At 43.3% G+C, this 120766-nt stretch overlaps 2 protein-coding genes and 2 pseudogenes across 5 annotated transcripts; 2 read left to right on the forward strand and 2 right to left on the reverse strand.

The window, feature by feature from the left end:
- Nucleotides 1-2699: 2699 nt before the first annotated feature.
- LOC121133589 lies at nucleotides 2700-2795 on the reverse strand (annotated as a pseudogene).
- A 5735-nt stretch (nucleotides 2796-8530) lies between these two features.
- Nucleotides 8531-24025, reverse strand: LOC110343600 (translation initiation factor IF-2-like). The gene is made up of 3 exons (XM_040730237.1): nucleotides 23962-24025; nucleotides 11022-11449; nucleotides 8531-9658 (listed from the first exon to the last, which is right to left on the reverse strand). Exons 1-3 carry the CDS (start codon nucleotides 24023-24025, stop codon nucleotides 9458-9460), a joined length of 693 nt encoding a protein of 230 aa, XP_040586171.1. The 3' UTR covers nucleotides 8531-9457.
- On the forward strand, nucleotides 10453-118721 carry Prdm10 (PR/SET domain 10). 4 transcript variants are annotated; one of them, XM_040729901.1, is made up of 23 exons: nucleotides 10453-10742; nucleotides 45179-45375; nucleotides 47690-47854; nucleotides 50521-50580; nucleotides 59134-59341; nucleotides 60810-61051; nucleotides 62881-63084; nucleotides 68911-68983; nucleotides 70138-70255; nucleotides 73558-73687; nucleotides 74642-74884; nucleotides 76696-76707; nucleotides 80060-80407; nucleotides 82104-82259; nucleotides 92749-92928; nucleotides 93914-94024; nucleotides 100805-101005; nucleotides 101901-102044; nucleotides 102612-102782; nucleotides 103954-104094; nucleotides 105080-105248; nucleotides 114465-114568; nucleotides 115403-118721. In XM_040729901.1, the coding sequence occupies exons 2-23, from the start codon at nucleotides 45307-45309 to the stop codon at nucleotides 115604-115606; spliced, it is 3453 nt and encodes a 1150-aa protein (XP_040585835.1). In that variant the 5' UTR covers nucleotides 10453-10742; nucleotides 45179-45306; the 3' UTR covers nucleotides 115607-118721. The 4 variants fall into 4 exon arrangements, with proteins under 4 accessions (XP_040585835.1, XP_040585837.1, XP_040585836.1 ...); XM_040729903.1 differs by having other exon boundaries at nucleotides 74666-74884; XM_040729902.1 differs by lacking the exon at nucleotides 76696-76707.
- LOC121133592 lies at nucleotides 87802-87910 on the forward strand (annotated as a pseudogene).
- Nucleotides 118722-120766: the final 2045 nt, after the last annotated feature.

Raw genomic sequence — 120766 nt, forward strand, 5'->3', positions numbered from 1 at the left:
AATCATTAACCAACCCTGCTTGCCAGTGACGTTTGCAATCTTCTTTATAATAAACTAGCAAATTTGTTGTTAAGTGTTTGAGATAGGGCCTCTCACTGTAGCTTAGGCTGGCCTGGATCTCACAGTGATCCTCCTGACTTAGCCTCCTACAGGCTAAACATTTGTAACCCTCCTGAGTTCTGTGAACCATTCTTAGCAAATTGAACCTGGTGATGATTTGTGAGAACCCTGATTGGTGTCTGAAGAGTGGGCATCTTAGGAACTGAACCTTCAGTCTATGGCTTCTGACCCCCTCTCCAGGTAGATTATACCAAAACTGAACTGAAGGGTAGCCATCTGGAATCTACTGGAGATGTGCCAGGTATGTGTTGGGGTCACATTTGTGCTGTATTGAGTGTATGGACTCAGGAAAAACAGCTTGGCTATCCCTATCTCTTACCTTAAAAATCTTTGGAAGTCTGGGCCACAAGCAAAGCCAAACATCCCATAAATAGTAATAAGTTGTTTTGTTTTGTTTTGAAGTCTTTTCTATTATTGAGAAATGTTGATTTTAGCGATGGAGAGATAGCTAGCTGGTAACGTGCTTGCTTTGCAATCGTGAGAACTTGAATTCAATCCCAGGATCCACATTAAAAAGGCCAACGGGGCCCTGCAGAGGGAGTACTGGCTGCTTCTTCTAGATGATCTGAGTTCAATTCCCAGCACCCATTTGGTAGCTCAAGGTAACTCCAGTTCCAGAGGATCTGATGTCCTCTCCTGTACTCATGTGGTGCACAGACATACATGTGGGCAAAATGCCCATACACATAAAAAAAAAAAGCCAATGGGCAGTTGAGGTAGTTCAGCAGATGAAGTCTGACAACCTGATTAGTCAGTGTCTGAGCTCAGCTGTAGGCAACTCATTGGCGAGTGAGTCGATGCTGACTCTTGCTTGTGCAGGCTAGTAGGATATGTCGATAGCTGATGTGGTTTTTTGTTTTTTTGTTTTTTGTTTTTTGGTTTTACGAGACCGGGTTTCTCTGTATTGTTTTGGAGGCTGTTGGTCCAGCCCAGCCTCGAACTCAGAGATCCGCCTGCCTCTGCCTCCTGAGTGCTGGGATTAAAGGCGTGCGCCACCACCGCCCGGCCTAGCTGATGTGTTTTTAATCCTGGGTTTGTGCTCATGAGCCCTGGGACACTATTTCTGTCTTTGTGTGAGGGTACAAAACAAGTTTGATCTCTGGGGGCCCCTTTTCAGTGTCCGAGTTTATTCCTCTCATCTGTCCCTCATTTGAGTGGTATTCATCTGTCTCAGCAATACATGGTTTTCCCTTGATTTTTTTAAAAGAAGTTTTTGTTACACTTTGTTTATTCTGTGTGCATGTATGCATATGTGCATATGCTCACGCACCATGATGCATGGATAGAGGTCAGAGAACAATCTGTGGGAGTCATTTTGCACCTTTCACTATGTGGGTCCCAGGGATTCAATTCAGGTCCCCAGCCTCTTCACTTACTTTGCAATGTGGAATTAATTTCTGACAACAGGCAAAAAAAATGTACCATAAGAAGGCCAGACAAGGGTCTGGAGAGATGGCTTAGCAGTTAAGAGCACTGGCTGCTCTTCCAGAGGACCAGAGTTCAATTCCAAGCACCTGCAAGACAGTTCACAACTGTCTGTAACTCCAGTTCCAGGAGATCTGACACCCTCACACAAGCAAATGCACATATAAATATATATGAATATATTCATACATATACATATATATCAGAAAAAGTAGTGCCCACCTTTAATCCCAATACTTAGGAGACAGAAGCAGGAAGATCTCTGAGAGTTCAAGGCCAGTCTGGTGTACAGAGCATGTTCCAGGCTAGGCAGGGTTAAACACTGTGGCCCTGTTTCAAAGAAGCAAAAGTATCATAAATGGTGTGGCTTGAAACAATAATTCATCCTCTGGGTTCCAGAGACAAAATGCTTGAAACAGAGATGTGAATACACAATGTTCTCTATCTTTACCTGTCTTCATAGGTCCTCACCAAGATCCATTGTGGTGGAAGTATTAAACTACACAGAGTAGGGATGCTTTATTGAGGGGGAGGTCTCTTATATGAGAAGTCAAGAAAACCACACAGTTAAAGCCACACAGCCAAAGGTCTGCATGCTGCTCTCTGGGACACAACCGGAATGCAACCGGAGCCCAAAAACAGAGTGAGTCTCCTCCCTCTAGGTCTTTTATCCCCCATATGTTCTACATCCCTGTGACCACACCCATAGTGGTCAGCACTATGGGTATGTAGATCTCTCCCTATGATCCATACCATGCTCTCCATCTTTGTCTTCACAGGGCCTCATCATGATCTGTGTCTTGTGTTCCCACATCCTCTCTCTCCTCTTACATTATAGGCTGGCCTTCAAGTTGTTGTGTAGCCAAGAATGGTTTGGAACTCCTGATCCTCCTGCCTGCTGGGTTACAGGTGTGCCCCACTAGCTCAGGGAACTACGAATGCTAAGCAAGACTCTGCCAACCAAATGACATTTCACCTCCTTTGTTTTTGTTTACATATTTTTACATTTATTTTGTGTGCACATATGTATGTTTACACATGCATGTTCCTGGTCTGGTCCTATTCAGGGAATGTATTAAATTACATCTTTTTAGTCTCTTTAGTCTGGAGTAGTTTCTTGAGCTTTGCCTTGTATTATCTTAATACATTTTCCATGTCAGATGAGTCATGTTCCCACATAATGAGGCTCCAGGGAGATCTCACATGTGGCATAAAAACCCAGTCATTAAGCATACGAACCACAAAAGGATCCATTAATATTTTTAAGGAGCAAGCAGGCCAGTTATTACATAAAAATGTCCCTTAATTCTTGGTTGTCTGTTGTTTCCTTATAATTAGATTCCAGTTGCTAATTTTGGGTAGCTGGATCTCAGAAGTGAAGTTGCACAGCTCTTAGAGGATCATCTGCTGAAGCATACAGAATCTATGTCTAGCCCCAAGCATGTTAAATTAGAGGCCTTGCTATGCTGCCAAGGCTAGTCCTATGCTCAAGCTGTCCTCCCGCCTTAGCCTCTCAAGCAGCCGGAACCATACATCTTCACTTAGCATAGTAACTTTGATCATAGACGAAGACAGTTATTTGTTAAATTTCTCACTGTAAGGTTACTTTTCTCTTTGTAGCTAATACATATTTTTTATGAGGTTGGAGACATAGTTCAATGTTACAGAGCTTGCCTACCATGCTGGAGTTCTTGTTTCTGACACCAGCTTTCCAAAAGAAAAACAAATACCTTTTTGTAGAGGATTTGAGGCTGACTGTATTGATACAGAAGTGTCAATATTTCAGACCACAGTGTTAGCATCCATTGATACTGTTTGGGGAAAAAAATCCTTTGCTTTGTTCTTTTTCTAAGAAAGAGTCTTGGTGTGTAGCCTAGGTGGAATTCAAACACAGGACTATCTGCCTCCTGAGTGTTCCGAGCACACTGTGTGATGTTATGCCCAGCTCAGTTTTTGCTTGTTGAGATAATGTTACACTGGTAGCCTTGGCTTATGCTGTGCTTGCCATCTTCTGCTTCTACCTCCTGAGCAGATTATAGGCATATGCCACCATGACTGGCAGAAACTTTAATCATGATTATGGTCCCTGCACAGTGACATTTCCCTCCAGCCTTCAGCTTGTGTCCCCCTTCCTCCGCCCATCAGAACTTTCCCCTCTTCCAGGTGGCTCTGGTGTTTTGTGTTGGGGATCCTCAGAGCATCGTGCTTAGGCAGCAGACTCTCCTGGGCTAGCTTTGTGAAACATTAAAAAAAGAATCTTTTATAAATAGCATATGTAGTGCCTTCATTCTCTTTTTCCCCCTTCCCTCCCTCCTTCTCTTTCTGCCTCCCTCCCTCCCTCCCGCTCTTGTCTCTCCACAGGGGCTTGCCCTGTAGCTGACCTGGGACTCTTCCTGCCTCATCTTGTACCTAGGTGAGTTGGTTTGACCAGCACACTGGAGGTGGGGGTGGATAGGGAAAAAAGAAGGTTAATTGATTTGTTGGTAGTGTGTCTTATCTGTTATACAACTGGCAACAGATGTCCCTCACCATCCTTATGCTTTTCTCAGACATCTCCTACTGTGTTTCCTAATTCCCCCCTAAGGGTGCTATTATCTAAGGGACTAGTCTGTCTTCTCTTTTATCTCTCAGTAACATTTGCTTCGGCTGACAGCTACTTCTCCTTTGAAACACTATGTCCTTTGGTTTCTCAGACAACATCCCCGTTTGGCTCACTTGTTTTATTGACCTGTTCAGCCATTTTAATTGAACTTAAAGCATTAATTATGAGCCACATATGATGGTGCATGTCTTAAAATCCCAGCAACCCAACAGAGGCAGGCTGATCTCTGTAAATTCAAGGCCTGTTTGGTCTATATAGTGGATTCCAGACCAGCCAAGACTACATAGTGAAGCCCTGTCTCTAAAAAAAACAGTTAATTGTGTATTTATGTGTATCCATGTGTGGGTGTCTGCATGTAGTGTTAGTGGCAAAAGAGGCCAGAAGAGGTGGTTGGATTTCCTGGAACTAAAGTCACAAGCCATTGTGAGCTCTCATTGCGGGTGCTGGGAAGTAAACTCGGGTCCTCTACAAGCTAACCACTGAACCATCTCTCATAGAACCCAGCTGGATTTCTGGATACAGGGATTTTGCTGTTTCTCAGGCTAGTCTTGAATCCCCAAGCTCAAGTGATTCCTTCACCCTGTCCTTCTGAGCCTCAAGGACTACTAGTTACTAAGCCACTTTCCCATTTTGACGTGGGATCTTTCTGGGTAGTCTAAGCTGGCTTTAAAGATCTTGCTTCAAGTTCCCAAGGCTGGGATTACAGGCCTGGACTGGAATGGACCATCGCACCCAGCCCTGCTCAGCTTTCCGCCGCCTACCTCTAAATTCAGCAGTTCCACAGAGATCTGTTCTAGACACTCTTGTCTCCTGCACCACCCCCTCCCCTGCCAGCCTTCTAATCATCAGTAAATGGCTGTATCTAATTAGGTTTCATCTGGTCCTACATACTGAGACAAACACTCCACTACTGAGCTGTGTCTCCAGTCACAATAATATACATTTAAACATAATTTACAATTTGGTGAATAGGACCAGGGATGCAATTCTGTTGAAAGAATGCTTGCCAATCATGCAGGAGACCCTGGATTTGACCCCTAGAGTTGTATAAATGGGATATGTGGGAAGTATGAGCAGGAGGTTTAGAAATTCAGGCTCATCCTTAGCTATACTGGGAATTAGAAAACAGCGTGGGTTAGAGACCACTTCTAAAAAATAAAATCTGGTGAATACTAAAATTGTGTTTCTAAACCCAGTCTTTCCCTTGAATCCCAATAACCACAGTGTTTCCTTAATTTGAAACAATATTCATCATTCACTTACTTTCTCTCTCTCTGTCTTTCTGTCCCTGTCTCTGTCTCTCTGTCTCTGTCTCTGTCTTTCTTTGAGACAGGGACACACTGTGTAGTCCTGGCTGTCCTGGAACTCACAGAGATCTGCCTCCTCTGCCTTCCTTCCTGCTGAGATTAAAGACATGTATTACCACCCCTGACTTTACTTACTTATTTTGGAGTTAGGATCTCATGTAACTCAGGCTACCCTTTAAATCCTAATTCTCCTTGCCTCTACCTCCGGAGTTCTGGTGAGTACCACCAGGCTTCAAGGAATGGACAAAAGCTTTCAAATTTGTCATGGATATAAGAGAACAGTGAATTTTCTAGCCATCTCTTTTCTCATCTCCCTCAGTTAATGTATCACCATTTAGTCATTCAGGTCTAACTTTGTGAGTCACTCTTGGTCACCATCTTGTCACCAACCACCACCCAGTCTCACATCTAGTCCATTTGTAAGTCTAGCTCCCCTTCCTCCCTTCATTCTCCGGTTTTGGTCAAGACCACCAATCATTTCCTGCTTAGCAGGGAGAGACTCCTTGTCCTATTTCTTACTCTGCCCCCTCCCCCAATATATAAGCATCCTGAAGCAGTTGTCTTAAAGAGGGGTGAAAGTTCATTTCCTTGTTTAAAATTCATTCAAAACATCTAACAATAGCATAGCCTCAAAGCCCTGTATGATGTTCCCTGCCTATTTCCCTGGGTTGTTTTTGGTGACTTTGACCTTTGCCCTGTATTCCAGCAATCCCAGCTTTTCTCATTCCTTCTAAGACTGATGGAAAGCTCCAGAAAGCTGTGGGTTTCTATGCTCTATCCTTTTGTGTAGAGGCCAGCTGATGAATTCCAAAGCCTCCGATGCAGTGCCGCCTGGGATTTATAGTAAGCCCTCAATGAATACATAGTCAAATACATGCATGCCATGGTAAAAACTTTTGTGCTTGCATGATGGGGAAGGGGTGATAGACCATACTTCACCTGTAATAGCATTTCCGTGGAAGTCAGCAGTTAGAGACTGTAGAGTTTGATTCTCTCCTTCCACCTGATGAGATGGGATCCAGGGATCAAACTCAGGTCATCAGGCTTGCATGGCAAATATCTTTACTGTTGAGCCATCTCAATGGCCTGGTGATTTTATTTTTTCTCCTTTAACTTTTAGAACATTTTCACAGGCTGGAATGTTTCCCCAAATCTTTTTTTTTTTTTTTTTGGTTTTTCGAGACAGGGTTTCTCTGTATTGTCTTGGAGGCTGTCCTGTCCTGGAACTCGCTTTGTAGACCAGGTTAGTCTCGAACTCACAGAGATCCACCTGCCTCTGCCTCCCGAGTGCTGGGATTAAAGGCATGTGCCACCAATGCCCGGCTGTTTCCCCAAATCTTAACATTGTTGATCTTCTTTTGCCTTAGTCTAGTCCCTACTCTTACTAGTATTTTAGCAGGACTTCTTGTTAAAAGTGTGTGTGTGTGTGTGTGTGTGTGTGTGTGTGTGTGTGTGTGTGTGAAAGTATATGTGTATGCCACTTGTGGAGGCTGGAGGGCAACTTTGGATGTCATCTTCAGGAATGCCAGTTATGTCTTTTGAGACAGGGTCTCTCATAGATTTGGAGCTCAGCAGAGAGTTCAGGATCCAAGATCCCCCTGCATCTTGGTCCCAGAGCTGGGATTATGATCATACACTGTTATGTTTGGCTTTTATGTAGGTGCTAGGGATTTTTTTTTCTGAGACAGGGTTTCTCTGCATTGTTTTGGAGACTGTCCTGGAACTCAATCTGTAGATCAGGCTAGCCTTGAACTCACAGAGATCCGCCTGACTCTGCCTCCCGAATGCTGGGATTAAAGGCATGTGCCACCAACGCCCTGCCTAAATTGGAATCTTAATAAGAGTGCTTTTCTGTTCTCTCCTATCTTCATTGTTTAGAACAGTGAATGGCACTTGGTACACAGACCATGAATACTTCCTGCACAGAGAATTTCATTGATGTGCATTAAAAAAAATCATGTAGAAAGCAGGTTTCTGAGACTTGAGTCAAAATTTTAAAAATTGGTAGGATACCGCTTCATCATAATATTTGTGCCCATCAAAACCTATAGCACAGGCCTATAATCGTAGCTACTCAGGAGGTTACAGAGTGGGTTCAAGACCATCCTGGGCATCTTAATGAGATCCTACCTGAAAATTAAAAACATAAAAGAGGGCTGGAAATATAGGTCAGTGTAAGGAACTTGCCTAGCAGGCAAGAGGCCCCAAATTCAATCTGAAGTGCTTTAAATAAGTGTTTCAGAGCTGGGGCAATGACACAGTCCAGAGTGTGCCACTCAAGCAGGAGGCACACATACATACCCCAGGACTCACATAGAAAAAGCATGGCCTGGCCATCTTCCTGGAGACAGAGACAGGAATGATCCTGGGACTCACTGGCCAGACAGTCCAGCTTAATCTGTAAGTATCAGGTCCCAGAGAGGAAATGGAATTACAAAACAAGATGGGTAGCCATCCTGAGGAATAAGACCTGAACACAGGCACCAACACAGGTACACGAATAAATGAAAAAAAGAAATAGAAAAGGGAAGGACATGGATTCTTTCCCTAGGTACGGTGGAAGAGAAAGTTTATTGTAGATAAAAGGGAGAGCATAGGCAGAGGCAAAGACATCTGGGAGCGTCCAGAGTGAACTTGGCTAGGCTGGGCCATGTGAGGAGGGGGGGGGGTGGAAAGGGAGAAGGTGAGAGTAGCTGCTGACCTAGAGGTTGACCTGGGTCAAGAGAATGGCCGAGAGAGTAAAGGGTAAACCAAAATGTGTAGGTAACCAAAATGGCTGGGTTATATAGGGAAGGGTAGCCCAGGCACTGGGCTGGAGAAAGTTAGGGAAGGCAGTGGGGTATGCAATCATACCCTGCAACAGGTGGGGACTGAAGGATACAGGGAGACCTGGTGGCCACCATCTGCTTTGATATGTTAATGGACACCTCAGGTAGCCATTTGTCTCTGTTTTGAGACCTAAAAGTACCTAACATGTATACACACACACACATACCACACACACACACACACACACACAGAGTAATGAAGACTTCTGCAATTGTGACAATAACTAAGACATTAAGAAAAAGAAATATGCAGAAATAAAAATTGGCCTCTTTATATATCACAGTAATTTCACTCTGGTTATGAAAAAGGTTTTAGAACATATATATTTAAGTCCCAGTTAGACAGATAGTTCCACTTCTCCTGGTAAGTGTCCTTTGTGCCATTTCTGATAACCTGACCTCTGAGACTCTTAATCCATCAGAGAAGATATAATATGGTTAAATCTCAAAAGGATCTCTAGAGGTCATGGATACAGGGCATGGCAGTGATCCAAGGGCCCATCTCCCTCTGGCCATGTCGATTTACAGCACTGAGGCATCATCCCAGAGACTTCTTTAGCCACTATAACCATTCCAAAAGCAAATGACTTCTTGTTAATAGACCCAGAGAGGAGAGAAAATAGTGCTGTATTCTCATCAGCCTTGCTTTCTTGCTTTCTTTTCAATTTAGCCGCAAGGCTTAGCTACTGATAGCCTTTATTCCACATCCAGGGCTGCTCCCAAAGGCGTCTATGGAAGAACAATTCGAGACATCTTCATCAATTCCTGCCTCCCAAGGCTGTGTGTCTTTGAGTTTAAAAAACAGAACACTGGCCTCAGCTTTTCACTGTTTTCAGTCATTTAAACAAAACTGTGAGCAATGTATTTGAGCAGACTTTAGTTTTTCTCCCTGAGGGTGTTTTCTATCCTCAAGTCTTTTGCTTCGGAGTACTACTTTTTTCCAAAGTACTACAAGGCAGTAGTAGCTTTGGAGGGCTTTTTTGTTTGGAGATGGAATCCTGCTGTATACTGCTGGCTGGCCTGGAATTATGTAGGCCAGATTACCCTCAAACAATTCTGCCTTTGCACTCAAGAACTGGGACTACAAGGCACTCGCTCTGCAGGCTATTTATCATCGCTAACCCTTCTGTTTCAGTGTCGGAAGAGAATGTTAAAAGTATGATCTCATTTAATCTTCAAAGCAACACAGCAAAGTACAGGTCACCGACAGTGAAACCATTCCCTGCAGACACAAAGAGCAAAGTCTCTGACATTGGGTTGCTGTCTGTGTTGTCAGAAGAGAGTTTCCAGCTTGTCATTCCAAAGCCCGGGCTTTTTCTATGCTCTTGGCTGTACTCTGAGAAAGCAGTCTTAAAGGACACTAGGATGTGGATGTCCTAAGTTAAGAAAGAAGAGAGAGTTCATTCATTTTTTGGTTGTTCAGTGTTGACCAATGTCCCTGCCCCTAAGTCTCAAGTAGTCCAAGCAGGTCTCGAGCTTCTGCTGCCTCCACCTCCAGGATATGAGGGGTTGGGGGACTGAGCCCAGGGCTTAGTGCATGCCAGGCAATGCACTCTACCAACCGATACAAATCCTCACCCCGACTGCTTCTGAAAAACACTTTTCCAGAATGGTAAAGGGTTAAAAGCAGAGATGTAGTGTAGGCTCTTTAGAGGATTGCAAGGACTGATGACAGTGTCCCCTTGGTCCGGAAGGCTGATAGGCCACTCCTGGGCCCAGGGCACGGGGAGGGTGGGCGCAGTCTGTTTAACCGGTTTCTGTGGTCCCGGAAAGACCAGTCTTAGTGAGCCCCCGGGCGCACGCGGTTCCCTGCAAGTCCGTGCTGGGGCGGGTAGATGCACCGCCCACACCTCCAGAGCTTTCCAGGATCCGAGTGTGTGTGGGGGAGGGCAGGTGGGCTGGGAACCCGGGTGGGCATTGGGTTTTCCACGGTGAACACCCAGGCACGCCGGACAGTGTCCCTCTACTTGCCCACCAGGGTTCTCAGACGGGGCTTGACCCTGAATATAAAGAGTGGAGCTTTCTGATTGGCTTAGAGTACAAACGCAGGCGAGCACCGCCAGAGACCAGCTCTTCTATTGGGTTTTACATGAACAGCAGAGCACGAAATAAAGAGGCCTTCAGTCATTGGGCCATTGTGTGAATCTCCTTTTGCCTTCTCTGCCGACTGAATTAGCGTCCCAGGATTTTCGTCATGACTCTTAAATCTGGGCTTGTCAGTTCGGCCCAGCGTTCCAGGTCTCTAGGCACAGCATGGGACTTTCAGAGTCTAGCCAATCACATAACGTTGAGATCAGGTTGCCAGGCAGATTATGCTAATAAGACCCCGCCTTTTATGCTGCTCCCACTCTGCGGCGGGAAGAACCACCTGGAGGCGGCGGGGGGGTTTGATTTCCATCACCCCTAGGGAGAGAGGATCCGCGACCCGCTGATCTTCCAACGCCCCTCACCCAACGTCGTGTAAGTACCTAAAGGATTAAGGGAACCGGATAAACCGGGGTCCAGAGTATCCCATCGCCTGGGAGAGTGTTTCGTCTTTGCTTAGTCCCACCCAAAATGGCGCCCAGCTCTTTCTGCGTCTCAGCGCCCGGCCGGGGCCAACCGACCGCGGACCCGGGTGGGGGGGGAACTGATGGTAGTGGTGGGGGGAGCAATCCCGGCGGCACCGCCCGATGGTACAGTCCAGCCGGGGCTGGGACGAGGCACCTCGCTCGGGGTGGGGGGTCAAACCATCTGTACCTCCTTCGCGAAAAGGGGCGAGGCCCCTCCGGGAAGCTGCCCGGGTCCCGCTTCCAGCGCGGGCTTCGGCGCCGCCGCCTCGTCTCCCCGGCTCGCAGCCTGCCCCGCGCCCCCCGAGCGGCTCGCATGCCCCGCCGGCCATGCGCTCCTCTCCTCCCCTCCCGCGTTGGTTGGGCCGGGACGGCGGTTGGGCTGCCTGCGCGCCGGGCGGCGGTTGGGCGGGCGGGTGTCCGCCGGCCGGGACCCGCGCGGGGGGTGGCGGCGCGCGTGGTCGCGGGCCCTGGTGCGGGTTTCCCGGCCTGCGTTTCCCAGCCGGGGGCCCCGCCCGCCGAGGTGTGGGGAAGGCCCCTGCGGGTCGGTCTGCAGACGCGGGTGGCGGGCTGGGTAGGGCGGAGGCCGAGGACCTGCAAAGCGGGCGAGGCCAGTCTCTTAGGGAGCAGGGCTCTCCTTTGAGCTCATGCTAAAACAAGGAACGGCTTGTAGCCAGGTTACTTAGGTACTAAGTAACTGGGGATAGTTGCGGTACGCGTTCCCCGGCGCACGAAGATCTGCTGAAATTGGGTGCCTTTTCTTTTAGCCGTGTTACGTGGATTAGTTGGATTTCAACCCGTTTTCAACCAGTATATATGTACACTTAAGTTAGAGGGTTAGGGGTGGCATTGTGGTGTCGTTGATGAGAGTCATCCAACTAAATCCATGCCCGGAATCCTTATACGGGTTAAAAGCTTGCCTGTGTATTTTCCACCAGTCTTTTGCTTGAGCAAGCCAGTTGTATCTACATTTAATTAAAAGCAAAGTCGCTCGTGATAACCTCGATTCCTGTCCTCTTCCCGCCACTGCTGCAGTGAGCTCTTTGTAGGCCAGAGGGTGTGCAGCATTACATTGTATTCTTTTGTACTCCAGCGCTCCGCAGTTGCCACTTCTGCACTCGTGAACTGTACTTCGTTGTTGCTCTAGAATTCGGGGAACATAAAACCTGGATTCGTTGGAGGCAAAGCAACATACAATATTCGCTTAATCTGGTATATTTAGTAACTTTACTAGGTTTACATTTTACAAATTGAGGTAAAACTGACCCAGAATGAACTATTTTCATGCCAACGATTTTGGCATTCACTTTTGAAGTTAACTTTTTCTAAAGGGTCTTTTTGTTTTCTAGGTTAAGTGTTTTTTGTTTGTCTTGTCTTTTGAGACAGGGTTTCTCAATGTAACAGCCCCGGCAGTCTTGGAACTTACTCTGTAGACCAGGGTTGCCTCTGACTCAAAAAGATCCACCTGCCTCTGCCTCTGGAGTGCTGGGATTAAAGGCGTGAGACATCACTGCCCAGCCAGATTAAGTCTTTCTAGTAATGATTTATAACATTGTACATTGTATTGCAGGCCTGAACGTATGTGAGCATGTCAAAAGTAAGGCAAGGCTCTCTTCAAGGCCCCTAAATGATTTAATGATTATGGAGTTGATGCAATATAACCTCAGTTGATCGGCACTGGCCAATTTACTTCTTGTTTTTTTCTTCTAATTTTAACAATTACACATGGTCATCCTAAGAAGTGTAATGACTAGAGAAGATCCTTACTAATATATTGGTGTGTTTTAGTATGAATGTGCACAAACTATTTCTGTAATCACATTGTTTTAAGTGTAGATGGGTGCCTAAATACCTCTTGGTGATTTGCCACATGAAGTCCATTGAAATGAAAGAGTAATTTTCTTACTTATTTTACTTTAAAAAAATTTTTTACTTTGAGACATGAAGTGCTGGCTGGCTTGGAACTTGCTTTGTAGACCAGATTGTCCTGGAACTCTCAGAGAACTTGTCTCTGCTGGGATTAAAGGAGATTAAAATTGAGTACTCCCAGCTTTGTTTGATTCTTTTGAGGCAGGGTTTCAGTGTGCAGTTTTAGCTGGCTTGAACTCTATAGATCAGTGGTTCTCAACCTGGGCATTGAACAGCCCTCTCACAGATCATTAGAAAACATAGATATTTACATTACGATTCATAACTGTAGCAAAATTACAGCTATGAAGTAGCGATGAAAATAATTTTATGGTTGGGGGTCACAACACTAGGAACTGTATTCAAAGTTTGCAATGTTAGGAAAGTTGAGAACCACTGCTAAAGATAGGCCCAGGCTGATCTGGCCTAGAGATCTGCCTGCTTCTACTCCTGGGCTTAGTGTTTATGTAGCACAACTGGCTCAATTTGCTTTTTTTGGTTTTCTGAGACAGGGTTTCTCTGTGTAGCCCTGGCTGTTCTGGAACTCACTCCGCAGACCAGTCTGGTCTCAAACTCAAGAGATCTTCCTGCCTTTGCCTTCCAAGTGCTGGGATAAAAAGAGTACGCCACTGCTACCCAGCTTTTATTTATTTATTTATTTATATTTATTTAGTTTAAGCTATTGGGGATAGGAGTCCAGGTGTACCTTGTGGAGTTGGTTCTCTCCTTCCACCTTTCTGTGGGTTCCTGGTAACAGACTTAGGCCTTCAAGGCAAGGAGCTTTACCTGCTGAGCCATTGAAGAACCTGCTCCGTTTTAGGCTTAAAATCCACCTCATAGTAAAGACAAATTAGATTCATTCCTGTTTATGATTAAACCTCTGTTTCTGAAGGGTTGGTCTATGCCCCACCTGTAACCTTAGCTACAAATGGTTCTGTACTGCCTGTTCAAGTAATGGCAGTCATTTCTTTGTTTCAAAAAGTTGTTTATAACCATCTTAAAACCCTACCTTTTTTTCAAAAGGTTATTATAACCACCTTGTTATGACTACCTGTTGTTATGACTACCTTGTTATGTCTACCCTGCAATCATGTCTTAGTTTTAGGAGGTCGTTAGGACTAACTTGTTATGCTTATGTTCTGCTCCTGTAACCCCACCTATTTTGCCCACCAAATACCCCATTTGGAAACCACATACCCTTGAGCTATAAAAACCTTGTCTTTCTCACATCTAATGCTGTCCTTCTGAACCCCACCTCGGGAAAGCAGCCTAAGTACACAAAAAAGCTTGCTTTAATTAATTTGGCCGTGATTATTTGGGTTGGTGATCTTTCTTCCCCCATCTTTTGAGATTAACATGTCTCACTAACCCAGGATTTGCTTTTAAACAGTAAAATGAGTTGGGTGGTGGTAGCACACACCTTTAATCCCAGCACTGGGAAGGCAGAGGCTGGCAGATCTCAGAGTTCAAGGCCAGTCTGTCTACAGAGTGATTTCCAGGACAGCCAGGGCTGTTAGACGGAGAAACCCTATCTCAAAAAAATCAAAAAATAAAAAAGACAAGCAAAACTTTGGGATCAGGGACTTAGTGGATAAAGGGCTTGCTGTGTAAATATAAGGACTTTAGTTCTAATCCCTAATAGTCACATAAAAGCCATGTATGACACAGCATGGCTATGACCACAGCGACACTTGGGGATGGAGACAGGCTGATCTTGGGGACTTGGAGCTCCACCAGTCAAGCTAAATGGGTGAACTGCAAGCTCATGAGTGTTTCTGTTTTAGAAAATAAGGGTGGCTGGGCAGTGGTGGTGCACACCTTTAATCCCAGCACTCGGGAGGCAGAGGCAAGCGGATCTCTGTGAGTTTGAGACCAGTCTGGTCTACAAGAGCTATTTCCAGGCCAGCCTCCAAAGCCACAGAGAAACCCTGTCTGGAGTCCCCCACCCTCCCCAAAACAAACAACCAAACCAAACAACAACAGCAAAGAAATGAAGTGGAGAGCAATAGAGGAAGACAACTGAGAAGGATAGGTTTCTGCACAAGTAGAACTGACAAAAGGGTGGAGAAGTACTGGGTTGTAGTTTCCGTTCCTCAGTAAATTTACAATTTAAGCAGTAGTAAATGCATGGTGACTATGATTTCATTTGGTAAAAAATATATGTTGAAAACTAGTAAACATCCTGTTGTAGTTTATTTTAAACTTAAATGCCAACATCTTACTGCCACTTGAACACATATTGCAGAAATGTAGACACTCCCGGTCCAGATATCTACTTTCCTACATGCAGAATTTGTTCCTGTTTATTTCTTAATCTCTAACAGGTTAACAAATGGAAATGTAGCATGGTGAGTTAAAAAAAAAAGTTAGGTCTAGGAATATAGTGGTGGTAGAGTATGGCTGGCGAGTATAAGGCCCTGAGTTCAGTCCCCAGGGCCTGGCAGGAGTCCCACTCCTCCTCTCCCCCAGCTTGGGCCAACCAAATCACAGTGTTTCTATTGCCATTCTCCGGGGGAGCAGGTGGGATAGCAGCAGGAAAACAAATAGTGTGCTTTTCTTTGTTAGTTTGGTCTATATTTTTCTTTCTTTTGGGGGAGGATGGTTTCAAAATAGGGTTTTTCTGTGTAGCCCTGGCTGTTCTTGACTTTGAACTCAGAGACTCACCCACCTCTGCCTCCAGAGTGCTGAGATTAAAGGTGTGTACCACCACAGCCCGGCTTCCTTACTCTGTTTATGTAGTTTAGTTGAATCACCTTGTAGGTGGTGGAAGAGTATCTGGTCCCTTTCCTTTTGAAGTACCATTATAACACCAACCTTGGGAACACTCTGAGCTGGTGAGAGTGCAGTTTATTTCCTGTAACTTCTGTGAGTTTACAGTATGTCGTGAGTTCTGAAACATAATGTCCTCTCCCCACTTTCTGAGATTGTTTTCTGTCTAACGGTTGCTCGTTCCTGGATAACTGAAAGTTTGTTGAGGTTGTAGGAGTGACAGCAAGTTGCTTTTTTTTTTCTTCTTCTTCTTTTAAAGATTATTTTTGTGTGTATACGTGTTTGCCTACTTATATGTATGTGTACCACATGTGTAGCTGGTGTCCCTAGAGGCCAGAAGAGGGCATGGCATCCCCTGGAATTGGAGTTCTAGATGGTTGTAAGTCTCTGTGTAGGTGCTGGGAACCTTAACCAGGTCCCCTGCAAGAGCAGCAAGTGCTCCTAATAACCCCGAGCATCTCTCCAGCTCCCAGAAGCAGCTTCTTTTTGGATAACTTTGAAACAGTTTAGTGAATTTAGGGGGATGAGTTTGTGAGGAACTGGTTAGAGAAGGAAGTTATGGGTAATCTCATAATGACAGCAAAAATCAGTTAAAATGTGCTGAAAACACTTGTTACAAGATCAATGCTGCATAGGGCTTTGACTCCAAACAAGGTTTGCCAGGAGGTTCCCGGCAATCTGATGAAATAGCCAGTTACTGTTGGCTGTTTTTAAAGTTTAACTCATTTACTTCAGAGTTAGAGTGGGGTGGTGGTGGACGAGATGGCTCAGCTGGTGAAGGCACCGGGTGCCAAACCTGAGGGCCTGAGCTCAACCCCCAAGCCCCACATGGTGGGAGGAGAGAACTTACTTCCCCAGGTTGGCCTCTAGTCTCCATTGGCAACAAAAAGGTTTAAAAATTAGGCCGGGCGTTGGTGGCGCACACCTTTAATCCCAGCCCTCGGGAGGCAGAGGCAGGCGGATCTCTGTGAGTTCGAGGCCAGCCTGGTCTACAAAGTGAGTTCCAGGACAGCCTCCAAAGCCACAGAGAAACCCTGTCTCGAAAAACCAAAAAAAAAAAAAAAAAAAAAAAAAAAAAGGTTTGAAAATTAGAATACTGGGCTAGTCTGTGGTGGTGCATGCTTTTAATCCTAGCACTTGGGAGGCAAAGGCAGGTGGATCTCTGTGAGTTGGAGACCAGCCTGGTCTACAAGAACTAGTTCCAGGACAGGCTCCAAAGCCACACAGAGAAATCTTGTCTGGAAAAACACAGAACAAAACAAAGAATTAGAATACGGAAGCTAAATGCTGTCTTCTGGCCTCACGACTGATGTTGTGATTGGTGCAGCCTCTGATGTTGTGATTGGCATAGCCTCTCTCCTGCTGTGCTCCCTTAGCTCCGCATTGTATGATATCCTACGTGCAGTATCCATGTAGCCAGTAGCTTTTGTCTGCTAAACTTCTGAAATATGACACGTGCAACATGCTACTGTAAAATGTTCACACCGGGTTTTGAGATTTAGCATGAAAAGAAATACTTTAGACGTTGAGACTATGTGGGCTAGGTTGTTAAATAACAAAGTTAATTTCACCTGTTTCTGCTGCTAAACAGCATGGCTACTGGAAACTTTCAATTATGTGGCTCCCATATTTTTATTGAACAGCTTAGCCTAAGCCTGATGGGGCGAGGTGTTCTGAAGTAGCAATAATACAATGTGCTTATTATCTTTAGGCTCTTTTAGTGCCAACTAATAGACAGTGCTAATTTGTAGGTGTATATTTCTTTTAGTGGTTATGGTAGTTCTCACAAACCCACAAGTATTCCTTTGAAGCCAGTCTTAGTCTCAGAACCACTTCCTAATAGTTGTGTTAAATGTTACTGAACTAATGTATATTCAGTTCATTGTTTGAACTTTTTAAAAAAATATTTTATTTATTTATTGTGTATACAATCTTCTGTCTGCATGCCAGTGAAGGGCACCGGATCTCATTCAAGGTGGTTGTGAGCCACCATGTGGTCGCTGGGAATTGAACTCAGGACCTCTGGAAGAACAGTCAGTACTCTTAACCTCTGAGCCATCTCTCCAGCCCCATTTTTTTTTTTTTTTTTGTGGTTTTTACGAGACAGGGTTTCTGTGTATTGTTTTGGAGGCTATCGGTCCAGCCCGGCCTCGAACTCACAGAGATCCTCCTGCCTCTGCCTCCCGAGTGCTGGGTTTAAAGGCGTGCGCCACCACCGCCTGGCCCAGCCCCATTGTTTGAACTTAATAAAATGAGATGTGTTTTGCCTGTCTTTGCATGTTCCTGAATGTGCACACGTGGAAGCTATCTTCCTCTATTACTCTCCATATGTCCTTTAAATGTGAAAACAGGTGTTTGCTTGCTTGTTTGTTTTTTTAAGCTGGGAGTTGGTGGCGCATGCCATTAATCCCAGCACTCAGGAGGCAGAGGCAGGTGGATCTCTGTGAGTTTGAGGCCAGCCTGTTTTATTTGTTTGTTGTGGTTTTTTTGAGACAGGGTTTCTCTGTATTGTTTTGGAGGCTGTCCTGGAACTCGTTCTGTAGACCTGAGGCCAACCTGGTTTAACTAGTGAGTTCCAGGACAGTCAAGACTATACAAGTGAAACCCTATCTTGAAAAAAAAAGTTTCTCTTTTGGGTTTATGTGTTTTATTTCATGGGTATGAGTGTTTTGCCTGAATATATGTATGCGAACCACATCTATGCCTGCTGCTAGTGGAGGTCAGAAGAGGGTGCAAACCATGTGTAAGATTTTGTAGGAAAAAAAAAAACCTAGAACTTTCTGGAGTGACATTTGAGTGGTAGGGAACCACAGAAGTTCACGGATTGTTCAGTGTTTCAAAGGTATTAATACTGGACACATTTATGTGCTAGTGGAGACCCAGCAGAAACGGGAACTAGACAAGGTGCTCCTAAGAAAGGGCAGATTACTCTTGAAAGAGAATTGGGAAACTTCTCTCCTAAAGACCAGGAACAGATACTTCAAACGATGTAACACTACTTTTGACAAATTAATAATGATATAGCAATTGGGTACCATAAGTAGTCCAGAAACAGGCTCATACATATTCAAACACCCAGGAAGCAGGTGAATAGCAAAATGAGGAAGCTTTTGGGAGTTAATGTAGGAGAGTATATGTGTGGCCTCTGCACAGAGAAGTGGCTCTTAAGCAAGGTGCTGCCTATGTTAGTGGGTCGACAGGCAAAATCCTCAACAGAACTTGGAAAATGAGAAACCCACATGATCTGTATCTATCTGTATCTATATCTATGTTCAACCTTGTGAGCAACCAAGGAAACATAAATTAAATCCACAATGGTGTATTCTCCTACCCTCAAGTTGAAGTAGGAAACTCCAAATTGTAAGGATGCTGAACAGTAGTGATCTTCATACAATACTGGTAGGAGTATGTTTTTTTGGAACAGCTACTTTGGAAAGCAGCATTACTAAGAGTATAAAATAGAGTTAGGCACTAGTGGAGTTTGTAATCCCAGTAATAAGGAGGCCAACACAGGAGGATCTGTGAGACTCACTGCTGGTGAGATCCAGGCCAATGAGAGAACTTGTCTTAGGAAATGACATCTCAGGTTGTCCTCTGATGTCCACTTACAAATGCACACTGGGGTACACACTCTCATGTACACACACACACACACACACACACACACACACACACACACACACACACACACACTATTTCCTTTTTTCCCCAATGGGAACTCTTCACAGTGGCTTTATAGTTACTTAGCTCTCTGGCTTTTGAGCAATTTGCTCAATTAAAGCTCTTTGTGGGCTGAGTAAATTACAGCCTCCTCTGCTTCCCTTGAGATACAGTCTAGCCTTGTGATTTCATCATCTGGTGGAAACCGGGAGACGGCAGCAAATGCACGCCCTGCTGGGTCCTGGCAGCCTTGCCAAGGGGGAAAGCTGCTGCTGAGGGGGGGGAGAGGGCCAGGCTCTGTGGTCACAGGTCTGGAGTGAAGCCCCACAGTGTTTTCACCTTGAATAAGCAGCCATTCTTGGTTGTGGTGAGGACTTCTTTGAAAGCTGGTATTTAAAGGGTATTTCACAGTGCCTGGCACCTGCGAGATGCTCAGTAATGGCGGCCACTCTGTCATTATTGTCCTACTCCTTGTTTACTTAGGTAACCCGAAATTTCCACAGTCTGCAGTTTGAACCAGTGGAATTGTGATTATGCTGATTTCTTAAATGAAGAGCCGCATCTGTCATGGGATCCCAATTTTGTGATCTCATTTAACTCCTTTAGTGCATGTAGAAATGAGTCCAACATGTAGGCTCCACCTGAACAAAAGGCACAGCACACACGCGGAGGTCAGATGACGGAGTTGGTGATCTCCTTCAGCCATGTGGGCCCTGGGAATCAGCCTCGGGTCCTCAGGCTTGGTGGCTCTGCTTTTACCCTAGAAGCATTTCAGTACTTTTACCCTAGAATCATTTCAGTGATCTGAGGGCTGATTTCTAAATGCATCTTAATGCAGAAAAAAAAAAAAAGCTCATCGGCCAGGCAGTGATGGTGCATGCCTTTAATCCCAGCGCTCAGGGATGCAGAGGCAGGTGGATCTCTGTGAGTTCAAGGCAGCCTAGTATACAAAGCAAATGCCAGGCCAAGGCTGCTAGTTAGATCCTATCCAAAAAAAAAAGCTAATTGCATCATTTAAAAAATTCAATCATTTTGAATTATTTTGAAGTTAAACGTTTATTTTCTGGTGAGATGAATCAGGCAAGAAAAGACTCATCTGTATAGTAAAAAGATATTTATTTCCAAGTCAGTTGTTTAATAATGAAGTAGGACTTTCCTAGATGAGTCAATTTCGTGATCTAACAGCCACAGTTTAAATTGAACAGAACTAAGAGTTGCAGTACATGCTATACTATCACTGTATAGAATAATGAATTATCCCACCTTATGTTAACAATGACATTGTGAACTAGGAAAGACAAGATATTATTTCAGTTGTCAAGAGAAGGGAAGCTTGCTTGCTTTCAGGTGTGTTATTTCCCTACCACTGTATGTTGAGAAAGCACTGTAAAAAACTGTCCTGGTAATAGCCAGGGGTTGCAGTGCACTCAGACCTCTGGAGGCTATGGCAGAATGCTCTGGAGTTCCAGGACAGTGAACTGCAAAATGACACTGTTTAGGGGTGTGGGTGGGTCCTGGCTTGCATGTGTGAATACCAGGCCAGAGTGTTGTTAAGGTGGGAGAGGTGGAAGTTTGGAATAGTAGAAACCTTAAGTATGCGCTGATGAGAGAGGTTTTCTATGAGTGCATTGTGTGTGTGTGTGTGTGTGTGTGTGTGTGTGTGTGTGTGTGGGGTCAGAGGTGAACATTAGGTGTTTATCATTGTGCACCTTAGTTTTCGAGTCATGGTCTCTTGTTGATCCTGGAGGTCATCAATTCAACAAGACCAGCCAGCCAACAAGCCTCATTGATCTCATCTGTCTGCCACCCCAGTGCTAGGATTACAGATGTGTATTACCACACCTGGCCTTCTATGCAGATTCTAGGCATCCAAACTCCGATTCTCAGGCTCTTTTTTGTTGTTGTTGTTTGTTTTTTGTTTTTTGTTTTTTTTTTTTTTGAGACAAGGTTTCTCTGTGGCTTTGGAGCCTGTCCTGGAACTAGTTCTTGTAGACCAGGCTGGTCTCGAACTCACAGAAATCTGCCTGCCTCTGCCTCCCAAGTGCTGGGATTACAGGCAAACGCCACCACTGCCCAGCAGTTCTCAGGCTCTTATGATGAGCACTTTACTGACTGAGCCATTTTCCCTAGCCCTCATGATAGAGACTTTTTTGTTTGTTTTTTGGTTTCTCTGTGTAACAGCTTTGGCTGTCCTAGAGCTAGCTCTGTAGACCTCGAGGCTGGCCTCAAACTCACAGAGATTGGCCAGCCTTTGCCTCCCAAGTCTGGGATTAAAGGCATGTGTCACCACCACCTGGCTGTTTTGTTTTTTTAAGATAGGATTTCTCTGTGTAGCTCTGCAGATCAGGCTGGCCTCAAACTGAGAGATCTGCCTGCCTCTGTCTCCTGAGTGGGATTAAAGGAGTTCGACACCATGCCCTGCTGCAGAGTTTTGTTTTCGTTCATCCTCCCTCCCTCCCTCCCTCCCTCCCTCCCTCCCTCCCTCCCTCCCTCCCTCCCTCCCTCCCTCCCTCCCTCCCTCCCTTCCTTCCTTCCTTTCTTTCTTTTTGCTGTGCTGCAGATAGAATCCAGGGCCTTATTCAGTCTAGGCAAGTATTCTACCACTGAGCTATATCCCTAACCTAAAATAGAGTTTTAAAAAAGCAGTAAGTGCCTCAATATGTCACCTATCTGGATTTATCACCTTGTTAATAAAATGCTTATTATACCCATTTCACTTGTAACGTGGGTAAGGAATAAAAATGTGGATGTGAGAAACAGGCGAGATCCTCATTAGCCTGTCTATGTGGGCTGTGAATTAGCTGTAAAGACTTCAAACCAGTATCAATTAGCTTCTTAGTCCTGAGTCAGAATAATGTTCAGTCTCTGAACAAGACTGTCTCCTCCCCAGCCCCCACAGAAGTTAAATTAAAGTGAACTTAGTGAGGAAACAGCTTACTACTTCAACTGTGCCTTTGTCTATACTGTCTAGGATTTTATCTTCCTGGTTGGATTTGTTATATTTGAGGCATAGTTACCTGCAGCTTTTCAGGCTGCAGAAGACCTGCTTGCAAGTTTTGTACTTAACTAGTGTTAACTACTTTAACTAAGGAGTTTGAGACAAGCCCTGCATGTTGCATCCTTGCAGAGGCTTACCCACACCACTGGCAGCATCAGTTTCCCTGCAAGTTGTCTATAAGTGATGCTGCTGTTCAGGACGGAGCATGAGGGAAAGTACTGAGAGCTTTGTAGATGTATCTATAGTGACTAACAGGCTGGCCAGGTCTTGGTCAGCGAGTCATTTGCAGCCACTTTTCAGTCTTCAAATTACTTCAGAGTTCACTTCAGGTATCCTCATAGGTGTCTGGTACTGATTTGCCTGTTCCCATGTAGTCAGGGGAAGCTGGAAAGTAAATCCCCAGAAAGCAACCTGGTTGGTAAAGAGAGTTCACCCCTACCTGCTCCAGGAGTCTAAGACATAAATAAAGACCCACAGTTAGAGTCCGGTGAGTAGCAGACTTTGAAGGAAGATGTAAACATTCTTGTTATTGCTTAGCAACAAAATAGGTTTTATTTTAATTGTGTGTGAGTGTGTGTGTGAGTGTGTGTGAGTGTGAGTGAGTGTGTGTGTGAGTGTGTGTGTGTGTGTGTGTGTGTGTGAGTGTGTCTCCGTGCACATGCTCAGGTCAGAAGACAGCTTGCAAGATCTGGTTCTGCCCTACTGGTGGGGGCTCCGGGGATTGAACTCAGGTAGGTTTGGTGTCAAATGCCTTCACCTGCTGAGCTTTAGCAACAGTTCAAGCTTGCTTCTCTTCTCTCTCTCTCTCTCTCTCTCTCCCTCTCCCTCCCTCCCTCTCTCTCTCTCTCTCTCTCTCTCTCTCTCTCTCTCTCTCTCTCTCTCTCTCTCTCTCTCCCTCTCCCTCCCTCCCTCTCTCCCTCTCCCTCCCTCCCCCTCTCCCTCCCTCCCTCCCTCCCCCTCTCCCTCCCTCCCTCCCCCTCCCTCTCTCTCCCTCTCTCTCCCTCTCTCTCCCTCTCTCTCCCTCTCTCTCCCTCTCTCCCCCCTCTCTCTCTGAGCTTTGGCCTTTGGAAGTGTGTAAAGATATTCATTCACATCATTAAGATGGCTGAGAATTTTGAGCTCTCTTCTTTGTCCCATAGTTATCATCAGAAGCCTCAAATGCAGTCAGCCCTCAAGTTACTTCTAGAATGATTGTGCATTTTCCTTTCCCTGCTGTGCAGGAACTAGTTCTGGCTTACACAAGGATCACCTGGAGTTTTCACAGATTTCTTGACTTTTCTCTCTGTGCAACTGTCAAGGGTCAGCCCTTAGAATTTGCCTTTCACCAGCTCACTGAAACCTGAAAAACTAGTTCATGCGCCTTGAAACTGTAGGTAGGCCAATTGAATGAAGTTTGGGATTTCAGCCTTCATTGTGACCCTTTTAGCTTTACTCACCAATGTTGATGTTTTTTATTTCTCTTTTCCTTTAGACATTTTTTTTTTGTATATGAGTGTTTTACCTGAATGTTTATCTGTATGCCATGTGGTGCCTGGTGCCTGCAGAGGGGAGTTGAGAGAGTAGGATCCCCTGGAACTGGAGTTACAGACAGTTGTGAACTGCCATGTTGGAGCTGGAACAGACCACAGGTTCTCTGGAAGAGATCCCAGTGCTCTTAATCATGGAGCCATCTCCCCAGCCCATTTGATGCTTAAAAAAAAAACAAAAAACCAGAAGACCCTTGGTATGTGAGTGCGACCGTGGCACCATGTGGTGGTCAGAAGGACAGCTTCAGGTCTCAGTCCTTGCTTCTTACCCTGGTGGACAGTGAACACATCAGGCTGGTTGGTTCCTGAGTGCCTGAGTGCATTCTCCTCCATGTTGAAGTTCGAAGGAGCAGGAGATTACAGGCCTGCCCTGGACTTGACATGAATTGTAGGGGTTTCATCTTATCTGGCCTGGCAAGAGCTTTTCCCCATGAGGCAGCTCTGTGTGCTTTGTTTTGCCCCTTCCCTTCATAGGTACTAGTCCTAAGCATTTCCTCAGGGGTTTGTTCTGTTTTGTCCAGGAACCCCATCAGAAATGCCCCCATGTTTACTCTGGTGGCAAAAGTTACCCTTTCTCTCTTTGTAAAACTTCATATTGGTTAAGCTCCCATCTTTTTGATCATAAAAAGACCTTCCTGCTGAACATGGTGGTTGATGCCTGTAATCCCAGTACTCTAGGGGCCAAGGTCTTGCTCAAGTTTTAGACTAGCTTGGGCTATATACAGAGCAAGACCCTGTCTCAGAAAACAAAACAAAAATGGCCTTGGACTGGAGTCTACCTGAGTAGTGTAGCTCTTGCCTACTGTGCACACAGCCTGAAGTTCCATCTACAACACTTAATAGAGCTTTTTTGAGCTGTGATTCATGTACTGTACAATCCACTTATTTAAACTTAATGACTTTCAGATCTTCAGATTGTGCAACTCTCACCACAGCCGGTTTCATAACATTCTCATAACTGCCTCTGCCCCCCAAATCTATAATATCCCTTAGCTGTCACCATTAATTCTCATTGTCTCCCAAGCCATGGGCAACTGGTCTGGTTTTTTGTGTCTACTGATTTCCCTATTCTGCATTAGTATTTTGTATTAGTAGAGTCATTCGCTGTATGTTTCTTTGTTAACTAGCTCTTTCGCTTAGCATAATACATCCAGGGTTCATCCATTAGTCCCTTTACCATTCATGCATCAGCTCTTCATTCCTTTGTTGTTTTTAATTAACATATTAATTATACATAAGGCTTCATTTCATTATGATGTTTGCATACATATTTTGAACATATTTGCCCCCTAATCCTTTCTTGTCCCCCTCCCTCTGATCTCTTTCCCCTTCCCAGTCTTCCTTCTGTTGTCATATCTCCTCTCCCTCCCTCCCTCCTTCCCTGCCTCCCTCCCTCCCTCTCTCTCTCCCCTCCCCTCTCTCTTCCTTCCTTTTTTCAGTTTTTGGCAACCTTCTGAGTTTAATTAGGGTTGTTATATGAGCATGGGTACCTGCTTTTTTGAGATATGGCTTGTCTGTGAAGTCCTGGCTGGCCTCAAACTTGCTGGCCTTCAGCTTTAACTTCCCAATTCTTCATTCCTTTTTATGGGCATATATATAGATATTCCACATTTTATGCATCCTGTTATTAGTTGATGGGTATTTGGATCGTTTCCACTTTTTAGCTCTTATGAATAACACTATGAATATTTATGTACACGTTCTTTGGGGAGATACGTTACTCCTCTAGGGTTTATTACATCTTCATAAGGAACCAGTGTGTCATCTGGTAACTGTTTAGACTCTTGATCAATTGCCAGACTGTTTACCAAAGTGCCTACAGTATTTTACATCCCCAAAACATATGGAGGTCCTGGTTTCTCTGTATTCTTACCATTTGTTCTTACCTTACCATATCAAATTTAGAATAAAATTGAGAAAATGAAGATATCCTTCTAAAGTGAGGATACAGAAACTAGAATGTCATTAACAAGTCCCTTCTATGTAATGCAGCAGCATGGCCTGAGAAATGTAGCCTGGCATTAGATTGGGAGCTCATAGATGATGCAGTGTAGAAATGTAGCCTGGCATTAGATTGGGAGCTCATAGATGATGCAGTGTAGAAATGTAGCCTGGCATTAGATTGGGAGCTCATAGATGATGCAGTGTAGAAATGTAGCCTGGCATTAGATTGGGAGCTCATAGATGATGCAGTGTAGAAATGTAGCCTGGCATTAGATTGGGAGCTCATAGATGATGCAGTGTAGCTTTATTTTGCTGAAACTGAAGTCCCAAACCTATGTTCAACTTTTTTTTTTTAAACGTTTTGGGGATCAAACCCAGGACCTCATACAAGTTGGTCAAATGTTCTACCACTGAACTAAATCCCCAGCCCTCTGTTTTGTTGTTTTTCTGACTGGACAAACCTTTACATTTAGTGGGGAGTTTATAGTTTGTAGCTTGTATACTTTGAATTTTAACTATATCTTGCTTACGCAAGAGCAGAAAGAAACTATGGCTTTTTTTTCTTATGATATGATGGCTATTCTCATTCTCTTTAATCCTAGGATGAACATGAATTATTAGGGTCTATTAGTAGTTTTATTAACAGCCACATTGATAACAAGGGGCATTTTTTTTTTTTTTTGGTTTTTCGAGACAGGGTTTCTCTGTGGCTTTGGAGGCTGTCCTGGAACTAGCTCTTGTAGACAAGGCTGGTCTCGAACTCACAGAGATCCTCCTGCTTCTGCCTCCCGAATGCTGGGATTAAAGGCGTGCGCCACCAACGCCCGGCTAACAAGGGGCATTTTTGATGGTTCCTGTGTGTCAGTTATAGCATCTAGTGTTTTCCATTTACATAATTCCATTTTAATCTACTGTTCTTTCTTTTTTTTTTTTTTTTGGGTGCTAGGGCTTGAACCTTTGTGCACATTAAGTCACACCACCGTGCCATACCATAGCCCTATTTAATTTGCTTCATAGTTTCACTGTTCTACTGTAGGGATAACTGTGCTGTTATCATTTGTACACCAGAGGTTAAGTTGGGGTGACTCAACTCTCCTGGCCACCTGCCTCAAGCTCTGGTGCCCCCTCCAGCAAAGGTGTGTGGCAGTGACAGAGCTGAAGGAAGAACAAGTTTGGCCGGTGCACACTGTTGAGAGGGCTTGTTCAGTTACCGAGGATTACACAGGAATTTACAGCTCCACAAGGACAGACTGCTATTGTGTGATTTCCAATGGCTATCATTACCGGCCTGGGTCTCTGGCCTTTCCTGTTCTGTAAGCAGATGGGAGGCATTGGGTGAAGAGGCAGTCTGCACTGTAGCCCCAGAGGTACCATCCTGGATTTGCCCATGCCAATGCCAATCAACTTTAACCACCGTGGGTGCAGGGCCTCCACTCAGGGCATGGAGATGTTGGAACAGACCTTGTAGTGCTGTTGTGAGAGTGTCACAGGTTGTGGGTGTGGGCACACTCAGAAGCTAATCGTCACCAGTGGCAGGCCTTGGAGTAGAGCAGTCACACTTCTTACTTCCTTTCCCAAGCTTGGCTTCCAGCCTGTTCTTTACATTCACAAGCACTGATGTTGAGCTTAATTTTTCATGACTTAAGAGCAGCCGAACTCTCCGTACCTTCAGTTGTCTAGATGGCAAGAACTCAGATCCTCTCAGAATATTTTCACTTGCAGAAAGAGTCACTTGTACTCTGATTTTTCCCCCTGTTAGTGCCCCTGTTAGTTCCTGGTTCATTCAAGCTCAGAATAAATTTTGATACCATATATACACATAATTTCTTCACTGTGGTAGCAATTGTAGGGTTTTGTTTTATTTTGCTTTTGTTTCTCTGTAGCTTTGGAGACTGCCCTGGTACTTTGTGGACCATGCTGGCCTCAAACTCTTAGAGATCCTTTTGTCTCTGCCTTCCAAGTGTTGGGATTAAAAGCATATGCCACTACGTCCTGCCTGATAGTAGAATTTTAATGGATGAGACTGCATCCTAAGTGGGTTTTTTTGGGTTCTGTTTGTTTTGTTTTAGTTTTATGAGACAGGGTCTTTCTGTGTAGTCCTTGAACTCAACTATGTAGACCATGTTGGCCTTGAACTCACAGAGACCTGCTTGTCTATGCCTCTTGAGTGTTGGGATTAAAGGAGTGCTCCAGCATGCTTGGCTTCCTGCCCCTTTTCTTTCCCTGCAGTGCTAGGGATGGAACCCAGAGCCTCACACAGGGTAGGCGAGAGCTCTGTCACTTGAGCCACACCCCCAGGTCCTCAGCCCTTTTAATTGCTAGGGTGAACCAGAATGTGCAAAATGGCTGCCCAAGGGACTGAGGGTGACTTTGACATCTGGATGATGAAAAATAATTAGATTTTCTATAATATTGACCCAAAGCATCCAGGCAGAGACAACTACTGCCCTTGTCCTAGGGACAGATGAGCTCAGGGAGGGTATAAAGCCACAGGGGAGGAGGGGCCTGGAGAGGACCTGAGCTGCACAGCTGCTGTGGCTCCAGCCAGCAGAGGGGTTATGAAGCAGATGTTCTGGATATAGGAGGAAGGCCAGAGGAATGGAATCAGGACAGAGTTTTAAGGAGGTTGTTATGAATGCCCTGGAATGGCCCAGTGGGATGAGAAGTGTCTAGTAAGTCCTGCCTTTGGCACATACATTTGAAAAAGTGTTTTCTGGCTGGGGATGTATTCTCAGTTGATAAACTGCCTCACATGCACAAGACTCTGGATGCAACTCCTAAGACTACACAAACCACCCGTGGTGGCACATGCCTATGCTCTTCGAACATAGAAACAGAGGCTTGATGATCAGATCAAGGTCATTGTTTGCTACATAATGAGTTCCAAGCCAGCCTGGGATATACTTTTTTTTTTTGGTATATTCTTGGTGCTGGATGGCTCAGCCATTAAGAACACTGACTACTCTTCCAGAGGACCCAGGTTCAATTCCCAGCACACACATGGCAGGTTACAGTTCTCTGTGGCTCCAGTTCCCAGGGGATCTGATGTCCTCACACAGAAATACATTTAGGCAGAGCACCAATGAACATGAAGTAAAAATAAAAAACTATATTGTCAAATGAGGTAATGGAAATGAACTACAGGTAACTCTTCAGTACATGTGAGAAAATGGACAGATATACAGGTAGTTGCATAGGAAACTGGGTCCAAGGGAAACTTTGTTCATTGTAAACATTTTATCAGAGTACAATATATGTTTAGAAATCTTCAAACTTGTTTTTCAAGTACTTAGGATCAGATCAGACCCAGGACTTCATGTGTGCAGGGTAAAGGCTTTATCACCGCCCTAAGACCCAGCCCTCATCTCCAAACCCCCAGTGTGCATGTGTGTGTGTGCCCCGTGTGTGTTTGTGCCTCCAGTATGTATGTGTCCTATTTAATGCTGGGAGTAGAGGCATGCACTACAAGGCCTGCCTTTTACAGTTCAATAAAAATAGGAGATTCTAGTGCATATTTGCTGGTGTGGATGTTCCTGTAGGAACTAATACTGCAGAAGAGACAAAGAATAGATCTTCAGGGACCACGAAGGCCTTGCTGTGGGACCACCTGGGTTCATGGCTTGTCTTTGGTTTGCCTGGGATGTTTCCTGCAATGCCATGGAAGACCCTGAAGGGATCTTATTCCCAGTGACATGCCAGACAAGTTCGTCCTTTGGGAGCTGAGGTGGGAGCAACTTTGAGTAGAAAGAAGGAAAGAAATGGTCCATTTTTGGAAGTGAGAGCTTGGAGGTTGAATGGGTAAGGCATAAAGCTGATGCGAGTGTCCTCTTGAATGGGTAAGGCATGAAACTGATGGGTTTCCAAGAGGGCTCCATAATGTTGGACTTGGAAGTTTAATTCATTAAAAATGTTGAATTGCTGCAGTGTTTCAGCAACCACAGGACTGCTCACAGTGCAGTGCCAGCATCAGTTGTGTAGAAACACATCTGCTCAGTTTCAGCCATTGCTGTGTTTGGTCTTTCCTAAGCTACCTCCATTCCTATGGACACTGTGTAACCCCATGAAAATTAGCTCAATGATGATTAACAACTAAAATTTAACATTTTATGATAATGAAAATAACTTTTGATCATAAAGAATATGGGCCAGGCATGCTGATATATGCCTGTAATTCCAGCACTTAGGGGAGAGAGGTGGGAAGATCGGGAACTCAGGGATATCTTCTGCTACACACTGAGTCTGAGGTCAGCTTCGGCTGTATAGGAACTTGTAAAACAAACAAAAAACCCCCCAAGAAACAAGCAAACAAAACAGACTGAATACTCCTGAAAAGAATTCAAAACTAGGCACGGTATCTCGAACCTATAATCCTAGCACTCAGGAGGTGGAAATAGGAGAATAGCCAGTTCAAGGGCAGAAAAACAGACAAGAAAGGCAAAGGCTCAGAAGGCGCCTGAAGCTGTAAAAAAGTTAAGTGACAGTCATTGTAGAGTGAGGGACACAGCCCACTGGGAACACTGCACCAGCCCCTGGGTCCAAGCCCAACCCTGCTAAAAATAAATAAAAGTAACGTAGGGTTTGGGAGATGGCCTAGTCAGTTACTTGCTATGTAAGCTTGAGAACCACATCAAAACAGGGCGCAGTGCTACTTGCCTGCAATACAAGCACTGTAGTGGTATGGTGGAGGCAGTAGGATCCCAGGGACTCCTGGCCAACTAGTCTAGTTGAATTAATGAGACCCTGTTTGAAAATAAGATGGAGAGCAATGAGGAGAAGTGCCCGGCTTTGACTTGTGGCCTACACACGCGCACATGCACTCACCAACCAACCAACACCTGTACACCCGTGGACAGTGGACATGTATATGGCAGGTCTTTTGCCTACGTTTTTTTTTTCTATTTTAAAATTTTAATTTTAATTTTTAGACCAGACTGTCCTAGATCCGTCTGTCTCTGCTTTCTGAGTGCAGGGGTTAAAGGCAGGGTCTCCCTATACTTTTAAAGGTGGTCACAAACTCCTGGGTTCTAGAAATGTTCCCTTGTCAGTCTCTTGAGAAAGCTGTCCAGTTCCTAAGTGAAGGGACTCTGGCCAGCTGGAGCACAGCAGGCATGCCTCTAGTAGGCCCAGCCCCTTCTTTCCAATTAGCAAACCATTAGATTGCATTCATAAAGCTAGCCACCAAGGTCTATTCCCTTATTTGGCCACTTCCTCCCCATAGGCTGACTATGGTCCAGCTATCCAAGTATTGAAGTTCAGCAATCAAAGCCCCCTTGTCTGACCTAATTAAACATGCCCAATTAAAATTAAACACCTCATCCTTTCGTGGAATTTCACCTGTACCTTTATAAACTGCCATTGGCCTATGTGCCACAGGTGTCTCCTCTATCCAGAGGCAGTCCTTTGTCGTCCTCTGGGACAATTACCACTTCCCCTCTCTCTTGTTCCCTTCCTCTTCTCCCTCGTCCTCTGTCTTTGTCTCTTATTCCTGCCTTCCATCCCTCTGGGGCAAATAAATCTTTGTGCTGAACACTTGGTCTTGAGTGTCTTGTGCCAATGCTTTTCCTTTCACTAAGACATTCCTTATGTTTGAATGTATGGGTGGTCTTTCTGCATCACAACCTATCGATACAGACATATTTTAAATAAGGGTAGAAATGAAACTATTGAGTGAGGATGTTCAGTGGTAGTGTGCTTGCCTAGCATTGGGGTTTATCCCTGGAATCATCACCACCAAAGAAAGTCCTTTAGTAGGTAAATATTTGAGTAGGTTTTTGCCCCATCTACCATGTTAAAAGTGGTATTTACTACAAATACCTCAAGCATCTTAAGAGATGCCACAGCATATTAAAGTGTGACTCATGCTGTATGGCTCTGTTTGAGCTTGTGTGTATAGACATAGCTGGTTTCTGTGTATGGGGTGTGTGTAACAGGAGAAGACTCACAAGAAGATATCAACAGTGGCCACATGTAGAGGGGAAAGGATAACTTTTACTTTTTATTTAAAACAATTTTATCACAACTTTTTCTAATTCAGTATTTTATTTGAAAATATATTCATATATATGTTTGGTTTTAGAACTTTTTCATCACCTCAAAGAAACATGAACCTCTTAGCTCCTCCCCTTCCCAGCCCTGCCTATTGAACCACTAATCTATAGTTTGTCTGTATAGGCTTGCAGTTCTGGACTTTAAAGATATAATAAATGATCTTTTGTGAATGGCTTTGTTCACTTATTGTAGTTTTTCTTTTCTTTTTATTGTTTGTTTTGAGAGACCTTTCTCTCCCTCCCTCCCTCCCTCCCCCATACACACACACACACACACACACACACACACATATACATATACATACATATATGTATATATGTATGTATAGGCTGGCCTTGAACTTGCAAGTTTTTTACCTCACCCTCTTGAGTGTTAGGATTATAGGAATATACCATCCTGTCCTACTTACTGTATTTTCAAAGGTTCAACTGTATAACATCTCATATCACATTATTCCCTTTGGGGATTTGATGTGTTTTATTCTTTGGGATACTGTGTGTATGTGTGTTTGTGTCGAACACTGAATGTAGGGCTTTGCACATTTAGGTTCCTACTGTACTACTGAGCTATGCCCTCAGCTTTTAAACATCTTTTCATATGTTATTGCCATTTGTACATATCTGAGAAAAATGTTTACTCATATCCTTTGTTATCTTGTCTTAATTATTTAATTATTTTTAGTTATGTGTATGTCTGTGAATGTGAGTCACCATCCAGGTTAGATGCTTTGGATAAACCTGGAGTTGAGTTACAGGCAGTTGTGAGCTACTTGATGTAGGTGCTGGGAGCTGAACTCAGGCCTTTATGAAAGCAGTATATGCTTTTAACTGCTGAGCCACATGTCCAGTCCTCTCTTATTATGTACTTCTTCTTTTCTCCAAGACAGGGCTTCTCTAAGTAGCTCTGGCTGTCCTAGAACTTGCTCTGTAAACCAGGCTGGCCTTAAACTCGGAGATCTACTTGCCTCTGCCTCCCAAGTGCTGGAATCAAAGGCATGTACCACCAGCAACCAGCTTTATTATTTACTTCTTTATTCTCTCTATAAATTTCTTACTAGATATATGCTTTTCAAATTCTTTCTCCCTTTGCTATGTGAAAAATTATGCATGTAGAGAACTGTCATTGGATTTCAAAGTTAGGATGCTTAATAGTAGGGCATTTTCAGATACCACTTGTGCAAAAGGTTTTCTTGGTGCCTTTTGCTCTTTTTCTTTATCAAGAGAAGACTATTCCAGGGTCCCAGTTGTATCTTGATTATGAGATCACTTTGTTATGTCAGATAGGCCTTAAAGCAGTGTCACTTGGGACAACCTATACTGCCATTGGTAAGTTCAAAAATTTCTGGTAGGTACAGTTGTAAGGTAACAGGTGTGTTGACCACAGTGCATGCCTTTGAAAGCTGGTTCAGTTTCCTGCAAGAGTAGCACAGTTCTGATCAGAGGGGATACCGAGGAAAACAAGTCCAGCTTCTGGCACCTCTTTCCTCCCTGTGGGGCTGGGGAGTTCGTAGGTAGTTGCTGAGAGGCAGAGAAGCCAGTATAGTTTCCCATAATGTCAACAGGCTTGGGAAGTCAGTAGTTAGAGTGGATGGGCCACTAATGTAGTCAGAGCACAGGGGCCAATACCCCAGAACTAGAGACATAGCAGGAAGTCCAAACGCAGTTTAGTAGTCTCATGTCACTGGACACACGGAAACAGGTCCCAGGTCCCTCAAATACACTTTGAAATTGCCTCTTCTACACTGGAAGGACTGGTCCTCAGGTGGACCCATCCCGACCACTGACCAGCTATAAAAAAGCTCAGGTCTTGAGGTAGCATGCCTGGTAATCTCCCAGAGGACAGTGGGTTCCCCGTGAAAGGTGCCCATCTGTCCCACCAGCTGGACACAGTTACTGTGTGAAATCATCCCAACTCAGACACTATGGTTTGTCTATTGTCCCGCAGCAATACAATACTGCTGCTTTCAGGCTCTTCCTGGTGACTCCTGAGAGCAGAACAGAGGCCGCTGACTGAATTTTCTCTGAAATTGTGTTCACATTTTATCAGCTAAGCAGCTAGTCTTTGTGAAAAGTCAAAGGCAGACATCAAGGTTTGTCATCCCTTAGAACTGAAACGGAGCCCTTCTGAGCTCTCGAGGATTTTCATGTAGGTTTGACAGACACAGCCTGCCAACAAGTCTCGATCACCTGGGTTTTTCTTTTCTTTGAGTGAATGGTAGGGTTTCCTTTGAAGGACTTGATGGAGCCCTACTGCCTTGTGAGCAGACTATCAAATGGGATGGGAGGAGTCATCTTTGTTTTTGGTACATGAAAAGTTCTTATTTGAACTAGAAGGGGCAAATCCACATTCCCTGTGCTAACAGGAAAGATTTGCTGCTTCCTCCTTTGAATCATGAAGAAAGGAATGCCCTAACTCTAACTGGGTAAAAGAACCTTTCTTAGAAGAAAAGCCTTAATTGATAGTCCTAGCTTTTGTGCACCAGAAGCTGTTGCCTGGCAAGAAAGGCTTGACGGACTCATGAGTGGAGAAGGACTTGCCTTTCTGGTCCACTCCTGAACCTTGTCTGGTCCTGCTTCTCTTCTCTGCTTTCCAATCTGTGTTTTTGTTTGTTTATTTTTAAATAGTAGTTCAACTCTTGGGGCTACGTAATATCTTTCTTGATAGTGGTCAGAAAATCAATTAGGAACAACCTTTTCTTTTATTCTAAGATTTACTTTATTTTATGTGTAAACATGTTTTGTCTGCATGTATGTAAACGTACCATGTTTGTGCAGTGCTTGCAGAAACCAAAAGGAGGTGTAAAATCTCCTGGAATTACAATTCCAGATGATTGTGAGCTGCCATGTGGATGCTGAGAGCCAAACCCAGGTCCTCTGCAAGAGCAGCTGGTGCTCTTAACCACTGAGCCGTCTTTCCAGCCTGTGAACCCAGGTCCTCTGCAAGAGCAGCTGGTGCTCTTAACCACTGAGCCGTCTTTCCAGCACTGTGAACCGACAGGGCTTCCTTTCTCCCTTCCTTCCTCGCTCCTCTCTGCTGTTCCCTTCTCCCCCAGCCCCCCCTTCCTTAAAGGTCTTATCTCTTCATTTAGTTTTTATTTTGTATGTGTGTGCCAACTCTCTCTCTCTCTCTCTGTCTCTCTGTCTCTCTCTCTCCCTCTCCCTCCCTCCCTTCCTTTTCTTAATTTGCTTAAATACTTTATGAAAGTCTTCAGCCTCTCAGGCATATATATCCTAGCTAAAATTATCTACATTTTGTTTTCTACTGCAATTGAAAAATATTCTGGCCATATTTCCTCCCACCCTGCTTCCGGGTTCTCAGCAGCTCTTTATGTGCATGGCATACATGTTTGTAGGTTCCCATGGAGGCCAGGGAATAGCTCATCTCCAAAACTGGAGTTATAGGCACAATAGTTTTGGAGTTGAATCCCATCACTCTCATAAAATCAAAAGGCTGTTTACTTCAAAATTGATCGCCTTCACTTACTCATCAGTGCCTGAATGTTTTTCTAAACATTTACCCCACTAAAGGCATAAAACTTTATTTCTGAAGTGGTTTTGTTATTGTTGTTGTTGTTTTACAATTGGAGAATTCACTCTTAGCTTCCTTGTTGACATTTATAGCAGTTGTTAACTGTGCCCTCAGTAGATACGTGTGGCAGCCCTTACTGCTGTGCTCTTACTCATCTTAACTTTATACCTCTGTTTATATAGAAATATGCCAAGTCTAGGAAGGCTTAAATAAAAAAGAAGAAAATAACAATATTATTAGTCAAAGGCATAATCTCTCTTCTCCCTGCAGTACTGGGGATCAAAGCCTCTATGCAGTAATCCCCAACCCTCTTCCTTTTTCAATTTGCTAAAATCCTTTATGAAAGCCTTTAGCTTCTAAGGCATATATAGCCTAGTTAAAATTGTCGACATTTTACTTTCTGCTGCAATTAGAAAAATATTTTAGCCATATTTCCTCCCATCCCATTTCTGGGTTTCCAGTAGCTCCTTAGTTGGAGTCAGTGTGGCATGGTAGATAGACACCATGCTCTGTGTGTGTGTGTGTGTGTGTGTGTGTGTGTGTGTGTGTGTGTGTGTGTGGGTGGGTGGGTGTGGGGGAGAGCCCTTAGGCTATTGGGTCACCAGAGGTGATAATCTCTCCAAAGTCACACCAAGAGTAGACCTTTTCAGCCATTGATACTATACTGTCTTTGTTAGAGTTCTATTGCTGTGATAAAATACCAAGAACAAAAATTGGGGAGAAAAGGGATTTATTTCCTCTTACAGCTTGTAGTCTATCATCCAGGGAAGTCTGGGCAGGAAGTAGTGGCAGGAGCTGAAGCAGAGGCCATGGAAGAATGCTGCTTACTGGCTTGATCCTCATGACTTGCTCAGCCTGCTTTCTTATACACTCCACTACCACCAGGCCAGGGGTCCTCCTATATCAACCATCAATCAAGAAAATGCACCACCGTTCTTCCAGAAGTCCCAGGTTCAATTCCCAGCACCCACATGACAGCTAGCAACTGTCTGTAACTCCAAGATCTGACTTTCACTGAAACATGCAGACAGAGCACCAGTGTACATAAAATAAAAAAAGAAAGAATTTGGTGGGGGCATTTTCTCAATTGAGGTTTCCTCCTCGAAAAACGATGCTAGCTTATGTCAAGTTGACATGAAACTAACCAGCACATATTCAAAGGATTTAATAGGCTTGTATTTCATAGCAAGAATAGGGATCTTGTACTGAAATATGCATTATTTTGTTATATGTCTATTGTATGTATGCTTCAGTTTCCTTTCACAAGTTAGAACTAAGCTTAGTACATTTTCTTTCCTGAATTCTAAGGTGGCTTGTTTCAGGAGTCAGTTAGATATAAAAGCTTTAGCTCACGTTCCAAATGTGAACAGAACAAAAGCTCTTTATGTTCACTGTACTTGTTCTCAACTTTAATGTGGCTGTCACTGGCTGCCTGGCTTGCTACTGTATACTATTATACGTTTCCTGAACCTGAGTTTTAAACAACTTCTATGGGTTGGCGTGGGCACTAAATTAATGAACTGAATTTGATCAATGTGAGTTCCTTGGATTCCGGCTCAGTTGAATTTGAGTTGTTTATCTTCAGTGTCTTGTCCTTGTGATTGGTACTGAGCCCATTGCTCCCTCTGGCCACCCCTACAGGGCTGGGTGCTCCAGAAAAGTTTGCATTTGGTAGGGGCTTATATTGTGACTACTTAGCTTTGATGGAGTACCTGACTTCAAACAAGCATCAGAAAGCAGGAGAGATTCATTTTGACCAATGATTTGAGTGTATAAGCTGTGTCATGGAGGGACAGCATGGCAGGAGAGGCATTATACTCCATGGTGGGGTAGTGTATGGCAGCTGCTTACTTATATTTCAGCTGGTCAAAAAACGAAGAACAGAAAACAAGGCCAAGCTATAACACCTGACCTATTTCCTTTTGCTAGGTCCCACATTCTAAAGGTTCTACAGCCCCCTGAAACAGCTCTGCTAGTTAGGGATGAAGTATGCAAACCCAGGAGCCTGCAGGGAGGGGATATTTCACATTCTAACCATGGCAAGGAGCTTCCTAAGTCTTGCATAAAAAAGAAACAACAACAAAACCCCATGTGAATCAGGTCAGTAGTCGAGATACAAGAAACAAATTTAGCACCAAAGCCTGAGAATTTATGAAGTAAGAAACCAGGTGAAGGTGGGGGTATGGGAGTAGGCTGTTAAAGTAGGTTCCCTGCACGGCCTGTGCTCACATCTTAATGATCCAGACAAGAGCATCCTTTACAGCCCACTGCTGTCTCCACCTCCCCCCTTCCTTCTAAAAAAGTCACAAAGGCAGGCACCTTAGGCAATTGTAGTGTTTTCTGAGACCAGCTTTCATTGTCTTTCCCCTCACTCCAGCTCTGGTGCAAATACAATTCAAGAAGTAAGAAACTGAGATTAAACCTGCAGATTAAAGCTGGGTGGTGCTGGCACACACCTTTAAGTCTAGTGCTCTGGAGGCAGAGGCAGGCGGATCTCTGTGAGTTCGAGGCCAGCCTGGTCTACAGAGTGAGTTCCAGGACAGCCTCCAAAGCTACAGAGAAACTCTGTCTGGAAAAACCAAACAGAAACAAAAACACCTGTAGATTAAACTGTGATGTTGGCTGCCATTGCACCCTGCTGTTTACTACTGTGTGCCCAGCTTCTGGAGGGCAGTGATATTATAACCAGCCTGCTGCCTGAGCAGCAGATTGGATCCTAAGAATTTCAAAAGGCCACAGTTCAAGACCTGAGCCCAGGAGATTGCTGTAGTAGTGGGCAAATAATGCCAGTTTGGCCAGGTAGAGGAAGGGTTGGGAAGCAGGCTTGTTCTTGAATGTTCCAAGTCTTGCCTCTTGGTAGCCATGGATTCATTCATGATTGTTGTGAAAAAAGAGATCTGTTACATCCCATCTCCTCCATGAAGAAGTGGGACAGTGATTATTACTGGTTATCTATGAACATTTTATTTTATGTTAACTTTTTATTTTGCAAAATAATCTAAAAATAGTTACCACTTAACCACTTACAAATGTACAGTGGTAGGTGTTTATCGATAGAGCCCTCTCCCAAGAACCATTATCTTTTATATTTTTAATATGTATTTATTTTGTTTTGTGTGTACTAGTGTTTTACCTGCATGTTCATGTGTGCATTTACTTATGTGCTTGGTGACCAAGGAGTCCAAAAGAGGGCATTGGATCCCCAGGAACTGGGGCCAAGATGGTTGTGAGCCACCATGTATGAGTTGAGAATGGAGCACAGGCCCAGAGCACAGGTCTTCTGCAGGTGCAGTCAGTTCTCTTAACTGCTGAGCATTGCCATCTTTACTCATTAAAACGATTACTTTTTAATTGTCATTGTATGCATGTGTGTGTGTTAGTGTGGGTGTGTGTGTGTACCATGGTACATTGCTGGAGGTCAGAAGACAAGCTGGCTGAGGTTTTTCTCTCCTTCTACCTTCAAATGTCAGGGATTGAACTCAGGTTGTCAGGCTTGCATGACAAGTGCTTTTGTGGTATCCTTTTTGATTCATCTTGCTTTTCAAATGACTAAAAAAATTTTAATATAGGGAAACTAATATTCCATGATGTTCTACTATTAAAACATGATTGAGAACCATAGATGTAGAATTTCTTCGTTTTTTTTTTTTTTTCTTTTGAGGAAGGGTCTCATATAGTCTAAGTTGTTCTCATGCTCACTGTGTAGTGGAGGATGACTTTAACCTCTGATCCTCCTGTCTCTACCTTCTGAGTGCTGTGAGTACAGGCATGTACCACCATGACTAGTTTTATGCATGCTAGGAACTGAATGTACGGCTCTTTGTAGGCTAGATAAGCACTCTACTAATTGAGTGACATTCCCAGCCCCTGGAATATCTTAAGTACTGAAGCCACTTTTCTTACTTTATACCATAGAGTTGGATTCCTTATGACCTTTCTTTAATAGTTGTAGGCAATGGAGGTAGGAGCTTCCAGACTCTCAGAAGGCTCCAGAGTAGTGGCATTAGCTGAGAATGGCCAATGACACTGGGGGATGAGATAGTAGATGTTGAAGGGCGGGATAGTGGATAAATGAGAGGATGGAAACTCAAAAATGACTGAGAAGAGGGTGTTTGAGGAGGCTGGACACTCGAAATTAATTGCCTCCATAGTCTCTACTACTATTGGTTTTACCATGTAGGTGTCATGGGGAGTGAATTGAGAGGTTGCTTGTCAGCTCTCCTTCTAGATGCTGTGTCCTGTGGGGCAGGGCTATGGTCACCTTTTCTCCTCAATGCTTACTCTATACTGAAAATGTATTCAGTGTTCACCAGGGATGAAAAGCTTTGCCACCAATTATGCTGGTTGATCACAAATATTTCCACATTTTATTATATTTAAGATGCTGATGCTAAGGGATACATTTGTATTTCATAAAAATAAACAATCAAAAATAACCAATCAGGCGGTGGTGCACACTTTTAATCCTAGCATTTAGGAGGCAGAGGTAGGGGGTTCTCAAGTTCAAGGCCAGCCTGGTTTACAGAATAAGTTCCAGGACAGCCAGGGCTACACAGAAACCCTATCTTGGAAAAACAAAACAAAACAAAGCAACACAACACACACACACAAACAACAACAAAAAACAACAACCACAAAAGCAAGCAAATCTAACCCTGCTGAGATGCTGTCTTCCTGGAGATGCTTAGCTCCCCCCAGGTTGATGGCTCAGTCCTCAAGGCTGCAGTCCACTTGAGATACCAGCCACAATTCCAGATTGTTTGCCTGTGCTTCTGATGACCTGCCCTCAGTTGACGTTCTCCACACCGCTGTGGACTTCCAATTCTTCACTAGGGTGGTTCATAGAACCCAGGGACACACTTGGTGTTTACTGGCTTGTAGTAAGGGATATTATTGAGGATGCCAGTGAACTCTAGATGATGACATACTACTAAACAGGGCAAGGTAGGGGGAGGGCTTCCTGCCCTCTCCAGATGTCCTTCTTCTCAGGAAGCTATCCCGAAGCTGGCTAAACTGTTGTTTTGGAGACTTGAGCTTGATTAAACCATTGGCCTTTGCGCTAAGTTTAATCTTTGGTCTGTTGTCTATCTCACCCCCACTTTTTTAGAGTTTGGGACAGGACAGTGAGTAAATGGCAGAGTGGGAACTAAAGAAGGTGTTTGAGGAGGCTGGTCAGATGATAACATTCAGAGGGCAGAAGCCACAGTCTTTGGCCTTTTTGGCAACCAGCACCCATGCTACACCTACCTAGGCTGCTAACATCAGCTGTATCATTAGCATCTTCTGGAAAGGCTAGGGATTTAAGATTTACCTGCCAGGTAAAGGGGACAAAGACCAGATGTGCATCTCCTAACGCCACACTGTCCTTTATTTGATACAGGTCTACTGAGCTTGCTGGGAGCTGCCTCTCTGGGAACTGCCTCTGGATAGCGATTCCCATCCTTATTGCTATAGGTTACTGCCGTTACTTTCCTAGAAACAAAGCTGTTCCCTCCCAGCCACTCCCAAACCCTGCTTTATGTCATTGCAGCTTTTTTACTCCATGAACTGTTTCTTGATCCAATAAGATTTAACAAGGACACTTCAGTCTGGAATAACTATCAGGCTCCTTCTGATTTTTGCTTCCTTCCATCTGTTACATGCTATCTCCTCTAGGAAGTGATCTCAGAGCACCTCTGTGTTGGGCATCTCCTCTGCCCCACCCCCTCCCTCAAGCAGGATATCTTTAAACCACTCAACAACAATCACCCAAGTCCTTCGTCATGACCACAGTTAACAAAACATACCCCTGACTTTTAGGAATTTAGAGGCTTAAGACAAGCAGGGAGGAGACTAACAGGGTTGGATTTTTTGGAAATCGATTGCTTATTATGTAGCAAACAGTTGCTAAAGCATTTTTCACCTACTGTTTTGTGTCCAGTCTCTCAGTAAACATAGGACCATTTTTAGAGAAAAAAGAGAAAGGCCTTTTGGGATTTGCCCAAGTTAGCTAAGTTGCTGCTAAAACTCAGGTCAGGAGCCCACAGCCTTCAACATGCTTCTCTGGGCTGAGGCTGTCTCAGACACTTGTTAGTGCGCTTGTACTGTGCCTCAGGTGTGCGAAGAGTGCTAGCTGTAGGGTCGGGAGTACCGTGTGGGAGTTCAGGAGCGAACTAATAACGGTCTCATTGCACACAGCCACGTCAGCTGCTTCAGGATCTTCTTGGAAATAAGAGTATGACGTACCAACCTCCACAATCCCAATAGATGTCCCAAGCTAATTGTCACCATGTCACATGTCATTTAGAGAAAACCTAAATAACCCGGTGTGGCGGCGCATGTCTTTAACCCCAGGACTCATTTGTGTGTGAGGGTTGGCTATGGATGTGGATGTGTAGATGTACGTGTACTTGTGGAGGCTACAGGACTGTGAGTGTCAATGCTCACACACGGGCTACCATCCCACGCCCTCCCTTCCAGGAGTCTTCACTGGCTCAGAGCTTACCAAGTACAACACCTGGCTTCTTATATGGTTTCTGGGGCTTGAACTCAGGTCCTCATGTTTACTAGACAAGTTCTTTATGTCCAAGAACCTGGACATTTATGTGGCTAAATAAACTGCAATATATTCACACAAAGAAATTATGCAGCTGGAATAAAAAACGAAGAAAATGTATGTGGATGGAACAGTGCGCAAGATAGGCTGTTTCATAGAACAAACAAATGTAGGAGAGTTGTTATCTTGTACAGAATCAATAATTTATTTGTTTGTAGTTGGAGAGATAAATATATATTGTGTATGTATTTGCTTGTATGTGAATGAAATGCCTTTGGAAGGAAAAACAAGAAACTGATTCTGTCAATTGTTCCTGAAGAATGGCTAAGAGTTGCTGGGAGGGTAATTGTGTCCTTTGTATTCTTTCAATTTTCAGCTAATTGTATTTAATACTTATTAAACTAGATGTAAATGAAAATAAAATGAAAGAAATAAAACAAGCTAGCTTTAACTTGGTGTAAAGTGCTTGCTTATCACCTGTAAGGTTCTGGGTTCCACCTTTCCCTCTAAGTACAAAGCACCTTTCTAGAAATATACACAAAGAACAGGTACTTGCAGGTCTGTATGTTTTGCAAGGACATAGGTCCGTGAAGTATTTCCATGGCTAGGTGCACTTGAGTATTTAAAAGGATCAAGTTGAAAAATTTCTCTAATTCTTGTATGGGAAGGGTACTGCATATCTTTTGTGATTAAAAAATATATCTTGAATCTAATTAATGCTAAAAATACATATGTTGAATCTAACCATTGAGAAATATCAGATAAACTAAAGACCATTCTGTGTGTTTCAAAAGTGTCAAGGTCACAGAAGACCAGGGACAGGAAACTCTTAGACTGAAGGAGACAGAGGGACATGACCCTGCGCACACACAGTGAACAGTGTTTGATGCCAGATTAAATCCAGTGTTTGATGCCAGATTAAATCAGAGACAGAGAGAAAAATGTTCCTTAAACTGTTAAGGACGGTGAATTAGACAGTTGACAAAGCATTAGGAAGGTCTGTGAGTAAAGTAGAATTGCTGTTTCAATGACATCTCTGTGACTTGGACTATGGTCCTGTGCCTCCAAGAGAATGTTCTCAGTTTTAGGAACTATTTCCTTAAGAATTTGAAGGTAAGCTGGAGGATGGTGCATACCTGTAACTCTAGTCACTCATGAGATCAATAAAATCCAGGAGTCCAGGAGTCATTATACCCAGTGAGACTAGCCTGGGTAATTTAGCAGGACCCCCATATCAAGGTGGGGAAAAGGCAAAGAAGTGGTATTTGTAATTTACTCTGAAATAGTTGAGGTGAAAAGAGAAAAGAAGGGAAAGTGTGACTGGAGAGATGGTGCAGTGGAAAAAAATCTCTTGTAAGCATAAAGACGAGTGTGGAGATCCCCGAAACCCACTCAAAAGCCAGGCATAGGTGGTGACAGCCTGCAGTCGCAGCACATGGAAGGTAGAGACGGGATTCCTAGGACAAGCTGGCGAGTGAGCGATGTGTCAGTGAGAGATCTTACAGTAAATAAAGTGTTAACATTGGACTTCTACACGCATGTGCGTACAAGTGCATTCAAGTGCACTCATACACATGCAAGCATGTAGTGATGGTTTGAATGAGAATGTCTCACATAGGCTCCTGTATTTAAACACTTCATCCTCAGTCGGTACAACTATTTAGGGAAGTTTGGGATGCTATTTCGGTCTTTAGGACTTGTAGTCTTGTTGGAAAAAGTATGTCCCTAGAAGCAGGCTTTGAGAGTTTCAAGACTTGATCCATTTTGCCATTTCCTTGTGTTTATGGTTCAAGAAGTGAGCTCTTGGCATCCTGCCCCAGCCAAAATGTCTGTCTGCTGCTTCTTCCTTGCCATTACGGATTCTAATCTTCTGAAACTGGAATTTCTGGAACTGAAATCCCAAATAAACCCTTTTTTGTGTAAGTTGCTTTGGTCATAGTGTTTTATAACAGCAACAGAAAAGTAACTAATATATTAGTAACTACATGCTATTATATAATGTGTATATACCACACACAAGGAAAAGAAAGTAAGATGGTAAATAATGTTATTTGAAGAATCTCAATGAAGATTTTTGACACGTTTATTTCCTGCATAACAACCTTCCCAGCTCAGATGAACAGGATATCTCCATTTCTCTATAACGTTCCCCGTGCCCCTTTAAGTTCCACTGTTGGCAGTATTTCAGGTACTGTTGAACACGGTGGGAGGTAGGGTAGAGCAAGGGCGAGGAAGGCAGGGGCAGGCTCTTCACAGGTGCCGTGCAGTTTGCACAGGGCAGCTCCAGAGTTCAAGTTAGGTACCGGAGGGAATTATGGTATCCTCCATTGAGCTTTGTTTTGGTTTCGAGATTGGAGTGTGTGTGGTCTAGGGACATGCTTCTCAGCATATTTCTGTTACTAACTGAGAACACTGGTGGATGGGGGCCAGCAGTCATCCCGTCTGACTGCTACCTCTCCCCGTCTACATATGCTACTTTAGTGGGAGTGGTTACAAGTGGACCAGGCATGATGAGTCTCATGTGATGTTGTAGGATGCCAGTGTTCTATAATTCTCATCAAAAGGGGAGATTGTTATCTTAAAAAGAGTCCATCTTATTGGGCTATAGAGATGGATTGGTGGTTAAGATCAGTTGCTGCTCTTGTAGAAGACCTGGTTCACTTTCCAGAACCTGCATGGTGGCTCACAACTATCTGTAACTGCAGTTTTAGAGAATGTGGTGGCCTCTGTTGGCCTCCTTAGGCACCAGGCACTCATGTAGTAGACATGCCTACAGGCAAAACAGTCATACACATAAGTAAGTAAATCTTTTTAAAAACATAGTTTTTAAGGAGTCTTATCTTAGAAAGTGGAAGTTTCAAAATGTAGTTTGTGTGTGTGTATGTTTGGAAAGACTTTGAATTGCCTACTGTTCACCTCTGTACTGACTGCATAGAAGACAAGGTTTGCATGCATTCACCAGATTATGACCTGGACAATCCAGTTTCTTTCATCAGCTTCTTCTCCCTTGTTTTGCCGTTTTCATTCTTCTGCTCTTCATTTTGAGTAGAAGTGGTAGTGGTATATGAGGTCATGTCTACCATAAAAAAATCTTGGTCTACAAAGCAATCAGATTGGAGCATAACCCTATCATTTACCTGCAGCTAATAGATGGAAAAACTTTCTTCTCAAAAGAACTAAGTTTGCCTTCAATATTTTTAATGAGAATTGCATTGTATATACAGTGCATGTGTATAAACACATGCATTCATTAAATGATTGTCCAAAATATAGTAGGTATGCAATACATTAGATTATTGCCATAAATAATACATTATTTTTACCCCTTTGCCTAAGTGTGTTGCCTTTTAACAAGACTTTTTCCCCCTCTCTCAGTTGAAACTAATTTATTGAAATATAGCTATCCACTTAAAACTCTTGTCTCTTCTCAGGCATGCTGCAGAGACCTTCCTACTCTCCATGAACACGTGTGTACAGGACGTACAAGACAAATGAGTGCTCTCTGTCCTGTCCTGCTGCTGTAGGTGGCTCAGACTTAGAGTCGTGCAACAAGGACAAGATGGATTCCAAAGATGAAAGCTCCCACGTGTGGCCGACGTCTGCGGACCATGAACAGAACACTGCACAGGTAAAAGATGGGAGCTAACAGCTCACTGTTGGCAGCAGTGTTTTAGTAGGTGAATGCTGACAGCCGAAAATCACCAGTGTCTCTGTCTGTACAGTAAGAGTGCTTGGGAGGGAGCCCAAGAGAGTTTGCTCTGAGAAGCTGGAATGCATCAGCACTTTGCTTCACTTCTGTGAGGGGAGGAACTAACTCTTCAGACACCATGGTTTCACCTCTGTACCCTACTGGTAGAGGCTGTTTATCTACCCTCCTTTATCTGTGCTACTGATTCCAAAAACCTCAAGCCATTGCTGACTTCTTTCAGTTCTCCATGAGTAATGACACCTAAGGTGTGAATTTCCTATCGTCCCTTTTAAAACAGGGTCTTGTCTGTTCTGAAACTCTCTACATGGCCTAGACTGGCCTCGAACTCAAGAAATCTGCCTGATGATGGGAGGCATGCTTGGCCCATAAACTCTTTTTTGAAAATTAGGAAAAACATAAGGTTTTGATCAATTTTTCACTAAATTATATAACCCTAGTACCATTGTCAAAATCAGATAGTTAGCCTTGAAATATTTAAATGTACAAATATTACTTAATTTAGGCAATATAGTCAATGCTGTGATAATTAATAATGACTATAATAAGATTTAAAGGTTGCAGTCTGAAATCCATAGGAAAGTCGTTCTAGAGACATTTTTAGCAGAGTAACTGAGACCACTGCTTTTCTCATGGAAACTGTTTTGATGACTGCTTTCACGAGCTTACATGCTGCATTTATCCAAAAGGAAGACAAAGGTGAGGCGTGGCAACACATGCCCACTGGGTAGGCAGAGGCAGTTGATCTCTGCGAGTTTAAGGATAGTTTGGTCCACTTAGTGAGTTCAGAGCCAGTCAGGGTTACATAGTGAGACCCTGCCTTAAACAACAACAACAAAAACCAAAAGCAAAACAAAGGGAAGTCTTTTTGTGAAATTCTGTATTGAACAGGGTCCCTGCCTGTAGGGGAGCTGAGGTCAGAATTTCCCACTGTACCTGTCTTTCCAGTCGTTTCTGTTCCTAAGTTCTGCAAATTCTCATTTATAGACTCTCCATGGCGAAAACCAATTGGGAAAGATTAGCTTTATCCTTTTTTGAGGAAAATGTCTGTCCCCCATTTTAAAGCTTTGGTATGAATAAGAAAACTGAAAATTACAAGATTATAAATCTGAAGTCACAGGATTGCCTCACAACAAAGAAAGCTGTGCAGATATGTTGTGAACCTAATTTCCCCCATGGGCATGCTTTATCTTCAGGCATAAATCGAATGTATATAGAAGACAGACTAATCACTTAGCAGGAAATCTGTTGTGTTCCTGTGGTGCTCAATTACACTTGGCCTCTGGTATTCTTGCTGGGCATTAAGTTAGTTTATGTGTCATCTGTGAAATCTATTATTTCCCACTGGAGAGAACTGCCGTAGAAACATTAGGACCAGTGGCAAGTCAGGAAAGGAGTGAGGATGGCCACCCAGCAACATCAACATATCAGTTCCTCCCCCCCAGATGAGTGCTTTGGTTATCCGCCTGCAGACTCTCCACAGCGGGCTCTAGGCACATGCCGTGCTGGTGCCTTACAGAGTCAATCTTCTATTGCTGACCCCTCAGAGAGGATTTCATACAACTCAATTTTGCCTTTGGTTCTTAGGTATCAGGACACAGAAGATTATCTCCCTGGGGACAGCCGAACTACTTGACCAGAACCATTTAACAGTACTTCACTAGGGTTTTCAGCTTCTTCACTTAGCTAGCAGGGAAGAAGTGCATCACAGCCATTGATTCGGCGGCATTTCCTGATGTGCCTCCATGCAGTATGTCCTTCACATACGAAATAACGTGTAGAAGTAAAAGTGACCTTATTTTAATGTCTGCTGAAAAGCGCTACCCATTATAAGATAGAATTTTTATGATATGTTGAAAGCAATTGCTTTTAGGCCCATATCACAGAGCAATGTGTGTTGTATTTTGGCAGTGGTGTCATGCAGGAATCTGCAGTTTCTCTTCCAGGATCAATTAATTGCCCCCTCATGAGTCACCAGAAGTTATCTATTTGCATTGGGTTTTTAAGGCAAAAGAATTCAAGTCAGCTCTCTAATGTTGAACAGTAAATTACGGACAAGGTCCATGCATCCTGCCTTCTGGTCTCTAGCTTAGCATGAATGAAGGCACATCAGTCTTCCTTTTTCTTGCATTAGGGATATTTCAGCTCAGTTGTGCTTGGTTGGTCACATGCCTTTGTGAGTTTGATTTTGCTTTATAAGGATAGATGCTACAGACATGCCTGCTTTTCCCCCCAGGTGCACTTTGTTCCGGATGCTGGAACCGTGGCTCAGATTGTATACACTGATGACCAAGTCCGTCCTCCCCAGCAGGTGGTGTACACAGCAGATGGTGCCTCCTACACATCAGTGGACGGTCCAGAGCACACACTGGTGTACATCCACCCGGTGGAAGCTGCACAGGCAAGTGAAGGATTGCTTTTGACTTGTTTATTAATTAATGTGCCAATAATAACTTATGCTTGCTGTGGGTTAGTTGTTATCCTAGATGTTTTGATTCAGTGAACATTCAGATAAGATTTGTGCTATCAAGGAGTGTGTAACTAACTTGGCAATGAAAGAGATGATATACTTATTTAAATGGAGTGCAAAAATGAGTTAGAGCCCCAGTGTCAAGTCAGGCTTTCTTTCCAGTTATCAGTGAGGTGGTTGTCAATTTGTTGCCTTTCCCGAGTATCCAGAGCTAAGTGTTTTGTTCTGTATACTACACAGTGTATAGCTAAATCCCAGTTGGCTCAATGAAAGCATACAGATTATTCGGTTAAATCTGTAAGCAAAGGATCCTACCAGCTTGTCCTGTTGTTTGTTAGTAACTTACTGGTTTATAGAACTGTACCAGAAGCCAAGGCACATACTCAAAAAAACTTTACAATATAGCCTTTGTTTTTTGTCATTGACTTGGAGTGTCTAAAAGAGTGACATAGATATTCCACAAATATTGTTGGCACTTTCAAATGTACAAAGTGTTTATAATGTCTTCCATACTATGTGTTATTTACAGTACATATGCACAGGTCTCACTACCATACTCACATATACCAATGAAGGCTGAGGATATAGTAAGTATGCAATACATTGTACAACTATTATTTCTTCATTTGGTATTGCATTTTAACCCAGACTTTTATGCGTGCTAAGTGCATGCTCTCCCAGTGGCCTGTAGTGTCAGCCCCTAAATAATATCTGTCTGTCTGTCTGTCTACTTACTTTTTTTTTTTTTTTTTGGTTTTTTGAGACAAGGTTTCTCTGTGGCTTTGGAGGCTGTCCTGGAACTCACTCTGTAGACCAGGCTGGCCTCGAACTCACAGAGATCCGCCTGCCTCTGCCTCCCGAGTGCTGGGATTAAAGGCGTGCGCCACCAATGCCCGGCTGTCTACTTACTTTTTGAGACAGTGTTTTCCATATAGCCTTGGCTGTCCTGGAACTCACTATTATGTAGTTCAGGCTGGCCTCAAACTCACAGAGATTTGCTTGCCTCTGCCTCTTGAGTGCTGGGATTAAAATCACCTGCCACCATGCCTGGCTTCATTTGATTTTTCGTTTGTTTTGTTTTGTCTTGTTTTTCATGACAGGGTTCCTCTATGTAGCTTTGGAGTCTGTCCTGGAACTCACTCTGTAGACCAGGCTGGCCTCAAACTCACAGCGATCTGCCTGCCTCTGCCTCCTGAGTGCTGGGATTTTTTTTTTAATAGTAGGATCCTTGTCATTAAGTTGTCCTTGTGTAATATTTCATTTCTAGAAATGAAATTGCCCAGTGCTCACATGGTTCTTTTGGAAGGCTTTGGCTTATTTTGCTCTCTAGCTGTGTTAAAGCACAGTCAAGCCTGGCGTTGGTAGTGCACGATATTAATCCAAGCAGAGACAGAGGCAGCCAGATGTCTGTGAGTTTGAGACCAGCTGGGCTACAGAGCGAGTTGCAGAACAGCCAGGGCCACACAGAGAAACCCTGTCTCGAAAAACAAAAACAACAGCAAAGTAAAGTACAACCAGAAAGTGTATGTAAAGGATGGCATGTATTTAACTGCCAGTTTATTATAATGTTAGCACGTGTCTGAATTTTGATAATTTTTTAAAATGTCAAAGTGAAGAAATAGCAACTTCCTGTAACTGTCTTTCATGTTCAATTCAGATTTAACTATTTTTTTGTTTGTTCATTTTTTGTTTTTGTTTTTTCAAGACAGGGTTTCTCTGTGTAGCCCAGTTTTTATGTTAGTCCCATAGGTTTACCAAAGTCTTGGGCAAATTAAAGACTTTCAAAAGATTTAGCAGAGATTATTTTTCTGGATTGGAGATACTAATCATACCTTAGCTGTGAAAGTATGGACTTTTTTCTCTAATTGTTATGTGTTTATAATGATTAAGTTTCTTTATTATCATTATTACACCTGCTGGTTTTATTTAAAAAAAAAAAGAACCCTTGGCCAGGCCATGTGGTGCACGCCTTTGATCTCAGAACATGGGAGGTAGAGGCAGGAGGATCTCTGAGCCTGGTCTACAAAGTGAGTTCTAGGACAGTCAGAGCTACACAAAGAAACACTGTTTGGAAAACAAAAAACAAAGACCCTGTGAGCTAAATTCAATATATGTTTTTTCTGCTTTTCTGATGACAGATATGTGTTAATATTGTAAAGGCTTAATAGCCCGTGTTCCTGATACACCTCTGTGTGTTCCTACCTCGAAATCCATTTTTACTGATTTACAAATCTCTTTTGTGAGTAGGGTTCAGTGCGAATGGTGCACTCTGTTCATGGAGTGTCTTTTATGTTTACATGTCATACCTTTTTAATTAGCTATGACATTCAACCTCCAGAGAGGCTTTGCTTGAGAGCCGAATAGTGAAGTATGTTAGCCTTTTGGAATGGCTGCTTATTCAATCTCTGGAGGCTTTTGAATGAAAGACTCCAGGCAAGTGCAAGTGCAAGAATACTGTCTTTATCTCCTGCATTAATAAGGGATTACTAGCTATGATTCAAGATAGCTCTCCTAAGAGTTGGTGCTGACCAGAGTAGTTTTCCTGTGTAGATGAGCAGTCTAAAGATGCACTGATATGTTTATTTGTTTTTCTCTAGACTCTGTTTACAGATCCAGCTCAGGTAGCTTATGTCCAACAGGATGCTACAGCTCAACAGGTAATAAAAACCCTTTGTGCCATTTGGGAATAACATAGTGGCTGTCGTGTTCCTGCAGTGCCCTTCTTCCCTATGCCATCTCTGAGTGGTTTTTTTTTTTATGTACATTTTCATTCTCTAACTTCTTTAATGGAAACAAAGCAAATGGGACATAATGCTAACACACTGCTGTCAGTATATTGGAATAGTCAGCTAGTAGGAAGTGTTGGTTAGAGAAGTTGTAAGAAGTAAGCATGTACTACTGGAAAGATGCCACAGGAGAATTGGCTGAGTCCACCTGGTCAACCAGCCTGGGCAAAATAGTGAGTCTTTATATTAGACAAATAAAAGGATATTTATTCTCATGTCTAGTAAAAGAATGACATGAGTGTTGAAAAGTGTCTTTTTGGGGGCCTGGTATCACTATAATACCAGCACTTAGGAGGCAGAAACTGGAGAGTCGCAGGCTGAAGAGTCACAGGTTCTAAGCCAGATTGAGCTACATAGCTAGGCTCTGTCTCAGGAGAGAGGCAGGAAGAGAGACAGAGATAGACACAGAGAGAGAGAGAGACAGAGAGAGACATACCATTATACCTTCTGAAAGCTAGCAAGCCTGTCACCATGGACACTTGGGAAGTTCCTCATCAGTTACTTGAAAGAGAAATTTCTTTTCTAGACAACAAACACAGCACCATTTTCATCCCCTAGTGAAATGTGATTCTGGGTGGTTGCTTGTCAATAGTACCCTGAAAAAGACCGATGAGGAGTGTTTTGATGGACAAACAAGATGGTAGCAAGTACCTCGGCTTTCCTATGACGGAAGGGGGGTGACTGTTCATTATAGGCCCTCTAGTGCTATATACTTTCTGTTGTGTCGTATTGTGTGAAGTATTCATCGTGGAAAATCAAACCTGAATATGACCAAGTCCATAGAGTGTTCCGCAGCTGACAGGATGCATGGAAGACAAACTGAACAAGTCAAAAGACATTCAAGACTTATTGGTAAAATGTCCTATGGACTCCAGGAGACATAGCCTGGGTTTTTTTGTTTTGTTTTTTGCTTATTTTGTTTTTGAGGTGGTCTCAGACATTATAAGCTTCTGGACTTGAAGTCAGTATGGAACCAAAGATGATTTTGAACTTCTGGTCTTCTTGACTTCACTTCCTGTATTGTGGATTACAGGCATGTGCCATCACATGTAGTATGTGTGTTCTGGGATCAAGCCCAGGGTTTCTGTGCATGCTGCACACACATTGTATTAGCAGAGCTCCATCCCAACCAGATAACATGTTTGGATTTTGTTGTTGTATTGTTTTGTTTTAGTTTGTATAAGCATTTCTACCACTGAGCTATATCCCCTGGCTTTCCCCACAAATAAATCTCAAGGGAGAAGAAGAGGAGGGGGAACTAATGGACTTGGATGTATCAGTGCAGTAAATGCTGTATGTGGTTTTCCTTGGAGCTTGATTGGATACAACCAAGTGTAAAAGAGGGAGACAGGCTGGAGAGATGACTCAGAAGTTAACAGCACTGGCTGCTCTTCCAGAGGTCTAGAGTTCAATTCCCAGCAACCACATGGTGATTCACAACCATCTATACTGGGATCTGATGTCCTCTTCTGGCATTCAGGTGTACATGCAGAAAGAGCACTCATACATAAAATACATAAATATATCTTTTTTTAAAAAAAGGAGACAATTGAGAAAATAGTAACACTAATAGTAACTTAAGAATAGTTAAGTTTTTAGAAATGATAGTATGTAAACAATAAGGTCATTGTAAATAAATATGTATACACACACGGAACTATTTAAAGATGACAACCTGTACATAATATGTAGGGTTTTTTTTCACAGTAATCTAGGATGGGAGGTTGGTTGATGTTTTAAGTCTAATTGGCAAGTATATAAAGTTTGTTGCACTGTTCTTTTAATGCATTTGAGGGTCGTTCTTATGAACAAGAAAGCAGTGTTTGTTTGAGGCAGTGTCTTAGTTGTGTGCCCTAAGCTGTCCTCAAATATGATACTCTCCTGCCTCAGCCTCTCATAGTCTGGGATTACAGGTGTGAGCCACCATGCCTTGTTTAAGAAAACTCCTTTGAAAATTCTTTATAAATTGCTTCTGGGATATTGAAGAAATTTATATTCCTGCCAACTATATGAAAACACCCATTTCCAACACTCTACCACTGGTGTATTTGCATTCTCTTCAAGTTTTGCCAATCTGATATGGCAAATGGTATTTTGTTGTTTTACCATTGAGGTATGTTTTAATTAATGGGTTTGTTTCCATTTATACCTCAAAGGGCCCTTCATCTTCTCCAATCTCCAGAAACAATCTGGCGCTTTGATGTTTTCTAGGAATGGAGAGTTGTACTTAGATAGCTCTGTGACTATAGTGTGACTGCAGTTGTTGGCTTAGAGCCTTGCTTGAGTCTGTTCTTTGTCTTCTTCATTCTGGGGCCAAGTTCTGGGTCTGTACATGAGGAGCACACTCTACCACTGAGCCATCCCCACCTCTATCTGTTTCTGTCTCGTCTCTTTCTTTCTGCCTTAGTGGAAAGGTTTCGTTTTTGTCTTTAGTGATGGGAAGATCTATTTGAAGCCCTTTTTATGCATTCATTCTTTTGTCATTAGGAAAGGTACCAGTGGTGTGCAGCCACGAAAGCACCCACTCCTCATTATTCCCGAAAGTGAGCATGTGTGACTCCCCACACACAGAGAAGAAAACATGCTTCCCTGATAATTGGGCTCAGTTGGAGCTGTCTAGTGTCATTTCCTGTTTCACTTCTCAGATGAATTGTGTCCTGAGATGCATTGTGTAGATTTGGAATTAATCACAGGGTGCCACTAAGTTTGAAGAAAGTATATAGTAATAAGTTTAGCCAATTTATTTTTCCTTCACTGTGTTTGATTGTACAATGGTGACATGTGCAGGACTAACAGCTTCATTTTAAATTCTTTTCTTCTGTGTAAACCAGGCACACACAGGTCACTTACCCACTGCCTGGCCATTACTGGAGCATGCATATGTTAGCTTGTTGCCTAGTGTTTAAGGAGGGTTGGGGTAGGGGGTGTTTATCTCCTCTGCTGCCTTCCTTGAATAGACTAAATTCCACAGGGGCTGTTGTGACATAGTGAAAAAACCAAGTAGTAGTGGGACTGACACTTACCTCATCCCAGTGTAACTTAGATGCATACCTAGTGCTCAGTAAACTCAGGTGACTTTGAATTAAACTAATTCGCAGAGCATCCCACTGTGTGTTCAGGCCTATGCTATCTACAAATAGACAGTTTTTTACCTAGAAATGATCTCTGATGCTTCTGCTGTCTTTCCCACAGAGGTTGTGCCTCGGGTATTCGGGGTTCATGTCCGTTTCAGCACCAGTTCTCAAAGCGAATGCAGAAATGTGGGAGAGGGAAAGGCTGTCACCACTATATTCATGCCAGTTTTTCTCAGCAGTGTCAAGAAGCCAGCAGCAACCCTGCTGAACAAGAGTTCTCATAACTACATCTATTGAGGAAACGTACTGTTGTAGCTTTAGAAGAACTCTGAGTTGTCAAGTGCATCTTTAAAAAAACATTTATTTATTTATTTATTTATTTATTTATTTATTTTGGTTTTTCGAGACAGGGTTTCTCTGTATTGTTTTGGAGGCTATCGGTCCAGCCCGGCCTCAAACTCACAGAGATCCACCTGCCTCTGCCTTCTGAGTGCTGGGATTAAAGGCGTGCGCCACCACCGCCCGGCCAAAAAAAATATTTATTATGTATACAGTGTTCTATCTGTATACATGCTTGCACACCAGAAGAAGGCATCAGATCTCATTAGAGATGGTTGTGAACCACCATGTGGTTGCTGGGAATTGAACTCAGGACCTCTGGAAGAACAGACACTGCTCTTAACCTCTGAGCCATCCCTCCAGCCCTCCAAGTGCATCTTTTTGGTGGACTCTGCAGAGAGATGAAGGATTTACAAGGAGCAGAGGGTTACGTGTGCTGTGGTCTGATGTGTGACGACATTCATCACTGATGCAGCATGGAGTTTGAGTGGCCTACAATAGAGGGCAGTGTAGTCAACTGCTCGAGATGATGAGCGGGAATGAAGTTGCTTCTTGTAGGTTGTGCTGAGGAGGCTGAGGAGGTTGCACTACCAGAAATCCCTTGCCTTCAGGAGGTGTCCATGCTGTGTTTGTTGAGGCTGAGCAGAGTATCTTCCTGATTTCTTCCCCTCCCCCCATAAAAAACTTTCTCAAAGGGCCTGAGGTACAGAGACTGAATATTGGGTAAAAAGCTAGGCCTGTGGGTTAAACGAATACATGTTAAAACACATACAGGCTGCTTGGGAGGTGGTGACAAGAATCATGAGTTCATCTGGGTGGTGGTGGCAAACGCCTCTAATCCCAGCACTCAGAAGGCAGAGGCAGGTGGACCTGTGAGTTCGTGGCCAGATTGGTCTACAGAGTGAATTCCAGGACAGGCTCCAAAGCTACAGAGAAGAAACAACAACAAAAAAGAATCGTGAGTTTGAGGTCATTCTGAGCTATATAGAGCTTTCTTTGATTTTTGAGACTGGGTCTCTCTATGTATCCCTGGCTATCCTGGAACTTATATAGACTAGGCTGGCCTTGAACTCACAGTAATCTGCCTGCCTCTGACTCCTGAGTACTAGAATTAAAGACACCATGCCTGGCTGTGTGGGGCTCTTAAAAAAAAGAATTACCAGATGTGGTGGCATATGCCTGTAATTGCAGATTTTAGGAGGCAGTGGCAAGAGGTTCACAACTTGAAGGTCAGTCTGAAGTACATAGCAAGACTAGTCTCCAATGACAAAACAAAACAACAACAAATCTAGGGCTCGGGAACATAACTCAGTAGGTGGTGCTTGCCTCGTGTGAATGAGGTCCTGGATTCCAGTTCCGGTACTGAAACATAGCAACAATAAAAAGAAGAAACGTATAACAAATTCTTATCATTACCAGGTACTTTCTAAGTACCAAACATTTCCCTGCTGTCATTATGTACAGATTGCTTCTCTTCATCTGTATGTATATGGTGAATGCATGCATACATATGTGTTCATATGTGAGTGCATATGTGCGTGGAGGCCAGAGGTCAGTAATAGGTGTCCTCCTCATTTGCTTTCCTCCATGGTGTGGTGTGGTGGTGTGTGTGTGTGTGTGTGTGTGTGTGTGTGTGTGTGTGTGTGTGTGTGTGTGTGTGTGTGTGTGTGAAGATATTGTGGAATCTGGGGATTGAACTCAGGTTACCAGGCTTGCAAAGAAGCTCTTTAAGCCCCTGAGCCTTCTCACTGCCCTGCCCCTGGACTGGTTAACCAGTGAGCTCTGGGGCTCTTCCAGATTTCATGCCTCCTCCCCCAGCACTGAGGTTACAGGGTGCACGCTGCTGTAACTAGCCTTTTAAAAGATTTATTTATTTATAATTTTCATTTTATAATCCAACCACAGTTCTCCCTCCCACACCTCTTCCCACCTCCCCCAGACTTATTTATTTTTATTTTATGTGTATGGGTGGTTTGCCTGAATGTATGGATATGGACTGTGTGTTTATGTGTCTACAGAGGCCAGAAGGGGGTGTTGGATCCTCTGGAACTAGAGTTACAGATGGTTGTGAGCGGCCATCTGAGTTCTGGGAAATGAACCAGCGGCCTCTGCAAGAGCAGCAAGTGCTCTTAATCGCTGAGCTGGGAATCCCAGCTCCAGTCCTCACACTTAAACTGTAAGCAATTTACTGACTGAGCCATCTCTTCCAGGCCCTGTTTCACTTAAGCTTTGTAAGAATCCATGTAGTTTGATTTATGTGTTCACTCCCCAAATGAAGAAGCTGAGGTCAGAAAAGTTTAGTAACTTGCTAAGTAATGAGGTCAGGACTTCATTTTCTGACGCATGCCTTTGATCCCCTCACTTAGGAAGCATAGGCAGGTGGTTCTTGAGTTTGAGGCCAGCCTGGGCTACAGAGTGATCTCCAGTACAGCCAGGGCTACACTGAGAAACCTTGTCTTGACCTCTGCTACCCCCCCACAAGAAAATGTAGGTGGTGTATGGTAAAACTGAGGGATATCAAAGGCATGAGGTGTCAGAATCAAGAATCTACAAAATACAAGTAGTTAAATGAAACTGGGCATGATAGTACAAGCCTGTAATCCTATCACAAGGAAGTAGAGGCAGGAGGATCAGAAATTCAAGATGATCTTGGCTGCATAAACTAGTTTAAGGTCAGCCTGAACTAATTGAGATCCTGGGTCAACAAACAAATAAAAACATCTCCCAAACAGGGTAATAAAACGAAAGTCTCTGGAGATAAATGCAAAATCCTAATGTAAGTAAATATCAGCTGCTTAAGTCAGGAGGAAGGAAGATGAGTAGAAAATGACTCAGTATCTAGAAATTCAAGTTAAGTTTGCAGTAGAAAGGTGGCTGTCATATGCAAAGTGTGGTCTGATGCTACATAAGTGATTCACTAGGGAATAAACGGCAGGATGATTAGCTGAAAGTCTGGCTGTATGAAAGATGATGGGCTGAATTAGGAATTTTGAGTCCTTGAATATTGGTGTCATGTGAAAGGCCCCAGGCTTAGGTCCTGACAGAAGATGTGTGCTGGAGATGTCATTAGGCTGTTCCCTAATGTTCTGGCTGCCTGTGGAGGAAATGAGGCCCAGAGCTATTAGCGAAGTAGACTCTGCCTCCGTCTGCAGTAGATGTTCAGACATAGGTGGGTCAGGGCCCCAGATGTGTCTTGCTGGGGAACTGGAACATGGTAGCATTTAGAAGGCAGATGAGAGAATGGCATCCTAGCAGAGGAAAGCAGCATATGGGAAGATAAAGAAAAAGGAGAGGGAACATATAAATGGTTAAATGGCTAAGAAGGACATGGGTTGAATATGGTCAGGTAGTTTATAACACTTTAGCACTCATTTCGTAGGGTGCCATTTATTTTGTGCATGTGTGTTGGGCAACTTTAATACTGTATGTCACCCAAATGTTTGCTTATTTGCAACACTAACTCAAGCACAAAGAAACAAACATTCATCTCTTTCATTCTTTCCAAAACACTTAGGTTCCTCAGAGTGTTTCAAAGGAGAGCTATCAGCTATGAAGTTGTACCAACTTGTTATAACCTGTATTTAGTTTTAAAAGTGAAGTGGGAATGTAGCTTAGTGGTAGAACATTTGCCTAGTATGTAGAAAGCTCTGGGTTCCCTTCTTAGCACTGAAGACAAGACAAAACAAAACAAAACTCTAAGGTAAAATGGATAGGGAGGATCACTTGAGTCTAGGAGTTTGGAGAGCTTGCCTGGGCAACATAGTAATTCTGTCTCTAAAAAATAACAAGCAGGACTGGGGAGATGGCTCAGTGGGAAGAATGCTTGTTGTATAAAAGTGAAACCTCAGCTTGGGTTCTCAGAACCCACATAAAACTGAGAATGGTGGTGTGTGCCTGTAACCCCAGCACTACAGTGTCAGAGACAAGTAGATACCAGGGCTTGTTGGCCAGCCACTCTAGCTGAATTAACGAGCTCCAAGTTCTATAATAGACCCTGCCTCAAAAATTAAATGGGACTAGAACATATACTACTCTGTTAGAGGATCAAAGTTCAAATCCTAGCACCTAGATCAGATGATTTATAACTTCCTATAACTCCAGCTCCCTGGGGAACATAGCATCTCTGGCCTCTGTGGGCACTTGCATTAATGTACATTTACATAATTTTTAAAAAGATGGATAGTGATTAAAACAACAACAACAACTCTCTGCAGTGATGGCACATGCCTTTAATCCCAGGACTCAGGAGGCAGAGGCAGGTAAATCTCTGTGAGTTTGAGACCAGCCTGGGATATAGAGAAAGTTTCATGAGAGCCAAGGCAGTGACACAGTGAAATCCTGCCTCAAAAAACCAAACCAAAACAGCAACTCAGTGTTTATATCTGACCCCCACATATACATAGGTGAGTATACCCACCCATGCACATATATATTCACACATTACACAAACACACAAGTTTCTAGAAAAGCACAGTAATTGAAGGAACCATGAATTCCTTCCCTGCATGGTAGTCACTTGTAAAAGGAAGGAGGGACCCTTTGCCCCAGGTTTAATTCACTTATGAAGACTGAAGATCCCACACACATCCTCTGAAGGTGTGCACTCGAGGTCTCAGGGTTGAGGAGTAGGCGAAGTCCATTAAGCCCATGTGAAATGTCTTATACAAGCAAGGAGAGGAACTAGATTTGAACCTGTTAGATTCAAACCTGTGTGTATCAAAGAGAGAAAGAAACCAAGGCTTCTCAGTCTGTCCAGATACGAGACAAGGTGAGGAGGGAGGATGGAGTTTGAAAGATAAGGGCGTTAGTCATATGAAAGGAAGTTAGACTTTTCCTTGCAAACTATAGACCGAAGTCATTTTTTCAGTCTTGCAAGAAACGAATGTGAACAATATGTCCTGTCAAGAGTGTGTTTGTTGTGCATGCACCTGGTCCCAGTAGACTTAGAAGAGGTGATGCTTGCTCTGTCTCTTAAGCTCCTATCCAAGCCTCATTATCTGTGCATAACTAGGTGCTGCCTTCCATTGAGGGTGTGGATGGTCCCGACCCTCTGGCAACTCTGCAGAACCCAATTGCCAGACTAGATGCAAAAGAGGAAGAAGAAGAGGAGGAGGATGAGGATGAGGACACAGAGGAAGAAGAGGAAGAGGATGCTGAAGACACCGATGTGGATGATTGGCAGCCTGACCCACCCCGGCCTTTTGACCCCCATGATTTGTGTAAGTGCGGGCCCTGAACTCTCCCAGGATGGTGTATAAGTGTAGTCATGTGCACAGCAATTGTCCATCGCATACACTGGCACATCGTCTCTCTTCGTCCTCCCAGCAGCCCTGGGAGAGAGGTCAGGACCATTACTTTTGGTTTTTGTTTTTACTGATTAAAAATCTGAAACCCAGAAGAGGTTAGGTGCGTCCAGGGTCAAGTGAGTGTTCAGGGTCAGGTGAGTGTTCTCAGGCATCAGCACCAATCCCCTCCACAGCCTTTATAGGCCGGCCTCTTTCTCAAGGTCATAACTTTGAGTGCCTTGGAGATTGGGACTGTAGCTCTGGGTGGCTGGCCCCACCCTGAGTTGTCCATCTGTCCTGCCTGCCCAGGCTTCTGTGTTTACCTACCAACTCTTTGTTTCTTTCTGTGGATTTTCATGCCCAAGTGGCAACAACTGACCTCGTTCACTTGAGTGACTAAGGCTCTGTAGAGTTTGTGGCTTTGCACTCCCCTCACAGGCCTTCCCTGTGGTGTTGGTGAAACTTGTCTGTGTGGAGCCAGTACTCAGCCCCAAGTAACAAAGAACTTCATTTTGTTTTTCTTTGAATTTACAAGTTTTCAAGGCAACTCTGTAATCAAATGCACAGAAACCTATGTAATCTTATAAATATTAATACAAAGTCACTCTCCATTACTTGGAAATTATAGAAATTGTGAATACCTACCTAAACCAGGTCACCACATAGCCAGGGGGGTGGGGCGTGATGAGTATGAACTCTGTTTGGCCTGGTTACTCTGATTTGTGGCCCTGAGTGTATCTTCTGGGCTCCTCTGGCAAGGGAGTGAGCATGCCTGGCTTGAGGCAAATGGAGAGAGAATTGCAGCATGAGCTGAAAATGCATATCCCTCCAGGGCTAGACTAATGGTGCTGCCTGAGTAATGAAGGAGGGGATCCTGGTGATGCTCAATTTAGCATACTCAGGCCTTGCAACTGGAAGCGGATAGCACTCTGTTTGCCTTAGACTGCCCTGTGTTATTGCTGCTCAGATTCATTGGGAGCAGGTGGATTAAACAGTATCATGGATTAAACAGTATCATCAGGGTTGATCCCGCAACAGCTTCATCAAAATAATTTTTTCTTATCAGATTTCTCAGCATTAACTAATAAATTTTTCATTTTTTCCTCATAATTGATTTTGAATTGTGTTTGTGTCCAGTGTTTGAACCACTATCCCGCAGGGAGATAAGTCATGACTTGCATATTACTTTTAGCAGGTATAAGAGGATTGGCATGATTTGGGGGGGGGGGGACTTACAGCATTGTTACTATGAAAGGTAATGCCTTACAGTGGAATGGCAGAACCCTTGTAGGAGTTAACTGAAGTTTGGTCTTAAAATGTTGATTTGGGATGTTTTTAAGGGAAGCACTTTTATCATTGGCTCAAGAAGCTTTGAGGCATTTGACTTTTCTTCCTCTTGCAGGGTGTGAAGAGTGTAACAACGCACATTCTTCTGTGTGCCCAAAACATGGCCCCTTGCATCCGATCCCTAACCGGCCTGTGCTTACTCGGGCAAGAGCAAGTCTGCCTCTGGTCCTCTACATAGATAGGTTCCTCGGGGGAGTGTTCTCCAAAAGACGAATCCCCAAGCGCACCCAGTTTGGCCCTGTAGAGGGGCCTCTGGTCAGGGGGTCGGAGCTGAAAGATTGCTACATTCATCTCAAGGTAACCTGGGCTTTCTTCCTCTTCACTTGCTCTGTTAAGACTTTCCAAGGGGCACTCATTTGTTTCTGTTTCATGCCAGCTGTTTGCTAGTAGTTTTCCTGTCTTGAGTTGAGTTGCTTATATGGAAGCTTGCTGTTTGTCCTCCATCAGCTAGAGATGGTAATGGTGGCTTCTTGAGGCATTGTATGATCATTTGGAGATAGGTAGTTCCTGGGAGCTATGAGTAATATGCTGGACTTTCATCCTGAAACATCCTAGGATGCTTGGGGAGAGAAAGTACTGGCCATGTAAGCACAAGGACCAGAGTTCTGATCCTCAGCACCCACATGGAGCTTATAACATCTAGAACTCTAGTACTAGGTGATCCAGTGCCTTCTTATGGCTTCCATGGGCACCAGATATGCATGTGGTGCACAGACATACATGCAGGCAAACATTTACACGCATAAAGTAAATAATAACAAAAAAGCCTGAAATGTATGGTTCCAGTAATCTGAGGGTGAAGCCGGGATCCTTCAGGCTGCTTAGCTGAACTGAATCAACAAGCTCATGTCCACTGCCTTAGTGAATAAAATGAGCTGTCGAGGAAGACACCCAGTGCTACTCTCTGGTCTCCAAGTGTATGCACACACATGTGCCCACTGTACATACCTGATGGGTAGTTTAAATAATAAAAATGTGTTTCTCAAGGCTCTGAAGGCTGCCAGGCCAAGATCAAGGTGTTGGCAGGGCTCGTTTCTGCTTTCAAATGGCTGTCACCTTGATTGTCCTCACAGGTTCTATACCCTGTGTTTGTGTTACTATTCCCTCTTACTAGATTATAGCCTTCCCTGATAATCCATGTTAACTTTAGTCACCTCTTTAAAGGTCTTGATATAAATGTAGTCACATTCTGAGGAATCAGGGTTATAGGATTCCTGAGTGAGTTTTTTTAGGCCTGTGGGTGGGGGACATAAAATTAAACTCTTAACAGAGGCCTTCGTGTGATTTCTTTTGTATTTATTTTAATTTTTTTTGAGACAGTGTCTTTCTATGTAGCCCTGGCTGTCCTGGAACTCCCTCTAGACCAGTCTGGCCTCAGACTCACAGAGATCTACCTGCTTCTGCTTCCCAAGTGCTGGGATTAAAGGTACATGCCACCATACCCAACTATATGTTCTGTTCTAAACAATGGTAAAGGGCTGGAGATGTAGCTTACTTGGGCCAGTGCTTGTCTACCCTGAACTGGGAGTTCGAGGTCATTCTTGGCTACACAATGAGTTTGAGGCCAGCCTGGGCTTCATGAGAACCTAGCCAAAAAAAAAAAAAAAGTTTTACTGTAGAGCTGGGTGTGGTGGCACACACTTATAATCCCAACAGGCAGGAGGATTGTGAAAGACTTTAACTAGAATACGGGAAATCCGTGGCTGTGTGTCCTTTGTGTGCTGGAACGGCTGCACCGAGACACTTTTCAGTCTTGGAATGGGTCTGACCTGTGGCATTCTTTGTGTTAAAGAATAGTTCACAGGAATGGCAGTGGTGAGCATTGCTCAGTGGTTAAGAGCACTTGCTGCTTTGGTAGAGGACCAGGGTTCTGTTCCCAGCACCTGCAGGGCAGCTCACAATCATCTGTAACTACATTTTCAGGGGATCTGCTGCTCCTTCTGACCTCTGAGCTCCTGCATGCATGCGGTGCACAGACAAACACTCAGGCCCACACGGAAAACAAGATAAAACATACTTGAAAAAAAAGCATAGCTCGTCGGGGCTGGAGGGATGGCTCAGCAGTTACGAATGTGTATTGCTTTTCCAGAGGACTCCAGTTCAGCTTACCCTCTCTTTGGTTACAGGTTTCTCTTGATAAAGGAGACAGAAAAGACAGGGATTTGCATGAAGACCTGTGGTTTGAGTTGTCTGATGAGACCCTTTGTAACTGGATGATGTTTGTGCGCCCAGCCCAGAACCACCTAGAGCAGAACCTGGTAGCTTACCAATATGGCCACCATGTGTATTATACAACAATAAAGAACGTGGAGCCCAAGCAGGAACTGAAGGTACAGAGTGATAATGAGGGAGGGTTCTTTCCCATAAAAGGATCCTTTCCTGGTTATTCTTTTTTTATCGCGCAACCTCAGCCTTCCTTGTGTTTCCACAGTTACAAAAACCTGTGCTGCTCAAGTCTCTTATACAAGTGTATGCATAGAGCCCATGACTGTCCTCCTATATGTTTCAGATAATTTCTAGACTATTTATAATATCTGCTGCAAATAAATGCTGTATACATAGTCATCATGCTTAATGTATAGGAATAATGACAAGTGAAATCTTCACTTCAGTATGGATGGTGATTTTATTCATATATTTTCATTCTGTTGGTGGTGGAACCCCAAATAAGCAGGCTGACACTACAGTGCACTGGATACTTTTAATAACCCTGTCAATGAAACAGAATGAAAATAGGTCACTTTTGTGTTCAAGGGCCTACACCAAGGCACTGAGCATGCGGAAGGCAGTAACTGTGCTGGGGAAACTGGTAATGGTGGTGGGGTGGCTGAAGTTGCCAGAGCCATTGTTGTACTAAGGAAGAATTGGGAAATGGGGGATTTTGTACAATGAAATTCATCCAAGATTCCTTTTTTATCTAAAAACTTAATTTTTTCAAAGGATTCTATGTGCCGCCTTCTGATTTCAGAGATAATTTTTGGGGATCATTGTTAGAACTTATTTATGAACTCAATGACATAATAAAAATTGTGCTAGATTCTGTATGTAAATGAACTGGTGGGGGTTGAATTTGTGTGCTTATACATGATAGGCAAGCAGTCACCCCTCAGCCACACCCCCAACCTATGGATCTCCCTGCACAGCTCAGGCTGGTCTTAAATTAAGACTCTCCCAGTCTCCCTGGTATTGTTATAGGCATATTCTGCTGTGCTCAATTGACACAGAAGTTTTGTTTGTTTGCGTTAGGGTGTTTAGAAATACTTTCATTAATTCTTTGATAATTTCATGCAGTGTATTTTAGTCATAGTCATAGTCACTTCTACTTCTTCCCATTAACTTTTCAGATCTGCCTGCTTCTCCCTATCCCTCAACTTTGTATCCTTTAAAAAACAATTAATAACCCATTGATTCCAGTTTCTGCTGGGGAGTGGGTATCCACTGGATTGTGGTCAGTCTACTAGAAATCATACCCTGGGTCATATGTAGCTCTGGCTGACTTCTAACTCACTATGTAGCTAAGAAGTAACCTTGAATTCCTGGTCCCCTGCTTCCACCTCCCAACAGCTGGGATTACAGGTGTGCCAAGAAAAAGCCCTGAAAAGAATGCTTCTTAGTTGTGGAATGTACCAAAATACATTGCATGAACTTATCATTTTCCCTCTATTCCTTCTTATCTGGGTGCTGGGTATAGAACCGCTGAGCTCTGTTTTCTTCTTGAAAACAGAATATTGAACTATAGAGGTAATGATGAACAGAACCAAATAAGGTTAGGTATAATAAATAACCAAGGCTGGGGAATCTGGATCAGTGGTAGAGTACTTGACTAGCATATGCAATACTCTGGGTTTGATACCTAGCACTACAAAATAAAGCAAGACTGGGTGTGGTGGGGCATGCCTTTAATCTCAGCATTAGGCAGCAGAGTTCAGTGCCAGACTGGTCTGAGTGGCTAGTTATAGGACAGCCAGTGCTACATGGAGAGACCCTGCCTCAAAAGAAAAGAAGAGAAAAGAAAAGAAAGATCCCAACTAATAGAAACAGATAAAAAAGGAAACAACTGAATGGAGATTTTTGTAATATAGTTTACATGTTTAGATGTGAAAACAAGGAACGTGTTTTTCACACTTAGCCTCACTAGATAATATGGAGAAATGCAGGAAGAGATCTAATTTAGAAGAAACAAATAGTAAGGGCACATTAAAATAATTACTCAATAATCTGAAAAATGTTTAAAGGGCTCAAGATATAGCATGGTGGAGAATGCTTGTCTATTGTGTGTAACATTCTAGGTTCAACTCTCAACTTCACAGAAGATAAAGTATGATTTAAATTAGCAGAAATAAGTGGGTAGGGTATAATGAAGATGAAGACTTTGAAAAACAGACACCAAGTCATCCAGTGGTGGTGCACACCTATAATTCCAGGACTGGGAAGGCAGAGGCAAGTGTATCTCTGAATTCTAAGCTAGCCTGATCTACAGAGCGAGTTCCAGGACAGCCAGGGCTAAACAGAGAAACCTGTCTCGAAAAACCAAAACCAATCAACCAAACAAAAACCAGACACCAGGGCCTGGTGAGCTAATTCAGCATGTAGAGAGAGACAATTACACATAGGCCCAATGACTTGAGTTCAGTCCCTGGATCCACGAGGTGGCAATATAGAACCAGCTCCCAAGAGGTTTTTCTGGCCTCTACTGCACACATCTCTCCCTGCACTGGTACACATGTACACACACGCACACACACACACACACACACACACACACACACACACACACACACACACTCACACACTAAAATAAATAAATAACAGCCTTAGATTGTAGAGTTACATTACTTTGTAGGGTATGAGTATTTTTGAATCAATACAAAAATATTTTGTTCAAGTGAGACAAATCCTTCAGTTAATCTGGGGAAACAGTTATAAAAACAGATAAAACTAGTTGTACTAGATACAATAATACTACTTTGCCTGACTCTAAGACATAACAGCCTTTAAAATGCTTCATTAAGCTGGGCGGTGGTGGCACACGTCTTTAATCCCAGCACTCGGGAGGCAGAGGCAGGCGGATTTACCAAGCGAGTTCCAGGACAGGCCCCAGAACAACACAGAGAAATCCTGTCTCGAAAAACCAATAAATAAATAAAATAAAATAAAATTGTTGTCAATATTGTCCCTTCATAAAATCAATACGATTATTATTATCATCAAAGAAATTATTAAATTTGATTATAATTCAATTAAAAATTATGCCCCACTGGTGTATGAGTAACAAGGCACACACAGGGTCTCACTATATAGGTCTGCCTGGCCTGGAACTCACTATGTAGCCTGTGCTGTCTTCAGTCTGACTAGCTATCTTATCACAGCTTCCTAGTACTGGCATTCCAGGTTATCCCACCATGCTGGACACCCCACAGTATTTTCCAAGTGAGTATCACACTCTTGCTTCTGGAATATTTCCCCACATCACTGCTGTTTGCAAGTCTGGACACTGCACTTTCCCATTTGTTTGACTTTTCCTGAAATGGATTGTGCATGGAAATTAATGAGGCCTCTGATCAAACCATCAAGAACTTTCTGACAGTTCTGCTTAGTGCCTTAGTGAGAGCCTGCAGATACTCACCAACCTTTGTTGCTGTGGAATTTCTATTCTTGACTCTATTCTTGAGGGAAATGACAGGTTCTGGGGCTTTGCTTGCATTGCTTAGCAATTATTTACAAGTCACTGAGCCCAGCAGGAGGTGAGGACAGCCTAAGGAAGGCACCAGGCTAGGCCTGTGCAGAAGTGAGAGGCAGGCTACTAGCACTGGTGGCATCAAGGGCTGTTAGGTGCCAGGATGTCATATATTTTCTGATTCTTCTTCTAACACAGCAAAGCACCCAGCTTGGGGGTTTGTTTGTTTTTGTCCCCCCCCCCACAGGGTTTCTCTGTGTAGTCCTGACTCTCACTCTAGATAAGGTTGGCCTCAAACTCAGAGATTTTGCCTGCCCCTGCCTCCTAAGTGCTGAGAGTAAAGGTGCATGTCACCATTGCCTGGCTTTTTTTGTTTGTTTGCTTGTGTTTTTGAGACAAGGTTTCTCTGCAGCCCAGGCTGACCTGAAATTCATCCTGCCCCATCCTCTCCCAATACTGAGATTCTAGACATATTCCACTGTGCCTAGCTTCTGATTTCTGATATGAAAAAACATACATCTTGGAACTGATGGATTAGGACAGAATTTGTAATAGGAAAATGACATGCTTCATAAAATAGTATAACAAGAGGGGCGTGGTTAAGGAATTGTGGAACATAGATTCTACAAAATTTTGTTCTATCAAAGTTCTCCTTATATAAATACCCTCATTTATTTATTGCACATAAATTATTAATGTGTGATTAATCCATTTGGCAGCCAATACATATTGAACTTCTGGTGTGTTTCCTACATTTAAAAAAGCAGGCTTTCTCTATGTTTAGCAGACTTGTATCTAGAGGAAAAGGTAAACAGAAAGATGTAAAACATACAAATAGAGGAAGTGTTATGGTCCAAAGAGAGCAAGTAACAGGGCAGGGACCAGTTTGGATAAACTGGATCGAAAGGCTTGCTAAGAGGGGAAGGCTGAGGATGGCAGGATGGGAGGGACCAACACTGCAGTCCTGGAGTCAGGACAGCTCCAGACTTGAAAGCACTGGGCATGTTTGGCTCTCTTGGCCTGCTGGTAGGTAGTGACAAGGACTGAGGTGTGTAGCAATGTAGCAGGGAGATCTTTGGGGATTGTTATTAAGCCTTTCAGGTATATCATAAAATGAGAAGCCAAATGGAAACCCATACAACAAAATCCAGCAACCACATGATGGCTCACAACTACCTGTAATTCCAGATCCAGGGTCTTTGATAGCCTTTTCAGGCAAAGCACATGTGATATGCAGACAAAATACTCATATACATAAAATAAACAGAAGAAAGGAGGAGGAGGACCCCTGTGGCTGAACTGGGAATTGCGAAGAAGAAGGAAGGCTAGTTAGCAGGTCAGGTGGATCTGGTAGCTGAAACACTGAATAGAGAGTGTATCAAATCTGAGGACAGTTCTTGCTCAAAGACTACTGAAGCAAATGGAGAAATAACAGACATCTCCAAGTACCTGTTGGGAGGTAGGACATTTAAAATTGGAGATGGGAAGTGTTGGCAGCGGTAGAGCACGTTATAGATTCTTACAAGTGATTGCATTCCCAGCACAACAAAAATAAATCAACAGCAAAACCATTTTTGCTTGAATATTAGGGGTGAAAGCTGAGCATGGTAGTATCACTTGGAATCATAGCTACTCAGCAGACTGAGGCAGAAGGATGACAAGTTGGAGGCCAGTCTGAACAGCATAGTGAGATCTTGTCTAAAAAAAAATATAAAGGGCTGGGGATGCGGCTCAGCAGTAGACTTGTGCAAAGCAGGCACACGTTCCTGGGTTCAATCTTCTAACCCACACAAACCACATACGGTACATAAGCCTATAATCGCAGCACTCAGGATCTAGAAACAGGAGGACCGGCGATTCAAGGCCATTCTCAACTACTTACTGAGTTTGAGGCCATCCTGGGATATGTGAGACTCTAGTGGGGGAAGAAAAAGATTTAGAAGTTGTTAACAAAGAGTTGAGAATGGGTATGACATCAGAGAGAAAAGAAGAAGACTGAGGTTTAGACAATCTTGAAGGAGCAGCGATATGTAGACATTATATAGACAGGACTTGGGGGGAGGATACAGCCAGGGAGGATGGACAGCCCCGGGGAGAACACAAGAGCATTTGATATAGTCCCGCCTATAGTCCCAGTGTTAAGCTGAGTGACAGCATCTATGATTACAGTTGCATAAAAACCCATATTAATTTTAAAAGGCTGTTTTATTTAGGTAAAGGTACTATGAATGTAAGCCTTGTGGAATTTTTAAACCACAAAAACAATTTTTAAGAAGGAAGAAGAAGACATGCAGTGCATCTGGATCCTAGATGTCCTGATGGGTCATATGCCAGATGGGTACCATGGGGACTCAGTGTGGCTGTTATTAATGGATGTGTTAATGAAATCTCACATATGCAGGCAGGAGAAGTAATTTAAGCATTCAAAGCGCAGCTGGTGACATCTGTTGGTTCTTGATGATGTCCTTGGTTCTTACAGGTGTGGTATGCTGCGTCCTATGCTGAGTTTGTGAACCAGAAGATCCATGACATATCTGAAGAAGAAAGGAAAGGTGCCTGGACTTTTGTGTGTGCCTATTTACATGAATATCATATCATTATGTAACATCTGATTTTCCCATCTCAGTGTGTCTCGCAAGAGTAGGTTTCTCAGAGCTACACATCTCCATTTAAGTGGTTCCTGTGCCACTCATACTTCTAACCACAATTTAGGGGACTCCCCATACCCCTGCAGGCTTCCTTATTTATTAGAATGAATAATGGGGCCCAGAAAAGTACTAAAGTCAATTAGAGTTTTACAATTAAGGATATACATCAGGACCAGTCCAATAAATAGACATAGAGTTCTGGAGTAGTGATGTGTTGTCCCTAACCATAAAGAGCTTTTATTGAGGTTTTATTATATAGGCATGACTAACGGAGTGGTTGGCATGTGACTGAATTCAGTATCTAGCTTCCCTTCTGTCCTGACATAGGACCTGCATCAGCGAGTTCAAAGCTTCTAATCACAAGGTCATGTTTTTCTAGCCAGATCAGCTCTCACCTTGCGACATCTCAGAATAAAGTGAGGTAGGATGAGGGACTAATAAGTAGCAAAGAACCTATCATTCAGGAAATTCCAAAGACTTAGAGGTTATCTCCAAAGGACCACACATAAAGGCTACCAGATTTTTCCCATCATACACTATTGACAGTTTTGGACTGTCTTGAGTGCAGCTGTACTTCTTTTTACATGTGTGTTTTAGGAGGCATCTGTGCACACTCTGATTGGGTGTATGACTGGGAAAGGGACTGCTGCTGGTCATGGGGTATGCATGTATTCAGGCTTAGGAGATATGGTTGGACATTTTGCTAGGTCGTGTGTGTTGTGATAAGATATTCCCTTAATTCTAAGGTTTGGATCTGAAACAGGAAGTTATCTCAACACAGATCTCCTTTATAGATTTTTTTTTATGTGTCGAGGGGGTTGAGACAGGGTGGTGTTATAGAGTGGGTCCTTTGATATCTTACATGAAAGTTTTAGAGAATGAGATCCTAAACATTATTTCTCTGCCAAGCTCTAGCCTTTGTTTTTGTGACAAGAAATTAATTCAAATAGCAGCTATTGTCTACAGTGAAATAAGAATGGTGGAGATAGCAGGAGCTATATTTTCCTGGTGTCTGTTGATCATGGCTATAAATGATGATTTCTCTCTCGTGGCTGTAGTTCTTCGAGAGCAAGAGAAGAATTGGCCCTGTTATGAATGCAATCGCCGGTTCATCAGCTCGGAGCAGCTGCAGCAACACCTCAACTCTCACGATGAGAAACTAGACGTGTTTACCAGGTAGGTATATGAGGCCAAGGCTCTCAGACATGGTTCTAAATCATTGGTGGATGTGTGAAAATGTGGTGTGTGTGTGTGTGTGTGTGTGTGTGTGTGTGTGTGTACATACACAATGCATGTATGTACAGGTAACCAGATAGGCTGCAGAATACCTTGGGGAATGTCTTCTTCTTTATTTGCTATTTATTTTTTTCCAAAATAGCCCATAGCTATGTTTCTGAGATTCTTTTACTCTAGCTAAATCTCCTTTAACTAGATTCTGAATTGGGAATTCTTTTTTTTTATTATTTATTATTTTTATTTTATATCTGTGGGTAGTTTGCCTGAATGAGTGTCTATGCACCATATGTGTGCTCTGGTGGAGGTCAGAAAAGGGTGTCAGAACCCCTGGAACTGAAGTTACAGACCATTAATAGCAGTCATGTGGATGCTGGGGTTTGAACCTGGGTGCTCTGGAAGAACAGTCAAAATTCTTAACTACTGAGCAATGCTCCAGCCCTATGAATTGAGAATTCTAAAGACAGCATATACATTTGAAGTAATATGCATCTCTGATTTTCACACTTTTTCCAGCACTATGATTTCTTCATGAAAGTAAACTATATGCTTAATTACACTATATAAAAAAGAGACAGGGGAGAGTCATGTAGGAAGAAGTAGGCAGGAGCCAGATCAGATGGTTCAGAACTTAAACTTAACAGAAGTGTGATGGATGGATAGTCTTTAGATTACAATGAGAGCCTCAGCCTAGCTAATGCAGGGATAAGAATGAAGACAAGGAGTCTCCATAGAGTTTAGTCAACAGGTCAAGTAGGGGATGAGACTTAGAGAAGGGTGGTGGTAATGGAATCTTCTAGAGTTTGGAAAGATGGGCACCGACACAAAACTGTATTTAGAAAAACGGGAAAAAAGATGTTCTAGGGAGGAACCATGCAATTGCTTGCAATACTGAGTGCCCACCTCGGGTTCATGGTCACTAAATTAGGAAAGAAACCACAGGAAGTACGAGTGCTGTTTGCAGCTACGGGCGAGTACACTGGTAGCGAGAGGCCAGGGATTGAATGACACAGGCTTATGGTTTCATTGCACACATCAGCACAGGAGAAACAGAGGAGCAGCAATGGGTGGGGATCAGAAGCAACAGTGTGACTATAAGGATAGTCCCCGGAGTGCCTGCTGTGGAAGAAGAAAGGACAGGGCCGGAAGTGGACACTAGAAGCTCAATACAGATACTAGAGGGAGTGGTCTAGAGAGCGAGAAGTTGATTTTTGGTGGACAATGCTTGGATTTGGGATAATGGAGTTTTATACTAACAATGACAAGGGCAGGATATGACCACAGGAGAGGTCTTGGGAGGGGACAACACAATGAGATTCAAGTCACTCATGTTTGAGTATGCCTAAAATGTATGCACGACTTCATTGTAACATTTTAATACTACATTATGACATTTAGTTTGCATGGCTACAGTCTCTGCTAGATCTCCGAGGGCAAGAACTGTCACATATATTGTGGTGTCTCTGGTGCTTTTGCATAGTATATGACACATAGATAAAATGTTCACTAGCTATCTGTTAAAATAAATTTATTAAATTTAAATTAAGATAAAATTGCTCCAATTTTGGATATATACTACTAACAACGAGCAACTATCAAATTTTAAGGTGTAATAATGGCATCATGTTTTTGCATGCATGTATACATATGTAGAGTTATTAGGATTTGAGGTGCTTTCTGAGGTACTTACAGATAAAAAGATGTCTGGAATCTATGGGTATATGTAGGGAGGTAGTGGGATACGATAGCATAAGACTGGTCATAAATCCAGAGTATGAATATATTGGCTCATTGTTCTTTTCTCTCCATTTACCTATATTTAGAATTTTCCATAATAAAGAATCTTTTAAAAGTGCCTGGAGTCCAGGTGAGGTGTTGGGTGCCTGTAGTCACAAGTCAGTTGGAGAAAGAGGCAGGACAATCCCTTCAGCTCAGGTGTTTTGGGTCAGCCTGGGCAACTAGTAAGACCCATCTTAGAAAAAGGCAAATAGAAAAAAATTCCTGGAAAATATATGTCTGTTATATGGAAGAGTGAAACATGATCCGATTCATATAATATGTACCTTGCACACTGTGTTTGTGTTAGCTCCTCATTGCTATGACAAAACAAATGAGAAAGTAATTCAAGGGGGAGATGATTATTTTGTTTGCAGTTTCAGTCTTCTGTGGTGGAAAGGGCATGGCAGAGCAGAGCTATCCACCACATAGTGCCAAGCAGCAGTGAGAAGACGCCTGTGCTAGTGGCTTTCTCCTTTTTAGAACACTGAGACCCCCAGTGTGTGGGATGGTGCTGTTTGTATTTAGAGCAGCTCCGTCCCACTTAGCAAACCCTCTCCGGAAGCAGTCATACACACACAGCAAAGTGTGCTTTGCTGCTGTCCTGGCTGCTTCTCAGTCTAGTCTGGCTGACAGTCAAGGTGAGCCGGCATACATATCTTCTAAAATAAGCTTATTATGCTCTTTCTGAGTCCACCTGACCCACTCCTTCCTCGGCCAGGGCTTCACACATGTTGGGCAAGTGCGCGCTCTCCCTCCCTCCCTTCTCCCTCCCTCCCTCCCTCCCTCCCTCCCCTCATTGTTTTGAGATACAGTTTGGTGTAGTCCAGGCTGGCCTTGAACTTGCTCTGTGGCTGAGGGTGATGTTGAACTTCTGAGCCTCCCACTTCCCGAGTGTTGGAATTAGAAGTATGTGCCACCATGTGTGGCATGCGCAGTTCTGGGGATGCTAGGTAAGCACTCTGCCCACTGAGCCTCCTCCCAGCCCTGGAGTCCCATCTGATAGGAACCTTTTGCCTATCGAGAATCAGTTAAAGGGGATTATTTTAATTTGTGTTCACTTGGCTTATTATGGAACAGTTGAATTGGAAATTTGTTTTCGACGATCTGGAAAGCTGTGGAAAACAAGACTGTTATTTGCATTTAGCTATGTCTCTGGGAAAGAGTAGGAGCCAAGGCAAAAGAGAAAGAATGGGCCAAATCTTGGGAGTGAGCTGTCGGGCAAGCATGTCCTGCCCTTTCAAAAGCAGAGTGTTGTCAGTATTTTTTTAGCTCTTATTTCTCCCAATAATTTTAAGACATCTCTGAGCTTAGAGAAATGTAGGAAGCACACATTAGCAAAACAGTGGTTTCCATCAGAGGAAAGGACCAGGGGAAGTGACAAAGTGAGAAGAACTAAGAGCCACTTAGGGAGTGGTGCTGTGGGGTGCCATGTGGTGACTGCACGTAACCCAGTCTTTTGTCCCCAGAACAAGAGGCAGAGGAAGGGGTCGAGGCAAGAGGAGATTTGGCCCAGGCCGTCGGCCCGGGCGTCCCCCGAAATTTATTCGCTTGGAAATCACCAGTGAAAACGGGGAAAAGAGTGATGATGGGACACAGGTACTGGGGTCCCGTGTTTTGGGGAGTACTCGACTAACCGTGCCTAGATCGAAATACCTTTCCAATGTTTATAATCCTGTTTTGTTAGAGTCTTTTCCTGTTAACTAAAATGGGATTGGAATGGTGTGGTTTTTGTTTGTTTGTTTGTTTGTTTGTTTGATACAGGGTTTCTCTGTAGCTTTGGAGGCTGTCCAGGAACTCACTCTGTGTAGACCAGGCTGGCCTCAAACTCACAGAGATCTGCCATCCTCTGCCACCTGAGTGCTGGGATTAAAGGCATGTGCCACCACTGCCTGGCCCAAAAAATGTATTTTCAAGTGTTGCTTGCAATACAGGTTTAACATTGTTGTCCTAAATATTTGAAATTGACTGGAGGTGTTCTGTGAGGGCTTTGCTAATTAACTTAAACCATTAGAATGACTGATATTCCAGAAAGATTGTGTCAGTTTCCTTGTTCTGTGACCAGATGTCTTATGGTTTTTGCATTCTGCACACATTTATCTGTTAACTTTCTCAAGGGAGAGTATTATTTTCTCCACCATAATGCTAATCATTTTTTTTAAGCTGTAGCTGGGTTAGGTGGCATGTTCCATAGTCTTAGCTGCTCAGGAATCGGAGGCAGGAGGACTGCTTGAGCCTCGTTTTAGCCAGTCTAGAAATGTAGCAAGACTTTATCTCTTGCTGAGCATTGGTGGCACACACCTTTAATCCCAGTACTCGGGAGGCAGAGGCAGGCGGATCTCTGTGAGTTTGAGACCAACCTGGTCTACAGAGCGAGTTCCAGAACAGCCTCCAAAACAATACAGAGAAACCCTGTCTCGAACCCCCCCCCCCCAAAAAAGACTTTATCTCTTAAGTAAGTAAATAGCAGTGATTCTGAATTTGAGCCAGTAGGCCCTATGCTTCTGATCTTTGTGTAGATAGGGAGGTAATTCCTGGTGTTTGCAAATTCAGGACTTGCTGCATTTCCCCACAAAGGAGCAGTTTGATGAGGCTGAACCAGCTGCTCTGAATGGACTAGACCAGCCAGAACAAGCAGCCATCCCAATCCCCCAGCTGCCACCAGAAACGCCGTCCTCTCTGGAGCAGGAGCCAGAAACTCACACCTTGCACCTGCAGCCACAGCAAGAAGAGACTGTCGTGCCTGCCCAGACCACTTTGACAGCGGATGACATGCGCAGGGCCAAACGCATCCGAGTAAGTGGGAAAGTCCGCACTCCCCCGGCTGGCTGCCTGCCGTCCTCCTCTTGGTCAGCTCTCTCAGGGCTTTGTGTCCCAGCCTGCTGACCATTCACTTCCAAATCTTGTATCTGGCTTTCCAAATGCTCTTAATATCACCTTACTTTGCAAAAGTGCTTTTTCTTAGTGTTTCTGTTCACGGCAAGCTGAAATGGTTGTCCTAGAGTCAGTCAACATAGTAAAGACACACAGAGGTCTGCGTTTGGGCAGGCCAATGCCAGTATACTTAGGACAGCTCCCTGTATTTCTGGATTTAAAGTTTCAAAATAGAGACTTAGGTATATTTAATTACAATAATTATTTCTATTTTATTTAACTTTCTTTTTTGGGGGGGTGCTATAGGTTGAAACAAAGCCTTACACAGGCTGAACAGGGTTTTTTCCCCTAAGCTTCACTTCCCAAACTAAAGTATTTATATTTTCAGCTACTCTAATCTCTGTCTAATCATAGCTCTCAGGGAAGTTATGGGTGACTAGATGTGGTTATCTGTGGCTTCCAAGGGAGACTGGCTCGTGTCGGGTTCAGGGTGCACATCTGGCCCCGCTGGAAGCAGAGCAGCACCTTTGGAGCTGGTCAGTGTGTCAGTGGTGTGGTCGTGTCTCGGCTTTAGACCTGGGCTGCAGAGGTCCTCTGTCTTCCATTTCTAACATGCTTCTTTTATTATTTTGTGGGCTGCACTTGAGCCCGAGCTAGGAACTGCAGTGGGTGTGTATGCAAAGCCATATGGTTTGGAGTGATGTCTGTGTCGACAACAAGCAATGACATAAACCTGTGCTTGTGGCAGCTAGCGTGTGAAAAGATTCGCAGAGACTTGACTTGGATATATAAGCCTTCACATTTTCTAGATGGATGGTCATGCTAGCTTTGGTTTGCTCTGGTCTTTTCTTCCTTTCTTTTTAACGATGATTAGTCATGGCACTGAAGGTGTGCCTTGGAGATAGGGATAGTGACTCCTGGCTGGGTCTTGCTGTGAATGAGAGAGTCTGGGTCTATTCCCTCTTTTGGTCTGCTTCCTTACCTGTAGGCTAGATGGGACCTTGGAGATGCATTTCATTTAACAGTACATTTACACATTCTTAGTCCCATGATAGCCTCAAAGGGCTCTGAAAACTGTTTAAATATCCTTTTTGAGGGTCCTAGAATTGAAATATATACAACTCTCAACTCATTCTATATGACTTCAAGAATTTCATAAATATAGGCCCGAAAGAAAAATCATGTGAACAAATGGTAATTGAAATACATATAGCTTTTGTCTCACTCTATATAATTTCAAGAATTCATAAATATAGGCCTGAAAGAGAAACTGTGTGACCGAATGTCTTCTTATCCATCTCTACCTTACTACCCAGTCTGCACTTGTCCTCTTGCCCAGATGATGTCACTTGTCCTTTGGTAATTCTGATGCCTTACCAAGTTGAGGGAAGTGCTTGCTCCATTTAATTGTTTTGAGGGGAAAAAGAATAGCAAAGCTGTAGTCAAGCTTGGAATGTATAAGCACAGAATAGCTGTTTGTGCATTTTGGTTCTCAAGAGGCGGGGTCCTGGTTCCAACACAAGGTTCCTTGCATCAAATCAAAAGCCACTTGTATGAAGCCTTTAGAGGTCAATATTAGTTGATCTTGGTTTTTCCTCTCATACATTCTAAAAAAGTAGGGCTATATATTTTTTCATCTTTTTGTCCAGATTGGTAATGACCAACTGAAGGGAAGTCTTCCAATCCAATTGGTAATGTAACTATTTTTCTCTCCTCTAATGCTGCCTGCTCAGTTGGAGCTGCAGGTAGGTTTGTTTCCTGTGTTTCACATAACAGAATGTTATTTAAGTGTTTGCTGACCTATTGTTCTTTGCATCCTGTACTTAACGAAATCCAGATGGAAAACACAATTTGGATGCCTCTGAAAATACAAATTAATTAATGATGGGAATTTATTTGCAAGTCGACAAATGAGTCAATTGTGGGCTGCAGATTCTTCCTATGCAAATGAAGACTAGGACTAAGTGATCTCTGAGGCCCCTTCCAGCTCTGAAACAATTTCAGTGGTCGGTGCCATGGGGCTGGACTCGGACTGCATGTCCAGCCGTGTCTGCGCATCCCACAGAGCTTGGGACTCTAGGGGCTTATAGTCTAATAAGGAGCCAGTGTTAGCAGAGAACTATTTGCATTTCTCTGTCAAATGTACAAGTGCAGCCTATGACTGCTCTAGGAACCCAGAATAGAAGGCCAAATATAGGGAGGTCAGGAAGTAATTTGTAGATAGGAGGAGACAGGCCCTTGGAAAACTGTCTTCCTGTGGAAGGTAGATAACTCCATAGGAAGTCAACCTTAGGATCAGAGGCCCTGGCACAAGATGTGCTTGGTGTGGTATGGACAAGGCAAACAGTATCTTGTCTCCTTGCCAGGTGAAGGAGGGTAGAGAGTGAGGTATGTTGGGCAGGGTTAGCCTACCAAAGGGTTTGAAAGCTGGATGAATTATTTGTTCTTTTAAAATTTATTTATTTATATTTTATATGCCATTAGAGATGGTTGTGAGCTTCCATGTTTGTTCTGGGAATTGAACCTGGGTCTTCTGGAAGTATAGTCAGTGCTCTTAACCGCTGAGCCATCTCTCTAGCCCACCCTCTTTTTGTTTTGTTTTGTTTTGTTTTTAACACAACCAAAAACCCAACAAACATGCTGATTCATTCTCTTTAGTTTCAGGATCAAAATAATATGAAAATGAATCAGCAATGTGGGTTCCCTTGGCTATTAATTTCTATTTAGAATCATTTTACAAATGAAGACTCTTCCCTCAGAATTCACTGTAATTTAACAGAGTTTAGAAGGAAGATACTATTTTGGCATCCTTTGAGCAGCTAACGTACCATACAGTGTGGTGACACTGACTAAAGGAGCTCAGGGATTAGCAGACCCATAATGCATCTTTTTGCAGCCTCCCTGTTTATGATGGTTTCTTCTGGAAGTGGCCCAGGTGTGGCTATGCACAAAAGAGCTACCTTAGACCTGAATCAGCCTGTAAGTCGGTCAAGGGTGGGGGCAGCCCACGTGTGCAGGGAAAATACTGTAGAGCAGAGGCAGCCTGTGTGTAAGTGGGTCAAAGGTGGGGGCAGCCAGCACTGTCACTGCCTTGTAACATGAGCGCCATTAGCTCATATAGAAGCAGGCTAGCTCTTGGGCACTCAGACAGCGTTCAGGGACCCATGGAAATGACACAGTTGATAAGGGTTGCAGTAGAACGCAGGAAGGAGAGCCAGGTGGCCGCTCCGTTCAAATCAAGTGTCTGAAGGCACTCAATGCTAATCAGAAAAGACAGGAGACTGAGGAGCATAATGGAACAAAACGCAGCTGAATTCTGGATTTGGCACCCAGGAGAAACGGAGCGCCCTGTGGGATCATCCACTATTGTGCAGCAGGTCTGTCCTTGGAAATTTGACCGAGGTTGGATCAAGGAAGTGATTCTTACATGGCAGACATGCTCCAGATCCCGAATCTTCAGTGAGCTTTGGAAGAGCATCTGTTTACTTGGCATCTTTCTGTAGCATTCTGAAAGCAGGGGGAAATAGGAAGAACCTTTTTGCCAGAGTGTATCAGGATAAAATGAAAAGGTTAGACCTCTGCCAAGCAGCTTGAGGAAGTGAAAGCAACTGTGGCTGATTCACAGAAGATCAGTTCTTCAGGGTCTTCGTGGACAGTAGGGAAGAACCTGGGAGTACATTTGAAGTTTTAGTTGAAGTATATTTTATTAATTTTCAAGGCATTATGTGAGACTTCCCGTGACTAAGTAGTTTATTAAGGGCTCTAGACACAAAAAGGAATAAAATGTGGTGCCCTACTCCCATCTTTCGAGTAGCCCCCATCAACTTAGAAAGACAACAGAATTGCCTTTCACCACTCAAAATAAATAGCCTTGTTAGGGAAACCTGGAGAGTGTGTCCTGTTCTGTGAACTGGACCATGTTCAGAAATTTGCTTCCCCTATTAACCTTGAAGTGACTCTTCCCTTATAGCTGCCCAGGCACACCCATGCACAGGTGTATTCTGAAGAATTTCACCACCATAAAGCCATCTACACCTTTGCCCTCCGTGCTTTGAGGAACATAGGAATGAGTCTTCCTTGTGGAACAACTAAAATTGACTCTGTATTCTCCGTGTGAAAGATATCTGTAGGGATTTGCTCTCAGTGGAGTGCTGTTGTTTGTCTAGCAGCTGTGACGGATTCCACTGAGCATCTATCTTTTCTGGCCAGGAGTCCCTGTGACAATTGCATGGCTTTACAAGATAGCTAACCAGCCTTAGAAGGGCAATCGTCCTGAAAAGGAAACAGTCAGATTGACCCGTTTAGACTGGAAGCGCAGCGGTGAGCATAGCTTTGTTAGGCGGCATTCTAACTAGAGCTGATCAACTGCTATGGGAACTACTCCTCCACATTCTCTAAGAACTGAAATATATATGTTCCATTTATGATGTGTTCATGCCATGCCCCATGAACAAATACATCCATATAATTGTATTTCAGCTCATTTTCTTACATTGAGATCAGTAAATCATATTTTGTAAAATCCACTGATTTAATTTCTTATGCCAAAAGAAACCCCATGCCTATTTCTTTCTCTGCCTCCCTCCAGGGAAGATCTAATTGCGTGCCAGTTTCTGTTATTTTATTGTGAAATGTTTCAGCTTCCTTCATCAAGGACTTTTGACTGACATGTGCTAGTCTCATTCATGCATGTGTGATTTGCCCAAGTTTTTTTCTTCCAAATTATTTTCTTTCCTTTTTAGTTTTCTGTTGAAAACATGTTTTGAGCAGTGGTGGATGCCTTTCATCCCAGCACTTGGGATTTAGAGGCAGGTGGATATCTGTGAGTTTCAGGACAGTCAGAGCTATATAGTGAGTCCCTGTCTGAAAAAAAAAAGTTAAATTAAATTAAATCCTATCCAAAGGAAGTCCACACATAAAGACATAAGTGAAACCCCCAAACTGTGTCTCTTCAAGACAAACTTCTTTGGGGTAGCTTCAGCCTGCGCTATTGTCATCAGGCTCCTTTTGTGTGAGCTTGAGCTCAGCTTGTCTAGGAAGTCTGATGGCGGTTGTCACGCTTGGCCCTCACCGCATGGCCCTGCTTGTGTCTTTCAGAACGCAGCTCTTCAGCATCTGTTTATCCGGAAGTCCTTCCGGCCTTTTAAATGTCTGCAGTGTGGGAAGGCCTTCCGGGAAAAGGACAAACTGGACCAACACTTGCGCTTCCATGGGCGGGAGGGGAACTGCCCCTTGACCTGTGACCTCTGTAACAAGGGCTTCATCAGCAGCGCCTCCCTGGAGAGCCACATGAAGCTCCACTCGGACCAGAAGACTTACTCTTGCATTTTTTGCCCAGAATCCTTTGACCGCCTTGATTTGTTGAAGGATCATGTAGCCATTCATATCAATGATGGCTACTTCACCTGCCCAACTTGTAAGAAACGGTTCCCAGATTTTATCCAGGTGAGTGTTTGCACCTGAGATTCCTGTCTGCTTCCATCTTTTGATAAAAGAAACTTCAATTTTTGGAAAACTGAGACCATCCAGCACCTATATTTTGATCCTTTTCATTTTTTTTAAATAACTGAAATAGTTTCCTAACTACTTTTCACATACAGAGTATTATTTTCCTTAGCTCTCTAGATCAGTATTATTTAAATGTCTTAAAGTTTTATTTTTAGTAATAAACATGAGATCTGGGGCTGGCAAGATAGCCAAGGGGGTAAAGATGCTTGCTGCCAACCCCACTGATCTGAGTTCAATCCCTGGAACCCACAGGAGAACGTCCCCCTGTAAATTGTCCTCTGATCTCCACAAGTCCATCGTAGCACACATGCACTAAAAATAAATGTAAAAAAATGTTGAAACACCAAATCTAGTTATAATTTAAAAAATCCTTGTAAAAATCGTTGTCAAATATCCATTACTCATAACACAGCACAGAATCTACAGAACATAGTCCTTCATTTCCAGATGGGAAACATCTTTCTCCCATCTGGCTTCCTGTCTTGCTTTACTAAGGCTATGTCTCTTGAAAGGAAACAAAGAGAACTGGCATCTAATTCTGTTGTACTGGGACAAAATCGGGGATAGAGAAATTCCAGAGTGTCTCTGACTTGATTTTAGGTATTTTTTTATATTTGGTAAATAATTAAATCATAGTCTCTCAAAAACAAAAGAACTGTGATTTAATCATAGTTCTTCTAACAGTGAGAGTCTTGGGAAGTTTTTCTTCACACAGAAGGTTGTTAAGGCATCATGCAATGGCAAAAGGAACCCTACTTTAGGGAGCCCAGTGCTTTGAGGAATAGTTTGGTAGATTTCCTGTTCAGCTTCTGGCCACAGCTTACTTGCCCCGCTTCTGCCCCCCCCCCCTTAGTGCTGGATTCAAAGCATCCTACATGCTATGCACACACTGTACTTTTGAGCTCTATCTCCGCCCAGAGCTTTTTCATTTATTATTTATAGCTAAGAGAGTTCAGAACCTAAGTCCTTCTTTGCTCTTCACCACCACCAAGCACTGGCATTGAATCCAGAGCAAAGCTTAAACTTATCTGAAAGTAAAGGGACCATGTCCCAGTCGAGGGGGAAGGAAACCAGTGCTTACTAATGAAGGACTAGCATTGCCAGTGTTATCTGACTTCTGTCTTTCACTCTTCAGAACCTGACTGTTTCTTTCAAGTGCTGAGACTGAACCTAGGCCCTCAAGCTTTCATGGCTGCAGCTGGTTGGATTATATTGAGCTCCACCCCAAATCTGATTTTATAGGAAGATAAGGAGCGTCAGCCACTAATGAAGCAAAATTACCTCTATATATGTAGAAACAAGAATGAGGATAAATGACTTGTTTTCTAATAAGTAATTTTTAGCAAGATTCATTAAATTCTGCATTTTAATCTTAAAAGAAAAAAGAAAACTGGACAAAAGATTGAGGCAGTGCTCTGTCTCCCTGTAAGTTACCTGGGAGGTTCAGATTTATAGGGCTCTCTGGTCTGTGCTGATTCCTTGTGACAGGGTTAGCATGTGTTACTGAGGGCAGTCAGCCCTTGTGACTGGTCAGCATGCTGAAAGTCCTCAGCAGTGTGTTGGCTCCCCCTAGCGTCATAGCCACCTCTGGTCCTTTCTTTTGGCCTGAGCATCCCCTGGTCTTTACTGCCAGGTGAAAAAGCACGTGCGAAGCTTCCACTCTGAAAAGATCTACCAGTGTACCGAGTGTGACAAGGCCTTCTGTCGCCCCGACAAACTGAGACTGCACATGCTCCGGCATTCCGACCGCAAGGACTTCTTGTGTTCCACCTGTGGGAAGCAGTTTAAGGTAGGACCTGCAGCCTGAGGGCTAAGGACAAACACCGGCTTGTTTCATGGCTCTGGGCATATGTCCTAGGTAATGGTTAGTAGAACTTGATTGTTACTGAGGGAGTCCTAAGAGATCAGTAAGTTTACATACTAATGAAACCAGGAGGTCTTTGTTGTTCTTGACCACTTATCAGATGAGAGCCTGCAGGTAAGTCACAGAAGCAGCATCTTCTCCGGGAAATGGAAAGAAAGATGTCTGAGGGGACAGGCTAGAGCAGAGGGCCAGACTGCTCTGGAGAATGTAATGATTTCAAGGGTTCTAATAAAGCATGACCAGCTTGGTGTGGAATCCCAGTCTCCAGGAGGCAGAGGCAGAAGGAGCTGGAATTTGTGGCTAGTCTGAGCTATATAGTAAATTGGCAAGCCAGTTTGTGCTACGTAGTGAACCCACAAGAAAACAAAATGAAAACCCAAACCAGTCATCTGCCTGGGATTAAGAAGAAACCAAGGGGAAGTCTGCAGGAAACTGAGAGGTATTTGCTATTGAGAGGCACAGCTAAACATGGCTATGGTCATTGTCAAAGAACCTGGGAAGAGAGTAGTGAGATGGTTCAGTGGGTAAAGGCTCCTGCCATACAAACCTGACTCTGAGCTTAATACTCAGACCCCACAGTGGGAGAACTTCCCCTTAACATTGTCATTTGCCCTTCGTGTGTCCTTGTGTTACTCAAATGTCCTGACCACATTAACGATCAATAAATTAAATAAGTAAGAAGAAACTGGAGATTCTTGGGAGGGGACAAGAAAGAGGTATGTTCATATGGAATGTGAACATTAAACAGAAAAAGCTTAAGTTTTTTTGGTATATCCATTATAAATCAATTATGGATTATATCTGTGATGGCTTATAGTATGTCGTCATGGTTGAAATCTCTGAAGAATTCCACTATGAGCTGTGTATGGAGACATTTGCCTTGAAACTCAGTACTTAGGAGGCTGATGCAGGGGAATTGCCATGAGTTTGAGGTCAGCTTAGACTCTGTAGCAAATTAAGAACCAGCCTGGGTATGTAGTTGAGATCCTGTCTCAAAAAACCAAAATGGCGGTGAGATAGATAGTTTAGTGGGTAGGGGTGCTGTTTGCCGCTGGGCTTAACAGCCTGTGTTTGATCCTTGGTACCCATTTAGTGGAAGGAAGAGCTGATTCCACAGGTTGTCCTCTGGCGTGTACACACATGCCCGGTACACATGCCTATACATGACTTTTAAAGAACACCAATGTGAACACTTTAATTGAGCTGGTGTTTTCCCTATCATCATCATCTTTTTCTTCCTCCTCCTCCTTCTGGTCCCCCCCCCCCTTGCAACCTCCCTCCCTCCCACATCTCTTTCTCTCCCACTTTCCTTTTTGTTTTGCCGAGACGATTTTCTACATAGGCCAAGCTGCCCTCAAAACTTACTATTCTCTTGTTTTTACCTCTCAAGCCATGGGATTACAGGCACACACCACCAAAGTATATGCCAGCATAGTCTCATCCTGTCCTTTCCCTTTCCTTCCTTCTCATTCCCTCCCCTCTCCTTCTCTTTCCCTTTCCTTTCCTCCTTTCCCGTCCCCACTTCCTCATTCCTTTCTGTACGCACCACACTACCATCCTAGCGCTTGAAATAATCACAGTCCGCACAGTAGTCCAAGCCCTCACCTTTCCCCATTCACAGTTTTCCTTTACATTTCGTTTTCTTTTCCTAGTCTCTCCTTTTTCCTTCCTTCCTCCCCTTCCGCCACCCCATGTCTTCTTTTCCTCTCTTTTATTCCTCTTTCCCCTTTGCTCCTCCACACCTTCTATATTGGTGCTTGAACTTTGGGTTTTGTGTATGCTAGTTGCAAACTACCAAAGACAACACAAGATCTCGTCCCTCCTTCCTCTCTGCTTCCTTCTTCTGTTGGCAGTCTTGCTGTGTGGAGTTACTTCAAGAGAGGTACTTAAGTCTCTCCATTTGATCTCTTCCTCACTCCTGGATTGAAATCCACTTTGAAATTCACATGATCTCATCTGGCCCACTTCATCTGGGACATTTCTTGATCTCTGAATGAAGTTCTTTATATGAATCCCCAAAGGACCTTTTGCTGGAGATGCCATCATATCTCTTACATAGCCAGAGAACAGAAGAGGATGAAGAATGAGGGAGGCATGAAGACTTTGTAAGCAGAAGTAGCAGGAGATGAGGTGGTGAGAAGTGGAATTTATGGAGGGTGTAGAAGAGGCCAGTGTGAGATTTAACCAGGAAGTTCGGTTGAGCCAGCTTGTTACACTGAGTAATTCAACTTGTGGTGAGGGGTGCCGGAGGCCTCATGGAGCTGTGTCTGAATTTAGGCAGAGGTTGTGGGCAGAAGACAGATGTGTGAGGGAGAGTTCCGAGCCTTGGCATGTGTGGTGCTTTGAGAGAAAATGGCCCCCAAAGAGAGTGTGTGGCCTTGTTGTAGTAGGTGTGGTCTTATTGGAGGAAGTGTGTTACTGTGAAAGCAGACTTTGGGGTCTCCTATATGCTCAAGCCATGACCAGTATCTCAGTTCATTTCCTATTGCCTTTGGATAAGGTGTAGAATCCTTAGCTCTTTCCCCAGCAATATGTCTGCCCGCATACTGCCACACTCATAGTGCCATGCTCCCCACCATGGTGATAATGGACAAAACCTCTGAAACTGTAAGCCACCACTTCAGTGAATGTTGCTGTGGTCATGGTGTCTCTTCACAGCAATAGAAACCCTAACTAAGACAGCATGAATGAAAGAGTGAAGGGTGGAGGCTGAAATTAAGACTTGTGACTTGGGTGGCAGCTAATGTCAGGGAGCTAACATAGGCAGCAGGACAGTGTGAGGAGATCTGAATAGCTTTTGGTGTTAGGAAGGGAAAGCCCTGTGGAGATTTGACAACCAAGAGATAACTTGCCGATCACTGCACACATGGCAGGATGTAGTATTAGTGTGAGTCTTTGACACTTAGGAGTGATTCAGTTAAGGTGGCCTGCTCTATAGAAAGGATTATATGGCGGCAGGGGGTTAGGGGCACTGGCAACCAGGGAAAGGTGGGAAGGCAGTGGAGCTTTAGTGTTGGGTCTGCACTGAAGAAAGACACTGTTGTAGAGTCAGTGCTCTTAGCCCACATCTCTTAAACAAACGGAGAAACTCTGAGCAATCTCTCCACAGTACTCCAGTGCATGAGCAGGTGGGGAAGGAAGAAACAGCAGCTGTACCCACGTTAGCAGAGGCTGGTAGGTGAAGGCTGCCCTCCCTGGGACTCAGCTCCTGGCCTGGTTCCTCATGCTTGGTGGATACTTAAGGAGCAGTTGCTGAGTAAATGTGGTGAAAACTGAAGTGCTGAAGGAAGTCACCCCACCAAATAGCCTTATGGGACAATTCAAAGTCTTTCCAAGACTAATAACAGTTTAACCATTTTCCAAGAGCAGAGAACAACATGAAGTCAGATAGTTGGGATTTTTTGTTTGATTTTTTATTTGGATATTATGAACTGGTTCATTCTCTCCTTACGATGATAAGTATTGCTGACTTTAGCTATGTATTACTCCATTTTCATGCAATTTAACAATGATTTTTTTGTAAATTCCAAGTGAATTTTTATTTTATTTATTTATTTATTTTTTGGTTTTTCAAAACATGGTTTCTCTGTATTGCTTTGGAGGCTGTCCTGGAACTCACTTTGTAGACCAGCCTAGCCTCAAACTCAGAGCTCCACCTGCTTCTGCCTCCCAAGTGCTGGGATTAAAGGTGTGTGCCACCAATGCCTGGCTTAATTCCAAGTGAATTTAACTAAAATTCTATTGTATAATGGTGTGGCTATTTGAAAGAAAATGGCTTTGAAAGGATATGCACTATTAGGGTATGGCTTTGTTGGAGTAGGTATGGTCTTGTTGAAGGAAGTGTGTCACTGTGAAGGCAGGTTTTGACATTTCTTATCTGCTCAAGGTAGCACCCAGCCCAGTGTTGTCTCTATCTACTTCCTGCTGTCTGTGGGTCAACATACAGTAGCTCCTCCTCCAGCACCATGTCTACCTGCAGGGACACCATGCTCCCTGCTGTGATGATAATGGACTAAACCTCTGAAACTAAGCTGCCACCTTCACTAAATGTTTTCTTTTATAGTAGTTGCTGTGATCATGGTGTCTTCACAGCAACAGAAGCGCTAAGACAAATGGATTGCGAATCTCTTGCTTTATAGAAGCTCTAGTATACTGTATTCCCAGTACCCAGATTGGACAGTTCACAACCATCCCGTAATTTCTTCTCCAAGGGATCCAATGTCCTCTTCTGGCCTCCCTGATTACCTGCACGCATGTGTCATTCACTCACACAGAAGCATACACATATAAAATAAACATAATAAAGTCAGGTGTGATGACACATGCCTTAATCCCAGCACTCAAGAACCAGAGGTACAAGGGTCTCTGTGAGTTCAAGGCTAGCCAGGTGGTCTACAAGCCAGTCAGGTCAGCTACTTTTTCATGAGACCTTTTGTCCAAAAAATAAATACACAATAATATGGTAATAATAAATCTTAATCCAATATGAATATGAATCACTCTCTCTCTCTCTGTCTCACACACACACACACACACACACACACACTTTTATTTATTTACTTATTTTGAGACAAGTCTCACTTTACAGGTCAGGCTGACCTAAAAGTTTCAAACTTGCCACTTCTCCTGATTAATGTACTTCTGAGCGCTAAGATATAGGCATATCCACCACGCCTGGCTGTGCCATTCACATTTAGTGGCCATTTTATACCCTTGGGGTTCAGGAAAGACTTCACGGATATGACAGGGCTTTTGATTTTTGTTTTGGTTGAGGATTGAACCGAGGTCCTCATATATTCTAGGAAAGTGGTATACAGGTCTTATTTGCTATTTTAACAGCAATTTCCAACGCCTTTTGACATATTTGAGTATTCTAGTTCTCCAGAAGCTGAGATTTTTTATTGAAAATAGCTTTTTTTTCTTAAATAATATCTACTTCTCCAAGATCCTCCCCACTTCCTCTCCCACCTGAATCTCCACCCTTTGTGTCTTTCATTAGAAACAAACAGGTTACTAAGGGGTAATAACAAAATGAAATAAAACAAGTCTAGTACATAGGAACAGAAGGAAAAGTGCCCAAGAAAAGGCACATGAAACAGATAGTGACACAGAGACCTACTTGTTCACACACGCAATAATCCCATAAAAGCACTAAACTGGAAGCTGTGCGCAAAAGAGCTGTAGGGTGAGAAAGTGAGGAAAGTGGTGGCGCACGCCTTTGATCCCAGCTCTCAGGAGGCAGAGGCAGGAGGATCTCTGTGAGTTCCAGGACAGCCTGGTCTACAGAACAAGTCTTCAGGACAGCCAAGACTGTTACACAGAGAAACCGTGTCTCAATCCATATATTAAGATAATTAAAAACAACAACACTGCTGTGACATTAGACAGGGAACCTCTAGTGACGCTGTTGAGTTCATTTTATGTTGGCCATCTATTGCTGGGCATGCAACCTACCCTTAAAAGTAGTTTGTTTACCTGGCAGGGGAGATACCATGATCATGAAGGTGGTTTTCCCAGAGCCAGACTTATCCATTGCATAATTTGTGGTAGTGGGAGATTGTGTTCATGCTCTCCCCTGTTAAATAAAGAAATAAAGAAAAAAAAAAAAAGAATAGCTTGTTTCCCCAGGGAGACTCCCTTGAAGAAAGCTTAATTTTTTTTTTTTTTTTGCAAGTGACCATCAGTTGGAGATAGCTTCTGGGTTAGGGGATGGGGCATGTGTCACTTCTCCTTTCAGCTCTGGGGCCCCATCTGGTGCCACCCCATGCAGGCCCTACATACACTGTGCATCAGTCCTGTTGATTTAAAGGACCTTGATTTCTCGGCGTCCTCCATCCTCTCTGGCTTCTACACCCTTGGTACCTCCTGTTCTGCACACAAGGTTCCCTGAGCCTGGCGGGGAGGGATTTGATGGAGGCATCCTGCTTAGGGCTGAGTGCTCCGAAGTCTCTTCTCTGCATAATGTCTGGCTGTGGGTCTCTACGCTTGTTCCCATCTGCTGACATCATCATCAAGGCGCTGATCTATGAGTATAGGAGAATATCATTAGGAATCATTTTATTGCTTTTTTTCCCCTTTTGAACAGTAGTATTTGGTTTTACCCTAGGTCCCTGCACTATCTAGTCTCATGGTCTTAGTCACCCAGGCAGTGTCAGGTATGGGTTCCATCATATTTGGAGTGGTCCTTAGGTGAAGTCAGACATTGATTGATTACTCCCACAAGTATGTGCCACCATTACACAAACATATCTTGAAGGAAGGACACCACTGTAGGAAAAGGGTTTATGACTGGGTTAGTGTTTATGTTTTTCCTTTGGTAGTGTGAAGAGAACCTTCCTGTACCAAAGACACTAGTACATAGGGATGAAGGCTCTTTGTAGGCACAAACTTAACTTTGCTGTGTCCAAAGAGTTGTGTAGGTGTGTCTTCAGCAATGGGGCCCTGTCGTCAGTTTGTGGAGCAACCTATAGTCTTAGCAACAGCCCGAGTTGTTGGAGCTCTGTCTCCCTTGTTATTTGGCAATTTCATTTAAATCTTCATATATGTATATATTTTACAAAGCTTCTACTATATTAAGTTTCAATATTATACATCTAATAACCCTCAATTTTAGCTGTCTCTTCACATATTCCCTCCCCTTTCCCCCTCTTCACTCCCCTCCCCACTTGACCTTCCCATTCTAGTTCCCTGTCCAATCCATCATAGCTGTTTTATTTACCTTAGCCATTCTGATGACTGTAAGATGAAATCTCAAAGTAGTTTTGATTTGCATATCCCTGATGATTAAGGATGTTGAATATTTCTTTGTTTTTCATCTATATGAGTTTCCTCTTTTGAGAATTCTCTGTTTGGATTTGTACCCCATTTTTAAATTGGGTTGTTCTATTGATATTGTTGAGTGAAGCTTTTTCCTTGCCAGCCGCTTTGGTTTTTCCCCACCAGTTGCCTGGGCTCTGCCGCATTACAGTCCCCAAATAACACACAAGACGCTATATTAATTATGAAGCTGTTGGCCTTGCTTGTTTCTTACTGGCTAGCTCTGACTTAAGTATTTACCCCATAATTGTTAATCTAAGTATTTCTCTTACCGGAGAAAAGGGTCTGGACTTCTTACCCCTAAGGCAGCTACATGATGACTCCCTTACTGGAGAAAAGTTCCAAACTTCTTATCCCTATGGCGGCTACATCGTGACTCCCTGTGTTTCTCCTACCCAGAGTCTTCCTCGACTCCTAGTCCCATCTATCTTGCTTCCCTATTGGCCAACAGTGTTTTATTGATATATACACAGGACTTCCCCATCAGATATCTAATTTTGGGGGGTTCTTTATATATTTTGGATATTAGCTTTTTGTCAGATGTGGAGTCGGTAAAGATCTTTTCCCACTCTGTGGACTGCCACTTTGTCCAAAAGATGGTGTCCATTGCCATATAGAAGCTATTCAAATCATGAGATCCTATTTCTTAATTGTTGTTCTTAGGGTCTGTGCTATCGGTGTTCTGTTCAGAAAGTCTTTACCTGTGCCAGTGAGTTCAAAGATTTTTCTGCATGCAGCCATCCAGTTTGATCAGCACTATTAATTTTAAATGCTATCTTTTTTTTCTCCCCCAGTGTGTATTTCTGTCTCCTTTATCAAAAATTTGGTGTCCATAGGTGTGTGAGTTTATATCTTGCCAGATTCTCAACTTTATTCCATTGTTTGACGTGTCTGTGTTTGTTATTTACTGTAGCTCTATAGTACGATCTAAGGTCAGGTATATCTGATACCTCCTGCAATTCCTTTATTATTCAGGATTGTTTTAACTATCCTACTTTTTTATGTGTTTCCATGTGGAACTGAAAATTGTTCTTGCAAGATCTATGAACAATTTTGCTGGAATTTTGATAGGGATTGCATTGAATCTGTAGAGTGCCTTTTATAGATGGCCATTTTTTACTATATTAATTCTACTGATCCATGAGCATTGGGGGAATCTTTCTATCTTCTGATATCTTCTTCAATTTCTTCCTTCAGTATCTTGAAGTTTTTAATCATACAAACCTTGCACTTGCTTGGTTAGAGCTACCCCAAGATATTCTATATTATTTGAGGCTATTGGAAAGATGTTCTTTCCCTGATTTCTTTCTCAGTCTATTTATCATTTGTCTATAGAAGGTCTACTGATTTTTGTGAGTTAATTTTGTATCTAGCTACTTTACTGAAAGTGATTATTAGTTGTAGGAGTATCCCAGTAGAATTTTTAGGGTCATTTATGTATACTATCACATCATCTGCAAATAAAGATTCTTTGACTTCTTCCATTCTGATTTGTAGCCCCCTGATCTCCTTCAGTTGCCTTATTGCTTTAGCTAAGACTTCAAGTACAGTGTTGAATAGATATGGAGAGTGGATATTGTTCCTGAGAGAGATTAAATTAGTGGTGTTTGTTGATTCCTGTTTCATTGTTGTGAGGTGCATGTGCATGTGTGCACATATTTTCCCTCTTTTGATTTGCTGGTTTAGGATTATTTATCCCTTGTGTTTTCTTGAGTGTGGTTAACCTCTGTAGATTGGAGTTTTCCTCCTAGTGCCTTTTGTAGGACTGGATTTGTAGATAGATATTGCTTAAATTTGGTTTTATCATAGAATGCTTTATTTTCTTATCTATTGTGATTAAGTTTTATTGGGTATAGTAATCTGAGCTGGCATCTGTGGTCTCTTAGAGTCTGTAGAACATCTGTCCAGACCCTTCTGGTTTTAGAGTGTCCATTGAGGAGTCAATTGCTATTCTAATAGGTTTACCTTTGTATGTTGTTACTTAGCCTTGTTTCCTTGCAACTTTTACTATTCTTTCTTTGTTCTGTATGTTTAATATTTTTATTATTATGTAGCAAGGGGAATTTATTTTCTGGTCCCATCTATTTGGTATGCTTCTTGTATCTTTAAGTTAGGGAAATTTTCTTCTGTGGTTTTGTTGAAAATATTTTCTGAGTCTTTGACACAGGTTTCTTCTCCTTCCTCTATTTCTATTATTCTTAGATTTGGTCTTTTCGCAGTGTCCCAGATTTCCTGAATGTTTTGTGTCAGGAGTTTTTTAGATTTAACATTTTCTTTGACTGGGATATCTGTTTCTTCTATCATGTCTTCAATGCCTGAGTTTCTCTCTTCCATTTCTTGTATTTTGCTGGTGAGATGTAGCAGGCTTTCTTTTGGGCCAGCATCCAGCTCCCAAATCATGACATGGAGACTTATTATTAGTTATGAATGGTAAGCTTTATCTTATGCTTGTCCTGATAGCTCTTATAACTTATTTTAACCTACTTCTCCTCATCTATATTTTGCCTCAGGGTTTTTTACCTTTCTTTCATTCTGTATGTCCTACTCCATATCTTTTTGGCTAGCGGCTACCTGGCTGGCCCTAGGTGTCACCTTTTTCTCCCTCGTCCTCTCTTCTAGATTTCTCCTTCTAATTATTCTCTCTGCCTGCCAACCCCACCTACCCTTCTATATTTTAACTATTGGCTGTTCAGCTCTTTATTAAACCAATCAGGTGTCTTAGACAGGTAAGGTAAAACAGCAACACATCTTTACATAATTAAACAAATGCAGTATAAACAAATGTAACACATCTTTGCCTAGTTAAACAAATTTAGTATAAACAAATGTAACATACCTTTACATACTTAAATAGTATTCCACAGCATAAACAAATGTAACACATCTTTATATAGCTAAAGTAATGTTCCACAACAGAGATGCTTGCCCCTGAAGTTGCTGCTTGAGTGACTCTAGTGGCTACATATTGTTCTGACTGTTACTGTTTTTATGCTGGTGTCTAGACATCTGGGTTCAGGAAGATTGTACTTCTAGGTGCTCTTGTCTTTGTTGAGAGGGTGTTTCTAGATATTAGGGACTGACGCTTAGAAATGAAGATGGGCTAGAAGGTGGGAGGAAAGCAGGATCTTCCACCAGGATCTGCTTAGTCCCCTGGGAGTGAAGACGGAAAGTGTGAGAGTGTGGAGAGGCCACAGCAGGTAATGTGCTACAGAGCTGGGGATGAGAGCTGCAGGGAGGTGAGGGACAGGAGGCTTGGCTGACAGTTTCCCAGGGAATGCCTGCTGGAATTAGGGGCTGAGATAATGGGATGAGTGGTGGTGGTGGGAGTTTGCAGGGGGAGATCTGTGTGAGCCACTGGATGTGGGGCCAGAGAGGAAGAGGATGCCGAAGCAGGTGGTCTGCTCCAGAGCTGGGGATGAGACTGGGGATTGGATTCGGATGAGAGGTGGATGATGTGAAGATCTGCAGTGAGCCTACCTGCTTCCCTGGCTGGAGTGAGTTTCCCAGGAATCAGTGTCGATATTTTTAAAAATTACCTTCAATTAAACATTTTCTATCCTTGCCCCTACCCCTTTTTAAACAACATCTCTCCAAACAGCGAAAAGACAAACTCCGGGAGCACATGCAAAGGATGCATAACCCTGAAAGGGAGGCCAAGAAAGCTGACCGCATCAGCCGTTCCAAGACCTTCAAACCACGTATCACGTCCACAGACTACGACAGCTTTACATTCAAGTGCCGGCTGTGCATGATGGGCTTCCGGAGGCGAGGCATGCTGGTCAGTGCTGGATGAGCTAGTTCCTGTCTCCAGAGCTACCCCTTCCTGTCAGTGGCAATGAACCTTAACAAAGTAGATTTGTAGACGTAGCAGTTAGTGTCTAGGGGAGAACAGCAAGCAGCCTCCCAATTTGAGCTCCTTTTCCTCCTGTGACAGAAACCCTTTGCTCTTCTGGACCACTTCTTGGATGACCTTTTGAAAGGAAGTTGCCATGCCCCTTCTTTTCCCCACTTTGATGCTAGGAACCTGGGGCTTTGCACCCGTTTGGCCTGTGCTCTACCATTGAGCTACATCCCTAGACCTCCATCACTTTTCATTATTAGTTCCTTTTTCCTTACCTTGACCTCTTGGTCTTGTCTCATTTTATTTCCCTTCTCTCATTAGTTGAGTATTTTTTCTGGTAGGGTCTTTATCTCCTTCCCACTGTTCCCTATCAGTGCCTTCTTTGTCCAGTCGGGAAACAGTGACATAAGGAAACTTCCCTTCAGTGCAGGGAGTGTGGTCCCAGATTAGGGGAAATATCAGAATAATTCATTGCTTTCAGCTGACTGGGACCAGTGTAATTGCAGAGTATATTTCTACTAAGGTGGTTAGAAAGTCTCCGTAGTTAAAATGTAGAACCTTACTTTGTATCCATTCAGCAGTCTCAGTAAGACAATTGAATAATGAAAGGCATGTTTGCATCAGATTAATTCTTCAAGAAATTCAGGCTAGGCAGTTTTACTTTCACTAATGGTTCTTTCAGACAGAGGCTGTTGATGGGACTCCAGTTGACCAACTTACCTTCAGTCATTTGCTAAATGACTTACTGTTGACAGGGACCACAGACACTTTGGTGTCCAGCGTGTCTCATGATACTAGCCCTGGGCAAAGGCCTTCCTGTCTTGAGCACTTGCTTTCCTTTTACCTGTTAGCACTCAGGACCAGAGGCTTTGGTTTAATTCCTGTTAATGGCACTCTGTGTGTCTCTTTCTCTCTCTTCCAGGTAAATCACTTATCAAAGAGGCATCCAGACATGAAGATAGAAGAGGTGCCTGAGTTAACCCTCCCCATCATAAAACCCAACCGCGATTACTTCTGTCAGTATTGTGATAAGGTAAAAGTTTATAAAACCTTCCTCCTGGGCTGCTGTAGTGGGAACTTAGGGCATGGGGAGATGCCTATTGGGGGTTTTCATTTAGACAGAAGAGGTTGAAAGGCAACCTCCTTGTAAGCCAAGGACTGGGGAGATGACTCTGGGGTTAAGAGGAAGCACTTACTGCTATTGCTAAGGATTCTGTCCTGTCACGTCTGCTGCGCGGCCTGTGTCCGAGAACGTGCGGAGGGTGTCGGGTATTGAAAACACAGAGACTCGTTCAATGATATAAAGAAAACTTTAAACAGGCTCCAAAAAGGTTCAGGAAAAACTTCCTAAGAAAGGCTCCCACCAGAGAAGCTTCTGCTCCCTCCTCTACCCTGGCTGGTTCTGCTCTGACACCAGAGGTGGATGTGTGTGGGTTTTTGAAGGTGCGGTTAGTCTTTGGACAAGGTCAAGGTCAGGGCGGTTTCCGTGGGAAGGCCTTTCCCAGGAACTTATTGTATCGTTTTTAGTAAACATGTTTTTACTAAACATTGTCTTACAGCTGCCTACTCCCAGGCAGAAGGGGAAGTGGCCAGGAACTTATTGTATCGTTTTTAGTAAACATGTTTTTACCAAACATTGTCTTACAGCTGCCTACTCCCAGGCAGAAGGGGAAGTGGGTCTCTGCTCAAGGTCTGGTGTTCCCACAATTCACCCCTTTTTATTTTCAAATGAGGCACTCCTGGCTTAGGTCAAGTAGGGTCACCCTCCCTTTCCCGTCTTTGGGGGACCTTGAACCCCTGTTTTAGGTGGGAGGGGTCTTCCCCACAGGTTGCCCGTCATCGGAGATACCCCAACCTTAAATCATCTGTAACCAACCTTCATGGCTATCGGGATTGCCATGGGCTAAGCTAAGCAATACTTGGTTACGGATCTCTTGTCTCTGGAACAAGGCACGTTTGAGCTTGGCATAAAGCCAGAATGCCTACCGCCACTGCCACCATTTCCAGGACCCCCATTGACATAGCGCCTCTCCATCACCATACCCATCACCAGATCTGGGCCATAACATTCTACGAGCCTTCATCTGTTACAAGGGTAACCCGCATGTGATTTACATTTACAATTTGATAAAGTTTCCAATCGTTTCAAGATCTGCTCAGGAAAGCATTTAGAAAGTGCACTTGCACAGATACATTAGGTATAATCATTGATGTTACACATGTAGCATTACGAAAAATATGAACAATAGTTGTCGCATTAGGACAAGTTGCATTTCTCCAGAAAAATACACTGGCCTAGTCGTGATTCCAGAAACAGGAACCATCAAGTGACCATGTCCTGTTCAAATACTGAAAAGAGGCTTTTGCCACTCATCATAGTCCATACCAATGTCCAAATGCTTTAAATGGGTCCTTTTTTCTCTGTTAGCTTCATGATGAAAACTCATGGGTCCGGAAGGTTGATGCAGCAGGTCTGTTGAGAAACTGGAAATCTCGAACCGACTGTTTTCTTTCTTTTTTTGGGCTGTAGATTCGATGACATCAAGGGTCAGGAACACTGATTTAGGAGATCTCACTCAAACTGGCTTAGGTAGGCTCCCATGGTCTCAGGTCCAGTTTTTCTCTGCTCCATGCCGAAGCTTTTATTCTTTTCCTACAAGAAAACACAAACATGCCCTCGACCCCAAATTAGGGTCTTCTCCACTGTCTAGTGTATGGATGTCTCCATTTGACCTGAGCAATGATAGCTCAGGTTCCGTCATGCCAGAATCTGTCTGAAGCTCACTGGCATTTACATTATAAAATTTTTAAATGAGGAGTGTATTATTTGATGAGTCATGTGGGGACTGGGGGCATTATTCCCCCTTTTTTATTTTCTAAAAAAAAGTTTTTTTTTGAACTGTTGAAGCTGGACCATAACAGTAGAAGGATTTGTCTACCCTCCTTGGTTAACTATCTAGGTAAATTGGGATTACTACTTAGATTATTTGTAGATGCCCATTAAACAGGACATATCCATTAAATATTTCCCAAAAACTTCTGAAAATCACTCAAAGATTGTAAACTATACTGTGTCCAAATAACTTTTGAAAATTATTTGAAGTCTGTGAGCAGTCTTTCCCAATCTAACCTGCAGAGCTCTCACTAGCTGACAAGGCCTCATTTGCATCTTAAAATTTTTTTTAAAACATTAACAGACTGGCTGGATGTTCCTTTTGGCTATATTTAAAGCAATCTAGGTAGCTTCTTAACTATTTTTGAAGGGATTTAAGTATCCTTTTAATCATATAAGCAGTTCACACTCACGCATTCACAATCACATTTCATACATACCGGTGTGGCCACACCATACATTCAGAACATACATGCATCTTTCTGTCACCCTTTTTCCCTAGGTAATGATTAGTCTGTTGCAATGAAGCTCCCTTAATTGAAATCTATGTAAAAGAACAACTCCAGCCAATCCTTGAACTAAAAGGGTTAAAAAGTCCTGTATGTTCTTTATCATTCCTCCATTTGAGCTACAGTCATGGGGTACAGCCGTACCTACTCCTTGTAACTCTGTAGATGCAAGGTGGAGAGGCCAGGCTTTTGGCCAAAAGTTTTTAGAGATGACTCACAAAGTAGAATTTAAATGTAAACAAAATTTTTTATTCCATGTACCTTTGTCCTTTTTTTTTTCTTTACTTAATACCAGTACCTCTTTACTGTTACCAAAAAAATTTTTTTTGAGTCAGGGTTTCTCTGTATTGTTTGAGGCTGTCAGTCCAGCCTGGCCTCGAAGAATAGTACTGGACCGTCCCAAGAGTAGTCCGACCGTGCCTGGGGGCAATGGCCCATGCACCCCAGTAGGGAGGGCCTGGATCCCCATTTCTGGTGTTAGGATTGCCCGGGCGGAGGGAGCGAGGTCCAATCCTGCACTCCCCGAGGTGGCTCTAAGGAGGTCTGAGATATGAAGGGGTTGCTCTGGGGGAGAAAATGAGTCCTGCCACTGCCCAGAGCAGGGGTCATTGCCCCGTACACATTGGTTTTGGGGCCCTGGGGCGGGGCCCTCCTCCCGTTTCCCTGATTATTATTAGCAGAAAGGAAATTTCCCTCCCTGTCAGTTTTAGAGTAGCAGTTATTGGCCCAATGATATCCCCTTCGACAACGGGGGCATAAACCAGGTCTCTTGAGACCCGTAGTACTATTTTGAGGGCACTCTCTACGGAAGTGTCCCTCCCTACCGCAGCTAAAACATGTTTTTCTCCTTCCCAGAGTAGGTCTTTCTTTCCCCACTTGGGGCCGAATAGCAGCAGCTAACACTTGGCCCTGGATGAAGTTCCCATCAATGTCCCTACAGATCTGGATATAGTCATTTAGACTTTTATTGCGATAGGGGCGAAGGGCTTCCTTACAATATTTATTTGCATTTTCAAATGCCATCTGCTTGATGACTGGCATCGCAGGCCCAGTGCCCCCAAATATTCTTTCTGTTACCTGACTGAGACGGTCTACGAAGTCTTGAAAAGGTTCGGAAGGTCCTTGAAGGACTTTGGACAGATGATCCCCTCCTTCCTTGGAAGGCAATGCTTTCCAAGCCCCTTGGGCTGCTGCTGCCACTTGGGCATAGACTGCGATGTCATATTGCATTTGTTGCTGAATGGTGGCATATTGACCACTTCCTGTAAGCATCTCCACATTTCTCTGGGGCTGTCCGGCCTGTGCATTTCTTTGGGCTGTCTGGCTGCATCTTTCCTGAAACTCACCTCTCCAAATCAAATAATCTCCCCCCGACAGAGCTGCTCTGCAAAGCTGCTGCCAATCGCCAGGTGTCAAATTAAGAGACGCAAAAGATTCCATTAAGGAAAGTGTAAAGGGAGCCTGTGCTCCATAATTTAAAGTTGCCTCTTTCAGTTGTTTTATATCTTTGAAACTTAAAGGGTCATGGCGCCGAATGACCTGTCGAGAATTGTTCGGATCTGGAACTTCCATTACTGGGGCCACCACCGGGCAGCATTGGACCCCTCCTCTGGGTCTTCCCTCCAGGTCCGAGAAGGACTGGGTTATCTCATAGGAGGAGTCCCTTTTTTCAGAGTATGGGGAAGGGTTTCTCTCCCTGTCCTGTCTTTCCTTAATTAGAATCTTTTTTAGTTCTTTTTTAAGGGCCGCGATCTCAGCAAGTAACCGTTCCTTTTCAGACTGTGACGAGTCTGAGTCTGAGCTACTTTCATTTTCTAGGTCTGATAGAGAAGGATATAACCGATTCTGACCGGAGTCCTTCTTTTTGGGTCGCGCCCGGAGATGTCTACCCGTTTTTTGTTGTTACTAAGAGACTCCTCCTCATCCTCACTAACAATGGAGCCTCTAGTTTCAATCACGGTCTCTTCATCATCACTCTCTGCCCCTGAACTCAAGGAGGCTTGAGTCTCAGTCTCTTGTAACTCTAAAAAAGCCTCTTTTGTGTCCTGAACTACCTGGCGGTGACGAACCTTATCTGTCAAAAGTGCTCCCCTCACTAATCTCCATAAGGAGAATGTCGTAGGGGGCAAGGACTCAGATCCCTCTTTTCGTAAAAGTCTATGAAGATCACGGCGAACCTCCTCCCAATCTGGAATATTTAAGCTTCCCCCAGTAATGAACCATGGACTGGCTCGTTCGATCGATTTTAGAAAGCCTTCTAGGGTTTTAGACTTGACTGCAGTCCCATGTTCTTTAAGTAACTTTTTTAGTTGATACTGCAATGATTCTAGCTTCCCGGAACTATTCCCCATAGTTTCTTAACCCCGTCCACTTACCTCACTTTCACGATCTCGGTGGGACCTCCAATTGTCACGTCTGCTGCGCGGCCTGTGTCCGAGAACGTGCGGAGGGTGTCGGGTATTGAAAACACAGAGACTCGTTCAATGATATAAAGAAAACTTTAAACAGGCTCCAAAAAGGTTCAAGAAAAACTTCCTAAGAAAGGCTCCCACCAGAGAAGCTTCTGCTCCCTCCTCTACCCTGGCTGGTTCTGCTCTGACACCAGAGGTGGATGTGTGTGGGTTTTTGAAGGTGCGGTTAGTCTTTGGACAAGGTCAAGGTCAGGGCGGTTTCCGTGGGAAGGCCTTTCCCAGGAACTTATTGTATCGTTTTTAGTAAACATGTTTTTACTAAACATTGTCTTACAGCTGCCTACTCCCAGGCAGAAGGGGAAGTGGCCAGGAACTTATTGTATCGTTTTTAGTAAACATGTTTTTACCAAACATTGTCTTACAGCTGCCTACTCCCAGGCAGAAGGGGAAGTGGGTCTCTGCTCAAGGTCTGGTGTTCCCACACTGTCCTAATATCTACATTGGGCAGCTCAACCTCTTACAACTCCAGGAATCTGATGCCCTCTCCTGTCTTCCATGGGCACTGTACAAATATGGTGCACTTATAGGCAGACAGACACACAGATATACACATACACATACACGCACACAGGCACACTCTCACACATGCACACTTAAAATAATATTTTAGGGGCCGGAGAGATGATTAAGTGGTTGAGAGCATTTGCTGCTTTCCCAGAGTACCCAAGTTTAATTTTCAATACCCGCATCCTCACGTCAGGTGGTTTACAACTACCTGTAACTCCAGCTCCAGGGGATCTGATACCCTCTTCTGTTCTCTGCAGGCACCTGAGTTTATACATGGACATACACAGAAATACACATGTACACGTAATTTTTTAAGAAAATTTTTAATTAAATTTTTTTCTGAGGAATTCACTGACTGTTTTTTTTTTATTATCCCTTCTGTCTGTGACATTTACCATAGAGAATACTTATTACCAAGAGCCTAGAATATGAACTCATTTGAAGTTTCCCAGCTGTAAAACAGTCTGTCAGCTTATAAGATAGGTGGTGGATTGGGGTTCCTAGGATGTTGAATGGTCAGTTAAAAGGTTTGTGATGGAATTCTCTACTTGTACTGTTGCAGTCACACAAAAAGACAAAGGTTGCTGGGTGTGGTAGTTATCTTTTAAACTATACAGAAAATTCAAAGAAATTGCCTAGCATATCTATATTAGATTCTCTTTATTCTAAAATACAATGCTCATATCCATATAGCACTGGATTTTTTTAGGGCAGGGTCTTGCTGAATAGCTCAGACTGGCCTTGACATTGCAGTCCTTTTGCCCTTGCCTCTTGAGAGCTGGGATTATAGGTGTGGGTCATCATACCCAGCAGCCCTTCCTAGTCTCTCTCTCTCTTTCTCTAAGATTTATTTATTATGGATACAGTGTTCTATCTCTCTGTGTGCTTGCACACCAGAAGAAGGCCCCAGATTTCATTACAGATGGTTGTGAGCCATCATGTGGTTGCTGGGAATTGAACTCATGGCCTCTAGAAAAGCAATCAGTGCTTTTTTTGTTTTTGTTTTTGTTTTTCAAGACAGGGTTTCTCTGTGGCTTTGGAGGCTGTCCTGGAACTAGCTCTTGTAGACCAGGCTGGTCTTGAACTCATAGAGATCTGCCTGCCTCTGCCTCCTGGCACCCAGTGCTCCTAACCTCTGATCCATCTTTCCAGCCCACTCTACTTACTCTAAGACAGGGTTTCACTCTACTTCACACTAACCTTAGACTCACAGAGTAGTCCAAGATTACATTCAACTAGAATTCTCCTGTTGCAGTCTCTCAAGAGCTGAGATTATAGGCATGTCCTGCCACATGCCTTAGCCGGTTAATACGTTTTATTTGGGGCTGTATCAATACGTTTTTCTCCTTTCCTTAGGATGAATTTTTTTATTTTGCTTTAAGCAAGAAAGTGGAATTGTGCATTGTTTTTATGGTCAAATGTCTAAACTTCAGGTTTATAAGAGTGCCAGCAAGCGCAAAGCCCACATTCTGAAGAACCATCCAGGAGCTGAACTCCCACCAAGCATTCGGAAACTTCGTCCTGCTGGCCCTGGAGAGCCCGACCCTATGCTGAGCACCCACACCCAGCTGACTGGCACCATCGCCACCCCTCCTGTGTGCTGCCCACACTGCTCCAAGCAGTATAGCAGCAAGGTATGGCGCTGGTTCTGACCAAGTATGACATCAGAACCCTTACACCATCAGTGTTCTAGTCGATAGGCCTCTCATCCACGGGTCTTGCACGACTGCTGCTGAATTGGTGGGCTTTGGGAGACCTACATAAGCAGGGACCACAGCAAAAAAATGGGAAGGGAATGTTGTGGACTCCTCCAAATTACTGCTGTTTCCTACTCTGAGCACTCAGTTGCTTTCCTTTACCTTGGCCTGCTCAGGGTCTTATATTCAATGTTCTTGCCTCACAGTTTACAGGCTTAGCCTGTGGAACTGAGATGGTTCTTGAAAAGGGGGGTCACTTCTGTGGGTCAAGAGTGACTGATTGCTCAGCCATTCATGGGGAACAGGAACAAGTGTCAGTGAGGTTTTTGGATGCTGCTTGATGGTATAGAATCATGCACGTTTTTATTTCTCCTCTTTCTCCTCCCCGTCTCTTCTTTCCCATTCTATGCTCCTGTATGACTTTTGACAGTGTGATTGCTTCCTAAATGTTGTTAGTGCTGCTTTGATTTGTTTTGTTAATTACTGAATTTAGGAGATAGGATTTCTCTGTATTTCTCAAGTTGATCTCAAACTTCTGGGTTCAAGTGATCTTTTTTCTGCCTTAACTTCCCAAGGAGGTGAGCCTTTTGTGCACAAGCCATTGTTCCTGGCAATAAAACAAAACAAAAAAAACCCATAACATTTTAAAGGCATCAAATGAGATATTTTAAGAACCTTTGGGGATTTGCATATGCAAAAGTGGCTAATTCTGATCATTGTCCTTTTTGCTTTGTTTTGAGATGAGTTCTTGCTATCTAGCTCAGGCTGGCCTTAAACTTATGCTTTTCCTGTTTTAGCTGCAGTAATTGTTTATTTTTTCTTCATTTTCCAGACCAAGATGGTTCAACACATTAGAAAGAAGCATCCAGAGTTTGCCCAGCTTCCCAACACCATCCACACACCCCTGACAACAGCTGTGATCAGTGCCACCCCAGCTGTCTTAACGACAGATAGTGCAACTGGAGAGACTGTGGTGGTAAGTGGGTGACTAGGAAGAATTTCGTATTTCCTTCTGTGTCATCCTCTCTTTAAACACCAAAGTCATGCCGATCATTTTATTTTATTTTATTTTATTTGGTTTTTACGAGACAGGGTTTCTCTGTATTGTTTTGGAGGCTATCGGTCCAGCCCGGCCTCGAACTCACAGAGATCTGCCTGCCTCTGCCTCCCGAGTGCTGGGATTAAAGGCGTGTGCCACCACCGCCCGGCTCGCTGATCATTTTATTAATTGATGCAGGTAGGGTCACTTGCCCTCAGCACTATACTTATGGCATCATATTTATGCTTGGGTCTTCTTGCCAGTGCTTTCCAAATCTCTCTGCCAAAGGAGGAGCAGGACACTTTGAATGTTTTCCTTCATAGTGATAATGTCAGACGCTCCAGATCAGGTCTGCTGGGTCAGGGTCAGGGTCAGGCTCTCAGGCCAGTTTGTATTTTCATGATGGACCCTTATGCCAAACAGAATTGTTGTAGGATTTAAGACACTGCTGAAATTGCTACAGTGTTGTTACTCATATGTTCTGTGATTTTTTTTTCTTTCTAGACAACAGACCTGCTAACACAGGCAATGACAGAACTGTCCCAGACCTTAACAACGGATTACCGAACACCTCAGGGGGACTACCAGAGGATTCAGTATATCCCTGTGTCTCAGTCGGCATCTGGTCTGCAGCAACCTCAGCACATACAACTTCAAGTGGTGCAGGTGGCCCCGGTACTGTGACATTTGTTTCTCCTTACCTTTGTGAATGCCATATTGCCAGTGGCCAACACAGTAGCAGGCGTCAACAAAAGCATTGTTGGCTCTATGTGAGGTGCATCTACATAGAAGTGATGGGTTTGAGGCATTAGGAGAGTACCATCTCCACTGTCTTCTTCCTTCTGCCCCTCATGATGGCTTTGGACTCAGAAGAGTCAGAGGTTTCTACTGTAGGCAGAAGGTCTCAGCTCCTGTATATACAGCCAGGTACAACTCTAGTGACATCTCTTACAGAAATAGGTGTTGCTAGAGTATCCTGTCTCTTAGTATCCTGGCTGACAATTTCATAATGAGCTAGTTTGAGAAATACCTATGTGGACATTGAGTAATTCCAGTGAGAGGTTTTAGGGAGTCGTTTTGATTCAGTCTTCATATCAGTCAGCTTCTTTAGAATATATTATTATTAGATATATTAAAATATCCCATCTCATGCTTGTGGAGGTCAGAATAGGGTGTTAGATCATCTGGAACTGGAGTTACAGGTGGTTGTGAGGTGTAGATGCTAGGAACTGAACCTGGGTCCTCTGAAAGAGCAACAAGTACTCTTACTCACTGAACCATCCAGTCAGCTCCATTTGTAATAGAGCTGTGACTGTGTTCCTCTACTAGACAATGACTAACTCACTCTCGCTTACTGGGTACCGAAGAAGTATGTCTTTAGTTATGCTGTGAGGAAGTAGACTCAAGACATAAGTGAACATTGTCATTTTCAAACAATTTAGTCTCAAAAATTTGAAACCTATATAGTTTTAAATGTTGGAAAGTTGGCAGTTATCACTGTAACTTTGTCTTCCACAATTCCTTACTTGATTTACTTATTTTAGGTGTTTTGTTTTGTTTTGAAACAAGGTCTCACTGATGTAGCCTTGTCTGGCCTTGAGCTCCATAGTAGACTAGGCTGGCCTCAAATTCACAGAAATCCACCTGCCTCTGCCTCCTGAGTGCTGTATTAAAGACGTACGCCACCACACCCAGATTTTGATTTCTTGTTTTGAAAACAGGGTCTTACCCCATAGCCCCAGTTGACCTCTCCAGTTTTGCCTCCCAGGTGAACTTTCTCTCTAGGGCATCTCTTGTAACCGCAGTTAGTGTGTATTTGGTTTGGAACCATTCTTTTTCCCTCCAGGCCACTTCTCCACACCAGTCTCAGCAGTCCACAGTGGATGTTGGCCAGCTGCATGATCCTCAGACCTACACGCAGCATGCCATCCAGGTGCAACACATCCAGGTCACAGAGCCCACTGCTGCAGCGCCGTCATCATCCCAGGTAGATGATGCAGGGAGTTAAGGTGACATCAGGAATCATCAGATTAATAGCAGTACACTAATTATCCTTGGCCATTGAGATGATGTCACTATATTTGTACTTTATCAGTTTTACTGTTGTTCTTACTTTTTATGTTGTTATTGCAAACATTCTTGTATTAAGTCCCTGGCTTCCTAGGGGAGCTCTGTGGTACATGATCCTAAAATCAGAACAAAACACCAGTCTTTCCATTCTACAGCAATAGGTCAATTGCTTCTGTGACTTGGGGCAATGATTGTGAAATAAGGTTGAGCCAGTCTGTCACTTGGAGGTTGAGAGAGGTATGGAAATTCAGTGGAAGGAGTAATTCTGGTTACCTGGGTATCAAGGACACATTTGTCCTTTAGTTTAGGAGGGCTTCATGTCTGGCATGACATTGAGGGAAGGCATTATGTTCTAAATAACAGTTTGAATACAGAAAGAGATGGGAAATTTATAGGAAACTGTTATTCTGTTTAGAGCAGGAAGTGATATTTGGAAGAGTTGGAAAGTAGTTAGGAATTGGAGTGCAGAAAGCCTTGAATGGCAGATAGTGGAACTTGTCATGGGATGGGAAATGGCTTTTCCAGCAGATAGCTGGTATGTGCCTGTGCTTAGCTCTACACTGGTTGGATTGGTCAAGGCTGCTCAATGGAAACCATGACTTCTGGGCTGTGTTTACATACACAAATGGTTGCCTTTGTGACTGGACAAGTTGTTTCACCTTTTTTGGCTTTAAGTTTAGCCAATGTAAGCAATTATACACTTCCTCTCATTTGCCTTCCTGCCAATTTTATTGAAATTAATTGTTTTAATATCTTTGTAGATTACCCTTTGAAAACAATATAGTGTTTCAGAGTTATGATTTGCTTTTAATTAATTCTACTCTTATTTAAAATATTACTTCTGAGTCTTAAGTCTTCTGGGATTTCACTATTTTCTTCTTTTGTTTTCTGTTTCTCCCTAGGTAGCTGGGCAGCCACTAAGCCCCTCCTCTCAGCAAGCACAGCAGGGGCTTAGCCCCTCCCACATCCAAGGCAGTTCTTCTACGCAAGGGCAGGCTCTACAGCAGCAGCAGAACTCTTCTGTACAACACACATACCTCCCCAATGCTTGGAACTCCTTCCGTGGTTATTGTAAGAATAACAGGACAGCCCATGGGTGGGGGGAAATCTCTGGCTTTGTGTCTTAATTTCATCAGTGTGTAGTAGGTTTTTAGATGGAAATATCAGTGCTCATTTTCAGTCCCCCCCCCCCCCCCCTTTGGTTTTTTGTGACAGGGTTTCTCTGTAGCTTTGGAGGCTGTCCTTGTCCTGGAACTAGCTCTTGTAGACCAGGCTGGTCTCGAACTCACAGAGATAAGCCTGCCTCTGCCTCCCAAGTGCTGGGATTAAAGGCGTGTGCCACCACTGCCCGTCGTTCATTTTCAGTTCTTATGGTCACTCAGGTCAGTGTTTTGATCCAGTATGCCACTGTCCTATTTTCAGAGATGTTACATATGTTACTGGAAGCTGTGTAGAGGTGACTTAAGGTATAGAATACATGGATAGGGGATATATTGATGGTAATGTTTCATCCCTTTTACCAATAGTTTTTGTTTTCATATTGGGAATCAAACCCAGGGTCTCAATGAATGCCTCTTTATGCAATAATCACTATGCTTGACCCTGCATTTATGTGTCTTAGTTACTTTTCTATTGTCATGAAAAAGCACTATGACCAAGGCAACTTATATAAGAACATGTTTAATTTGTGCTTTACAGTTCCAGAGGGTTAGAGTCCATGACTGTCATGGTGGGAGCATGGCCATCAGGCAGGCACCTTGCTGGAGCAGTAGCTGAGAACATATATGTTGAAACACAACCATGAGGCAGAAATAGCTAACCGGGAATGGCATGGACTTCTGAAATCTCAAAGCCCATCCCCTGTGACACATCTCCTCCCACAAGGACATACACACCTCCTAATGCTTCCCAAACAGCTCTACCAACTGAGGACCAAGTATTCAAATCCAGGAGCCTATCAGGGCCATTCTCATTCAAACCACCACAATATAGAAAGCTTAATACTGACAGCAATCGTAATAACAGCATACTAGTTCATTCAGATCTTCTTGTGTGGCAGGAATGATTCTAACCTAGGTATATCAACATATGTACATGCAATAACTTGTCCAAGAGACATACTAGTCAGCAGTAGATTGGAATCCAAGAATTATGGCTCCAGAGCTTACATGCTAAAATACCTTACTATATTGCCTCTCCTAAACCCTTTGAGATTATCATGTAGCAGAGAGGTTGATATATATATGTGAGTAGTATGTTCTGAAATCCTGAGGTTCATGCTTTGGAAGCATAAGAAGGTTGGTTGTCAGTGGTGAGAGTTGATGACTTCTTGTTTGAACATGAACAAACTTCTATTCACACCAGATAGGGTATTAACAACAACTCAAAGAAATGATTCTACCCAGTTCTAGGTTAGTGTACAAGTGAGTTTGCTGGGATTATCTGCAGGAGGATGGATGGGTAAGTGGTTACTTATAGGTGACTCAGAAGCAGCTCCATCACCAAAATGCCCATTTCAGCCTGGGTGACAACTCACAAAAGCTGCATCCTTGGAGCTGGCTACCCAATTTGTAGTCAGCTCTATTGGAGAGAGTCTCTCCCCAGCAACTTCACTGCTTTTATGCCTCAGAGGAGAGGCCTGCTGAGCTTGTAGCCACTGCACTCCATGAGCACTGTGCATTTCCTTAGCTGCACAACACTTAGGCCTTTGACCAGCTCGCACGTTATTTCTGCCCCCTTTCCACCATGCTTCCCGTGTCATGGAGGTGCCTGATTATTTTCTTTCATTTATGTCTGAGCTATTGGGTCATTGTAACACACCAGTGATCTTAGAAGTTTGATCAGTAAGAATTCTCTGCAGTGAGCACTAGCCCCTGTCAAAAAAAAAAAAAAAAAGGCATAAACACAGATGTTGAGAAAGCAGTTTGACAGACAGACTCATCACATCTGTTTATACAGTTACTTCCCCACTGGAGTGTATGGCCTCCCCAGTCACAAATTTGGTCCTGGCTTACAATATCAGGCATAAGTGGGGACCAGGACCCCATTCTAGCCTGCTGTGCCTGCCACTGGCTTTCTAGTTCTGACAGGCCAGCTCTGTGGCAGCTGCCTCTGCATTGGTCATATCTGGCTGTTGAGAGGATCGAGGTTAGTGAATAATCTCCACATGCAGTGTGTACTTTCTTTCAGGGGAGCAATCTATGTAGCATATTTTACTTAGATAACTGGTTTCCCTAGAATAACCTTAATCTTTCCTTCCTTCCTTCCTTCCTTCCTTCCTTCCTTCCTTCCTTCCTTCCTTCCTTCCTTCCTTCCTTCCTTCCTTCCTTCCTTTCTTTCTTTCTTTCTTTCTTTCTTTCTTTCTTTCTTTCTATCATTGTGTCTTCTGTGAACCACTGCTCTGGCTTTAAAGCCTTCCAGGCTCGCTAACACAGCATTTGACTTACTGTCAACTTTCCCCCTAGGAATGCCACAAATCTTTCTGTATTTGCTTTGAGTGACTCAACAGGCTCCTTTGTCTACTTTGTTCCTCTCTCATCCCCTCTTGATTGCTTTTGTACCTTACAAATTGATGGGTCTACTGGACCGTACAGATCTGCCAGAGCCTCTCCTTCCTCAACATCATACCTTGCTATGGGACATAGCAAAACCACTAACACTCTCTACCAGTTCATGCTGAAGTAACTTCTTAACTCTGTGAAGACAGTACAGGGTGGACCAGTGAAATGAGCATCAGTCTCTACGTCTCTCATGCTCAATTGCGTTAGTAACAACTGCACTTCCACTATTGTCCTCTGGTCCTGATGTTGATGGGAACCCCAAACAGTGATGACCAAGTGTTTCTGATGGCTTGTATGAGCCAGTCTATGAGACATCTATTTCCTTAGTCCATCTTAGATTATACAGCCTTTGTTTCAAAGGATGCACAGTCTGCTATTTTGTAGCACTCAGACTGATCCCATCTGTCCCCATACCCCCACAGTTCCATGAGCCAGACTGAGATGGGTTATTTCCTTCCTGTTTAAAAGTCTTTCCCAGTGAAGCAATTCACTGTAACTCTGCTCTTACATGGGAAAATTCCTTCTGGGCAGACAGCTCGGCCTCAGCTTTGTGTGGGCATCTTATTGCCCAGAGCATACAAACAGCGACCACAGCCTGTTTATTCTCTTGTCTCAAACATGCTACTTTCAGGGACTGAAATATATTCTCTTATACATCAACTCTTGGGGAGGGGCATTCCTGTACTTCCATGGTAGACCTCACTTATCATCAAGATATGCTACTCCATACCATGTAGAGGAAGATGGCGGTCCTGGGATCTGCTCTCCCCTCATCCCCACTCTCAGACAGCTTGGCTTTCGTTATCCATCTTGTCATCTACTTCTGAAAACACACAGTTGTCATTATAGCAAAGAGGCACATGAAAGATTGCTCGCACAGATGTACAGCCCTCACTTGGATTGCCTTCAGTCACACTTCTCACCGACGATTGCCACTCTTCTCAGCTCCTCTTTAGTTCCGCCAATCCCTGCTCAGTCGCCAGCCATGCTGTGTTCCTGGAGAGAAGTGAAGACATGCCTGTTAATCCCAGATAGGGCACTAACAGAGAGAAATTATTCCACCCTGCCTATTAATCCCAGATAGGGCACTAACAGATAGAAATTATTCAACCCAAGTCTAGCTTGGTGAACCCATGAGTATATTGGGGTTGCCTAGAGGCGTGTGATGAAGGGTTTTATATATAGGTAACACAGGTTACTTACAGGTGCCATAGCAGTAGCTTTGTCACCCTAGAGCCATTCCCAGCATGGATGGTAACTCATGAGAGCAGGATCTTTGGAGCTCCCCGACTAATTTGCAGTTAGTTCCAAGGAGCACCTACTTTCCACCAGTTTGGAGGTCTTGTGAGTCTTGTAACTTCTAAGCTTCCAGGATCTAGTGAATTTCTTGGACTTCCTGAGCCCAGTATGATTCCTTGGCTCCTTCTCCTTATAGTCTTGTGAGCCCCTCTTTTTTCTCCCCAGAAGACATAACTATATAACAGTTGGGATGAGAGCCTTGGGTGTCAGTTGGCAGCTATGAGAGCTTTATCATTGCAGATGGGAAAGGATCAGGAACTCAGGTGACAGACACCAGCTGTAGGAAGCAGGAGAACTAGAGACCAACAGTGAAAGGAAAGTTGATCATCTTCTTTTAGACAGGGTCTTACAGTGTAGCCCTGGAACTTGATATGCAGACCAGGCTGGCCTTGAACTCAGAGGTCTGCCTGCCTCTGCCTCCCAAGTGCTGGGATTGCAGCCATGCACTACCACATTTTGATCTTCTATTATTGGTTCCTTAGCAGGAGGGGGGGCTGTATTTGTTCTGATTATCCTTGTCCATGTTTTGTAGATTTGGCCAGGAATCAAGAGCAAGTTCTGCTGTTTAGTTATGTTTCCAATATTTTCAGTGAAATATTGGTGATCGCAGTAAGAACTAATTCTAGTTTCTGTCAGGAAAAAACATTTACTCATAGTAATGCCAGTAGAATCTGGCAGATAAGAATGATATTTATACTAATTTAAGAAAGTGAAATAATGTATATACATACATACAGTAATCATATCACAAATTAGCATTCTAACTTGAAAAAGAATATTCTGGAACTGAAATGATTATTAGGAAATGATTCCAGAATTATGCAGAGTGGAGAGCACAGTATATGAACCCTCTGTACCCTCTATTTGCCTTCACCAGGTCCCAAGTCCTGCTTAGCCCTATCTTTGTCCCCAAGCCTCACTAGGTAATTTACCCGTTATATCCTTTTGAACATTTTAGTATGTATCTAAGATGAAATGACTGAGTATGGTGGCACACACCTGTAATCTGAGAACTTGGAAGGTGGGGGAGGAAACTCAGGATTTCAAGGTCATCCTTCCCTATATAGCAAGTTTGAGGACAGCCTGGGCTACTCAAGACCTTGTCTCCAAAAACCAGAGAGGAGGCTGGGGAAATGTCTCAGTGGGTGAGAGTACTTACTACACAAGTATGAGGATCTAAGATCAAATTCCAAGTCTCAAATAAGCCTGGGCACGACTGCTTATGCCTGTAACCCCAGTTGGGGAATGGATGGATACAGGAGGATTCCTGGAGCGTACTCATCAGTGGCCTAGTGAATAGGGAGTTTCAAGTTCAGTGAGAGACCCTGTCATAATTCAGGGGATACAGTTGAAACAGGCAGATACTTGATATCTTCTTCTAGTCTCCACATGTGCATGTAACACACACACACACACACACACACACCCATACACCTATACACCCATACATGCTTCACACACACACTTCACACACACACATACATACATGCTGCACACATACACACAAACACACATACATCACCACCACCAAAAATAAAATAAATTTAAAAATCCACAAAAACCTCTTTTTGTGTTTTTTGTGGTGTACAGTGCCTTGCATATGCTAAATACATACTATATCAGTGAGCTACATCCCTATCCCAAAACTTAAAAAAAATATTATCATGCTATTTCTATTTTTCATCCAAAAAAATAAATGGAAATAATTCTTTCTAATTTCTTTGATTGACCGAGAAAGGTTTTTTGTTTTGTTTTGCTTTTTCCCCCCAAGACAGGGTTTCTTTCTTTTCTGTTTGAGTTTTTTTTTACTAATTTTTAAAATTTATTTTACATACCAACTAAAGTTTTCCCTCCCACTGTCCTCACATTCCCTGCTCCCATCTTTCTACCCCCCCCCCCCACCCATCCACTCCTCAGAAAGGGTAAGGTCTCCCATGGGAGTCAACAAAGCATGGTATATCAAGTTGAAGCAGGACCAAGCTGCCGCCACCCCTCCCCCATCAGGGCTGAACAAGGCATCCCACCATAGGGAATAGGTTCCAAAAAGCCAGCTCATGTACCAGGGTGACAACCCCCCCCACCATATAATCCCTCCTCCCTCTCTTCAACTGGACTTCTGGAGCTCAGTCCAGTGCTTGACTGTAGATCTCTGCATCTGCTTCCATCATTTACTAGGTGAAGTCTCTATGATGGCAATTAGTGCAGTCATCAATCTGATTACAGGGGAAGGCCAGTTCAGGCACCCTCTCCACTATTGCTAAGAGTCTTAGCTGGCTGGGGTCATCCTTTGGATTCCTGGGAGTTTCCCTGGCACAAGGCTTATCTCTAACCCCATAATAGTCCCCTCAATCAAGGTATCTGTTTCATTGCTTGCTCTCTCTGTCTCTCCCCCAACTTGGTCATCTCAATATCTCATGTTCCCATCTCCCATCCCTCCTCCTTTCCGCATCCTGGCCTTAAGTTTACCCTGGAGACCTCATCTATTTCCCCTTCCCAGGGCAATCCATGCGTCCCTCTTAGGTCCCCCTTTTTACCCTTCCTCTCTGGGGCTGAGGATTGTAGCCTGGTTATCCTTTGCTTTACATCTAATATCACTTATGAGTGAAGACATACTGTGTCTTTCTGGGTCTGGGTTACCTCTCTCAGGATGATTTTTTTTTCTAGTTCCATCCATTTGCCTGCAAATTTCACGATGCCATTGTTTCTTTTACCTCTGAGTAATACTCCATTGTGTAAATGTACCACGTTTTCTTTATCCATTTGGCAGTTGAGGGGGATCTGGGTTATTTCCAGGTTCTAAGACAGGGTTTCTTTGTGTAGCCATGGCTGTCCTGGAACTAGCTTTGTAGAATAGGATAGCCTCAAACTCACAGAGATCCACTTTCTTCTGCCTTCCAAGTGCTGGGATTAAAGGCATGCATCACCACTCCCTGGCCCTGAGGAAGGTTTTTTTTTTTAAAGATTTATTTATTTAATATGAATACAACATCCTGCCTCCATTTTTGCCTGCACGACAGAAGAGGGGAACAGATCTCATTACAGATGGTTGTGAGCCACCATGTGGTTACTGGGAATTGAACTCAGGTCCTCTGGAAGAGCAGTCAGTGCTCTTAACCTTCCGAGCCATCTCTCCAGCCCCCTGAGGAAGGTTTTTAAATTTCTTGTTCGAATTGGAGTCTGAGTAAGGGCCAGCCATTGCATCTGACTGCATCTTTGGATTTTCTTTTCACACGTCCTTGCTCTCTCCTTGCAGCTAGTGTGTCTGTGTTGAAGACACTGGTCACATGTCCTGTTGTTTCTATACTCTGGTTTTTGCTGGTGGCATCATCATCTTGCTGCTTCTGTTTGTTTGTTTGTTTGTTTGTTTGTTTGTTTTCAAGATAGGGTTTCTTTGTGTAGCCCTGGCTGTCCTGGAACTAGCTCTGTAGACCAAGCTGGCCTTGAACTCACAGAGATCCGCTTGCCTCTGCCTTCCGAGTGCTGGGATTAAAGTCATGCACCACCACCGCCTGGGCCCAAGTGTTATTGTTTGGTGTACTTTCGGTCTAATTCCTGCAGAGTAGCAGCTAGATCTAGAGTCTTAATCAAGTTCAGATTCTTTTCTCCAGGGTACTCAGCTGGTATGGGGGGGGGGGTGGGTTGCTTCTCTCCTGTAGTGTTAGGAGCCACTGGCGTTTAGTCTGTAGCTTCTTTATTTCATCAGGATTAGCAAAGTTGTAATACTCTGATTGGATTCTGTCATTCCTACTCATTAATTAGGCAGAAACATTTTATAAAGAGAAAAAGAAATTATGCTGGATATGGTAGCACACACCTGTAACCTTGGCCCATAATCTTAGTTCTTGGTAGCAGAGAAGCAGGAAGATTGCCAGGCCATCCAGGGCTACATGGAAAGACACTCTTACAAACAAATAAACAAGAGCTGGCCTTTAGGGGCTGGAGAGATGGCTCAGTGGTTAAGAGCACTGCCTGCTCTTCCAGAGGTCCTGAGTTCCATTCCCAGCAACCACATGATGGCTCACAACCATCTGTAGTGAGATTTGGTGCCCTCTTTTGGCTGTATACATAATAAAGAAATGTTTAAAAAAAAAAAAGAGCTGGCCTTTAGTCGCAGAGGCAGAGGATCTTTGTGAATTTGAAACCGGCCTTATCTATATAGTTAGCTGAGGTTAGACAGAGCTACATAGTGAAACCACATCTCAAAACAACAATGAAAGCAAAGCAAAAAAAGAGAAAGAAATCAAAAAGGTATCATAATCATAAAATTATTCTAAGAAACAATTTGTATAGGAAAACCAGAATAGAATTCTTTAAATGTCAGATTCACCGCTTACATTTTACTGGTTTTCAAAGCAGTAAGTTAGTTTCCTTGTGTTAGTTATCTAAGATAACCAGTGTGTATGTGTATGTGTCTGAGTGTTACTTTGTACTCATGAAGTTTACATATGTAACACAATGTGCATGAGCCTCCTACATTTGTTACCCTGATGGATGTCGAGGCTACCTAATCTTCATTTGTTCACATAGGCACCTGTGTCTTTCACACATGACCCTCTCCTGTGCTGAGAAGACACAGTGTTCCAAGCTCATCTTCCATTACTGCCCAGAGCTGGCATCAGTCAATCTCCTAATCATCTCTCATCCATTTTAGTGGAAAATATTGTTCAGAGACTACCAACAGGGCACTAACACTAGCATAAATTTTGTTTCTAATTTACTTCAATAATGCTGATTATTCAGTTGTGATCACTAGGCAGCTGTGGATACATTTGTGTCATGAATTCAAATGTGAGTATAAGAGATAAAAATACTAAGCCAGAAAACTTTTATAATTCATTTCAAGGTTTAAAACGTTGAGTATTTAGCCAGGTGGTGGTGTTATACATCTAATCCCAGCACGTGGGAGACAGAGGCAGGCGGATCTCTGTGAGTTCGAGATCAGTCTGGTATATAGACTGAGTTCTAGGACAGCGAGAACTGTTTGACAGAGAACCCTGTTTGAAAAAACCGAAAAAGAAAAGAAAAAACAGTTGAGTATTTATTTTTGTGAATATTTCGAAAACACTTTTGAATAAGGAGGCATTGGCTGTTTCCTTTCTTTTTTTCTTCTTCTATTTTTTTTGTTTTGTTTTGTTTTTTGAAAAAGTACTGGCTGTCTTGGAACTTACTCTATGGACCAGGCTGACCTCAAACTCATAGAGATCCACCTGCCTCTGCCTCCACAGTATTGGGATTGAAGTGTATGTTATAATGACTAGCTGTGTGTATTGACGTTGTTTGTATTCACAAATGCATTCCACTTTACTGTCTTTTCAGCTCATGGGCTTACTGGAATATAACCCATAATATAAGTGGAGAAGCATTTACTTCTCACAGCAGTTAGAATAAAATCTAAGACCACTGAATTTTGTTTATTTCCTGTTTTCAGCATCTGAAATTCAAATGATGACACTGCCCCCCGGTCAGTTTGTGATCACAGACAGTAGTGTGGCAACTCCCGTCACTTCTGGGCAAGTGAAAGCAGTGACTCCGGTAAGTCTCTGTCAGGGTTGTGTTATAGCTTGGTCATAGTTGTTCACTTTCCCTCTCTCCCTCCCTCCCTTCCTCCCTCCCTCCCTTCCTCCCTCCCTTTATTACTATAAATTATCTGAGATAATTAGTACCTGGGTTTATTCAGTTCATGGTTTTGGAGGTTGGTTGGCCTTTTGGGGAGGGTTCAGTTGTTGGACTTGACCTCAGCTCCTTATGCTTTTGCTGCAGAGACTTAACCGACAGAACTATCTCCTCAGCTCCATTAAGTATTATTTTAAATGTTTCTGGCTTTGAAATTCTATTAGCTGGGAACCATTAATGTTGAAGACCTGTCTTAGACATCAGTCTGCCCCTTTACAGAGACCTTATCATTCATTGTTGATGAATTTTAACACTTAATTGGCAACATTTTTAAAATTTCTAAATTCTTAGCAACTTTTAGAAAGCAATTTTATTTTATTTCTTTAATTAAAAAAATAAAACACTTTTCTGCCAAGTAAGGTACCACCATGCTACAAACCTCTGTAAGGTTCTTCATCACGTCATCTGATGGCACAGCAAAGTGCTCTTTCAAATTACCTTTGCAGTTCGTTACTGTGACTTATCCATCCTCCATAAAGGGTCCAGGTAAAGCATCCCTCAGGTGCCTCTTAAAGGGTCCAGGTAAAGCATCCCTCAGGTGCCTCTTAAAGGGTCCAGGTAAAGCATCCCTCAGGTGCCTCTTTGGGTCCCCTTGAACACTGCTTTTGATACTTGCTCTTCTTCTCTTCCAGTAATTCCCTTGCTCCCTTCTAGACCCCAGTTCTCTTAAAATATCTTTTTCTTTTGCTCTAGGGCCATTATGTGTTGTCAGAAAGTCAACCAGAATTGGAGGAAAAGCAAGCCTCTACCCTCTCCGGCACAGTCCAGGTTCAGCCCTCTGCACACAGTGACTCACTAGACTCGACAAGCCCCAGCCAACAGCAGACCACACAGTACATCATCACAACCACTACTAACGGGAATGGGAGCAGCGAAGTGCACATCACCAAGCCGTAGCCTTCATCCCGTACTTGGAGTCCAGAACTCACACCACATCTTCTCATTCGAAATCTGAAGCTTCAAACACCTAGACCTCTTTTTAAAGATTTATTACTCACTCAAGAGTTTGGAAACTACCGTTTTGACACACATATACCAGGGTTGATTTTTGCCAAGGTCATCTTTACCCTTGAGATTTCTGCCACGGAATGCAGCTCTGTCAGGGGAAAGTTGACTTCCAGACGGAGAAACTCGGCCTTGCTCTTGAGCCGGTTGTTTGTTTTCTTTTTGAACACACTGACAAGCCTTACTGTCCCTTTGTGGAAATACTAAGTGGCATATTATGTTCATACCAAAGGTGGACACAGGATGTACCAAGTCCATGGTCACTGGACTTCTGAAATCCAAGCTATGGCATCAAAAGAGAAGGAACATTTATTTCAAGGGTGTGATTAGGTCAGAACCACTTTATCTCATGCATTTGAGTTTTCAGTAATTTAACAAAGGCAGCTTATTGGATGAAAAAATTAAAATGATATGATAAAGGTTTGATGGTGGTGTTCTGAAGGAAAAACTGTCATCTAAAATTTTCTTATTGCTGATCTTTGTCTCTCTCTCTCCTATATGGGGGTCTCACTGTGCTGCCCAGTATAGCCTTGAACTCATGGGCTCATGAGATTCTCCTGCCTTAGCCTCCCAAGTAGCTGGGACTACAGTCAGGCACCATCACAGCAGTTGTTTTTAAACTTTCTTGTTTGGAAAAACCCATTGGGCAGTGGTGGTGCTCCCCACAGATGCTGGCCCGAGGAAGATTGGCCTCATGTTCCACATGCATAGACTCCCTGGAAGACAAAGCTTGCATGATCTCAACAAGATTTAAAGCCCCTGCATTAAAGTTCTGCCTCCAGGCTTCTGGTTATCGATAGCTGTGTTTAAGAACGAGATACTAATTCTCTGAAAAATTACTAAATATATAAGTTGTGTGTGTGTATACATTTGTATACACACACATACATATACGTATGGAGAGAGACAGACAGATGGAACTGAAACCTTGTCCTGTCTCCCAGGATTCATTTACTGCTCGTTAGCAAAGGTTGAGTTCCATACCCGTACTTGGGTTCATCAGGTATATGTATAACACTTTTTGTGTGTGATGCTGGGAATCAAACCCAGGGCCTCTTGCATGCTAGGCAGGTTCCCCACCATTGAGCTACAACTCCAGCCCCCACATCACACTTCTGTTCACAGCATTGGCTGTATTTTAGTACTTCCAGCGCTGTCTTAAAAATGAAGATTCTTTGAAGTTGGGTGGAAAGGTGGCCTTTCTTATTTCTGAGCATTTTAAACTTTTAGCATATTGTAACTCACCCAGATCTTGTTATAAGATGACCAACTTCCCACTTAAGGGAAAAAATAAAAATAAGGGGACCATTGAAATACATCGAGGTAAAAGGACAGGTGTGGAAGAGTAGTAACAGTTAGTTGGGAGAGGAAAGCAGTTTTCTGTGTGATAGTCGTCTTCTGTGTGTTCCTGTTTGGGAGTCTTGTTTGCTGTGAATCTAGTGGGGAAGTATTGCCCCCCTTTTTACTGCACATTCCAGCTGTACCCATAAGACATCTTAAAAGCCTGTATTTTAACAACTCTTTGTGACATACATTTTAAAAATAATTATTGTAGAGTGAGTTTATCACTCCAGATCAAGAAGACCTAAGTTCATTTCAAATGAAGTTAACTAATTTATTTTATTTACATTTCTGAGGAAAAACTGGGTCTGTGAATTAAGAAATAGAATATCTTCTGTGTGGTAAAGATGCCTTCCTGAAAAGTAAACATTTGGTTTTGAAGTCACTTTATTATGTAGATCCTGCACTTTTTCCTTTCGAGATCTTGTCCATGGACTTACGTCTGAAGATTTGGGCATGAAAAGAACTGGAGAAAATTACCTCAAAAATGTGTGGAAACTGAAAATGGACTCTGTGTCTTTGATAACAAAAAGGTAACAATATTTTCACCATGAAATGTTGACTCCAAATCGCAAAATGCAAGACTCTGGTTCCCAAAGTTCTGTAGTGTAATAACTAACTATCCCAAGGTCTCAGCCTTGGAAGGCAAAGAGCACTAGACCATCTCAGAGATACAGTTTTAGTTTTTGTAATTTAAATTTGGCCTGTTAGAGCTGCGTGGTGGTGTCTGCCTTCAATCCCAGCACTTGGGAGGCAGAGGCAAGCACATCTCTGAGTTGGAGGCCACTCTGGTCTACAAAGAGTTCAAGGACAGCCAGGGCTACACAGAGAGCCCTGTCTTGAAAGTAATTAATTAAATTTGGGCTATTGGATTCTCTTTAATTTGAGTCAGCAAGGTATCTCCCCTCTTCTCAGGAATAACCCAGTGATTAAAATAAAAAGCCAATCACTGAAGGAATGTTGGTTTTGTGTCAGTTATTTTTAAGTTTTAAGATATACAGAGGAAAAATACTGTTGATGGACTTTTTTGTCTCTTTCCATTCTAAATTGTTTTTCTCTTTTCGGTTCTTATATGGAATAAATAAATAAACACCATAACATATATCATCAACCAGAGATGTGGGTGGCAGTGAAGACATCACCACTTAAGATCAGGTATTTTATGAATTTATCCTGAGGTATCAGAAGGAATGACGGAGTGCAATCCTTCTGACAGCCTAATTTGGGGAACATGTATGTAGCCAATGTCTACATGGCAATCTTTCCCCAGACACATCAACACTGTAGACTGCATTCAGTCCGGTGTGAATGTTTTGAAGTGGGTTGGATATAGATTTTTTTACATTTTCATTGTTTAAGTCTGTGCCCAGAGAAATAGATATTTCATCATGTAAGATTCCTGTTTTTTTTTTTTTTTTTGGAAAGACTTTCTGTTTTGATGTTCTTGAATTATTTTCTGACCTGGAATTATCCTTTCAAAAAAATTCTTAAAATATCTAGAGCTAAAATGCAGCTAATGAGATGCTGAAGCTGGCCCATTGGTTGAAAGTATTGATTCTATCCTGTTATTTAAATGTGAACATTTATTGTATATTCAGTGAGTTATAGTGTTAATAGTCTTGTGCTACCCAGCAGGTATAAAAATTAATAAATATTTTTTTAATAATCATGTTTCTTATTTGTATGTATATAGAAGAACTACTGATGTGGCTAAATATTTTGTTTTAAATACTGTACCTTTAGGCACAAGCCATCCTGGTCCGCATAGTGAGTTCTAGATTAGTCTAAGTGACAGAGTGAAAGTCTGTCTTCAACACTCCCCTCCTCAAAATATTACACTTTAGTTTCCGGTTACCAATCTGGCATTTAAGAATTTTGCATGGTGTCTCTTGATCTTCCTTGTAGCATGTGGAAAGCTGAACAAACTGAAAACTAAATGAAAAGGAAAAGTATCAGCTCAGGACCCCCCAAAAGAGGTTCTGAGCACAAAGGAGATTTATTTGTCCCAGAGGGATAGAGGGCAGGTGATTAGAGACAAAGACAGGAGACAGAGGAAGAGGGGAAGGGGGAAGGGAAAAAGGGAGAGCGGGCAGAGGTATTTGTCCACGAGGGACAGAGAGGAGACATACATGACCCACAGGCAAATGGTGATTTATAAGGTAAAGGGGGAAACCTGTGTTAGGATGAGGTGTTTAATTTTAGTTGGACATGTTAATTGGGTGAGCGAATGGGGACTTTTGATTGCTGGGCTTCAATTCTTTGCTAGCTGGACCTTGGTAGTCAGCCTCAGGAGGAGGAAGTGGCCAAATAATAGTCCTTGGTGGCTAGCTTTGGGAATGTAATCGAATGGTTTTTTGTTTTGTTTTGTTTTGTTTTTTTGGATTTACGAGACAGGATTTCTCTGTATTGTTTTGGAGGCTGTCGGTCCAGCCTGGCCTCGAACTCACAGAGATCCACCTGCCTCTGCCTCCCAAGTGCTGGGATTAAAGGCGTGTGCCACCACCGCCTGGTGTAATCTAATGTTTTTTAGCAATGCAAAGGGAATTAATTGCGAAGAAGGGCAAGGCCTGCCAGAGCCATGCTCCCTGTGCTAGAGCTGGCCAGAGCCCCTTCATCAACAATCAAAGTTCCATTGGGAATTAAGGTCATGGAACAAACTGCCCTCGCAATTGGAGAGACTGACAGGCAAATATAGGAGATCACAACCTCAGGAGTAGAATCCTGCAAGGGAAACAGAGCCAGCTGAGATAGGAAAACCTAAACTGTGATGAATTGCTGGAGGTTCAGTGTGGGGAAATCTAAGATAGAAAAGATCCAAATTCCATTCCCGGCAACCTCCATATTAGCTGACTCATAACCACGTGTTCCTGGAGCGCTGGGGATTTGATGTCTCTGACCTCCTCAGGCAACTGTTCTCATGTGCATATGCCTATATGAAGACAGACAGACGGACGCACGCACGCACGTGCACGCACACACACTCCTGCGCCTTAAAACTCTAGGGGATCCAAACATTGGGGTAGGAAGGGTCCTACGTGTTCATGAGCTTATCAGGTTATCATAGTAAATACTGAGAAAGATTCCTTGGTACTCCTGGCAGAGGGAGAGGGAAAGAAATCATTGTGAAATATACCAGAGCACCCTACTTCTTAACTAGCTCAGGGGAAACTAGTTAACCAGTGTCTAACCTTCAGAGTTTCTCACAGAGCTTCCCTGACTTGCGGGAATGGAACACCCAAATCCAGCCAGCTACAGTCATCCTTTGCCACATGAGGAGGAAAGTGACTGAGAAGCACTTGAGAAGGCCACTGCTGAGAATCATATATATGCTCACTAAAACGATTAAAACTAAATCATAAAGTGCTTTCCCTTCCCCTCAACCTGGCCCTTTACTAAAGTCAGGACACCATGTTCAACTATTAGGAAGAAATGACTTGAGCTGGAGAAAGCTCAAGGGTAGAGCCCTTGCCTAGTATGTATAAGCCCCTGTGTTTGCATTGTAAAATAAAACATTGCAAGACAAACAAACAGAAACAACACAGTTTAAAGATGGTTACCACCAAGACAGAATTCAAGACAGGGAGAGCAAATGATGGAAAGGGAGAGACAGACCTGGGAAAAATTGTTTCAGATGCTTTGTCTGATAAAGGACATAAACTCAACAAACGGAGAGAAACAGCTGGGCGGTGGTGATGCACACCTTTAATCTCA

This window comes from Mesocricetus auratus, unplaced genomic scaffold (assembly GCF_017639785.1).
Source record: "Mesocricetus auratus isolate SY011 unplaced genomic scaffold, BCM_Maur_2.0 Super-Scaffold_100022, whole genome shotgun sequence".
Taxonomy (NCBI): Eukaryota; Metazoa; Chordata; class Mammalia; order Rodentia; family Cricetidae; genus Mesocricetus; species Mesocricetus auratus.

Excerpts from the sequence above, each read along its gene's own strand:
- Prdm10 (XM_040729901.1), top strand. The coding sequence starts at position 45,307 with ATGGATTCCAAAGATGAAAGCTCCCACGTGTGGCCGACGTCTGCGGAC. Across the intron at positions 73,688-74,641 it reads AGAGTGATGATGGGACACAG|GACTTGCTGCATTTCCCCAC; the intron begins GTACTGGGGTCC and ends TTGCAAATTCAG. Across the intron at positions 101,006-101,900 it reads CCAAGCAGTATAGCAGCAAG|ACCAAGATGGTTCAACACAT; the intron begins GTATGGCGCTGG and ends TTCATTTTCCAG.
- LOC110343600 (XM_040730237.1), bottom strand. The coding sequence starts at position 24,025 with ATGGAGGAGAATGCACTCAGGCACTCAGGAACCAACCAGCCTGATGTG. Across the intron at positions 11,450-23,961 it reads TGTGTTCACTGTCCACCAGG|AGACTGGCCTCGCCCGCTTT; the intron begins GTAAGAAGCAAG and ends CTGCTCCCTAAG. Across the intron at positions 9,659-11,021 it reads CGCCCCTTTTCGCGAAGGAG|GACATCCACATCCTAGTGTC; the intron begins GTACAGATGGTT and ends TTCTTAACTTAG.